Source organism: Tursiops truncatus, chromosome 1 (assembly GCF_011762595.2).
Source record: "Tursiops truncatus isolate mTurTru1 chromosome 1, mTurTru1.mat.Y, whole genome shotgun sequence".
NCBI lineage: Eukaryota > Metazoa > Chordata > Mammalia > Artiodactyla > Delphinidae > Tursiops > Tursiops truncatus.
In genome coordinates, this window is record NC_047034.1 from 96,188,903 (window position 1) to 96,333,081 (window position 144,179).

Genomic DNA, 144,179 nt, shown 5'->3' on the forward strand with positions numbered 1-144,179 from the left:
ACATCCTATACATTAATTTGCTAAATTTGGCAACCCTAACCTAAACACAAACAGGTTCTTTGGTTTGTCTTTACTTAGCATTATATAGAACAGGTTGTATTTTCAAATGGTTTTATAGTAAAAGACAAGAACTTAATTTTCTCAGTGAAACAATTATTAGTTGGAAAAAAGTGTTCCTTTGTGTAAAATAGAATGGTTAATTCTCAGAAACTGAGTCCTAAGACTAGCACTGGTCTTGCAAATCCAGTTTTCCGTTTCAGTTTGGGAAACGTTCTCTTTTCTTTATGGGTAAACTGGCTCCACCCAGCTGCTGAAATGAGATATAAGTTGTAACAAAACCGGAAGCTGGATAGGCTGCTTTTGCTTCTCGAGGTAAGTGTCTCCTGTTTTCTTTATGTCCGAGCTCTTCGCAAAGCGCTTACAAATTGAATCCAGCTCGGTGACAGTACTGAGAGAGCAGGCGCCTGTGCTGACCCGGGCGGTCGGCGACGCAGGATGGATGCTTTATTAACAAACTGTGTTCTGGAGCTTGCGAGCTTGTGTTGAGCTAATGAGTGCTCACGAACGAGTTAGATTAATGATAAGACACGTGACTTTGACTACGGAGCTTTAATCACATGAAAAGGGTGATTGTAAGTAGAGACGTGTCTGGGATCATGAAAAGCATTGACTTTATTCATGCATCAGTGTTTTTATTTTTTGTTTTTAATTTTAAGCAACGGAAACTCCCTTTTTATCTGAAGCTAATAGCGTAATTACCTATATGGAGGTTACTTAGAGCCCTATTTGGCTTTTAAAGTGTCTTTTAATTTAGAAATCTTAGCTCCCCTCACCCCCACCTCTGGTGTGCCTTTAGAATTTCAGAGACTCTCTGGGGTGACTAGGTGTTACCTCTGCCCTGTCTTGTGCTGCCCTAAGGGCAAAGGGGAGTTTTCCGTTTGTAAATGTATTATTAGAAGTATTTCTTTATAAAGCTAAACTTCTTAGTTCAGATATTTTCTTTTTTCTCTGAATTAATGAAAAAGTAGAAGGATTTGAATGTTTACTTGGATAGTGGAGAAGTGGGAGGCTAAAATTTGGTCTATTGATTTACTGAAAACAACGAGCTAGACTTTTTAAAGGATGGTTTTGTTTAAAGGGATGTGTTCTACTAAGTCTTTTAATAAGCCAGTATGTGGATTCTTTTTGCTGGCTGTACCTTCTGTTTCACACCTGTCCACTTAGGTAATGTCAGATTCCCTGGAAATCACATTGTAGTACATTGCATTGAGTGCTGTTTTCAAGGTTGTCTGGTAGTCATTGTGAAAGGAAATCAAGGAGTAGGATGCCTTTGCTGCCTTCAGAAATTTGCCTTAAGACAAGTCAACCAGTTGTGGCCGAAAAATTTTTTATTAGCAAAAAAACCAAAGCTTTTGGAGCGTCCCAGAAGAGACTGGTTAAAGTTGGCGGAATTAGGCAAAATTCCAAGGAAGAAAGGATTTTAATGGAAGACTTTTATGGTGGGCACTGTGCTAAATGTTTCGTAGATGTTATTTCATTTAATCTTCACATAAATCCCTTCATATTGGTAGCATTGTCTCTAACAAAATGAGAAATTTTAGGCCCAGTGAGATTAAATAATTTGTCCAAGGTCAGTCATTAAGGTGGTACCTGCTGGATTCAAACCTAGGTCTGTGTGATTTCAAAGTCCTTACCACACACTGTCTCATAGGACAGAGTAGCTGATAGCATTTTAAATGGACCTTGAATGACAATAACAGTAAAAGTAATATAGAATGTTTGAAAATAGAAAAAAGAAAAAAATGTGAACACCTTACAATTAATTTAATGTGTTTCTTTACAGTCTTCAAATATGCATGTCTTGTAGTGTTTTTTAAATTACAAAGCACTACAGGCTTTAAAAAATATGCAAAATTCAAAGAGGATTAAAAAGAAGAAGTCCACTTCTTTTCCCATATTGAAAACAGTTTCCTAGGGGGTAACCACTATTGAGAACGGTTAAAGCATGGTGTTTTTTCTTTTCCCTTTTCTTTTATATGCACTTGGTACATTATGTATCATTTTGTAGTTTGCTTGTTTTCATTCCTCATTGTGACAAGAGCATGTTTCCACCTAAGTACAGGCAGATTTACGTCCTAAGCTTTTCTGAAAAGAGTTAACACACGTAAAGGACTTAAAAGAATGCCTAGCTCTTAGAAAGCAGTCAGGAATTATTAGCTGTTATTTCAGTCATCGTCTACTCTATTTCATTCTTTTAAATGGGTACATGGTATTTTATTTTTAAATTGTTTTTATTAAAGTATAGTTGATTTACAATGATGTGTTAAGTTCAGGTGTACAGCAAAGTGATTCAGATACACACACACACACACACTTACATGCACACATATGTATATGTCTGTTCTTTTTCAGATTCTTTTCCCTTATAGGTTATTACAAAATATTGAATATAGTTCTCTGTGCTATATATAGATCCTTGTTGGTTATCTGTAGTAGTGGGTACACAGTATTTTAGAGTCTGGGTACAGCATAGTATATTTTTGTAACCACCTAAATTGTCTTAAACTTTTGCTATTACAAATAATCATTGCATAATTGTGGGGGTTTTCTTTTTCTTTCTTTTTTTTAAATTGAAGTATTGTTGACTTACAATATTATATTAGTTTCAGGTGTACAACATAGTAATTCACATTTTTATAGAATATACTCCATACAGAGTTATTATAAAATGTTGACTGTATTCCCTGTGCTGTTTGTCGTGTGGGGTTTTTTATAGGATAAATTCCTAGAAGTGAAATTCCTCAGTCAAAGATTAAACATATTTTAGTTTAGTAGGAAATTGTCAAATTTCCTCCAAAAATATTGCAGCAATTTACACTCTTCAGTGTATGAGCACACTTATTTCTCCACATGCTTGCTTATATTGGATATTATCAATCTTTTGCATTTTACATGAAATGATAGGCAATGTACCTTTATTTTTAACATAGTTTAAGCACAGTGTTCAGATATTTTCTGTATCTATTTTTCTTCCCATTGAACATATATCTGTTTTTACATAGGTAGGAATTTGATGGATGGCATAATGGAGGTCCCAGTTAGAAGACAGAACATGGGGAGGAAAAAAAGTGAGGTACTTGTTCCAGAAATAAGTACAAATGGTACATTGTTGATAGAACATGGATTGGGCTGAATACACATTAAATGCCTAATGCTTTTGTCCTTAATTGAATAATTCCAGGGAAGCTGTTGAAGGTTTTTGGTGAGCGGAGTGATATGATGAGAATTGTGCCTTAGGAAAATGGTCTTGTGGTGTTGCGTAGGATTCGAATGGAGATACAGAAACAGGGAGGCCAATTGAGAGTATTTCATGAATCTGGGTGACAGATAATGAAGGCTTTGTGCTTGAAGGTGGTGTCGGAATGGAAAACTGCAGACAGATGTAACAGAGGGAATGGAAGGTAGAAGAGAGAAACAGAAGGGATAGGTAGATGTCCGGAAGGGTGGAGGTCGAATCTGCTGAACTTATTTGGAAATTGGGATCCCAAAGAGTGTTTGGAGTCAAATCTTGAGAATTTGGGCTTTCAAATCTTTTTTTTTTTTTAAATCAATTAATTTTTGGCTGCGTTGGGTCTTCGCAGCTGCACACGGGCTCTCTCTAGCTGCAGCGAGCGGGGGCTACTCTTTCTTGTGGTGCGCGGGCTTCTTACTGTGGTGGCCTCTCCGATTGCAGAGCATGGGCTCTAGTTGCGTGGGCCTCAGTAGTTGTGGCACGTGGGCTCAGTAGTTGTGGCTTGTGGGCTCCAGAGCGCAGGCTCAGTAGTTGTGGTGCACGGGCCTAGTTGCTCCGCGGCATGTGGGATCTTCCCGGACCAGGGCTTGAACCTGTGTCCCCTGCATTGGCAGGCAGACTCCCAACCACTGCGCCACCAGGGAAGTCCTGGGGTTTCAAATCTTGTTGACTAGAAATGTGTTGATAGGCCACCATCAAAATAGGAAAGTCAGATTCAAGAACTAGTTTGGAGGAAAAAATAATTTCATTTCAGAAAAATTGAGCTTAATGTCATCCAAACAGAAATCTATGTATAGTTGGAAATTTGAGTTGAAGCATTGTGGAGATGTGGGATGAAAGGCTTGGGAAATATTGAAAGGCTTGGGAAATATTATTCAGGGGTGATAATTGAAGCTATGGAAGGGATAGCCTGTAGAGAAATGTGGGGGTCAAGGAAAACAGTCTTGGGGATTGATATCTTCACGTAAGGGTCATGAAGAGGGACCAGATTTATAGTATTTTTTATAACGACTGTTTCTAACATTTGACCTTGGACCTAGTTAGGCTATTCTTCACTGCCCTCCAAAGTCCATTCTCACTTTGCTCTTTCTATCTCTACTTCTTTTATTGCTCCCAAACTGTGCTCATTCTGAATCCCTTTTCCTGTGGGATTACTGTGTCAGCTTTTAGTGTCTGATTTGAAGCTGTGGATGACTTAGTGGTTAAAACCTCACAGACTAGACTGGAGATCATACTTTTCACCACTCATTTGCTGTGACTTTGGCAAGAATCTTAATCAGTGCCCTGTTTTACATACTGGGGACAATAATACCCCTCACACCTTCCTGGGTTGTTTTGAGGAATGTGTGCTAAGTCCTTGACATGATGCCTGATATGTTGTGAGCCCTTAGCGCTTCTATCATATTCTCCTTTACCTCTCAATTGCCATAATGCAGCTTTTTTCCTGTTCTGTCCCTATGTGATCTTAGGCAGTAGTTTTTTTTTTTTTTTTTTTTTAAATATCCTCTGTGAGCTTCAATTTCCATGCAATAAAAATACGTTTTTGTTTTTTCCAGGGATTAGAGTTCATACATGTGAAGCACCTACTATGTTGACTAGAATAGAACAGGCATTCAATAAATAGTAACATCATTTAAATGATATATTAATGGTATTTGCTTTTGTTTCATCTATTAGTTTTGTGCCTTTAGAGAAGGGACCATTCCACTTAGCACCTAATATTGTTTTTAGGACAGGACTATTGTGAGGGCCATGTGGAATGATCCAGATGAAAGCTCTGTGTGTAATAAGATATTTGCTTCCAATCATTTTTCCAGAGAATGAATAAAGTGGAAAAGTTGCTTTCTGAGGATGCTGTGATTAGAGGAATCAGAATTATATCAGAGAGCTCCCAATTCCTGTTTCTTCAGTGGTTTCCTCTACCTTTCCTTTTACTTAAACTCTAAATTCTTTTCAGAATTCTTTTCAACCATTTTAGGTTGTCAGACCTGACAGATCTCATTGTGCCACCATTTTTTATGCTCTATGTTTTTTAGAATCTTTACTGAAAATGTCATAACTCCAATTTTTAATTTAAAAAATCATTTTTCTCTGTACTTCCTGCTGTGAAAATGGAGTCTGAAACATTTTTATCTGGGGAAGTGGAAATACTTGACCTGTTTTTCAATTTCCCTATAATTTGAGATCCAGCTATCAAAGTCAATTTAACTCTTGATGTGGAAGTTTTCTATGAATGTAAAGTTAAATTGCTAGAAAGAAGGGGAGCAAATTTTCTGAAATATTTCAGAAAGCTTGAACAAGTTAAATGCAGATGAAAGAAATATATGGAAACCTCCGTTGTTTAACCACAATAGCGTTCAGAAGAAATTAGCACATACTGGTGATGCGGAGAGTTGCTAGTGATTATAAATAATGGCAATAACCATTTATTGGCAACTTAGTGTTTTTAGGCATTGTACTACTTTTTTTTTTTTTCCGGTACGCGGGCGTCTCACTGCTGTGGCCTCTCCCGTTGCGGAGCACAGGCTCCAGACGCGCAGGCTCAGCGGCCATGGCTCACCGGCCCAGCTGCTCCGCGGCATGTGGGATCTTCGCGGACCAGGGCACGAACCCGTGTCCCCTGCATCGGCAGGCGGACTCTCAACCACTGCGCCACCAGGGAAGCCCAAGTAGGCTAATTTAGATTTCATGTTTGTTACAGCATGCCCCCACTCACATTGTTCATTGTGAAATTTGGATTCTTGCTGTACCTGTTTACTTTCCACATCCTTCTCTCTCCAAGGAGGGAGCAATGATGTGGAGTGAAGAGAATGAGAATGTTGGAGTTAGATTTAGGTTCTAATCCTAAAAGTGTACACGGTTTCGGGTACACTCCCTGGTCTCAGTTTCTTCATCTCTAAAATGATGATAATATCTGCTTGTTGTAAGGATTACATTAGATGTACTATCTACCAGTTTCCCACCACATGTCTGTTTCTTTTTCTTCTTATTCACACTATGGCCCCTTTATTCCCCCCCCCGCCCCCACCCCGTATTAAAATGTAATCCTTTCCTTTCTTATTGTTATAGAAATTTCATTGCTTTCTGTATATCTCTTGTGCTTAGTCTTAACTTTTCTGATTTTATCAACCTTCTTATCCTTCTCTGGTTCTACCTACTTTTCTAAAACTTTCTGCCTAATTCTCTCACTGTACAAGTGAACATCTATTTGTACCTCTAACCCCAGTCCATCTAGGTTTTGGTCACAGGCCTACCAGGTTTGCCCCAGATCCTAGATGAAATGCTGAAATTACACATGTGCTGTGTCCCAAAATTAACTTTTAATTCAGCTTGGAATTTCAATTCTATTTTTTAATGGAAGCAATATTATAAATGGTGGTTCTGTCACTAGGCCAAAAGCCCAGAAACTAAAGCATGTTTAACTCATAAGTTAATTGAAAATTTTATACTTATAACAAAGTAAAAGAATATAATGCCAGTGCAGTTTTAGTAATAAAATAAAAACAATATAGAATAAGTAGTTATTTACTTTATACATTGTTTGTAGTATGTACTTGATGGAAATTTTGAATGGAGCATTTAAGTGCTTTAGGGATTGCAGTGTTTGTATATTATGGTTATGATGAAATAAATATTCACGTTTTAAGGCAATACAAGAAAAATTTAAACATAATATTTTTTCTCTGCCCCTTTGTGTGTGCACTCCCCCCTCCCTCCCTCCTAGTGTGCACTATGCATCTGTATTATGGGTTAACCAGACTTCCCCAAAGGCAGAAATACCTGCTCAACCATGAAGATCGATTTTTCTTCTGGCACCAGTCATGTAACTCGTTGAAAAATAACATTCCTTTCTCAATCCAGTAAGGGGTTGATTACCCATCACACACCTTGTACATGCAGACATCTTTGGTGAACTTTATGTACGATGCCAATATATTATTTCCCTTAAAGATAGTGATTGGTGTAAAACAAACTGGTCAGGTGACCTGGGGAGATACTGGGCTATACCTAATGGAAGTTCTTAGCTTAAATTCTTACTTATGACCTTATAAATGTTACTAGCTGTATTATTTGTATTCTGCCTATTTTACACAATTATTGTTTCTTGCATTACCAACATGTGGCTGAACCTCAGATACATTTAGTGATGATTAGGAAACCTGAAACAATTGACCAAATATATAGTACTATAAGATCATTGATTGTAATAGTGTTAACTCTAGTTGTGGGAAGAAGCAACAAGAGGGAACCATTTCCTGGACCATAACAGACTAGTAAGACAGATGGTCTGGAGACTTGGCAACTGTTAACTGGGCCTAGTTCAGTAATAGCATATTGAGTGGCCTATCAATATCTGGTATTCAGATAATAAAGAATACACTCGTTTTGAAGTTTTATCTTCATGTGAGATGTATGTAGCGCATGGTAAAGGCAGTTGTTATACCGTTTTACTAAGTGCCTGTCTTTCAGGCAAGAAAGAAAACTGTATAAATCTCATCAGGTTTGGTAATATTTCAGTTAGAGAATCAGGAGAACCTCTCTTTTAACCTTTTAAACTAATAGGTCTGTCTTTGTCCTGGGATGACAAAATGCAAGTTATGATATCTTTTCTTTTATTTCTCTATATTATACTCATGGTAGAATGTGAATATTAAAAACCTATAAACATCATACAAAATATTAAAAACCTGCAAAAATCATACAAAATTTTACATACCTGTAAAAATCATACAAAATCATACAAAATACAAAAATCATACAAGTTTTTCCAGGGCTTGAAGAATGATCTCGTAATGTAATAGCTCATATCCACATTCCATAATTTTAGCTTAAATGTTTCCACGTATAACTCTTTATTCCTTTTCATAACTATGCAATCTGTTGGCATAGATTGCCTAATGAATTAATATGTTCATTTGAAAAAGTTTCCTTAAATCATTAACTGGGAAACCGTCATTGGCCATTGTTATGAAAATAGAACTTTACCTTGAGTGGTCAGTATCTGACTAAGGACAAAGTAATTGCTGTTGTCTACTTCTCTCGCTGACCTTGTTTGTTATATTTTCCTAATGAATGACAGGTAGTGGTGTCTTTGTCACTTCCCTTTCCCATCTTATACTTCATGCTCTAATAATTCCCAGTATGCTTTTCCACTTTGCTTTATCCTAAAATCGTAATGTTAGTATTTCCCTGAATTTATTCCAGTTCATCTGTTATATTTTGCAAATGAAGAAACTGAGACAGAGATTAAGTGACCTGATTGATGTTATTCAGCTACTTAATGCATAACAGAGACTAGAAATAAAGTCTTGTTTCCACTTTCACCTGGCAGGAAGTCAGTGCCAAATAAATATTTGTTAAAGCAAACTAACTCTTCCCACTGTACCATTCTTTGAGTGAGGCACATTTCTGCATTTAATTTTCATAATAACTTAGCCAAGATCACATGGTTAAAATAATTACCTTGATCTTCTCCAGTAAACCTTGTATGGTCCTAAAATCAGGTCTGCCCCTAACGAAAGGACCTGGAAGCCATGTTTGAACAGAAGATTTTCTATTGCTCCATTCCTTAGCAGTTATTTTCTTAAATATTGTTTCCTATCGTAATTAACTATTTTCAGGGTTATGCTTTTCCTCTGAGTCTACAGAGAAATCTTATGCTGCTCTTACGATATAGAATTTTTCAGAAGCTCTTGAATGGTTCATTTGTTCCTTTTGCTTATCTTTAAATAAGAAGAATTCTATCTAGCATCAATGTTTGATGAAATATAGGGGTATAGAGTTGGACCCAAAGCTATCTACTTGGTAGCTACTGGTGTAATGTGCAGGGCTGGTTAAAGAGTATAACTCCAGCACAATTTCTGGTGTCTAGCAGGAATTTCTATAGTTTAGCTCTGGTCCAATGTGGGGTTTATAATTTACATGACTATAAAAGGATAATTTGTTCTAGTGATTCTAAGGATGCTTTTATTTTTGTCTATGACCATGTATAGAAAACGCCCATTTCTGTGGAGAATGAACTGCCTTTGAGCTCTTCCCATCTGCAGCCTGTCCACCGTGTGGACTTTACTGCCATATAACATGTCCCTACCCATCTACCTCTAGCCTTGTTAAATACTATGATTTGCAGGTTCTGCATATATGCACAAAGTGAGCTAGACAAGGGTGGGACTGGTTTTCTGTTAGGCAGATGGTAAGAGGCAGATAAACTGGATGAGAGAAGAAAATTGCCTGGGTTAACAATCATGTTTCTTAATTCAGAAGTATTTGGGCTATAGGTAATAGAAATACTGTCTCTTGCAATTGGTTGTTAGCCTCAGTTTTCGGTGTTGCAAATTAAATTGTCACCATGACTAGTTTAATGGGAAGTTGGGAGAAATCATATCAGAGATTTATTCAGGTGATGATATTTAAATCCAGAAGAAACATTTCTTATTTGTTCTTTAAGCTTTCTAGGATGAAGTGGAGCAAAACCTTTTGCTTTTACTGGATTATTTTATTATTTCCCCATCATGCTAATGAAAGCTAACATTTATTATCTTCCTTGTCAGACCTTTGGCTGTATCTAAATTTTATTCAAACAGTTTTGAAAGGAGCGTTTTCGTTTCCTTATTTTTCAGGTAAGGAATGAGACTTAATGACTTGCTTAAAATTTCACATTTGGTAACTGGTAGAGCTGAGATACAAATCCAGGACAAACTTCACACATCTCATTCTTTATAGTACATATATTTGAGAATGTGGTTAACTGCCTATGAAAGTAAATAGTTGTCTAGAACTTACTATCCTGTGATGTGAAAGCATTTATATTTTAATTAATTACCTTTAAAAATAATGTGCTTTTAATCTTCTTTTTGAGATGGCAGTTCCTGGATTTACCCTTGGTGCCTTCATACTTCTGTTGCTCGTTAGTTCTGTGGCTAATTATCCCAGTGGAAAAGTAACGAAGTCATGCCATGGAATGATTCCTGAACATGGTCGTACTCCACAGTCTGATCCCCCTTGCTACATCTCAGTGAGTCAGACGACATTCAGGCCAGGAGAGCAGATCAAAGGTACTGTGCTGGTATTAACAATTTACATTTTGAATTTCACTTTTTTACTGTAAATTGAATCTTTATTACTGTTGGATTTATACAGTTTCAGTTAATCTGTTCATCTGCTTTTATAAGATACCATGATCTTATACTTCTCATTTTTGTGTTTAACTACTACAGATGATTATATTACTTAAGTAGTATATTTACTATCCATTCAGAATAGGTGTTTTTTTTTTTTGGGACACACCACATGGCCTGCGGGCTCTTAGTTCCCCGACCAGCGATGAACCCGGCCCTGGCAGTGAAAGCACCAAGTCTAATCACTGGACTGCCAGGGAATTCCCCAGAATAGGTTTGAAAATATGTTTTTGTCATTATTTAATATATCTTCATTAACAGTACTATTTACTCAATAGAAATACATAAAATAAAGCTTATTTTATCTGGCTTAAGATGTTAAACCCTTATCCTTCTTGACATAGTATAATCTCTTGTGTTTCCCTAATTCTGGCAAAAGGTAGGCTGAAACTTAATAGTCTATTAAGGATGTATCTATAAAAGCATTTTACAAATTTTATTTTCTGCAACTTTAGAAATGCAGAATATTAATAGATACGCTCTAGCAAAAAGGGTATATGGAAAAATAAATTTGGAACACTCTGTTATATATATTATATTTCTTAGAGTTTCATACTGCACAGTAGAATGTTAAAGGGCCTGAGACGTTTGCAGTAAAGACAAAAGTATTTACTTTCAACCAGCATTTTTCAAACTACTTTGGCCTCATGGACCACACTCTGACCATAACCTACCTTTTCTTCCCTGTGGAATGGCTATTACATCTCATGGAATAATGTCCTGTGGAACACGGTTTAGAATTTCTTTGACTATAGGATGATCTCTACTGTTTTCTCTCCTGGAGTAGCTTTCTATATATACACCTGATTTGGTGATGTACCTCCTTTAAACAGTGTTTTTTGGGGGATGTTGCTAAACTCCTAACTTATCTTTTCGTTTGTTTCTTAGTTACTTTGTCAGGGCCACCATTTAAAGGCTTTCTCTTAGAAGCACGTGATGAGAATTTGACTGGCCCTCCTATTGGCTCCTTCACATTGATTGACAGTCAAGTGTCACAGCTTCTGACCTGTGAAGATATACAGGTTTGTGTTTAGTTTGAAACTGATTTCTGTCAGTTTCCATGGGTCTTTTCACCAGAAGGTGGTGTTTGCAAGATAAACAATGACCCATGCATTGCAGACATCTGAGTACATTCATGTTGATCAGACTTTCTCCCTAATTTTTCTACTGGCAAGATATTTTTTTTTTTTTTTTTTTTTTTTTTTTGTGGTATGCGGGCCTCTCACTGTTGTGGCCTCTCCCGTTGCGGAGCACAGGCTCCGGACGCGCAGGCTCAGCGGCCATGACTCACAGGCCCAGTCGCTCCGCGGCATGTGGGATCTTCCCGGACCGGGGCATGAACCCATGTCCCCTGCATTGGCAGGCGGACTCTCAACCACTGTGCCACCAGGGAAGCCCCTGGCAAGATATTTTTATACAACATCCTAGAAAAGGTAGGGTTGCAGCTTGAAGAGTTTATGGCTTTTGATATTTTATATAGTATAGACTCCTATTATATTGAATTTCGAAAGATGTTAATATTGAAGATAGAGTTCTAGAGTGGAACAGAGGTCTAATTTTTGTAATTAATTAATTTAATGAACATTTATTATACCAGGAACTTTCCTGCATGGATTGTGGTGATGGACAGGACTTGTTCTTTGAAGAGCTCATAGCCTTACACATAAGTAAAGCGTATGGGCATATACTGTATGGCACATAAGTAGAACGTATGAATATAGGACAGACACATAAATGGAATAGTATGATGACTTAGATTAGAACCATACACAGGGTGGGTGAGAAGCATAGCAGAGGTGCTGCACACAGGCTGGAGGGAATTGAGAGAGTGGAGATTATCTCAGCTAGACCTCAAAGAATGCGTAGGAATTTGCCAGGTGAAAGAATGTGGGAAACAAGATTGTTCAAGAGAAAGGAATTACTAAAATATAATATTGCATATTTGGAGGCAGGAATTTTTTCTTTTGATGAATCTTATGCATTCTGTTTGCATCTATTGATAAAAAAATAAACTTACAGTATAAATGAAATAATGAGCAGGCTTTATATAACATCAACACACAGTATTCATAACTCTCTTCAGTTCTTAAACTTCTGCTGACTCTAGTTTGTTCATAGAGCCGGCTGCTAATTTGGTGTCAATCAATCAACATGTATTTATTGAGCACCTGAGTCCCTGTTCTAAATAAAAGTCTACCACAATGCCAAGGTCATGCAATGGTAAATTACTTTGCAAAATGGCTGTAGTTCCAGCTATGTTGAGCTATTGAGTGTCTGAATGGTAGTTCTTTTCCATTTTATTTCAGGGATCAGCTGTGAGTCACACAAGTCCATCCAATAAAAGAGAAATTAAAGTCTATTGGAATGCTCCAAGCAGTGCCCCAAACCACATAAAGTTTCTGTGAGTAGAAGAGTTTACAACTCAGTAACTAGTATAATTGAAATAATAATAGTCTGTATCTTTTTTTATACCTATTGGACATTCACCTGTATGGCAGCGGTGTGGTGTAGTAATGACACCACCTTACTGATGTAAGTGGCTGTTTTGCTTTTTTGTTTGTTTTTTCTTCAGCATATATACTGAGCACTTAGCACAGGACCAAGGACCTAATGGACACTTAATAGACATTTGTTGAGTGAATGAAGTGTTGTAGTGCCTTCACACTAATGAGAGCCATCAATTAATACTTGAGTCTATAGGGTATATGGACTAATACTTTTTTATAGATTTGTTCCTGTATTAGTATGAGAATATGAAAAGAAGCAGTCCTGAAATTTGGATGACTTTTTTTTTTGCAGTGTCACAACTTGCAGATTAGATTGTCAAAAAAGTAAGATCATGTGTGCTCCTCAGAATTATGAAATTCAGTAGAATTAGAATAGTACTTCTCTCTTAATCTTACATGCAAGGGGGAAATGGAATGTCATAAAGCCATACAATGATTCCTGAGTGGTGTTATAGACATATTTTAAAGGGAGAATTGCTTTCCTGGCCTGGCACTATTTTCTGCTTCACTTTGTGCACAGGTCACCGGCACACAGTAATGCAGCTTTGCACCTGTGTGTTGAGTGGAATGTGAGAAAGGGAATATGACCCCAGTAAGAACTGATGGTTGCTTATGCAGCCTCTATATAGCTTTTTGCTGTAGCTGCCTGTTACACGTGGCTTTTAGAATAATTTGACCACTATGAAAAGTGTAGTAGTAGTGGTATGTTCTCTTATGTCAGGAGTGGAAATCTGTGCACTTTAGTCCCGGGGTCTGACATTCCTGGTTGCTGTGAATATGCCCAGAGAACAGACAAGTAAGAGAAGAGAGAGAGAGAGAGAGTAATTAAAATTCATTTGGTGGTGAAGTGGAAGAGAGTCATTAGAGATTTGCCTCACACGAACTTCTGTCAGGTATTACAGGCATCCTTGTTTTATTGTGCTTTGCATTATTTGGCTTCACAGATACTGTCTTTTTACAAATTGATTTGTGGCAACCCTGCATTGAGTGGGTCTGTGGGCACCATTTTTCCAACAGCATTTGCTCACCTTGTGTCTCTGTGCCACAGTTTGGTAATTGCTGTAATATTTCAAACTTTTTATCATTATTATATTTGTTATGGTGATCTGTGATCAGTGATCTTTGATGTTACTATAATTTGCTGAAGGCTCAGATGATGGTTAGTAGTTTTTAGCAATAACGTATTTTAAAATTAAGGTATATTCATTTTTTTTTTTTAGATATAGTGCTATTGCACACTTAATAGACTACAGTATAGTGTAAACATAACTTTTATATGCACTGGGAACCCCCCAAATTCTGTTACTCACTTTATTGTGATATTCGCTTTATTGTGGTGGTCTGGAACCGAACCTGCAATATCTCCAAGGTATACCTGTATTAAGTGGTATGTCCCTAGTTCATTACTCTTTTTTTTTCTATTTGATTATGGTGGGCCACAATCATGGTTCTGTCTAATCTCACTCTCGCTGGTACTGCATTTCAGAGCCACAGTTGTTGAGAAGTACAATATCTACTGGGTGATGATTCCTGGTCCTATAATTTCACAACCAAACGTCCTTCCTTTTACAACACCTAAAGCTACCATAGCACCTATGCCAACATTACCTCCAGTCTCCCAATTAACGAAATCAGTAAGTAACATTTTTATGGTTTCACCAAATGCAATCTAAAGGAACAGCTTCCTTAGAAATTGTGGGTCTGTGCTTGGCAACGTGTGTAGAGAAGTAGCTGTCCTGGGTTGTGGTAGCAAGTTTTTGAATTCCCTTCAGGAAATCAGGAGGAAGTCTTCATTGTAACTTTATGATTTATAGGTTAGAATAAGAGGAGCGTAAGACCCTGCATGTTCAAAGTGTGGTTATGACAGTCACATGTAGTCTGTACTAGCGGTGGAGATGTTTTCATTTGAAAGTGAATCTGAAGCAGCAGCTTTCTTCCATTCTTTTTTTAAAAAAAAAAAAACAAAAAAACACAGCCAAATATCACACATGGAGAGGGAACTTCAAGCTTAAGCTAAATTTAGACAAGATTTGGAGGAGAATCTTGAAATGGTGATATCACTCTTCAGTCTTATTTGATTAAGGCCAATGAGTACTGGGGAATTCTGTGTGTTGAACCACAGAAACGCTTTTGCAAGCTTATCAGCTAGAATTCCATTTAAGCCCTCTGATTCAAAAGAATTACTGTTTAAAAAACATACCTTAGAAAGGGTGATGCATATTAGAAACATTAGAAAGGTTTTACTGAAAGCAATTCTGATAAATTATACTTATCAATTCAGAAGTAAATATAATGAAAAATGTCGTAAAGTAGGTTATTACAGTTGCAAGAACAAATTTGGGCCTGAATCCTGATTTGTCTAATTTCTGTTTGACTTTGGAAAAATTACTTAATTCCTAAAGTCTCAGTCTCTTCACCTGTAAAATGAGAAATAATATCTAGCTCTTACATAGTATTACTATGAGAACTAATTTCTAATGGCTTTGTACTTAATAGATATTCAGTAAATATTATTTCATTTTTTTCTCTTCCTTCCCTTTCTTGTCTTTTTATAACTCTTTTTTTTTTTGCGGTACGCGGGCCTCTCACTGTCACGGCCTCTCCCGTTGCGGAGCACAGGCTCCGGACGCGCGGGCTCAGCGGCCATGGCCCGTGGGCTCAGCGGCCATGGCCCACGGGCCCAGCCGCTCCGCGGCATGTGGGATCTTCCCGGACCAGGGCACGAACCTGTGTCCCGTGCATCGGCAGGCGGACTCTCAACCACTGCGCCACCAGGGAAGCCCTGTAACTCTTTGTTTCTTCATACTATATAAAGCTCTTGTACTCCAGTACAGTGTCTCATTTTGTTTTCCTTCTTTTCTACATTATGCAATATATGATGAGCCATTTGATTACATTATTATGAACTTTTGTTTGACCAAACAATTCGATCTATTATTTGCGCTAGTTCTCAGTTTATTTAGTGTTAATGTTTATTTATTTAAAAGCTGCTTTAGGCGAGTCCACAGTCAGTTTGGACCTGAGCTTCCCAGTAGGAATCTGTTGACAGGATTATTATCTTTCCATAAATTCATATAAAAGGCTTTAGCGCTTGTTGGAGCTTTTGATTGTATCTCTGCACCAAGGTTATAATCTCTAATTATAGAGAAGTTCATTCAGAGTAACAGGATGATGGCATTTGTAGAGAACTAGGAGAGACCTCAGGGTCACTGCTGCATAGTTAAAGGTAAAGAGACCCTGAGAGAATAAGTTCTTTAGCAAACGTGATGGAGTAAAGGGGAGAGCAGAGATCAAAACCCATGGTTCCTAGCTCCTCGTGGCTTGTTCTCTCCACTCGACTAGATTTCTCTTTAAGTTCCTGTGAAATAAATAAGGAAAAAAATAAAACAGCTTCTGCCTGGTTTCTGTTAATATTTGGCCTTTGACCCCAGTTCCTGATACAGAGCTCTTAAATCCCTTGGAATTTCCTGGATGATGGGAGCATCTTTTGTTCTAATGAGGTGACTCTTGGTGGGCTCCCGTATGGGGGCTGGTCACCAAAAAGACCAAGCCATGATTAGAAGCTTGCAGCTTTCAGGCCCCCTCCCCCCATTCTCCAGAAAAGGGAGAGAGGCTGATTGAGCTAAACATCCATCATGTCCACGTGATGGAGCCTCCATAATGATTCCAGAAATATGGGTTTCAGAGAGCTCCTGGGTTCCTGACCACGTGGAGGTGCTGGGAAGGTGGTGCCTCAGAAGTTCTGTGCCCCTTCCTACATACCTTGCTTTACGCATCTCTTCCATCTTGCCGTTCCTGGGTTATCTTTTTATCAATGTAATAAACTGGTAATCTACTAAGTAAACTATTTTCCTGAGTTCTGTGAGCCATCTTAGTAAATTATCCAACTTGAGGATTAGGTGCTGGAAACCTCCAATTTATGGCCGACCATTCAGAAGTACAGGTGACAACCTGGGACTTGTGGTTGGCATCTGTGATTGGCATCTGAAGTGGGTGCAGTCTTGTGGGACTGAGCCCTTCACTTGTGGGATCTGACACTAACTTCAGGTAGATAGTGTCAGAACAGAATTGAATTGTAGGACACACAGCTGATGTCTCCAAAGAATTGCAGAATTGCTTAGTGTGGGAAATAGCCGCACCCACTTGGTGGCCAGAAGTATTGGTAGAGTAGAAGGAGAAATGAGAGTTTTTCTGTACAGTTCCCATTAAATCTAGTTACTTAAAGTAATGTTTAGCTCTCTTCTGAAATGTCGTGTCACAGCTCATTCTAACACAAGATAACTGCTTGTTTGCCCTGTCAGATTGTAGAGCTGACATTTTTTCAATACTCTTTCTTATTTGCCACACCAAGAAACTCTGAATTAAATCATTGTAGGTTATTTTTGTTTCTCCCCCACTAAATTGTTCTTACTATTATTTGGAGTGGTGGTATATATAGGAGTAAACTTTTTTTTTTTTTTTTTTTTGCGGTACGCGGGCCTCTCACTATTGTGGCCTCTCCCGTTGCGGAGCACAGGCTCCGGACGCGCTGGCTCAGCGGCCATGGCTCACGGGCCCAGTCGCTCCGCAGCATGTGATATCTTCCCGGACCGGGGCACCAACCCCTGCCCCGTGCATCAGCAGGCGGACTCTCAACCACTGTGCCACCAGGGAAGCCCAGGAGTAACCATTTTTTCTTACATTATCTTAATGTCAAATATGAACCTGAATTCTAGAAGCAGAGTCCAGGATCTAAATATAAAACTTGCTAAGGGTTTGCTTTTAAAAATTCCATCTCTGAAAACTAGAGGATACCCTTTAGGCAAGAATGTCAATGCGGATGTAAATATTCCCTAAGAAATTCTCAAAATTTACCAGAAACTTTGCTCCAGAACATAATTAACATGAAGTATTTTATGTATTAAAGGGATTTTAATACTCATGCGTAATTACAGTCCAATTAATGTTGTGTCTTCTAAAGTTTAATTAAAATTAATTAAGTTTAAAAGTTCACAGCCTAACTACTGCTTTGATAATTTCTAATTTGGGATGTGTCTTTGTTCCCTTGTTTGAATCCTTATTATGAAAACGTATTCTTATTAAAACCCATACTTCAAAGTAGTAGCTCTTCTGTCATTGGAAATGAACTGCCTGTTTGATAATTGACTTTCTCCCCCTGTCATTTTTCTAGTTCAATGCTTCAGATTGTGGGAACAAGAAGTTCTGTATTAGGAGTCCTTTGAACTGTGACCCGGAGAAAGAGCTTGCCTGTGTCTTCTTGTCCTTCACACGAGATGCCAAGTCAGTGATGGTTGAAATGAGCGGTCCCAGTAAAGGCTATTTATCCTTTGCATTTTCTCACGACCAATGGATGGTTTGTACCTTTCACTTACATAAGTGATAATGAAATGAGAGTCACTGGGGTGAGCTCTCATCAATAGCAGTTTAGCTGTTTGTTCCAGAGTCAAGTTATCATACTTAAGGGAGGAATGGAAAGGGAGGGCAGAGAAACTAACTTAGATTCTAAGTTTAAGCAGCTTTGAGTTGGGCAATTACATACCTCTAAGAACAAGGCTGTCCTGAGGAAAGTTAGGACATTAGGAAAGTTAGTTGGATTTTCAGTGGATTTGCCACTTTATCTGTCTACCTCTGTCTGTCTATCTCTGTGATAAACAGGAAGTGCAGTTAAGAAAAAGTTGCTCTGCATACCATCTCATGTTGTTTGTGATGTTTTTCAACTCCTAGTTTTCTCAAGTGGCCAGCAACGACAGCATGGGGTGCTCATCTTCTTGCCCCCCACCATCGGCACATTTCCCAAACAGAAAATTAAACCTGGCATGTCCAGGCATAAATGGATTCTTTACCAGGTCTACAGAAGGCAGCATTTATTTTCACCTGATTCTCCCTCTCCTTGGGTAGTGCTGAATGGATTAAAAGATTCTGTAGGTGGCAGCCTTGTGCTGTGGTGTGGAAGAGCAGAGTTCTGCATTAGCGTTCTGATTTCCCAGGGAGAGGGAAGAAGGGTGTAAAGGCCAGGACATGTGACAGTCCCGTTCCAGCAGAGCTGGCTGTGGAGGGGGATGACTACAAATGGAGAAGGCTTTTTACTTCCACATTAGCAAATGCAAGGCGTCTTTTCTTGAGAGTTTTCTTCCTGTCAGGTTTTAAACTTAACATCACTTTTTAAGGAAATCATTATTTCAATAAAAGAGAAAAGGAACTCTGAGAATCTGTGATAGAAGAACAAATATTTTCCTTCAAAGTGCACTCTAATCATGGTGGTCCTTGTTACACTGGCTGCAAATATTGCAGGGAGCCAGGTGTAACTTTTTTAGGGGGATGTCATTGTAATATACGATATGACCTGTATATTTTACTATATAGTTCCAGAATGCGCTCATTATCTTTTTTCATTCAATGAAGGGTATACCTTAAACCTATGAGATAGAAGACATGTCATCGACTTCTAAAAAGAGCATATAAATTATGACTCTTTCCTTTTTAAAGTTGATTTTATGGGAAATTTTATACTTGTTCAAATGATGTTGCAATTGTTCAAAACATTTTGCCCATTTCCGTTTTGTAATTACCATCAGACCTACAGCATATCCTTTTGGGTATTCTCAATTCTGGCAAAAATGAACCTTATGCCTAAGGTGCATAAGGGGGCTGGGTTAAAAATAAAATATGACTGTAAAGCAATAAGGAAAGTTGGTGGCTTGTTGTGTGAATGGAACTGGCTCTGAAGGAAACTCTGAAGATGAATCCAACAAGGGTTAACAATGGTAGCCTTGTTGGAATAAGTGTGTAGCTTCATTATGGTGCATGTCTAAGGTAGGGTACACATTTAGATAGGTGTTCTAGTCACTTCCTTAAAAATATTCTAGTCACTTTGTAGCCAAACTTCATGCAAAAGTATACTAACACATTTCCTTTTCTGGTCACATAAAATCTGTCAGCCAGAGGAAAAGACAGTATTGTTGCAGTGAGTGTTGTGATGAGGCGCCTGCAAGTAGACCAGTTATTTCTAAGTTGTAGGCATAGATGACACAAAAATCTTTATCTCTAATTCAAGATATATTTATCTTACTTAGAAATCTTATGTTTCTAGTATAGTACTCATCAACAGTGTTTATAAAAAAGACTTAATTATGCAGGTGCAGTTGATTTACAGAGAAACCCTATTTGATGATTAAAATCATCTGTACACCTGTTTGCCTAAATTGGGGGGAAAATAAATCATCGTCAAAAATATTTTTGAAGTGGTTGTTTCTATTTTTGATTATTTTAAAAATCTTAGGATATTTTTATGACCTGCTATTTCTTATCAGTATGTAATGTAAATTTAAATACTGAAGGTATCTGATGTTATGAATACTGACTAGATAACCTAAATTATAGCTTTTTCAGTTTGGTTTATAAATTAATGATAGTAGTTGTTTTGGTATTAGAGCTCATCACTAAAATTGGTGAAAGTACAACTATCCATATTTTTGCTAACAGTGACTTGCTAATATCTGAATTTTAACTGAAATTCAAAGTATACACCTCTTCCTCATCTCAGAAATTTTGCTATATGAGATAGAGTATTCAAGTATATACACTATATTAGCTTCCGTTCTCTGCGTTCTATACATAATTTCTCAACACTCAAATTCCAGAACGTTCCCAATCCTGACCTCTCTTGTGTGTGTCCAGATTGGAATTTCCAGCTGCTGGGTGGTCTCTTCCAGCTGAGTACTCTGGACAACACAGACCATCATCTGTAAAACTGAATTTATTATCTACCCTCCTGCTGTCCTTTTGTGTTTCCCATTCTTGATGATCAACAACAATAGTAAAAAAAGCAACTACTATTATCGATTTCTTTCTTCTTTTCAGATACTGTCTGGGGCAATTTAGGGACTATCTCATTCATTGCTGCCACCAACTTCTCTGGTGTTCAAGGAAACTTCGTTTGTGATTTAGATTCTTCTTTGTTATTTACCTTTCAGGTGCTTCTTTCTCTCATGCACCCCAACTTTTTGTTTTGAAAAGCCTTAAACCTACATGAAAGTTGAGAGACTAGTACAATGAACACCAGTAAGCCCTTCACCTACATTTGTTGTTTTTTCTCTCTCTCTGTGTGTGTGTGTGTGTGTATGTGTAGATTGACTTATTCACTGTATATTAACACGTGTTTCTTTTCCCTGAACTATTTGAAAATTAAGTTGCAGATATCATGACATTTTAAGTCTAGTTTGCAGCATGTGTTTCCTAAGAAGGATATTCTCCTACAATTATCTATAAGATCACTATCACAATATATAATAATTTTATGCAATAGAGCCTATATTCAAATTTCCCCAATTATCCCAGTAAAGTCATATGTATATGTATATTTTAAAAATTTCTGATACAGACTAATCAGTTATCACTCAATGCATTTTACTGGTATATCTCTTTAATCTCCTTTACTTTAGAACTGTTACCCTACCTTTTTTCTTTTAGGCCAGTTGTTTTGTAGAGTGTCCCACAATTTTTACAATAGACTCAGGTTAATATGGTTTTTGACCACATTTAAGGTAATCTCAATTCTAGCCCCAAAAGCCTTTAGTAGGTAAGGTGAAACTTTAGTAGTTATAGGAAAATGTTTTTTTCTTTAGCATAGTTTCAAAACTCTTCAAAGTCCATTTCTGGCCTTACCCTGTATATATTTTAGCTCACAAAACTACCTGTTTCCTAAAGTTTCCCTATATTTTTTATATTTCTGTATCTTTGGTCCTAGAAGTTCCTCAGTTTGAAAAACTTTTCTCTTAATCGCAGCTCTACCTTATCCACATATATTTTTTATTCTCTAAGGCCTAGTTAATGCTATCTTGTCTGATAAGCCTTTTCAATCCTTTGGCCCTACCTAATTTGTCTTTCCATAGTACTGTGTTTAAATCTCTGTTTTATCATATTTCATGTACTATTTTAACTGTCTCCTCTATTAAAACATAGTCTTTGATTGTAAGAACTATGTTATCATCTTTATTTCCTCCACATGATATTTTCTCATAGAGTGCATTCTAAATGCTGGAATGAGAGGAACAAACGGGGGTAAGAGGTTCTGTCCAATTCAGGGATTTGGTTGAAGCTCCTCATGTGTGTCCTTCCATGCTCCAAATTTGGGGTTTCTACAGCTGCCTGGAGCCTAAGGTTGTCGTAGCTCCTTGTCTTACCCTCATTGTAGAGTAGTGAGAATTGAGAGTTTCCTCTTCTCCATCCCTGTCATCCTCTCCAGTATTTGGGAGGTCTGCCTTAATGACTCAGTTGACTTCTTATCATCACTTTGCCTCAAAATCAACCATTCTGTTATATTAAATTTTGTTTTAAATAACAAGAAAATTCCTATACCTCACTGATGCTAAACATTCTAGAAAACACACATTGTTTGTTTAAATCAGAGATCAGCCAACTTTTTCTGCAGAGGTCCAGATAGCAACCACTTGGGAATTTGTGGGCCATATGGTCTCTGTTGCAGCTACTCAGTTCTGGTGTGATAGTGCTAAAGCAGCTGTAGATTATCCGTAAGTTGGTGGCTGTATTCCAATAAAACTTTATTTATAAACACTGAAATTTGGATTTAATATATTTTTACTTGTCATGAAATATTATTCTTTTAATTAAAAAACAACACATTTAGTATGTAAGCACCATCCTCAGCCTGTGGGCTGTACAAAAACAGGCATCAGGCTGAAGTTGGTTGGTCTGTGAGCTGTAGTGTGTAGCGGTTTAAATTATGACGACTACAAGTTTCTTATCTTGAGTTGCACTAATTCTGATTTGAATATAAGATATGTAACAGGGAATAATTTCTTTGCTAAGGTTATGTACTTGAGAGTTAAAACTGGAACTTTAAAAAATAAATTTAAAACGTGTTAGAATATCATATTGGTATTCATAGCAAAATTTAAATCATAACTGGTTAGTCTTGGATCTTGTTTAAGGAGTTTAGTGACTAAAGCACATAAAAGACCTTGTTAGATAGTTTATGGAGAGCAGTTTAGAATAGATGAAAGAACCAAAACTATACGCAAGAATTTAAAATCCAGATTATTCTTTTGTACCGTGACTAAAATGTGCTTTAAAGATGCAGTCTGCCCTCCGATAGTCACTTTAAATAAGATTTAATTTTTAGAGCTAAGGAATGTTGGAGATTAAAGGATAGATAAAAATTAGGCTGACAAAGAATGCCCCCTTGAGCTCAGATACTGTGGTCTCAATATGCAGTAGTAAATCTATTAAGTGTGTACAATATTAGCAATATTTGATTATAGTACCTTACATCTTAAAAGTTACCCCCCCCAAATCCAATAGAATGCAGTGCACTTACAGTTATGAAAATTGTAGGACACATTTATTTACAAATAAATATCCAGAGCAATGTTTATGAAAAGTTCAGTGAAAAAGGTAACAAAACTTCATATTTTCCCATTTGGGGAGAAAAATAGGTTATAAATACAAATAGGTTCGGATGAATATATACAAAAGCATTAACAGTGGTGTTCAATTGATGATGGGTTATGGGCATATAACCATTGTCTATTTTAATACACTGAAATTTTATTGCTTTTGCATGATAACAATCATTTTTAATTAATATATCAGACAGCCAATTCTTTAGAATTTGTGGTATCGTTTTAAGATTGAGTCAGTAAATTATGTTTTAAAAGCATCGAATACTATTTGATAACATTAGGGACTTTTTTTTTTTTTGGATGCGTTGGGTCTTCGTTGTGGCTTGAAGGCTTCTCTCTGTAGTTGCAGCATGTGGGCTTCTCTCTAGTTATGGCATGAGGGTTTTCTTTCTCTAGTTGTGGCGTGCGGGCTCCAGAGCACGTGGACTCTCTCGTTGAGGCGCACAAGCTCAGTAGTTGTGGCGCGCGGGCTTAGTTGCCCTGTGGCATGTGAGATCTTAGTTCCCTGACGAGGGATTGAACCCACATCCCCTGCATTGGAAGCCGGATTCTTTACCACTGGACCACCAGGGAAGCCCCAGGGACTTTTCTTTTTTTTTTTTTTTTTTTTTTTGGGACTTTTCTTTTTTAAAGAAATGAAATTCCCTTGAACTTTTTCTCACTTGCAATTGTTTTTCAGGGTGATGATGATGCTTATGTGTGTATTCTTGAAGATCAGACTGTGCACATACAACCTTCCCATCTGACAGGGCGAAGTCACCCTGTAGTGGACTCCAGGGTAGGTGTGAAAATTCTGAGAATCTCCATCTGGCCGGTCCACCTTCTGGCTATATGGCTGACAGTGGCATGGCTATGCTGCAAGATAGCTTCCAAACCTGCAGTTAGCAGCAGAGACCAAGCAGGGGCCTGGCAGCAGGGTTCCTCTCTTACTATAATCTGGGAGAAGCCTTTCTGCGTTTTATTTTTAACATATATATATATGTAAATTGTGTATATTTAAGGTGTACAACATGATGTTTTGATATCCTTCTACATAGTGAAATGATTACTAGAGTCAAGCTAATAAATGTATCCATTGCCTCACATAGTTACTTTTTCTTTGTGATAAGAGCACCTGAAATCTTCTCTCTTAGCAAATTTCCAGTATATAGTACAGTATTAACTACAGATACTGTGCCCTTTTTCTATGCTTTAGAAAGCATAAGAAAAGTTTCTCTTTGAGGAAAAGATGAATTCTTGCTTGTGTTACTTAAATCCTTTTATTAATGCATCTTACAAAAAATATTTTATGGTTTATTAAGAGGGTCATCAGCCCCATTTCCAAAACTTACAGACAGATTTTTAAGAGGCTTATGTAAGTGACACAGAATTTCTTGATTGGTGAGAAAGAGGTGCACATATGGTAGGTACTGGTTCAGTGCCTTGGGCACTTGTCTTAAGTGCCCGTTGTTGGCACCTGTGCCAAAGATGGCCTATTTCTGGTAGAGAAGTGTCATTTTCACATGGCAACTGACAAGCAAATGAGCTCTGATGGAGCAGTAGCTATCATCTAATGACATGTTTTGTTCTCTGCATAGCTTTCTCATGGGGTTGGAACTTCTCCCCATTTGCATGTTGCATTTTGGCCACGAGAGTATTACACTTGCTAAGTGTTTCCTCAGTGTTGTTGATTGTATATTGGTGGCCAGATGAAGTTAGTACATCTGCCAAAGTTTCTAGCCTAGGTAGTAAAAATACTATCTTTGCCAAGTGGGATAAAGACAAATAAACTGGGAGAATATGTTTCTTGTACTCTTCAAAGAGGAAGTGGGAAAACAATGACGCTGCAGACAAAACATGAACAGGGGAACTTAGGGAAAGGAAATTGAACAGGTCAGGATTTTGATCATATCTTATTTTTAGCAAATCTTTGGAAGGTGCTGAGAAGACCCATTGTATGTGTTTGCAGGATCCTCTTGAGGATATGGCTTGGAGGTTGGCGGATGGTGTTATGCAGTGTTCTTTCAGAAGAAACATTACCTTTCCTGGGGTTAAGAATAGATTTGATCTAAATGCAAGCTACTACATATTTCTAGCAGATGGTGCAGCTGATCATGGTAAGTATATTGATAAAAAACTACCTTTTAAAGGTTTTTTTTCGCTCACTTTATTCCCTTCCCTCTTTTTTTGGGGAGACTATGGTAATTGCTCTTTTTTAAGATATACATTTGTGGGTAAAGAGTTATTAAACCCTCTTCCATTTTTGCCTGACAATTTGACTTTGGTTGACCTTCTAGCTTTGTTCCCCTGGAAACTAGGTAAAGGTAGTGTTTACTGGGTTATAAGGCAATCTGCTTATGATAAAAGTGATTTCTGGCTGGTAGACTGCATTTGGACCAGGAGTAAATACCTAGTAAGAAGCCATGTCTTTGGGCTTCCCTGAGTGCAGTGACATTGGCAGATCCTTTGCAGGGATGCTAGAAGCAGGACTTTGGGGTTATTGCGGAGATATCGGCTCTTGTGGATGCCCTATCCAGTATGAATCTCATCGCCTTGGACCTGAGCTTTCTCCAGGGAGGTAGAGAGGTGTAAAGAGAATAGCTCCTGGACAGCTGAGTGAGCTTCCACAGGACCTCCCTTTGAAAAAGAATGCCTCATGGTGCCCTGCAGGTGTGCTGTGTTTCCTGTCCCATGTCCTTCTCAATCAGTCTGATGCCAAGTGTAGCCTAAGGTAGTTTTATGAGTTTGAATGTTTAGTTTATACTTAAGACTGCCCTGGTAGGTACTGCAACACATATTAATAAGAATAATTAGATTTTGTTTAAGGTCTTGGCTAATGATATTCTGAAGAACTGCAGGAAATGCCAAGGTAGTGTAATATGTAGTGACTCATCTCCCTGGAGATAATACTACCCCCAGACTTTGAGCATATGGCCTACTTTGAAAATGGTGAAAAGCTGAGCATATAGAATGGAATGATGAGGGTGAGGTAAAAGAGGAGCAGGAACAGAAATGTGGTACAGGCAGAATTGTGAAAAGCCTTGCGTATTCTATCATGTGGTTTATTTTTTTATTTTTTATTTTTTTTGCCGGACGCGGACCTCTCACTGTTGTGGCCTCTCCCGTTGTGGAGCACAGGCTCCGGACGCACAGGCTCAGCGGCCATGGCTCACGGGCCCAGCCGCTCCGCGGCATGTGGGATCTTCCCGGACTGGGGCTCGAACCCGTGTCCCCTGCATTGGCAGGCGGACTCTCAACCACTGCACCACCAGGGAAGCCCAATCATGTGGTTTATTTTTAATTGAAGTATAGTTGATTTACAATGTTGTGTTAGTTTCTGGTGTATAGCAAAGTGATTCAGATATATATATACATATATATATATATGTATATATATATACTTTTTCAGATTCTTTTCCATTATAGTTTGTTACAAGATATTGAATATAGTTCCCTGTGCTATGCTGTAGGACCTTGTTGTTTACCTATTTTATATATAGTAGTTTATATTCTCTCATGTGGTTTAAATTTTGTACTATAAGTAAAGTAGGGATTCAAAAGGTTTTAAAGCAGGACAAAATATCAACTCAGTGTTAGAGAAAATTTAGGAATATTTGCAGCTTTAGTTGTGGATGATATGTTTGGTTATCTTAGTCAAATCATGTATTCTTACTTGCACCAGCAACAGCAAATGTAGCTGGAAATAATTTCCTGGTTAAATGATAATAATGAACAAAAATTACTTAGTACTTAATGAGTGCCAGTTGCTGGCTCAGCACTATCATTAAGGTTTTCATTTTTATCTTCATAGAAACCTACATAAGATAAGTACTATTATTAACCTTATTTTATCTGGCAGGAAACAGGCTTAGAGAGGTTAAGTCATTTGCCCAGACAAGTAAATGGTAGAGTTGGAATTTGAACCTGAACTCTTTGACCTCAGAGCCCAAGTGTTTCACTTTCTAACATGGGAAATGTGGGAAATGAATTTTTAAGGAGAAGGTCAAATATTTGCATTTTTAAACAAATATTTCTAAAGTGCAGGTTATTGTCTTATTGTTATTATTGCAGCTGTCACTTATTGTATATTACATATATCTCACTTATTTCTCACAGAGGCTTTGTAAATAGATATTATGTTGCCCATTGTAGAGATAAGAGAACTGGGGCCTAGAGTGGTGAAGTAACTTGTTCAAAATCAAACAAGTAGCAGAGTCAGGAATTAAACCCAACTCTGTTGCAATTACAGGAGTTGTACCCTTTTCATCATATCAAACGGCTTCCTTTTGTGCCCAGCATGTTATAGGTGCTCCATAAATGATTACTGACTTGAATGGATGACAAATTGCTAGGAGATTTTAACAGTTTGCATTTGTACTTTAAAAAAGTTTATACTTAAAAAGTTTATACTTTAAAAGAAAAGCAGTGTCATTTAAATGGGTGAATTCTGTTGTGCAATAAATTATGTGTGGTTTTGGGTGTATGGTGATGCCAAAAATTTCTTCTTAGGCCAGCATTGTAGAATTTGGAATGCATTTTCTGATAGAAACAATATGTTAAGTAATAGTTCTAACATTTTCCTGGAAAAACCTAGTTTGTGGATGATTCATGTACAGAATAGAGCACTGTTTTATCTCCCTTTCCTGCTGGTGTTGCTGTGCTCGTGGCATGGCAGGGAGAATCTCTACCTTGTGTTTTGTGGTGTTTCCCAAAGCATGGGGCTCAAATAACCTGCTTCAGAACCATCTGGAATGACTGCTCAAAAGGCAGTTTCCCTAGCTCCATCCCACACTCTCTGTTGTTTGTGCTTGAAATCTGCATTTTAACAAGCATTTCAGGTAATTGTTCTGTATACTGTGGTTCGATAACTTACTGCTCTAGGACAATGTTCTTCCAACGAAGGTGTACATATTGTAAGGTAGTCCAGGGGATACAGAAAACAATACCAGAACTTTTTTCTTAGATTTATTTTATCTCACTAAAAATTTCTATTTTAATCGTGTTCATAATGTGTTAAAACAATAGTACATAAATACATTTATTAACATAAATATACATATGTCACAGACTCATTTTTGTTTTTTTTAAATTTTAAAAATTATTTATTTTATTTTTTTTGACCGTGTTGGGTCTTTGTTGCTGTTCCTGGGCTTTCTCTAGTTGCGGCGAGCGGGGACTACTCTTCCTTGCGGTGCGTGGGCTTCTCATTGTCGTGGCTTCTCTTGCTGTGGAGCATGGGCTCTAGGCACGCGGGCTTCAGTAGTTGTGGCACGCGGGCTCAGTAGTTGGGGCTCGTGGACTCTAGAGCACAGTCTCAGTAGTTGTGGCGCTCCACAGGCTTAGCTGCTCCACGGCATGTGGGATCTCCCCGGACCAGGGATCGAACCTGTGTCCCCTGCGTTGGCAGGCGGATTCTTAACCACTGCATCACGAGGGAAGCCCCCCATTTTTTTTTTTTAACTGGTGGAGTGCAAAGCAACAAAACAAAACCTCAAAAAAACAAATCTAAACGTCACCGCTTCAGGGAATTCACTTTCTAGTTCCCTTGTATTGGGGAACAAAGTACAGTTACCACATAAATCAACTGTCACTTCTGATATCTAGTCATATGTATGTGGATCATTTATATGCTGCACACTGCTTAAAAGCAGTGAGACTTTGTGAGGTTGAAACCATTTTTCAAAGCAGTCATATAATCTCTGTAACCCATGTTAATGTAGAATGAGGTCGTCCTGGGCAAATCTGTTTCTCAGGAGGCATTGTTTACTGGCAGTCTGAAGGTCAGAGGGAACACCATGGTGAGTCAGATGCTTCAGATGATTCTTAAAGACTATGCCAAGCTCTGAAGGATGCTACATTATTAGTAAAAATAGAAAAATTAACTACTTTCTTCATCCAAATATGCAAAAGTGATTCAGCAAGAGTGATCAAAACTAAAATACAGGGGAAATTGCTTAACATTTTCAGATTTCAGATAACTTTTCAGGTTTTCATTTTCTACTAATTTTTCATGTTATCCTTATTTTTGCTGTAAGCTAGCACATAATTATCTTTCTGTTCTTTTTCTAACTGCTGAGGTTTTTTTTCACCCTTTCACAGGTAATTTTATTCTCTTCTCTGGGTGTCAACAATGCTCATAGATTGGAATTTGAAACATTCAGAAAACAGATACCTGAATATTGTCACATTTCTTTACATCACAATTTAATAACTATTGAACATTCATGTCTACTAAATGCAACGAACAAAACAGTATAAATTTTTACCCGATTCCCTTGTAAACAAGGCTGGTGAAATCCATTGGTGACAAATGGAATTAATGCATTACACAAAGTCAGTGAGGAAAAAAACCTTCCCTGTGAGTAAATTATTCTGTTTATAAATAAACTCTGATTTTTTTTTCAGCACACATTTACAGACCTGATCAATGAAAAGAAACAAGATATGTATTTTCCTTTAAAAAGAAAATGTTGAGAAATGGCCCACAATGGGAAAAGTCACCTAGGAAGAGGGGTCAGAAGCAAACTAAAGATAATTGAGAGTTGAAAGTACTGTCATATTTAGTAAAACAAATTTAAAACGTTTTTCTAACTGCTGTTTTGCCCCCAGAAAGCTGACTTTATCCTATCATGAAATAAGCAGTCATGTGAAATGCTGAGTGTTTGAACTGAAAGATAGAATTCACTTGGGTGAATAACTAATTCCCAATCTGGAAATCTACCAATTTAAATAATTAATGAAGTAGAGACCCTGTTATCACATGACCTGTTATTTTGACAATTTAGGAATAATACTGTAGAGCCGTGTACTACACATGAACCCAACGTTCCTTAGAGCATAACGCCTAAATTATAATGGAGCCATACCGTGGAACTTCAAAATTATGATGGACTTCTGCTTTAATGAAGGTTAAGTTCATCTTAGCCCATGGCTCCATGGTGAATCAGAGTTTAAAAACACTTTTCTTCCAACTTGACTCTCAGGCTGTTAGGAATGTGGTCTGGTTTTTATCACTACCACTCTACTAATACAGTATTTTTATATTCTTCAGTGCGTTTCTTGTCATTTTCAATAGTTTTTTTCATTCTTTTCTTTTTGACATTTTTGTAGCTTCTGATAGTTATTGTCTCTTTCTTCTTGATACAGGTCTCTAGGTGTTCACGATATAAAACTCTTCTCGTTTTCTGCTTTATCTCGGATCTTCTCTGTAATAACAAGCCATGATATAATAGTTCACCAAATGAATAACCTGGTATCCAAACAGCAGTTTTTGAATAGTCCATTTTATCTCTTCTGTTTCAAAAGCCTTTTTATTATACACTAAAAATCTTTCAGTAAATCAAATTGTTTATAGTTTATTCTTCCAGTGATCTGTTTGTCTATTATGCACTGGTTGAAATTACCATAGCTTAATAATAGGTTGTGAATTTTGATAAAGCATGATACCCCTCCTAGCCTTCTTTAGCAGGAATTCAGGAATTCTTGCCTCTTCCTTGTGTATTGGCTCTTCTAGATAAAATTCAGAAATGATTTATCAAATTTCATTAAAAATCCTATTGGAGTTATGACTGGAATTGAAATGAAATTTTAGATTAATTTGTGGAATAATCAACGTCCTTGAGTCTTCCTATCCAGGAGTATATTGGGATATTTCATTTATTCAGATCCTGTGGTTTTCTTCATATCTTCCTGTAGGGCTTATTTATTTATGTTACTTTGTTCCTATGTATTTTATAGATTTCTAATACAAACTATTGTGAATGGGATTATTTTTTCTTACATTTTCTAAATTTGTTGGTGTATAGGAAAGTTATTGATCTTTGAATGCTTATCTTGAATGTAGCCACCTAGTTTTCCAGTTGATGGTCTTGGATTTTCTAGATGAAACATCATATCTTGTGCAAATAATGACAGGCATAGTAGCCCTCATTTTCTTTCTTTCCTTGTCTCACTGCATTGCTTACTTCTCCCAGAAAAATGTGGAATGGCAGTGGTGATATGGTAAGTATTCTTATCTTATCCCTGATTTTGATGGGAATGCTTCTGATATTCAGTGTCGTGTCATATTTTTCTGGTGGATATATTTTATTGTGTTTAGGAAATATTCTGTTCCTAATGTTACAAAGAGTTCATGTCATGGATGTGTGCTGAAGTTTATCATTACTTTTGTAGATTTCTGAATGGTGAACAATCCTCACTTTCCTGGGATGAAAGTCATGTCTTATTATTCTTATTATTGCATAATTGATTTAATTCACCAATATTTTATTTAAGCTTTTCACATCTATATTCATAAATGATTTTGGTGTATGGTCATAGGATTCTGTGCGTTTGTGTGCGTGTGCATGTTGGCCTCATTTTGGTTTCAGTGTTATGATAATCTCATAGAAAGAACTCAAGAAGAGTTTAAATAAATATGAATTTTTAAAGTTAAAAAAATTTTTAAATGGTATGATAGAACTCATCCACATAACAGCCTGAGACTTTAGGAATGGAAATATTTGACTAATAAAATAAATTTTTATTGTTATAATTCTCCAGAGTTACTACTACTTTGATCAATTTTTGTAATTCTAGATTTTCTCAGAAATTCGTCCATTTTATTTAGATTTTGAAATATTTTTGGCTGACTTAAAGTTGTATATAGCATTTTCACATAATTTTAAAGAATATGTTCTATATCAGCAGCTACGTCACTGTTTTCATTTCTAATATTGTTTGTGATATTTCTTTTTACCTTGTGGTCAGATTGTCAAAAAATCAATCGATTTTATTGGCCTTTTACAGAATTGATTTTTCTCATTTTTAGACTTACTGGTTTGTTAATTTCTACCTTTATTTTTAATCAATCCTCCTTTTTGGTTTTCTGGGTTATGTTTTGTTTTAAACACATCTTGACTTAAATGATTATTTCAATACTTTAAAGTCTTTTTATATTTTTTTAAGGAAATGCTTTTAAGATGATTAAAAACTTCTTTTGAATAGTACCTTAATTACATCACATGTGTTTTGGTATGAAGTGCCTTCAATGTTATTCGTTTTAAGAAGACTTGTGATTTAAGTTTTGATTTCCTATTTAACCCAAGGGTTATTTAGAAGAGGAGTTTCTTTTTTTTTTTGCGGTACGCGGGCCTCTCACTGTTGTGGCCTCTCCCGTTGCGGAGCACAGGCTCAGGATGCGCAGGCCCAGCGGCCATGGCTCACGGGCCCAGCCGCTCCGCGGCATGTGGCATCTTCCCGGACCGGGGCACGAACCCGTGTCCCCTGCATCGGCAGGCGGACTCTCAACCACTGCGCCACCAGGGAAGCCCTAGAAGAGGAGTTTCTTAAATATCTAGCTGCACCATTTTTTCCTAGCTTTCTGTTGTTAATTTGTTTCATTTTAGATAGATAATATAACCTATATAAATATTTCTTTTTGGAAATCATTGAGATGTAGTCTGTGATCTAACACTTATTTGTTTGAAATAAAGATTCATATATATCTCATATCAAATTTCTTAATTATTTTTATTCTTTTTGACACTTGCATTGTATTCTAAAAACAATGTATTTTCCATAATTTATTTACTCATTCTCCTAATGATGGACATTTAGCTTGTTTAAATTTTTTTTTAGCCAGTGTAAAAAGAAAGTATCTATTAACATGCTTATAGATATACCTTTGGTTAAAAATATACCTTTGGTAAATATTTCTGTAAGATAGATCCCCAGAATGAACACACACCCATACATACCCATATACACAGACTAATTGAAATAATTCTATACATGCACAGATTTAATTTTATACATAATGAATATTATTATATACTAATACTACATATATTTATATTATATTAATACATGTGTATTAATATAATATCAATATATAATAGTATATATATATATCATGTCTATTGAAATTTATTTATTTTTTATTACCTTAAGAAATTTTGTTTCCATGCCATGCCATTGTCTCTCCATTCCTTCTCTCCTGAGAAAGTAATTCATCTTCTTTTTTTTTGTTTTTAAATTTCAGGTCGGATTCATAAGCATTCTCAGCAACCTTTGATTACATATGACAAATACAATGTGACAGGCTATCCAGAGAACATAGGAGGATCCCATTCTTTATTCCTTCTGAAGGTTCATGGTAAGTTACATGTGTAATATTATTACTGCTTTGTGGAATATACTTAACTTTGTGGAATAAATTTAGTGCTGGCTAGATTGAGAATGGTACCAGGCATAATTTAGCAAACGTTCATAAATCAATAACATTTGTAGGTAGCATAAACAATAACATTTGCAGGTAGCATTATCTATTTTAATGTTTGATAATTTTTATTAAAAATGAAGAGTAGGAATAATTCAGTGGTTTTAACCCTGACTGCATATTAAAATCACCAGAGGAGTTTTTAAGACATCTGTAATTTTTAAAAAGTACGATAGTCATCTCTAATTGCAGCCAGGATTGAGTATCATTGGGTTAATTAATTTAACTTTTATGAGACATTAATTATACCATTTATTAAAAATTGCTAGTAAAAGAGTGGTTTGTGATTGTTTAATTATAATAGTAGTTTGGTTTCAAAAATACAATTTTTTTGTTGAAGAACTGATCAATGTACAAGTATTTGAGGGTATACAAAGAACTCAGTGCTATACTTAGGTATTATATACTTAAAGTGATGAAGGGAACCAAGTTGGAAGAGCAGTAGCCTAGAAATAAGGCTCTGATGTACTCTGGTTCTACAAGTGAAAGTTGATTCCATTTGAAAAGTAGTCCAGTTGATTATTGAAAAACGGGATTGAAAAATAGGGAAATAGTGTAAGTGTATACTATACTATACTATTGTAATGTATTAATATTGGTGGGAACTTTCCTTAATTGGTGTATTTCCTTTATATTCTCCAGAGTTATCCATTCTAGTGAGAGTTTCAATAAAGCTTGAAGCTATCTTTATTGTTGCTATTTTGCTTCTACCAGTAGCTCTAGTTGAACAGTAATTGGATTCAGAAGTAATGTGCCTATTTGTTTTCCATTATTTTTTGGAGTGAAATGTGAGAAGATTCTGAGATAAGTTCAGAAAGGCTGTATAACTTCAGACAGTATAATTATTAAGAGCACAGTTATTCAAACCAGCCTGGGTTCAAATTCCAACTCAGTAACCTTGGGCAAGTTACTTAACTTCTCTGTGCTTTCCTTCTCCATACAGCAAAACTGGAATAATAATTATACTTTATAGGAATTGTTGTAAAGATCAATTAGATTAATACACATAAAGCACTCAGAGACAGTGCTTGGCACGAAATAAGAGCTTTGGAAGTGTTAGCTATTAGAAGTAGTAGTGGTGGTGGTAAAAGCATTGATATTTAGGTTATGTTTATGTCAGCTGAATGTATTTTTGTTGGCTATTTACATTTCCTACGCATTTGGCTTGGTCATTTAAGAGACAGCTTAATTAGACTGTGTTGTCAACCGTTGCATTTTCTCACCTGTAGGTGCCTTAATGTTTGTGGCATGGATGACTACAGTTAGCGTAGGTGTACTGATTGCCCGGTTCTTCAAACCTGTTTGGTTAAAGCCTTTATTTGGTGATGCAGCTTGGTTTCAGGTAGGTGGAGAAAAAGGTTAATGCAATTTCCATATTATTTGAACATTGCAACATGAAAACACATGAAGTAAGCGGATTTTTTTTTTTTGTTTATGTATGGTTATAGTTGTAATTTTGGAATCCTCATAATTTCTTTTTGCTCTTTGGTTTCCTAACCAACTGAGAATAGACACAAGGTACTTGATGGAAAAAAAAAATAAAGACAGCTCTATGAAGGGCCAGGCTGGATTGGAGAATGTATCAGTGCCATGTGCGTTTCTTTGGAACATGGATTTTGGGACCCAAACGATCTTGAGTTACATGTCTAGTTGCAGAAGAAGAGACTAGAAGAACATTTACCCACTGCACTGAGTACAGATGGGTTGAGGAAGGCAGCAGAGAAGAAGAAAGAAATAGTGGGTGCTTACTATGTTGCAAAGCAGTGGTCTGTCCTCTGGTTGATGGGCCAGTGAATGTTAGGCCGTCCCTAGCTCACCAGTCAAGATCATGTATCTCCTGTGTGGATGGGAAGAGAAATTAAAAGTGTCCTTTTTAATGCTGTCCCTTCCCGTGGGATGAGGAGGCAGTCTTTTAATAGAAACATGAGCAAGAGTCAATAAATACCCCTCAAGACAAAACAAAACAAACCTTTATCTTTCATTTGTCATGGAGTATAGATATTTGCACATATAGTGGAAGATCAATGACTATGTGTTGAGATAGAATGTACATGTCTGCTTATAGAAAAAAATACTGCTTATTGGAACAGTTTTGACTTTATAAGAGGTATTCTTGAAACTATATAAATTTGTAGCTTTTAAGATTTACCTTATCTAAAATTGTTTCTCGCTTTTGGCTGGCAGTGTTAATCTGTTCTATTTGTTCTCAGTAATGACTGCTATATCCTTGCTCCTGTCTCTGCCTTTGATTGCTCTCTCTCTCTCTCTCTCCCCTCTTCTCATGTGGATATTCCCAACTGGAAAACTCTTTATGTCTCCTCTTTACCAATTCAAACCCTCCACTGTCTTTAAAACTATGGTGTCTATATGTATATAGGGTGACTATATGTTCTACTTTCTGCTGATGTGTGTATATATATATATGCACACCCCCCCATATATGTCTCTGTGTGTGTGTGTGTGTGTGTGTGTGTGTGTGTGTGTGTGTGTATCTATCTATCTGTGTATATAGTGATTATATGTCCTACATTCTCTGGGATAGTTTTTGTTTGCACCAGTTATCCTCACATAATCAACTAACAGTGCCCATTTTCACTCTCGGTATTCTCCTCATTTGGATAATGAATTACACATTTCAAATATGTTCTCTTATCTGCTCAATTAAATCCCAGACTCCCCAGGAAACAGTACGTTCTGTTTCCTTGCAGTTTCATTGTATCCAAGCACTGTGCTTGGTGGTGGAACTTAATAAATGTGTTTGGAAGAAAATGATGGACTTGGCAAGTAAGTGCTCTGTGTGTGTGAAATATCCATTCCTGCTGTTCTGGGCAGGTGGATTCTTGGCAGATGCTTTAGAATGATGAGGTTGGCAGCTTAGGCTTTTCTTTAAAGTTCAGTGGAATAGTAAGATTTTTGTTTTTAACTGACCACAAATTGTGGCTAGGTGTCAATTGAATGCATGCCTTCTGTGAATCTCATCCCATGACCTTCATAGTGACGTCAACTCCTTTCTCTTATGTAGTTAACTCTCTTCTCATTTGTGATTTCATCCTTGCAGGTACATCGAATGCTCATGCTTACTACTTCTGCCCTCACTTTCATTGCTTTTCTTCTGCCTTTTATTTACAGAGGAGGCTGGAATTGGGTAAGTAGATCTTAAAAAGAATGTTTGTATTCTATTTATATGTTTAAAATTCATTTTGGTGCCAAAGGAGATTGCTGTTTTATTCTCAGATGATGGGTAAAAAGATATTTCTGCATGTATCCCTCTTTCCTTCCTTTTTGAATCATCTGATGACTATTTCACATGGTTGGTGGTCAGGGATGAAGTGAGAATGTAAGTGCAGATTACTTGGTAATGGAATGTACTTTTAGACTGCCTCAAATTTTAAATATACACTATATAGCTTTAATAAATTTTCTTGCTATAGAATGGTACAAATTGAAAGCATTATATCTGAGGAACATGAACACTGTAAGTGGTTTTCTCTAACTAATACTATGACTATCACTAAGCTAACATTAGTTGCATTCCTACTGAACAAACTGTGCTAAGTGCTTTACATGTGTTATCAAATTTAAACCTCAAATGAAGTTGTTATTGATAATAATCCCATGTCACAAATGAAGAAACTGAGGCTTATTCTCAAATGTGTATCTCCAGCTTGGACCTCTACCCTGATTGAGACTCACACAAACAGCTGTCTACTCAGGAACTCAACTTGCATGTCTAAGGCACCTCAATCGGAGTTCCTGACCTCTCCTCCCAATCTTGCTCCATGTGCTGCCATCCCCATATTAGTTGTTTGCAGTTCCCTTCTTAGGCCAAAACATTGGAATTATTCTTAACTTTGCTCTCACGCCCCATGTCAAATCCGTCAGGAAATCCCATTGGCTTTACATGTCAAAAACACCACTTTTCACCATCACTGGCACTACTATGTGGCTTCGAGCCACCATCATCTTCTGCCTGGACTTTTTTGCAGGCGGCACCTAATTGATCTCTCTACTTCAACCCTTGCTCGTGTACAATCTGTTTTCAACCAAGAAGCAGAGCGATTTTTAAAAAATGTAAATCAGATGAGGTCATTCCTGTGCCCCAAACTGGTTTCTCTAATGCCTCTCAGTTTTTCTCAAAGTTAAAACCAAAGTCCTCCATGATTGGCTCCCAGTTACTCTCTGAATTGATCTGCTCTTTTCCTCATCCAATAGCTCATTTCATTTCACACTGGGCTAATGCTAGGTATGCTCCTGCTTTATAGTCTTTTTTTAAAATTAATTAATTTATTTATTCTGCTTTATAGTCTTTGCAAAGATTCTTCCTTCTGCCTTGGTCATGCCTCCTCTACTCCCTCACCTTCTTCAAGTCTTTGCTCAAATAATAGCTTCTCAAAGAGCCCTGCTCTGCTTCATTTTTTTTCCTGAAGCAATCTTTACCTTACGTCGTTTCAGATAATTTACTTAAATATTATATCTTTTCTTTGTCCGTCTTCTCACACTAGTATGTGAACTCCATGAGAAGACAGGATATTTACTGGTATGTTTGCTACTGTATCTCTAACACCCAGAACAGATTCTGGCACATGAGATATTCAGTAGATATTTATGGAATGAATGAATGAGGCTTATTGAGAATTGGAGAGGTCAGAGAGGTACCTAAGGTCAGAGCCTGTGCTTCCATTATACTCTTCTAGTTTAAGAGCCAGTCAGAATTTGATACTAAAATTTAATATTTCCGTTTGGGCTGTTGCTACAAGGGATTGTTGCTACAAGGGATTGATGACAGAATTTGATACTAAAATTTAATATTTCCGTTTGGGCTGTTGCTACAAAGGATTGATGACTCTTGTGTCACAATATTATTAGGAAACCTCTTTTCTGCTTTTTAGGTAGTTTATAGATTGATCAACCTATTTTTTTTTTTAATTTTATTGGGGTATAATTGGTTTATAATGTTGTGTTAGTTTCAGGTGTACAGCAAATTGAATCTGTTACACATATATATATATCCACTCTTTTTTAGATTCTTTTCCCATATAGGCCATTACAGAGTACTGAGTAGAGTTCCCTGTGCTCTACAGTAGATCCTTATTAGTTATTTATTTTATATATAGTAGTGTGTATATGTCAATCCCAATCTTCCAGTTTACCCCTCTTCCCCCACCCCCTGGTAACTGTAAGTTTACCTTCTACATCTGTAACTCTATTTCTGTTTTGTAGATAAGTTCATCTGTACCCTTTTTTTAGATTCCGCATATAAGCAATATCATATGATATTTGTCTTTCTCTGACTTATTTCACTCAGTATGACAATCTCTAGGTCCATCCATGTTGCTGCAAATGGTGTTATTTCATTCTTTTCTATGGCCGAGTAATATTCCGTTGTATATATGTACCACATCTTCTTTATCCATTCCTCTGTTGATGGACATTTAGATTAGATTCCATGTCCTGGCTATTGTAAATAGTGCTGCTATGAACACTGAGGTGTATGTATCTTTTCGAATTATGCTGTTCTCTGGATATATACCCAGGAGTGAGATTGCTGGATGGTATGGTAGCTCTATTTTCAGTTTTTTTAAGGAACCTCCATGGTCAACCTAATTTTTTTTTAAAGGAAATTATGAAGATTTTCTGATATGACTCAAGGTATTGAAACTTTATTTTATCCAGGTACTTGGACAAGCGTAATACTTATTTTGTAAACTTTGTAGTTTGTAGTCTCTGCAGTTTATGACTATGGTAGTAAAAAGGTTAAGAGCACAGTTGTACAGCCAGACTGCTTGGATTCAAATCCTCATGTCATCATTTATTACTTGGGACACCCTGGGCAAGTTGCTTAACTTCTCTGTCCCTCGGTTTACTCAAGTGGGGATAGTAGAGTAGCTATCTTATAGGCTTTCTGAGGGTTGAGAGTTAATTAACTGAAAGCACTTAGGATAGTCCCAGCACATTCTAAATATATAAGAATTTTGTTGCTGCTGTTACTGTTTTTTATTAGAGAGAGGCACTTTCCATCTCCAGGGTCCAGGTTATAACTTATCTGTGTATAACTGAGTCCATGACTTGAAAGTTTTATAGTGCTCTTCTGTCAACTTTTAGTTCCTAATTTGCAAAATCGTCCTATCTTGGCTTGGAAACCACTATGTCCTTGTTCTAGATCACAGGTTTTAGAGCCTTCCCAAGCATGGGAGTCAGTGACAACAGACTGTGATATCCCTCTATTTAAACGTGTAACGTATTAGAGCATCTTCTTAATTCTTCTCTTAAGTTTTTAAATGAAATAATTGTGCAAAGTGGTCTAATCCAACTGTCTGCTGTTTTCAGCAGGCACACATCACTGAGGGAGGAGTGTAACCGAAACTGTTGAGATATTGTGTTGATGATTTTTCTTGGTTTAGACCTTCGTTCTGAACAGAGGAGATGAGATTTTAATACAGTGGTTGTGCAGGTTGTTCTCTTGATCAGCAAACATTTATTGAGTGACTAAGGCTCTGTTAAGCATATGGGTTACAAGGAATCAAGTAGAACCTTCAGCTCCAGGAAACATAGAGGTCTGAACAAGTAATTAAAATACACTGGGTTGATTGTTCCTGACATGCAGATACTAACTAGTCCTAGGTGGGCTTCAGATGGCTGTGCTGGTGTTGATGGTCATCTAACATCCTGGTGGGAAGAGGCAGCATTCTGTGCATGGATTCCACCACAACCATTTACACACTGTGTGGCCTTGGATGCATTACTTGATATCTCTGAGCCTCAGTTCCCCCATTTGTAGAAGTGGGATATTGATAACTGTCAAGCATCATAGTGAACATTAGTGATAATATGTATAAAGTATGTGCCTGGTATAGACACTCAGTGAATGGTGCCTGTTATTATAACTATCATTATTAAATGTTTAAAGCTACAGAAAAACGCTAAGAATACATCTGTGTGTATTATTTTTAACCTGAGGGTTTAATCGATGGGCAAGATTGAGACCATTAAAATGATATAACTTTGTTCAGCATGCAGGTTATCACCCATACCTTGGTTGTATAGTGATGATTTTAGCAGTTCTTCAGCTTCTTTCGGCAGCCTTCAGACCACCTTTACATGACCCAAGGTACTTAAGTCTTTATTTATAAATGCTTTTAATGTAGATGTCATTAGTTGGGAAACCAATTCCTTTTTTGCATCTTATAAAATTCAGTGATAAATTATACTTACTTTAAAAGGTTTTAAAATGTATTTCAGATATCTAATTCCTAGGCAATAGGGAAATTACATGCTTTTTATTCTCTTAGGAATTAATTGTAGTTCCATCACTTTCAAGAATACTGACTGGTTCTTTATTTGGTAGAAGGCAAATGTTTAAGTGGACTCATTGGAGTATGGGAACAGCTGCTAGAATAATAGCAGGTAAGTAATTGTGATGCTACTTATTCATATATAATTGCAGGTTGTTTATATTGCAAGTTGTAATTTGGCTTAAATGATTTTTAGATGCATTAGTAATTGGAGTAATTTGCTGTTGAGGAGAAATCAGTCAAACATTGAAATCCAGAAAGTAATTTCTAGAGGTAACTATTTAAGCCATTACTTCAGTTTCAAGGTTTTTAAAATGACTTTAAAACTCTCCTTTTGAGACTTTTTTTTAGCATTTGCCTTTGCCAACAGAATAAGCTATGCTGATGACCAAACATTTAAGCAGCTCAACTTGAGGGTCAGTCGTGGGTTGGGCTGAAGTGGGCTACAGGGTCCCAGCCCTCTGTCTCCAGGTTTTCTCCATGGGGATGGTACCTTCCAGGGAAAGGTGTTTTTCAAAAGTCAAGTATAATTATCCAGTGTACTTTGATGCTTTATGTAAGAAATATCTAAGCTGACACCTCCTACCCTCACATTTCTACCGTCTATAGAAATTCGTGGAAGGGGAGGTATAATCAGAAATGGTTTCCATACGTTTCTCCCTTCCTACATTGCAGACTTAAAACATTTTGAAAAATTTGGGTACCTCTTTTTTAACAATTGGTAGATTGTAATTATAATTTCCCATCTTAGCCTTTCTGGTGTTAAAATTAAAAAAAAGACTAAATTAACTATTTGGTCTTAAATATTAATCTAATTGATATCATAAACTCTTCTAGTATATTTTACTTGATATAATTAGCACACATGCATACATGCATACACGTTACCTCTTGAATTGCATTTGAGTATATGTATTTATTCCTTATGAATGTAGTGGCAACAATGTTCCTGGGAATGGATTTACCAGGATTGAATCTTCCTGGGCCATGGAAAACCTATACAATGATTGGATTTGTAGCCTGGCATGTTGGGACAGAGATTGTTCTGGAGGTACACACTTACCGACTCTCTAGAAAAGGTAACCTGTTGAAAGAGCAGTGTTATGTAGAATCACTTTTATACAAACTGTTGGAATATAATTAGTTTCTTGACACTAATTGTTGACCCTTACATGGTAGCTTACTAAAAGTTTCTCTTTTGATTACTCAGTCTGTGGTAAAAATAGTGGAAAATTTCTGCGTTTGTTTTTTATATTCATTAGTATTAGAATCAGTGAGTAAAATGCAAGGGAAAGAGGTTTTAGGGAAGAGGCCTTCTTTGTAGGTACTTTTTACTTTTCATGCTGGTCTGACTTGGGGCTAGAATGCACTGAGAGACCTGAATGCCTGGAGCTGAGAGACCCCTGAGATGGAGGAAGAAGAGATGCCCATGGTCAACACAGGGCAAAGCTGCAGACAAATTTTACCTATTTGACAAACTTCCTGTGTGCTGTCACTTAGGTTGCCCTATACATCATATGTAGCCAGCTAACCAGCATGCTAGATAGGAAGGATTTATTTTGCCGGTGCTCTCTAGTGGCAAGGTCTGTTTTGGTCTCACCTCTAGGCAGGGTAAGATACCCGTAGCCATTAGAAGAGATTAGTAGAGAATCAGTGATATTTTAGCTTGATTTCTAGTCTGACTGTCTTTTGTGTCCTATCTAGTTCTCAGCCCCTCAAATAAGTAAAGGTGGCCTTCTAAAAACAAAACCTGTTTGTTGTCTAGTGTGTGTGCTGTGAATCTAGGAGCCTGGGCAGCTTTTAGGAACTGAGTACTAAATATCTGTCCTACCATTTTTTGGTTCTTGATTGGGTCACATATATAGGGTTTGAGTCTTTCTTTGATGTTTTTAATTGAAGTACAGTTGATTTACAATATTGTATGGGTTTTGAGTCTTAAAGGACTTTTGATCGCTAGATTATGGCTTGCCATTTAAAATACATATGTACTTAAAACTTGGATTGTTAGGAGTTTGGTATGGTGTTTATTGACTAGGAGAAAGTCTTTTAACAAATGTATGCTGTAGCCAGCTTGACCTAATTTGTGAGAGCCTTAAGTATTCAAGAAGTTTGCAACATTTGGTCACTTGAAATGGGAGAATGAACATCCTGGAAATCGGCAAACGCTACAAATCAGGTTTTTTTTTTTTTTTTTCGAGAATTAGTTTATCTGCATACCCACTGGCCTTACAAACTTATGTTCTTATTCTTGACAGATGAAATATTGGATGATGATAGAATTCAGATCCTCCAGTCATTTACTGCAGCTGAAGCAGAAGTAAGTCTTTTTTTCTTCTTTATTGACACAAACCTTAATGATAGTTATTCTTTTTTTTCATATCTCAATTTTTTTCTTTCAGGGTTATGCTTTTAAAAAGGCGGTGTTAGCAATCTATGTCTGTGGGAATTTGACTTTTCTCACTATGTTCTTATCTGCAATCAACCATCTATGAGCGAGCGAAGACCTTGGCTTTTGCAGACCAGGTGATAATTATCATCAAGCCAAAAAACTTGATGCCTGTATCGACTGGAGTGTATTCATGACTTCTAATTAGGAAGACCAGGCCATGTCTGTAGAGAAATTCGGAAGTCTGGTCTTTAGAGATCAACATTCACTAGGGTCCTATGGGCTACAAACTGATGTCAAGCTTTTACATATTATTCTGAGTCTTAAAGGGAAGATTGTACTTGAGGAGAAATGACTCAAATATTTTTTATACTGAAGTTTTAAGAATGTTAGCATGTAAGAAAATAACTGTTTGGAAAAACATAAAAGATGTCATAGGATAAAATGCAGATAGTATTAAGGTAAATATATTTTGGACTATAAAGGTGTTGTGGTACTTTAAAGAAAACATTTATTTTTACTAGTTTATCTGAATGGTCTTTTTTTAGGATTTTTTTCCCCTTACCCCCTTTCTTAAAAATTTTTTGGAAACACGTTTTCGGTCCAGTGTTTTGGACATATCCTTTGTTTCATGTATTTTGTTACTTCCCTGGTAAAGGTGAAAGTAGGGCTAACACCATTTCATTAACATTTAAATATATTATTAATATTATAATTTCTTTCTTAGCAGTGAAATGCAAGTGTGCATCTTCTGATTAAGAGTGTCTTTATATATTCAGCTACAGAGCTAAAATGGCATTCTATATGCTAATTGTTTTGACTCTGAGGTTGTCTTAGCCTTTGGAGATTGTAGACTTGCATTTCAAAATTAATAAAATTCACTCTTGTGAACATATTTAAGAGTTATTCTTTGTCCTTGTGGTAATAAAATAATATGGGTGGTACTGTTTTGTTAGAAGATCCTGATGCTATAATGAATTAGAATTATCAATGTTATTTCCCTTCCGGTTCCAATAATTTCTATTTTATGACTGGGTCTCATGTTTGCTATGAGGACTTCTAGCCAGTGGGTGGCGCCATAATACTACTGCTTTGTTACTGTTCACTTGTGTTGATTCATTTTTAGTACTTAGATAATATCTTGGGATGGCATTTCCCTTAAAATTCACCAACTCTTAATATTTATTTGAAAAATTTCTGTCTTTTTTTCTTTTCCTAACAGTTATAGGTTACAAACTGAAATTAGGGACCAATGTTATTTTCTGGTTTCAATTCTATTTGTTTTCTAACCATGATTGTTTATAACCGTTGTTTGATACTTCCCTTTACATTCCTGTGACCTTGTAACAAATGAACATAACTATCTTAGGCAGAGGAAACAAGCAAAACTCTACATTCTTAAAATAAAAAGTTTAGGGAGGCATATTTTACTTTTTTATGTGTTCTTTCTGATTGGTCCAAGGACCTAAATTCTATCTGGCATAAATAATAGCCTCAGCGATGTATCTTACATCTTTCACTGGGTAGAATGATATGTTTTTGTTCTTTATACAGGTGTTTATCATAAGTAGCTTAGGGTTTGAGATGTGAACTTTCCGTGTTTATGTTCTATAAGTGCCAGGCTATTTACAGTCTAAACTTTCCTTTTGAATGCCTTTATTTAAAAACGTTTTGTTTAGTATAGAAAGTTAAATGTATACTAAAATATTTTCCTCTAACTTTCAATTATTAGGGGCCTAAAGGTTAATAAAATTCTCTTAAGAAATTATATCATACATTTGACAAGGAAAGATTTGTTTAAGGAGAAGATGAACCGTGGTGGGTTTCGTTTTCAAATTCGTGAGCTTGCTGGATTTCCAGTGCTGAGGCTAACCTATTTTAACTTTTCTTTTTCATTGATTCATCTGTTGGCACTATTTTGATATATCATCAATTGATATACAGAGTTGTCCAAAGATGTCTTTGTCATCTAACCTTAGTAGACCAACAAACCTTTTCATTAATATCAAATTATGATTCTTCTGCTTATGAATGGTTGACATCTACAAATTGAAAATGCCTATTCGTTACTCCTCTCAGTTTTCCTTCTTGATTTTGTAATAAACAATCTGTTTTTTTAAAGTTTTTTTTTTTTTTTTTTTTTTTTTCAGTACGCGGGCCTCTCACTGTTGTGGCCTCTCCCGTTGCGGAGCACAGGCTCCGGACGCGCAGGCTCAGCGGCCATGGCTCACGGGCCCAGCCGCTCCGTGGCATGTGGGATCTTCCCGGACAGGGGCACGAACCCGTGTCCCCTGCATTGGCAGGCAGACTCTCAACCACTGCGCCACGAGGGAAGCCCTAAAGATATCTTTTGATAGGAGTAATTGTTAAACGAAATGCCTTTATATCTTCAGCAATGTTGCCTCAAATAGCAAAATCATGAGTTTTCTTCTTAAAGATGGGTTCTTCTATAAAATAAAAATAACTATTTATTTTTGAAAAAAAAGTGAAACAAATTCTAGAAAGTTGTGGTTGGGGTAGCATTCATAACTGAGGCTATTTTTGTTTTTATTATTTTCTTATCTTTGGAAATCAATCTTAAGGACGTGGGTAGCCTATGGCATAAGTTATCGAATAACACTTAAGTGCCTACTTGGTTATTAGGATTTTGGCTCTAATGTGTGTTAAGTGATATTCATCCCTCCACATCTTGTCCCAGTCCAGGTTGTGGTGGGAAGAGACAGATGCAGCAGATGCCAGCCAGGAAGCCCTAGGGGGGACCTGTAGCTTTTGGCTGAAATTTTATTTGTCTGTATATTCTGGTGAAGCAAGGGAAAAAAAAGGACAAAGGTCCTTGTTTAAGATAATCCATTGTAGATGGGAATGAAAGAAAGGATTCTTCTAAGCTCTTTTCAAATCAGATTAGGTTACACACTGTCACTGTGCACACCCTGCTTCTTTCCTTCTTGCCCAATACCCACCAGGCTCATCTCTGCACCCAGGTCACTGATGGTCATCTGCCTGGAATGCCCTTTCTGTTCCCTTCTTTCTAGCAAAAACTAGTTTATTAAGTTCTGGCTCAAAAATCCTTCTTGTTTTTGGAGGCTTCCCTGACTGTTCCTTCTACATAAGTGTCTCCTGACCATCCTTATAAATGGTATGCTGGGAGGCAGATAACCCTGTACATAAAAAAGACTGGGAGTCTGGGAGCGGAGCTGGAAGACCTAAGCATGCTTGTCTGATTTATAAGACTCATGTCGTTGGGCAAATTGCTCATTTTCTCCGAGCCTCATTCCTTCATCTGTAAAGCCCATCTCACAGGGCAGTTATGAGGAAGGAAGGAAGTGGTACCAGCAAAAGGTGCTTTGTACATGTTGTTGATGATGTCATTGCTTTTGATTACAGTGTTAAACTTTAGTAGTTTTTACCTATGGAATGTGTAGTTTTTATTTGATAAAAAATTTGATAGTCACCTTGAAAACATTATGCTAAGTGAAATAGCCAGACAAGAAAGGACCTCTATTATATGATTTATTTACTTGGAGTACCTAGACTAGTCAAATTCATAGAAAGTAGAAGGGTGATTACCCAGGACTGGGGGAGAGGGAGGAATGGGGAGCTGTTATTTAATGGGTACAGAATTTCTGTTTGGGATGATGAAATTGTTCTGGAGATTGATAGTGGTGATGCTTACATAACACTGTGTATGTACTTAATGCACTGAATTGTATCCTTGAAAGTAGTAACAGTGGAAGATTTTGTGTTATGTATATTGTACCACAATAAAAAAATAATTAAAAATTTGATGTTTATAGGAACACTATTCACAATACCCAAATGATGGAAACAGCCCACATGTCCATCAACAGATAAATGAATAAGCAAATTGTGGTACATACATACAATGAAATATTATTCAGCCATAAAAAGATATGAAGTACTGATGCATGCTGTCACATAGATGAACCTTCAGAACATTATGCTTCTCCATGGCTACCAGAGACATCAAAGGGCTAGAATAAGAAGAGGAACAGCAAATAAACAAACAAAAAACCTATTATGCTAAGTGAATCAGACACAAAATGTCACATATTATGATTATATGAAATATCCAGAATAGGTAAATGCATAGCAACAGCAGAGTGGTGGTTGCCAGGGCCTTGAGGGGAGGGAGTGGAGGAGGGAATGGGGAGTAATTGCATGATGGGCATAAGATTTTATTTTGTGGTGCTGACAATATTTTGTTGATAGATAGAGGTGGTGGTTGTACAACATTGTGAATATAAGAAATGCCATTTTAAAAGGATTATTTTCTGTTATGTGAATTTCACCTCAGTAAAACAAATATTTATCTGATTACTACTCTTGGATTATATCTTTGGGTGGAAAGATCTGGGAGGTTTGCTTGCCCTAAAATTCGTATCAGCTTAATTTCTTATTTCATTATCAAATAAGTTAATGTCATTTTATATAATGCCTGGTCATATAACTCTGGTTTAGAGGAGAGACAGTTCCTAGAACATATCTTTATTTTTCTCCAGTGGTTTTTCATGGATTTTATTAATTTTTAAAATTTATTTATTTTATTTTTTACCAAAAACCTTAAGTAGTGATTTTTCCCCCAATTTTTATTTTATTTTTTTAAATAGATCTTTATTGGACTATAATTGCTTCACAATACTCTGTTAGTTTCTTTTGTACACCAAAGTGAATCAGCCATATGCATACATATATCCCCATATCCCCTCCCTCTAGAGCCTCCCTCCTACCCTCCTTATCTTGTCCCTCTAGGTCGTTGCAAAGCACCAAGCTGATCTCCCTGTGATATCTTTAGAAGTATATCTTCTTCATATATCTTATAAACACATAAAAGAAATTGTATTGTACTCTGGGTTTCTTGTAAGAACATAAACAAATTTTTGGTTCCCAATCAGGTACTCAGACATGGTAATCAAGCTCTGTGGATAAGAATTTCCTGAACCCATACATTCTAAATATGTGATTTCCACTGCCAGTAATGGCTAAGATCCTGCCAAATAGACTCTCCTTCAGAAAACTAGAGTAAGCTTCAAAAAGCAGCTGTCTGAAAGCCCCAGAGAGTGATGAGAAGCAGGAAGATTTGGATGAGGTGTCCACACTCAGAGGAGGAAAATTGTTTGGAGTTCCCTGTTTTCACTGTTTTTAGTTTCAGGACAGTTGAAGTCAACTGTGTATGTGGTGTGGGGTGGCAGGGGAACTGCAGTGTTTCTGGCCTAGAAATCCAGAGGACTGATGGCTGGTCAACTGCAGCTATCAAGAGAGTGGGGTGAAGGGAGGGGAGTTCCTTTCTTGGAAAGGAAAACACTAGAGAGGGCATCCCAAATCCTGTTTTCCCATAGCTCTGACTGATCCCTGAATATGTTCACATGCATAACGCAGGTGCAAAGCAGCTAGACCAAACAAAAAAAAATTAACTTGAGATTGGAGCTGGAACACAAGAAACAGAGTTTGCAGTCCAACCCAATTATTTGCCTGCTAAAACAAAAGAAGCCATATTCATTGGTGAAAAATAAGAGAATCCAGTATTTTATTTTATGATGTACCGACGACAATCCAAAATTACCTGACATAAAAAGAACCAAGAAACTCTGGCCTATTCTCCAAAGCAGGGGCTAGCTAACTTTTCCTTTAAGGGGACTGATACAAAATATTTCGGTCTCCGTGTTCATTCATCAAAGAACGAAGCTTTCCCTTGGGGCCAGCAACACCCGGCAGGAGGACCCTTGTGGGACCCCGGCTTAAAAGGCTTTCATCTGAAAAGATTTCCTCTTTATGATGAGGTTCTGCCCACACTTCCAATCTTCTAGGAGCTTGTAGAATTGTGGAACTGAAGAGCCATTATGGATCTTGGATATCACCTTTCCCAATCTCATATATCCCAGTCGAACTCTGAAGAGAGGCAGATCACCATATAATCTATCCAACTTCAATTTCAAAAGATGCTGTTGCTGATCAAAGGATACCTAATTCTGGAGACTTCCGGGGAGATGGCGGAAGAGTAAGACGCGGAGATCACCTTCCTCCCCACAGATACATCAGAAATACATCTACACGTGGAACAGCTCCTACAGAACTCCTACTGAACGCTGGCAAAAGACCTCAGACCTCCCAAAAGGCAAGAAACCCCCCATGTACCTGGGTAGGGAAAAAGAAAAAAGAAAAAACAGAGACGAAAGGATAGGGACGGGACCTGCACCAGTGGGAGGGAGCTGTGAAGGGGGAAAGGTTTCCACACACTAGGAAGCCCCTTCACGGGTGGAGACTGTGGGTGGTGGAGGGGGAAAGCTTCAGAGCCATGGAGAAGAGGACAGCAACAGGGGTGCGGGGGGCAAAGCGGAGAGATTCCCGCACAGAAGATCGGTGCCGACCGGCACTCACCAGCCCGAGAGGCTTCTCTGATCCCCCACCGGGGTGGGCGGGGCTGGGAGCTGAGGCTCGCGCTTCAGTTGGAGCGCAGAGAGAGGACTGGGTTTGGCGGGGTGAACACAGCCTGTAGGGGGTTAGTGCGCCACGGCTGGCCGGGAGGGAGTCCGGGGAAAAGGCTGGACCTGCCGAAGAGGCAAGAGACTTTTTCTTCCCTCTTTGTTTCCTGGTGCGCGAGGAGAAGGAATTAAGACCGCTGCTTAAAGGAGCTCCAGAGACGGGCGCGAGCCGCGGCTAAAAGCGCGGACGCCAGAGGCAGGCATGAGACGCTAAGGCTGCTGCTGCCGCCACCAAGAAGCCTGTGTGTGAGCACAGGTCACCATCCACATCCCCCTTCCGGGGAGCCTGTGCAGCCCGCCACTGCCAGGGTCCCAGGATCCAGGGACAACTTCCCCGGGAGAACGCACGGCGCGCCACAGGCTGGTGCAACGTCACGCCGGCCTCTGCCGCCACAGGCTCGCCCGGCACTCTGTGCCCCTCCCTCCCCCTGGCCTGATTGAGCCAGAGCCCCCGAATCAGCTGCTCCTTTAGCCCCATCCTGTCTGAACGAAGAACAGATGCCCTACGGTGACCTACACGCAGAGGTGGGGCCAAATCCAAAGCTGAGCCCCTGGGAGCTGTGAGAACAAAGAAGAGAAAGGGAAATCTCTCCCAGCAGCCTCAGAAGCAGCAAATTAAAGCTCCACAATCAACTTGATGTACCCTGCATCTGTGGAATACATGAATAGACAACCAATCATCCCAAATTGAGGAGGTGGACTTTGAGAGCAAGATTTATGATTTTTTCCCCTTTTCCTCTTTTTGTGAGTGTGTATGTGTATGCTTCTGTGTGAGATTTTGTCTGTATAGCTTTGCTTCCACCATTTGTCCTAGGGTTCTATCCGTCTTTTTTTTTTTTTCCTCTTAATAATTATTTCTTTATTTTAATAACTTTATTATATTTTATCTTACTTTATTTTATTTTACTTTATCTTCTTTCTTTCTTTTTTCTTTCCTTCCCTCCTTCCTTCCTCCCTCCCTCCCTCCCTCCCTTCTTTCTTTCTTTCTTTCTACTTCTACCAATTCTTTCTTTCTACTTTTTCTCCCTTTTCTTCTGAGCCATGTGGATGAAAGGCTCTTGGTGCAGCAGCCAGGAGTTAGTGCTGTGCCTCTGAGGTGGGAGAGCCAACTTCAGGACACTGGTCCACAAGAGACCTCCCAGCTCCACATAATAGCAAATGGCGAAAATCTCCCAGAGATCTCCATCTCAACACCAGCACCCAGCTTCACTCAACGACCAGCAAGCTACAGTGCTCGACATCCTATGCCAAACAACTAGCAAGACAGGAACACAACCGCACCCATTAGCAGAGAGGCTGCCCCAAATCATAATAAGTCCACAGACACCCCAAAACACACCACCAGACGTGGACCTGCCCACCAGAAAGACAAGATTCAGCCTCATCCACCAGAACACAGGCACTAGTCCCCTCCACCAGGAAGCCTACACAACCCACTGAACCAACGTTAGCCACTGGGGACTGACACCAAAGAAAACAGGAACTACGAACCTGCAGCCTGCAAAAAGGAGATCCCAAACACAGTAAGATAAGCAAAATGAGAAGACAGAAAAACACACAGCAGTTGAAGGAGCAAGATAAAAACCCACCAGACCTAACAAATGAAGAGGAAATAGGCAGTCTACCTGAAAAAGAACTCAGAATAATGATAGTAAAGATGATCCAAAATCTTGGAAATAGAATAGACAAAATGCAAGAAACATTTAACAAGGACCTAGAAGAACTAAAGATGAAACAAACAATGATGAACAACACAATAAATGAAATTAAAAATACTTTAGAGGGGATCAATAGCAGAATAACTGAGGCAGAAGAATAGATAAGTGACCTGGAAGATAAAATAGTGGAAATAACTACTGCAGAGCAGAATAAAGAAAAAAAGAATGAAAAGAACTGAGGACGGTCTCAGAGACCTCTGGGACAACATTAAATGCACCAACATCCAGATTATAGGGGTTCCAGAAGAAGAAGAGAAAATGAAAGGGACTGAGAAAATATTTGAAGAGATTATAGTTGAAAACTTCTCTAATATGGAAAAGGAAATAGTTAAGTCCAGGAAGCACAGAGAGTCCACTACAGGATAAATCCAAGGAGAAACATGCCAAGACACATATTAATCAAACTGTCAAAAATTAAATACAAAGAAAACATATTAAAAGCAGCAAGGGAAAAACAACAAATAACACAAGAGGCAATCCCCATAAGGTTAACAGCTGATCTTTCAGCAGAAACTCTGCAAGCCAGAAGGGACTGGCAGGACATATTTAAAGTGATGAAGGAGAAAAACCTACAACCAAGATTACTGTACCCAGCAAGGATCTCATTCAGATTTGATGGAGAAATTAAAACCTTTACAGACAAGCAAAAGCTGAGAGAGTTCAGCACAACCAAACCAGCTCTACAACAACTGCTAAAGGAACTTCTCTAGGCAGGAAACACAAGAGAAGGAAAAGACCTACAATAATGAACCCAAAACAATTAAGAAAATGGGAATAGGAACATACATATCGATAATTACCTTAAATGTAAATGGACTCAACGCTCCCACCAAAAGACACAGATTGGCTGAAAAACAAGGCCCATATATTTGCTGTCTACAAGAGACCCACTTCAGACCTAGAGCCACATACAGACTGAAAGTAAGGGGATGGAAAAAGATATTTCATGCAAATGGACACCAAAAGAAAGCTGGAGTAGCAATTCTCATATCAGACAAAATAGACTTTAAAATAAAGACTATTAGAAGAGGCACATAAGGACACTACATAATGATCAAGGGATCGATCCAAGAAGAAGATATAACAATTGTAAATATTTATGCACCCAACATAGGAGCACCTCAATATATAAGGCAAATACTAACAGCCATAAAAGGGGAAATCGACAGTAACACATTCATAGTAGGGGACTTTAACACCCCACTGTCACCCATGGACAGATCATCCAAAATGAAAATAAATAAGGAAACACAAGCTTTAAATGATACATTAAACAAGATGGACTTAATTGATATTTATAGGACATTCCAACCAAAAACAACAGAATACACATTTTTCTCAAGTGCTCATGGGACATTCTCCAGGTTGGATCATATCTTGGGTCACAATTCAAGCCTTGGTAAATTTAAGAAAATTGAAATTGTTTCAAGTATCTTTTCCGACCACAACGCTATGAGACTAGATATCAATTACAGGAAAAGATCTGTAAAAAATACAAACACATGGAGGCTAAACAATACACTACTTAATAACGAAATGATCACTGAAGAAATCAAAGAGGAAATAAAAAAATACCTAGAAACAAATGACAATAGAGACATGAAGACCCAAAATCTATGGGTTGCAGCAAAAGCAGTTCTAAGAGGGAAGTTTATAGCAATACAATCCTACCTTAAGAAACAGGAAACATCTCGAATAAATAACCTAACATTGCACCTAAAGCAATTAGAGAAAGAAGAACAAAAAAACCAGCAGAGTTAGCAGAAGGAAAGAAATCATAAAAATCAGATCAGAAATAAATGAAAAAGAAATGAAGGAAACAATAGCAAAGATCAATATAACTAAAAGCTTGTTCTTTGAGAAGATAAACAAAATTGATAAACCACTAGCCAGACTCATCAAGAAAAAAAGGGAGAAGACTCAAATCAATAGAATTAAAAATGAAAAAGGAGAAGGAACAACTGACACTGCAGAAATACAAAAGATCATGAGAGATTACTACAAGCAACTCTATGCCAATAAAATGGACAACCTGGAAGAAATGGACAAATTCTTAGAAAGGCACAACCTGCCAAGACTGAATCAGGAAGAAATAGAAAATAGGAACAGACCAATCACAAGCACTGAAATTGAAACTGTGATTAAAAATCTTCCAACAAACAAAAGCCCAGGACCAGATGGCTTCACAAGTGAATTCTATCAAACATTTAGAGAAGAGCTAACACCTATCCTTCTCAAACTCTTCCAAAATATAGCAGAGGGAGAAACACTCCCAAACTCATTCTACGAGGCCGCCATCACCCTGATAGCAAAACCAGACAAGGATGTCACAAAGAAAGAAAACTACAGGCCAATATCGCTGATGAACATAGATGCAAAAATCCTCAACAAAATACTGGCAAACAGAATCCAACAGCACATTAAACAAATCAGACACCATGACCAAGTGGGGTTTATTCCAGGAATGCAAGGATTCTTCAATATATGCAAATCAATCAATGTGATACACCATATTAACAAATTGAAGGACAAAAACTATATGATCATCTCAATAGATGCAGAGAAAGCTTTCGACAAAATTCAACACGCATTGATGATAAAAACCCTGCAGAAAGTAGGCATAGAGGAAACTTTCCTCGACATAATAAAGGCCATATATGACAAACCCACAGCCAACATCGTCCTCAATGGTGAAAAACTGAAAGCATTTCCACTAAGATCAGGAACAAGACGAGGTTGCCCACTCTCACCACTCTTATTCAACATAGTTTTGGAGTTTTAGCCACAGCAGTCAGAGAAGAAAAGTAAATAAAAGGAATCCAAATCGGAAAAGAAGAAGTAAAGCTGTCACTATTTGCAGATGACATGATACTATACATAGAGAATCCTAAAGATGCTACCTGAAAACTAGTAGAGCTAATCAATGATTTTGGTAAAGTAGCAGGATACGAAATTAATGCACAGAAATCTCTGGCATTCCTATATACTAATGATGAATAATCTGAAAGTGAAATCAAGAAAACACTCCCATTTATCATTGCAACAAAAGGAATAAAATATCTAGGAATAAACCTAACTAAGGAGACAAAAGGCCTGTATGCAGAAAATTATAAGACACTGATGAAAGAAATTAAAGATGATACAAATAGATGGAGAGATATACCATGTTCTTGGATTGGAAGAATCAACATTGTGAGAATGACTCTACTACCCAAAGCAATCTACAGATTCAATGCAATCCCTATGAAACTACCACTGGCATTTTTCACAGAAGTAGAACAAAAAATTTCACAATTCGTATGGAAACACAAAATACCCCAAATTGCCAAAGCAATCTTGAGAATGAAAAACGGAGCTGGAGGAATCAGGCTCCCTGAATTCAGACTATACTACAAAGCTACAGTAATCAAGACAGTATGGTACTGGCACTAAAACAGAAAGATAGATCAATGGAACAGGATAGGAAGCCCAGGGATAAACCCACGCACATATGGTCACCTTATGTTTGATAAAGGAGGCAGGAATGTACAGGGGAGAAAGGACAGCCACTTCAATAAGTGGTGCTGGGAAAACTGGACAGGTACATGTAAAAGTATGAGATTAGATCACTCCCTAACACCATAGACAAAAATAAGCTCAAAATGGATTAAAACCTAAATGTAAGGCCAGAAAGTATCAAACTCTTAGAGGAAAACATAGGCAGGACACTCTATGACATAAATCACAGTAAGATCCTTTTTGACCCACCTCCTAGAGAAATGGAAATAAAAATAAGAATAAACAAATGGACCTAATGAAACTTCAAAGCTTTTCACAGCAAAGGAAACCATAAACAAGACCAAAAGACAACCCTCAGAATGGGAGAAAATATTTGCAAATGAAGCAACTGACAAAGGATTAATCTCCAAAATTGATAAGCAGCTCAAGCAGCTTAATAACAAAAAAAGCAAACAACCCAATCCAAAAATGGGCTGAAGACCTACATAGACATTTCTCCAAAGAAGATATACAGACTGTCAACAAACACATGAAAGAATGCTCAACATCACTAATCATTAGAGAAATGCAAATCAAAACTACGATGAGATATCATTTCACACCAGTCAGAATGGCCATCATCAAAATATCTAGAAACAATAAATACTGGAGAGGGTGTGGAGAAAAGGGAACTCTCTTGCACTGTTGGTGGGAATGTAAATTGATACAGCCACTGTGGAGAACAGTATGCAGGTTCCTTAAAAAACTACAAATAGAACTACCATATGACCCAGCAATCCCACTACTGGGCATATACCCTGGGAAAACCATAATTCAAAAAGAGTCATGTACCAAAATGTTCATTGCAGCTCTATTTACAATAGCCCAGAAATGGTAACAACCTAAGTGTCCATCGACAGATGAATGGATAAAGAAGATGTGGCACATATATACAATGGAATATTACTCAGCCATAAAAAGAAACGAAATTGAGCTATTTGTAATGAAGTGGATAGACCTATAGTCTGTCATACAGAGTGAAGTAAGTCAGAAAGAGAAAGACAAATACCGTATGCTAACACGTATATATGGAATTTAAGAAAAAAAAATGTCATGAAGAACCTATGGGTAAGACAGGAATAAAGAGACAGACCTACTAGAGAATGGACTTGAGGATATGGGGAGGGGGAAGGGTAAGCTGTGACAAAGCGAGAGAGAGGCATGGACATATATACACTACCAAACGTAAGGTAGCTAGCTAGTGGGAAGCAGCCGCATAGCACAGGGAGATCAGCTCGGTGCTTTGTGACTGCCTGGAGTGGTGGGATAGGGAGGGTAGGAGGGATGGTGATGCAAATGGAAGAGATATGGGGACATATGTATATGTATAACTGATTCACTTTGTTATAAAGCAGAAACTAACACACCATTGTAAAGCAATTATACTCCAATAAAGATGTTAAAAAAACCCCACAATTCCATTCACAACCATCAAATAGAATAAAAGAGGAATAAATTTAAGGAGATGTAAGACTTGTACAATGAAAAATACAACGCATTATTGAAAGAAACTAAAGAAGATCTGATGAAATGGAAAGTCATCTCATGTTCAAAACATTTATGGGTGTATGTCAAAGCTGCATAGGAACAAACCGAAAGAGCTTGCAGTGGCCAGAGCTGGAGCTATTTGAGCAACAAATTGTGTTGGATTATAACTCAAGTGTAGTGTAAACACCCATGAGTCTACACTGATTTAAATTAATGATTGAATAAATAAACAAATGCGGGAGAATAGACAAATCTCCTGTGCAGAAGAATTTGAAATAATTGATGTAGATACTCTATCCTCAAGGAGAGTGTGCCTAACTCCCTACTCCTTAAGTATGGGCTGTGCATAGTGAGTTCCCGCCAAAGCATACAGTAAAAAAGCATAATTTTACAGTGAAGTAATCTGACTAAACTATATCAGCCAGGTTATCAAGGTCAACATTAACAGTATGCACTTTCATGTTGAAAGTATGTACCCTTGATATGATGTGATGAAAATGGCAATTTACCTCTTTTGTCTTCCTTTCCCAAACTTATGACCTCAGTCTAATCATGAAAGAAACATCAGACAATTTGCAATAGAGGGACATCTTACACAATACTTGGCCAGTAATTTTCAAAACTGTCAAGCTTGTCAAAAACGAGGAAAGTCTGAAAAGCAGTCACAGCCAAGTGGAGCCTAAGAGGACATGAAAACTAAAAGTAATGTGGTTTTCTGTATGAGATCCTGGAACTGAATAAAGGACATTAGGTAAAAACTAAGGAAATCTGAATAAACTATAAGACCTTAATTAATAATAATGTATCATTATTGGTTCATTAATTATAACAAATGTACCATACTAATGTAAGATGTTAATAATAGGGGAAACTGGGTGTGGAGTATATGGGAACTTTGTATTATGTTTTGGATTTTTCTCTTAATCTAAAACTGTTCTTTAATGTTGAATATAGTTAGCTGTGGGTAGCATAACTCGGGAGTGTGTGTCTCCTCATTTGGGTGAGAAGGTGAGATCTTTTTTATTAAAGGATAGCTGCATCTTATTAGATGGAAACAGTTGTTTTTTAGTTGCTTGAATGGTCAACAGTATGTAGAAAGATAAACACGGAAGCTGGGTAGAAAAATGAGTGGACAGTGCCAGTTTAATTCTTCATCTTTATCTTCATCATTTAATGCTTCATCTCCAAATCCACCCTTCTTTGCCCTGCTTTGTGATGTAAACATTTCTTCTTTGCCAGCTGAAGCAATGTTAGCCTTTGCCAGTAGAGGGTACTGGAGGGATGCTGCATGGCAATAGCAGCAAGAAGGCACCTCACTTCGGTTTTCCAGCTTTCTTTCCTTTTCCCTGAGCACAGGAGCCAGTGGATTGGTGTGTAGATGGTCCAGACTCACCTCAGCAGCCCTGACTGACCGGTTCCAGCTTTGCACTCAGACCCCATTCTGCCCACCTGGCAGCCAGTTCTGCAGCAGCGCCCGCTTTATCCCCAGGCAAAAGACCAGTTCCCACTTCCCACACCTTCTGGCCATGCTGGGCCACTTCTGCATACAAGCCCTGGTCCATGCCTCATGATCTGCCAGACAGATTCAGGCTTATGTTGCTTGAACCCAACTGGTGTTACACAGCCTCCCCTTGCAGACTACATCTTTCCCCTTCTGAACCACTTATTCATTCATTTGCTTATTGATCACTTACTAGGTGCCAGGCAGTGTTCTAATAAACTTTTGTGTACAAAAACCAAAACCCAAACCCAGTGATTTAATCACAAGGATGGCAGAGCTACAAAAGAATGTGCAGATTTGACAAGTCACTTATGCTAAAGTCAGAAGCGTGAAAAGGAAGGAATGGGACCCTTGGACCTGGGATAGGGGTGTTTGTATTAAAGTGCTTCTGAAATTTGACCTTCCAGATTTCCTGGAACATTCCAGGCCAGCAGAGGAGCTCTTTCCTCCTAGAGAACAACTGCCCCTTGCAGACACCTCATCTGAGGCTGATGCTCTCCAGGTAATGCTTGCCCTCATCAGGATCTGCTTGTTTTACTTCTCATTGCCTCCACACTAGTAGCTAAGATAATTTCATCATGGTCTCACCAGGGCAATTCAGTGTTTTCCCAAGAGAAAACAGACCATTCACTGAAAGACTTGTCAGGACCTGGATAATTAGCACTGGCACGATCCAGGGGAAGATGTATTTGAGTGGATTTTGAGGGTGTTGGATGGAGGGCAGTAAACAAGGTAAGGCAGGAAATAATTGGTATGGGAGTATTCTCCTTCAAATCATGATTTAATATCCTGGCAAGAATACTTAGGAATAAAATGTTGTACACTTTCTTATAATGTTTTAATATTAGGATTCTAACTTGTTTACAAGAATTGGTCAAACATTAGATCAGATTTGTGTTGAGAATTTGGGAAGTCCTCCATCCAACAGTCTTGGGTCATAATCAGTCATTGTACCCTGGAATTCACATTGAACTGAATGAAAGAAAAGATGATATTTCAAGAAAACTGAACATATTGGTTATCAACTGTAAAGTCATGTACGCTATCAAGATAATCCAAATCCAGTCCCCAAATATGAGGATAATTATTGCATGCACCTTTAAAATGTATGCGAAGAGTTTTAAGTCTCAATTGAATTGGTCCTTAGCAGGAGGATGTAGTTGTCTTAGAGCCTTGTTGACTTGGGATGGCATGTTTACTTGTCAGAGTTGAAGATGAATATTTCTGTGATGAGGTGCAGTGACTTCCTATGATCTTTCAATCTTTGTGTCAGCAAAATTACAAGGTCAGTTAATAAAATATAGTCGGGCTATTTTAAATAACTTTATTCTTAAATTTAACAAGCTCTTATTAGAAATGCTTTGGTATCAATACAATAAAAATATGTTGGTTTCCCCCCACTGAATCATGTCAAGTAACTGGAAAAGGTAAGTATTTGTTCTCCCCAGCTTTTTTGGTATTTGTTTCAAATAATGACTACTGCTTATTCACATGGCTTAATATGGGTATAATTATAATTTTTTGTAGCTCAGGAAAAAGAAACAAAATATCCGGAAGAGAAATTTGCAAATGTTTCTTAGTTTCTTCTTCAAAGGGTGTTTACGTAGATGGTACACCTCTTAGATAACTTTTTTCCCCAGCTTTGCCATTCTCATCCTTAAGGCTGCAAAATAAAGAAGAAATAGAGAGAGAGTTATAGAAAAAAAAGGTTTACTTTTCACTCTAAATGACCATTACATAGATTGCAGGAAAGTTTGAAACATACCTCAGATGATTTTATCCAACAATGTGAGCATTGTTTTAGTAGCATAAAAAGATAGTAGAAATAATAAGCTATGGTTAACTTAGGGAAGAAGCAGGTTCAGAACTAGAAGGAACCTATTTCTATAAAAGTTAAAAGAGCAAACACAGCATAAATTGAGTAAATACAGGATTAGTGCACAGTATCACTATTAGCCATAGGTAAACAGCTATGGGTCAATGACTGTTTTGTGCATATTTCTGAGCTATGTACTACTAAAGAGAAAAAAGGCATTGACATAAACCCTAATTCATGATGGTTGGGTTATCTTTTAACTCATCAAACTTGGTTATCCCAAAGGGCTTCATCCTTGGATATAGAATAGCAAGAACAAAATTTTTAATAATGAAACGATACAAACCAGTATTTAGGAGTTGAAGTCATGATAAAATGTCTTTGTCAAGATATGTTATATGTGCTTTCAAAGGGCAAATTTATCTTTTTGAGAATATTTCACTGCTAATGGTATATTGGATGTAGAAACCATTTTAAAAATGTAGATTTAAAATTCATAACATTTCTCTGATGTTCTGGTATCATGCCATTAATATTTAAGAACAGAGTATAGCTGTCTCAGTCACGTTCCAAAAGTTGAGAGATGCTTTCAAGGCACTGATCATTACAACCATGTGTAATATGGCCCAAGAACCAGCTATTTAACTGTTTGAAAAATTTTGTTTAATTAAAAAAAGTCAAAAAGGGAAATCATGTTTTCTTATTTCACAGCCATATATTAGTTGTCTATCAACAAATGAAATGACCCTATTTCTAAGAAGCTCTTTTTCACAAATACGAGAAGGTTGGGGATCTAATATTGTAAGAAGGCCATGGTCATTTTTATTTTCACTCTAATATATGAAATGTTTTCATTTAAATGAAGTCAAAGAGCTTTATTTCCCTTGGAATTTTAAGGGAAATGATTATTTCCAGTGGCAGGATCAAGAATATTCCCTTGAATTCAGGACCAGCTGAGAGAATTTCCTTTGCTCTGTAGCCAGGAGGATGGTGTCGATTGCTGGGAGATGTCGGACGGTGAAACTGAAGGACAGCACTGTGCTTCCACAGCCAGAAGGCAGAAGGCAGAAGGCAAGTCTTTACAGGTTTTACTTTGGGATTTTTGGACTTCTATCTTGCCCATACCAAAAATGAAAACAGAGGAAACGTTCATCTTAAGGGACTTTTGAAGGTCTCTTTTAAGGCTGGGGCAAAATCCTCCTCCCTACAGCTACTCCTCAACTTAGATTCAGTAAATCAGGCATAGCCAGTGTGCTGTGGATTTTCAGTGAAGTTCTTAAAGGACATCCTGGATGTTTGCATCCTCAGGAGTGGGGTAATCCAGTAACTCACTGTCCCGTTTCTTAAGGGGGAAAAAAGAATTCTAGATTGTTAGAATCTGCTCTTCCTTTCTTTAGGCCTACGGTGAGTAGATGGTGTGAGTTCCAAGTAGATGTGTGGGGACACAGCTTCTGGCAATGGGAAGGCCCCTTGGTGTAGCAGCTAAAAGATCTGAGTCATCAGCTCTCCTTTTTACTTCTCCTTTCTGTTCTTCTCTGTTCTATATCTCCTCTCCTCATAGCAATTCAGAGGCACAGTTTTGGCTGGTATTAACTTGAGGGAAGAGAGCTTGCCTCCTTACTCTCGGTGTCCCTTGGCTTCTAATGGTTGCCACAGGTTGGCAATTTTGCCACCAATAGCTTTTGAATCCCCCGGAGCTGAGTTTCCCTACCTCTTCATCCTGAAATGCCACTGACATCTGTAAGAAGGGAGAACAGAGCTAAAAGGAGTACAAAAGTAGGTTGGTGAGGATTACCAAAGGGAGTCAACTGTCTGGCTGGTGGGGATAGTAGGGGAGTCCCAGTAAAAGCTTACAGGGGCCACTCGTTAGATGCATTTGGCATTGAGCCAGATATTTTGAACATGATCCTGTTCTATTTATTGATACATAAATAAATAGACATAAATTTGCCTAAATTTTCTTGTTGTGTCTTATCCTTTTCAAAGTTTTGGCTTAAAAATTTGATCTTTAGGGTCTCCAGGCTCCACCTTTTTCCATCTTTCTTCCTCTTCATGTTCTTTTTCAAGTTAAAAATTGCTCTTAGGTCAGGCTTTGATAACAGCATTTACACTAAGAGAAAAGAGACTTACACTTATTAACTATTGTGCCTACTAGGAATATTTATATATAGTAGGGCACCTATACCATAAATAAAGGAATGGACTGAAATGGTGGATTTTCAAGTATCAATATGTATTTTTTTTGGGGGGAGGCGTTTAGAGGGAGAAGCTCAACCTAGTTGGTGCTTGTGAAATTGAAATGCATAGGTGGCTATATATTCTATGAATATGGACGTACCCTGAAGGCATATGTCAATATGATATACTTATTTTAAAAAACCCATTAAAAATATCAGTTCTGTAATCCACATGGTGAATTGGAAAATGGGAATGTAAAATGATGTCATAACAGAAGGCAAGGAATTTGGAGCATTCTGTTTATAAGATGATTTGATTGATAGTACAACATTTGTATTGTTACTTTGTCTGCAAAAGGTCTTCCTGTTTTCATTATTTTAGTTCAGTGGCATGATTAGTGTTGTCTGGAAACATTAGTCACTTCCTGTCTTTTTCTCTGCGATATATGTGTTGACATGGGTAGGGGAGAAGGAATAAGGGTGTTCGGGAGGAGCTGGCTAACATCCAAGTTAAAAAATGGGAGGTTTTATAGTGTGTAATGTCACTGCTCTTGACCATAAACAGCATGCTCCTCTTTTCTAAGTCTTTGGTGGTGTTGTTTAAAAAATGAATTTAAGCTGCAAAGTTTGATCATTCTCGTAACAGAAGGGAGATTTTAGTTTTATCAGGTTTCCGTTGTGCGGACACACCATTCAACTCTGATTTAGGAAGATAATATAAGTGCGCACTTACCAAGAGCTTAGAAATTCTTCAGATAATTAAATTTACAATAGGTATGTTTAATTTAACTACCTAAAAAATGGAAGAGGTCCATTTTATCGTATTATTGGCAACCTAAGACTGGGTTTCTTGGTTGCAGAGGAAGAATCCTTCCTGAACGGTGCAGGTACTACCAACAGTTCTGTAGAATTATCAGGTTTTTTGATTGCTGGATTAGCTGGGACTCAATAGTTATTGCTTTTTAATGAAAATTCTTCTATTAGAACATTTAAAATTACTGTTCCTTTCACAGATCTAGTACGTATGTCTGGGTAATTTGATTTATGTTTTTAGGTATTATAATTCATTTTATCAGCTATTATAATTAATTTTATCATATTCTTATTTATTGTTTACAAATAAATAGAAAACAATATTCAAGTGATAATAAAGAATCTAAAATTGATGAGCTATTAGTTTTGTAGAAAAAGTGTTATTTTCTATTCAATGCTAGAAAAGCTAGATAGCTCTAAAACTTTACAGAGAATGAGAATATGTGGAATGCAAATGTTTAGAAAATAAAAGAATGAAATTTCTAAGTTAGGGAAGATTATGTGACACTAAATGTTATAGATAATGTAGAATAAACTGATATTCTTTTTTAAAATATAGAAAAATTAAGGAAATAAAGTTAATAAAATTATAAAAGTATAGAGAAACAAGATATAACAAAGTAATAAAATATCACATTGAAAGTAAAATTTGTTTCTTGTTTTTTCGTGCAAAATTAAGGCAATTTGTTAACTTATGCAGGAAGTTTAAATCACAGAGAGACACAAAAAAAGAGCTGGCTTCGATTCTCATGGGAAACGATCTAATATTGATCCAACATGGTAGTAATTCAAATACATTTACACCCATACCATGCCAGAAGATGAATTTCAAGTTACTAAGGTCAATCAATGCAGTACCCAAATAAGGCAACAAATTTTTGTTTCACTTTTTTTATCTTTTGAAGTGACTTAGTCACTTTGCTTATGATGATAACAGTTCATATCAGCATTAATAAAAAAATCTTAGCATGTATTAGCTTATGAAGTGGTCAAAAAAAAGCTGAAAGCACGAGGGTTTGGTAACAACACAAAGAGAAGATTATCACAGGACTAGACAGCAGTGACAAACCTTGTCGTTTTTGTTACCTGTTAGGGAGGGATCCTCAGTCCCATCTCCTGCTATCTGAACGTCGAGTGGAGGATGGTGGACAGGGCTGCCTAAGCTTTCTTCTTGCTCTTTCAGGGATATGGAATTTTTGTGGGGAGATTTATGGTTTCTGTTTTCATGGGGATTAACTTCTGATCTCTTTCTTGGAAGTGGTGTTGGTTTGGCAGGCTGGAAAACCTGACTGTAGGGGGCTATGGGATGGTAGGATAGTTTCTCAGCTTCTCCTTCACCCGCCTCCTCCTCATCAATCACAACCAGCTCAGCATGGATGACCCCGTCATATCCCGTCAGAAGCTTCTTTTCTTCCTCATTGTCTTCTGCCTGCTGATAACCCATGAAAATCATTGTCACGGGTTCTTTCTCATCCATGTCAGAAGGCAGGGAATGAACAATATTATATCTAATGTCTTCCTCATCCTCCTGGCAAGTAGGTGAAGAACCCTGGCGTTCTGACTTCCCAACTAGTGCTTCGCTGGGACTCAGTCCCGCCTTTGGAGAGGGAGCATACCTGTCCTGCATTACATTGGATTCTTCCCAAGGAGTCATCAGCCTCTTTTGCTGGGTGTGGGGTGTCTCCTCTGCTTGTTGAAGCATCGATCGGGGTTGAGGTATTGGCCGAACGGGACTGATGTGATTGAAGCTGTTGCCGCTCTCCTCTGAAAGTCCATTGTCCATGTTGTGTGTGGATCTATTCACATCATTACCCAGTCCGTTAGCTTTAATCTTTATCCTTTCTTGAAAGTTTGGTCCAGGAGTTACCTTCTCTCTCTGTGGCGTTGTAGGTCTGCAAAATGGATTGGCATATACAGGCTCATGATACTCTGTTGGGGATTTAGAATTTCTCTCTGAAGCTTGTCTTAAAAGTTCCTCTACTTCAACTGGTGCCAGGCCGTCGGTGCCGTTGTATGCTGCACTGTGATTAGAGCTTACTGCATATACTGACTTTTGCCCATCGTCATAAACTTTTATCCCTGTACCTTTAAAGTCATCTGATGGGAGAGGTATTGAAGACAGGACTGTACTTTCTCCGGTTTTCAAGTCTTTTTCAACTTTGATTTCCATGGCATACAAAGCTGTCGAGAGACAAATTTGATCCCTGATTTAGTTAACTTTTTCTCTTGTTAACTAGCTAGCTTTCACAGTGTTTATTTTTATATTAAGTGTCGCCTTTGTGTTCTTTTATGAGATGTCTTTTTAAAATTTCTGATTTTATTCATTAATTCTATAATGACTAATAGTTTAATGACATGGGTTTTTGTGTAAGGATGTATGAAATTACTGAAAAAATGGAAAGGATTGAAGAAGAGAAGCTGATTGGAGAAAAGAAACTGATGGTTCCTAACGGTAAGGATTTTCACTGGGGAACCAAAAGATATCCCCTTTCTAATGAATAAATCCAACACAACAGATTCACATTCTTTACATTGCTCAGGGATCAGATCTTTTCTTTAGTGAGGAAGAATATATCGCTCTGTGCATTACTGTAGATAAAAGGCCAAGCACTGTATATTTTATTGTTACAGCCTTGCTGCACAGGCCAGCAGCCTGTTGAAATTAGAGAGGAGTGTTCTAAAATTTTCCCAACTGGGAGGTTGTTAAATGTAGAACTGGTATAGAAGAGGGAGGGAGTAGGCTAGAATCACATGCTTCTCATTTTGCCTTATGTTTCTTTTCATTTTCACTCCCATTTTTAAGAAGGGCTAAAAATAGAGCACTATCAGCTATACTAAAACAACTGAACTGGGGAGAACTGGTTGATTTTGGGGAAGTTGAAATCTGCTTCATGTCCCTGGCAAGATCCTGAGGGCTGTGATTTTAACTGGCAGAGTAAAGCTAATGGGATCCTGGGCAAAATTACAACGTTGTACTGCCTGCTTTACTGTGTGCTCCCGCCTTCCTCTGTGAATGCATCTTGCATGTCATCTCTCCTCCGTAGCCCAGTGGTTCTTGGCCTTCCCTGGCTACCCAAATAAAACTGCAACACCTTCACCCACACTTGCCCTATCCCCCTTCTCTGTTTTCTTCTTCTCTTTAACGTTTTCACTTCCTAATATATTTTATTTGTTTACCTAATTTTTAATCTATTTTCTCCCTTAGAATGTCAGCTCTATGAGGGCAGAGATTTTTTGTTTTATTCATTACTGTATTCTTAGTGTGAGAACTGAGCTTGGCATAGAGTAGGGGGTTCACTGAATATTTGTTGAATGAATGAATGAATGACTACTTCCTGCAGATAGAGTGTAGCTTCTCTTTTCCCTCTAAAATTCAAAGGTTCCCTCTCTGCTCCAATACAAGCCTTCATTTTCCCTGGGGCTTTGAAGTATTAGTGTCATGCAAATCATTCCCACATGGGGGTAAGTAATGCCGAGACTTCTCAAGGGGAATATTTTCACTTCATTCATTTCATTTCATTTTATTCTAGTGTCTACTACATGGAATATGTTGGGAGAGATATTTTTGAGCAGGGGAGCTTTGCTTTAAGAGCTTCTTGTTTCCTTCAGGCCTTTATCTTCCCTGTTCTTACCTAGTTTGCAGGGGAATGAAATGCGTGGAATAAATATTGTAACCCCATTATCCCTACTTTTGTAAGTGACTCACATACCTCATGGAACTTTGTAAAATGGACCATTGCTTAACCTGGAAGGATAGAATGTCACAGCAAGTTGCTAATATTTGATGTTGTAAAATCTGAATTTGAGAACCTACCATTGAAGACAGATTTTTTGTATACCTTTTCTATTTTGTTCATCATCTTCTATTCCTTCATTTCTTTCCTTCCTTAATCTGGAAGGTATGTAGGATTTTGGAAGGTCAGGGATATTAGCATAGATGTCTTCAATTGACTCTGTAAAATCAATATTAATTTAAAATATATTTAGAATATATTTACAATAAAGGGAAAAATTCAGTGGACTTGTCAAAAAATATCTCAGTTAGACATAGCATAGGTTGCTCAAAAACATACCTCCTGATGTTTCTTCCTTTTCCACCTTCACAGACTATAAGAAAAAAGAATTCTCCATGATTAATACAGTTTAAAAAATAAATTCTAAATATGGATATACTTTGAAGAATTATATACTATTTGTGGAATCACTTTGGGAGGGATTCAGTTTTTAAATTAGCTAATGCCTACCCGTATTATGTCTTCTGTTGTCCTCTCAACTGATTTTAGTTTCTTTAAAATTGCCATTTCATTGGTTGAGATTTGCAGTTCGGCTTTTTCAAGATCTTGGATCTCTTTCTCAAGTCTGAACAAAAAGATATACTTTATATTACTTAAGACAGTACAAATACAGAGCTCTCAAATATATATTCCCCATACACAAACTTTACTTGGAATATTAAATGTAAGTATCCAGATACCTTCTAAGAACGTAGCATCACACCAAACATCACATTAAGTACATAGAAGATACCCAATACCTGAATTTGGCTCAACAATTTTCAATTAAAGTTTTTTTATTTTTTATTTTTGACAAAGGGGATTCTTAGGTAAAATATTTGACCCTTGGTCCCATTTTCTTCATTGCGACTACTAATGTTACTTCCACATGAAACAGAGATTTGTTTTACAAAGAGACTTAAGTTTAAAGTTGGACCAAAAGGAATGGTCCATCTGTCATTATCCTTCAGATTGTTAATTTTTCTTACACAAGTTTTCATATAAATTGTTTGGAGAAAACATTATAATTTTATTTTCTAGCCAAGCAACACTTTGTAACATTATAATTATTAAATTTGATTTAAAATCATAGATATTTAACACTTAAAAACCCTGCATATCCTAACATTGAGAATGACACTTCATTTTAATTTCACAGTTCTCTAAAAGTTGTACCATATTATAGAGAGTAGAGTGAAGAGGTGAGAAATGGACAAAATCTAGTACAGTGGCCTCAGCTGCTGCTGTTTATGGAGACTACGTTTCCTAGAAAAAAAAATGTTATCACATGGCCTGACAAAGTATAAGGGAACTCGTAGGGACAGAAACAGACATTTGAAATTAGATTGTTGCTTTCTGAGCTGGTATCTAGACTAGTTTAGAGCTACATGTCTGATTCAAGTTAATTCCAGGGTGTGGCATCGTGACCTCTATCCTGGATAAAAACACACAACCACTAGCATTCACAAAGTTAGTAAAGCTGGCCCTGGGCAGCCATGAAACGCACGTAGTTTCTCAGCCAAATACTCCTAGCTCTCAAATAAGCTGCCTCAAAAGATGGCTGCTTCGATAAAGCGCGCTAGTTCAGGAGATGACAGCTGTGGGTATTACTGTCAGCTAAGATAATTGTCAGTTATTTTGACTTCCTTCTTTAAGATGGTCATGCATCTGGCAGCTCAAAATTCCTGTGCCACTGTCACACCAATACAAGTCCAAGCAGATCATTCTCCTACTTATTGGTTTCGTTTCAAAATTCTGACTTTCCTCCTGCCCCTAGCTGTTGGTAGTTGGCTGTTTATAGCTAAGGAGGTTTTCTTGCATATCATAGAACTCCAAGTAAAATGCAGTACCTCTGGTTTCTCAGAAGTTACTGAGATGTGATGCCATTCTATTAAATTCCCTCCACATCCATGGAGGACATTTGCCCATCAGTAGAGTTGTGGGGATATATGTTGGTTGGTACAGTAGAAACTTCTATACTGAAAGTGATGTATCTGGATTATTCTGTTTCTGCTACTCACGACTTGTGAGAGCCAATTCTTTTAACTGGCCTGGAACTCAGTTTTGTAACATGTACAATGAGAATATAGCACCTGCCTTACTTTATACAGAAACATGGTGAAGCTAAGAAGCAGTGATGTATTTGAAAGCACATTACATATAATTGATATCAGATGTAAATGTTATTATGGTATAATTATCAAAGGTTTTCTGCAATACACCATGTCTATTCCATGTCCTGTTCTGCAGGGTCCTTTACCTGACAGCATGTTAGAGACAGTCTAATGAGGGGTTTTTGGGTAGAAAACAAGAAGTTTCAAGTCATTGCTGTATAAAGTTCTGGGACCTCAGGATCCAGCTGTGGAACCAGGCGGACCTGGGTTTGAATTCTGGTTCATCTGTCAAGTTCCTGGGTGACCCTAGACAAGTCACCAGACCTTGCTAAGTCTCATTGTCTTCATTCATTCATTCAAAATGTTTGTTTAGCATCTACTTTATACCAGGCACTATCCTATTTGCTGGGTTATAACAGTGAACAAAACAGAGTTCCTGTCCTCAAGGAGTTTACATTCTAGTGGACAACACACTAACACAGGGGTCGGCAAATAGTAAATACTTTAGGCTTTGCAGGCCACGTTTGGTTTCTGTTGCATATTCATCTTTCGTATTTTCCATTTTATAACCTTTTAATAATATAAAAACAATTTCTAGCTCATGGCTATATAAAAAGTAGGCCAGGGCTAGATTTACCAACTCCTGTAAATGTTGTGTGTGTATGACCCAGGATCAAATCTAGCCCTGGACTTTATATATATATACATATACGTATATATACATATATATATGTATATACATATACGTATATATACATATACACATCTCATATATATACTTATAAACACACATATATGCAAATATATATACATAATAAACAAATATGTGTATATGCACACATATATACATTTATTTATGAAGAAAAATGTTTCCATGAAAAAAGTAGCATAAGGACTATAAACGGAAGAATAAGGGAGACGGAGAGTGCCTGGGGAGGGGGCTCTATTTTACAGAGTGTGGTGATGGGGAGTCTTTCTGACAAAGTGTCATTTGAGTAGAGATTGAAGGAAGTGAAGGAGGGACACACAAGGGTGTCGTGGGAGTGTGCTTCATAGAGAGGGAAGAGTAATTTGAAAACTTGAAATGAGAGGCAAGGGAATAAGGAGCTGAGTGGTGAGAAATAAAGTCAGAGAGGGGGTAGCCGCCAGATCATGGGGGGCCTTCGGCATGGTAAGGCCTTTGGGGAGCCTTTGGGAATTCTGAGCAGATGAGAAACATGCCAAGACATGAAATTTAAACAATTACATTGGCTGCGGTGTTGAAAATAGACTGGAGGGGGGCAAACATGGAGGTTTCAGTTGTTGAAATAATTCAGACGAAGATGGCTTAATCCAGGGTCCTTGCTGGTAGAAGAGTGAGAAGTGATTGGATGCTGGAAATATTTCAAAGGAAGAGCTGCCGGGCTATGTCGATAGATTACATGTGAGAAGTGAGAGAAAGAGAGATGTCAAAGGTGATTCCAATGTTTGTAATCTGAATAATTGAAAAAATGTGAATGCAATTGACCAAACTAACCTGCAAAGGAGAAGGAAGGAGCTTGGTGGGGAAGTGTTAAATGTGAGACAGTCAAATGGTGATATGGAGAGGACAGATATAAAAGTTGGGAGCTCAGTGAAGTCTGGGTTTGAAGATATAAAGTTGGGAGTTGGTATTTATAGCCATAGGAGTGGATAAGATTTCCTAGAAAGTTAGGGATTCCAAGGACTGAATCCTGGGGCAATTAAGCATTTAGAGGTCTGGGCAATGTTATCTACTTCGTAGGGTTTAATAAGGAATAAAATAAAAGAAATAGCGAGCACTTGGCAAATGCTAGTTTCCTCCTGTCTCTGCCCTTTTCTATTCCTGGGGCACAGAGATAGAGCTCTTGATCTGCCTGGGCAATTACATCTCAGGGAAGTATGAAATGCGCTGGTATTGGTAGTTGTTTTCCTCTGTAGAGAGGCCCATGCATAACGAAATGTCATGTAGTTCTCATGAATATCTTTAGACTAATATTGTAGGAATATGAGGTTGAAAGCCTGCTAACCTCGTCAGAGTATCTGCTAATGAATGTTTTTGAAGGTTTTCAAGTCCTCAGTGAAAGCTGAATTAATATGAGGTTGTCGTCGAATGACACATCATGATATGTTTGTGAAAACAAAATAGAAACAAACACGCACCCCCTTCTCTTCTTTATAACAATTACAACCAACTCTCCATTAAATAGGTTAATAAGGAAGTATCTTGGTGCTAATTACTTAGAATTGCAAAATTCTGCCAGGAGATGCTTACTGGCATAGAGCATTTCTTAAAATTCTCACTTCAATGTGCTATTTTTATATGTTGATTTGATACTTCTGTATATTATTTGTGGATAACATAAATATTATTAAGAGAAAAACTTTAGATGTTTTTTGTTCTGACAAAGCTTTCTAAAAGATTAGAATGTCAGTGGAAGTAATGGGAGACCTAGGAAATAGTAATTGAAGATAAGGAACCGGCTTCTCTCTAGCCTACCCTCTCAAAAGACCAGAACTCAGAGGGGGAGGCACTGTGGTAGCCCAGCTGTAGAAGAAGAGTCCTCACAACCTCTACACCAGATGATGTAACAAGTTTTTGAGGAATGAGGATTCTTAAGGAACATGAAACAAAAATTACAACTAGTAGGCAGGTGCTATTTTTGTATCGTTAGTACAGTGGGTCTCAACTGATGGCAGTCTCCTCTCTGAGGTCATTCGGCAATGTCTGGACACATTTTTGGTTGTCAAAGCTTGAGAAGTGATACTGGCATCTAGTGGGTAGAGGCTGGGGATGCTGCTAAACATCCTAAATGCACGGCACAGTCCCCCACAACAAACACTTATCTGGTTCAAACTGTCAATAGTGCTGAAGTGGAGAAACGCTGGGCACCTAATACAGTGCCTGGTGTAGTATAGGTGCTTGATACATGCTTTACAAGAGATTTTGAAATATCTACCTCTGGTATATTTTTACTTTTTCCTCATTATTTCTCTCTTCCATTTAGCTGTAATATAGAATCCAAACTTATTATTTTTTGAATAGAATTTGATCATCCTATTTTTATTTAAAATTATCATTTGGGTTCACTTGATTTTCAAATTGCTCTCTCTCTATATATAAATATATATTTATTTCCTGGCTCAGTGACCATTCATAATTGAGAGTAAAGTTAACCCTGATTTGAAGCTCCAAAAATGCAGGGAATTCCCTGGCAGTCCAGTGGTTAAGACTCTGTGCTCTCACTGCCGAGGGCCCAGGTTCAATACCTGATTGGGGAACTAAGATCCCACAAGCCGTGTCGTGCAGCCCAAAAGAAAACAAAACCAAACAAAATGCAGGGCTTAAATTAGGGCTTCATATCCAATCCTTTTCTAAAGGTTTCGGGTGGAGAGAAAATTTAGCAAGTATAAGTGAAGAATTGGGGAAATATATATCTATATATTTGTATGTGTGTATAGGTACATTCGTGTATACACATATATGTATATATGTATGTCTGTATTTTTGTGTGTGCATATATAAAATTTTAGTTTTACATATAAAATATAAATTTATATGTATATACATGCATATGTGAAACTAATTTTTTTTTACTTGGAAAGCTTTGGGTAGGTCGCTGGGGGATAACTCTCTAACTTTGATCTACTTATCTCTCAGCTGATGGGTTAGAATTTCCATAAGTGCTACCACCCCCATCTCTAGAAGGTATTACCTTCCCGAATGGGAATTAAGCTCCTAGAAATGCTGATTCAGTTTGGTGAGAAACAGGCAGCAGAGAAAGAGAAATATCCTTCCTGGTGCCTCCTGGGCTCTTAGGCGGGGTCTGATGGATGAGTTAGTACCTCTCTCAGTTTCTGAGAGATGGTGAGCAGGCATCATGTGCCAATTTAGATAAGCAAAGTACATGAAAAAGGATTTGTAATGCTATCCATTATTGGAATCTTTCTTCTCCTTGCTTATTTGCTGGAGAAAAAGAGGGTTATTTTCAAGAGCTCCCTAGGTGAAAGCAGGTAGCTTTCATTTCATGCACTGTTCTAGCAATAATTTTCCTTAATCATCATGAGATAATATCCCCAATCCAATTCCAACATGCAAGTTATTGTCTTAGAAAAAGGACAGCACATTAACACTGCATGCACCAAGAAAGGGTTATTTCAGAAGGCAATTTTTCTGCTGCTAAGGGTCCATTTATCTCTTTCAGTTTTTGGTGGTGTTAACAAGGATTAACAACCTGACAGGGTTTGCTATCAGGCGCCAAACAAACGAGAAATCAGGAGAAAAAATTTCAAAAGTTTATGCCCTACCTTACAGTACTTCACTTGTTAGCGATTATAACAACATTTAATATGTACTGCGTATTTACACCGTACCAGGCACTGGCCTAATTAGTCCTCACAACACCCCCCAGGAGTACTGTTATTAGTTCCTTTCAACAGGTGAGCAAACTGGGCACCTAGAAAGACAACTGGTCCAGAGGCTTACAGGTAGCCTGTGACAGGATGGAATTTGAAATCAAGTCTCCGCCAAGAGAGCCTGAGCTCTGAACTCCCTGCTGATTAGCCACGATGGGAACAAAACTTTAAAAAATGGATTCTTATGAACTTACAAACAACGTTCATTTGCTCAACAGTACAAAAGGATTTTTTTTTTTTTACTTTCTGTGATAATAAAGTGAAGATTGAAATGCTAGCTGGGGTCTACCACAATGTAACAGTGCTGACTCATTACCTGTAAAGCTAATATTTCTCTCCTGGTCTTCATTGGAGTGATTTTGTTGTGCAGAGAACTTTTCTGCTTAGTGGTCTAGTCAGTACGACCAGGATTAAAGTCCAGGCTTTGTCATTTTTCTCTTTGGCTGCTTGAGTCTGGTTTTTGGTAGGAGTTCTTAGAATAGTCTTTTTCAAAGAGTCTGAGGTTTTCCAACCTAGTGCTACTTTATAGAGAGATTTTCTTTGCTTGGACACAAGATTATTGTTCAAAATAATGGAAGCTTTAGGTCTTAAATATAAAGCTGGTTATACAATTTGATTACAACTCCACAATTTGAATGTAACCACCAATGCTATGTTTGAAATTAAATTTATGACTGGCTTTAGCTATATACTTTGAAAGGACTGATGAATTAATACTTATGTCTTGGTAACTCAAGCTCTCTTATTAAAAGCCAGGACTACATAGAGAGGGCGCCAAATGGCCACTTCTCTGGGATGGCCTGAGTCAGCAGTTCTTAGACCCAGGCTGTGCCACTATTGATGTACCTCTGAGACCAGTTGATGGACGTGCTAGGACCATCTCTCCAAGCCCACCTCAGGCTAGACAAAGAAGGACCCAGTTTCTTTTTTGGGACTTACAGGCTCTCAGATATGTTTGCCTCCAACAGGGTGTTGAATTCAACGTGGAGTTGTAAGCAGTTGTAATCCCTGACTCTTCCCTTGGGCCAGAGATTCTTTCTTTTCTTCCCCACTGAATCTTGGGAGAACAGGAGGTGACTGGTGGTTTACCTATGTTTCGTGAGGGTTTTTTTTTTGGTGGGGGGAGGTCCACTTTTTTTCCCCAGCTCTACCCATGGAAACAGAAAGTAAGCTCATATCAAAGCTAACTCACTTGGCATAATTATTGACCCCCTCCAAGCTTCAGTTTTCTCATTTAAGGAATAATATTCACAAAGGGTTGTTTTGAGGAGGTAAATGAGATAATGTTTGCAAGTCTCTAGCACAGGGCTTGACATAGAGGAATTCCTAAATAATGATTAGTTACTCCTTTACTCTTCCTCAGTTTTCTAGGGAGAGGAGGGCCCTCTCTGACAACTCCAGTGAAAGAGAAAACCTACCGGGTCCATTTTTGGATTTGATCTTCAACCTTGAAAGCAATGATTTTAGAGCAAGCATGGTGCTAATATAGCGTCAGAAACACACCTGTCACCTAGAGGGGTGGGATGGGGAGGATGGGAGCGAGACTCAGGAGGGAGGAGATGTGGGGATATATGTGTATGAATCACTGATTCACTTTGTTATAAAGCAGAAACTGGCACACCATTGTGGAGCAATTATACTCCAATAAAGAGGTTAAAAGAAAAGATAATAAACATGTATAACACCCCCCCAAAAATAAAATAAAATAAAATGTGCTCCACTCCAAAAAAAAAAAGAAACACACCTGTCCTTGAAAATACCGTTCTAGACAGAACAGAAAAAGCAGTGCTCCAGCATTATTAGAATTTTCATAACATTTATGGGGATAGTGTCTATTTAATAAATGCAATTTAATAAACAATGTCTATTTAATTAAAGAAAGAATATGCTAGTTTGCTTTGACAACCTGATTTCTCCCCAAATCCATTTCTCCTGTTCTTTTTAGTAATAGAACTCCCTGAGTTTTATGTGTCTCCCTGCTGCCCTCCTACAGACTACGTTTCCCAGTCTTATTTGCATTGAAATGATGTCATGTGACTAAATTCTGGCCAATAGCGTATTAGCAAGCGTGACCTCTGCAATTTTCAGGTCATATCCTTAAACTAGAGCTCTTTGCCCTCCATTTATCTTCCCCTTCCTAAGCTGAAATGCAGATGTGGTGATGGTCAGCTGCCTTTAACCTTACAACCAAGGGCATCCCTTAGGGGGTAGCAAAGCAATAACACAGAAAGAAACAGGCTCTCTTGATCATCTCATGTAATGTTGCCGCTCCCCTCCCTTGAATTTCTCCCAGCTAGGATTGTTATGTGTAGGAGGAAAATGAACCTTTCTAATCCTGTTTAAGCCACTGTTCTTCTGGAGGCTTTTAAAGCAAAAAAACCAGTATGTTAATTATTGTATAACCTTCTGGAGGATGAGTCTTGGTGTGACAAATTTTATGAAATTTTTTCATAATTTTTTTTGTTGATTTGCAGAATTAATCATTAGTATCTTGCATTTCAGGTAGTTCACCAGTAGCAATAGAATAATAAATCAGTCTTTGCTCCAAGTGGTTAAAGAATTTACATGTTTCTAAATGATATATCAAATCTGACATGGTTTGTGTTGACATAAGCTAGTTAATATTGAATGGCTAAAGTTTGCAATGAAAAAAGGGAGTCATTTTATTTTTTAATCATAACTCATCTAAAAAATTTGCTCTGAAATTGCAATGGATACTATTGAATACACATAGTTGATGACTTTAATCAGGTATTCTTGACTGTTGTGTGTTGATCACATGTAATGGGCAGATACATTATTACTAATGGGTCAGAGGTTATAGATATTTTATCTTTACAGATAATGTGGCCAATGGGAATGTCAAACTATATTTTCCAAATAAAATTGGGAGTATGTAATCAGGTAGGAAGTAGGCTGTTTTGTTTTATTTTTAAAGTTGGGGTCCAATAACTTTCATCAAACATTTAACAGACTTTTATTAAGCACCTACTACATGTCAGGCACATTTTTTCACCAAACTGAAATAAAAGTATATCAAAAAAGATGAAGAATGCTCCTATGCGTGGACATAGGACAAGAATTGCCTTTCAATCGGCCCTTGCCGAAGAGCATGTATAATAAGAAAGCTCTAACCCACAAGTGCAAACAATCACATGCCACGGGTAAGCCTGCCAGAGAATTAAAGGGCATTTGGCATACAGCAAACGCTGTTTGCCCCGAGTCAGATCTACCGCCTCTAACCCTGAGCACTGAAGAACAGGACAAGCAATACAGCACAGTAGCTTCAAGATAACTAGAAGCAGAGAGCTGGCCCAACAGTGACATTGAAACAAGTGTCAGTTTGCTCTGATAATTGGGAACAGAGCAGATGTTTAGAAAAGCTGAATAATTTATAGTTACATGTGAGCAGATTTTACAGGGGTGAATCTCGTCTCCTAATATAACTGTAAATATTAACAATTATCTTTTGGGCAGACAATACTATCACGATTTGAAACTGCCTGGTAGGCATTCAAGAGAGTGATATAGTAGAAAACCAAACCCTCTCATTCAGAATAATATTTTGTAAATTAATGTATGCATTTGCCATGAAAAACAAGAATCCAAACCGGTTTTCAGAGAATAAGCTATTTTTATGTGCGAGTTACACATGTGATTTTCAAACGAACACAAATAGAAGTACACCCGGGAGGTTGGTGTGATATGGCAAATTGGTTAGTTATGGGCTTCTCAGATGTTCTGCCAGTGACCTTCAAATACTGTTGTAGCCAGGTCGTGACAAGTTAACTGCAGATATGCTTATCCATGATTTTGGAAAGCTTTTTTTTCTTAAAAAAAAATAAGCTGTAGGGGAAAACTAATTTTAGTGAATATACTACTTGTAACCATATTATGAAATGACAAAACATGTTCAGTGATGTATACAGCCAGTGACTCTCTCCATTCAGCAATAATTACTGGCTTAGTGTCTTGTAACCCTTAACATTTATCTCTGACACTATTATAGAGCAGCCACTATATTTTCTACTTTCTATCCACTTCATTATGACTTTGCGCCTAGTGTTAATTGTTCATATTTGATGCCACGAACAGGACTCTTATTATTTGAACACCAAAAATGTAAATTCCAACCTCAGTATAACACAGAATAACCAACAAAGACCAGTTAGCCTGGGGTGGTCTAAATGAACTAAGTGACATTTGTTTTATGTCAGACAAAAGTTGCATTGCAAGGGGGTGGTGTGGAAGTTTTCTGAGCTATAAATTTAGTGTCTGGGGACTCTCCTGGGGAATGGGGAAGCCTAGGCCCTATGGCAGCACAGACCCTTTCTCTAACACGATGAGTCTCTGCTTTTGAACATGACCGCCACCTGGAAGATGGATCACTGAAACGAACTCTCCTTCCACTTTCTGGATTGTTCAGTTGTTCCTTTTTTCCTTCTCTACTCATGCCAATACAGCCAAAGATCTATGACATCCCTGTTAACTGCCTTAAACTTGTGTTTCAAGTTACCGAATATTGTATTGAATGAGATATTTAATGTAAAAGTACATTGAAAAGTTAAAGGGTGTAAAGAGAGGTAAACAAATAAAAATTTGCTTTGAGGAGTTTATGATTCTTAAATCTCCTCTAGAAGAACAAAGACTTATATGTGGCAGGTTCTTAATAAATGTTCATTGAAATGAATCCAGAATAAGCAGGGTGAAGCATGATGGAAAGGGTCTGGAATCAGAAAGATCTGTGTGTGACTTACAGGTCAGTTGTTAAAAGATTCATAGCTTTCTGTGCTTTAGTGTCTGTATGTGTAAAACAAGGCTAATTAGACTTCCTTCAGAGAACTGTCATTCTCAAAATAATGCTTAGTACATAATATGTACTCTGTAAAGGATAGCTGTTGTTACTGAATTGCAGTCGGGTGAGGAGAGGACTCTCAGGTTATTCTAATCTACCTCTCAGCTTACCATTGTGGTGGGGGAGTGTTTATTCTAGGTAACCATTTAATCCTTATTTCTACTAACATATAAACGAGATTGGCAGGTATGAGCAAGAGAGAATGCTGGAAGGCAGGGATAAGGAAATAAAAGAGCATATGAAGAAGGGGGAAAGTGAGAAAGTAAAATGATGAGGTGATAAAACATGCTATCAACAATTGCCTCAAAAACCAGGGGCACTATAGCCACGTAACTTTGCCCTTGACTCAAGAGAGTTGGGTGTTTGTTTTTTATTTTTTAAAAAATTTCAAGATATTCCTTTGTAGTTTACTAACATTCAAATCACTGTCTGATCTTCATCTGGTCTCCTTAAATATGTGGTATTTTCAAGTCCATTCATCCATCCATCATTCATTCATTTATTAAGCTATGTAGTCATAGATATTCCTACTATGTGCTAGGAATTGTATTTTTTTGTGGGGGGAGATAAATTTTCCCCCTTTCCTTATGCTGGAAATTTGGTTAACTTAGCTCTTTTTGTTAAATTAAAAAAGCTCCTGAATTAAAAATAATCAGAATATCTGGGAAATTAAAAATAACCACAGATGAACTCTTACAAATCTGGTAAACCAGTTAGTCAAATACTGGCAGTGAAAAACATGCTTGGAATGATTTTGACTCAGATAATTGCCTCAGAATGATTTCTTGTGTGTTTCTAGGCAACAGCAAATTTAAGAAGAAACAAATGGTGGGGTTTTTTCCTCCCTTTTTGCCTTTTCCCCCTTTATCTTCTCTTATGTTGTCACAGAAGAGCAGCTTGTCTATCTCCGTGCAATGTGATGTTAGATGTGGCTGGTTGGGTCAGAGCAGGAAAACAGAAATATTTAGCCTGTGGTATTTTCCATGCAGCATGTGCCACTGTGTTTGATGAGACATTATTTTCACTAAGGTACAATTGGTTTGTACAGGTAGATAAGAACATTAGGTAGTGGTTAAACTTGGATAGAAATAATAATGAGCTAAACTTTGATAAACCATAACCAGCGACAAAGTCATTTAACCTTTATATTTCTATAGCAGTACTTTGGGTTCCTTTTTGAAATTGAATCTTGCCTGCTATCTTTTGAGTTAACTGAGTAGTTTATTGCTCTACGTGCTGTTGAGCAGAGTGCATTTTCTAGTTGTCCATCTCCACTTGTGGAGGGATTTCCCTTAAGTGATGTGAGTCAGCTATAGCTGCTATAACAGCCCACTATCCAGCTTTTCTCATGACATTCAATCACATAGAAATCCAAGCTTCACATGCACCTTCCCCTGAGTACGATACATGGAAGGCAGTTTCTGCCTATTTGGAGACAAATGAAAGTGCATTAAAGAAAGGCAGATGGTCAGAAGGGTACTTTGGAATATTAAATGTTACTAGGGAACATTTAATCACAAGTAGATAATCCTTCTCAAAGGAAATGCAGTATATTTGCATCAGTCTCCTTGGCAGTTAACCTTTTGCATTTTAAGCTTATGACATTTCTTTCAGGCACTCTGTGTACTCCAATTGAAGTCAGAGGTCTTTGGACACAGTACAAAAAGTAGCAAGTATGTGGAAGGGAGCTTGATGCAAGGCAGTTTGGCAGAGGGAGTCATGGAGAACTGCAGGGTAGCTAGATAGCAAAGAGGAACCTAGCAAGTGAATGACATAGCTCCCTTGGACACTTCTTAGGGTGCTTGGGGTGTCTTTTGAGGGTAGGTATTGGATGGAGGAAAGCAGCAGAAGTGATAGAACAGGATTTCTAATTCAGCCTATAAATCTGTGCACATTAATATTTGGATTGAGAAGTCAGTGCTGGATTTGCACCTGTGCCTACAATCAGGAAGTAAAGGGTTCAGTGGTCACACTAAGAGCAGGCCTCATTTGGGAGGCAAATTGAAACTCTAATTTGAGCAAAGTGATTCAGAAGATGTTCAATAGAGTTTTCCCCCTGGGAATGTTTTCTCCTAAGGTATTAATCAGGGCACAAGTCAAAGTGCTCACTAATATTGTTCCAGAGCTAACGTGTGACTCAGAAACAAGAACTATGGAAACCCACTTAGTTTCTGAAATGTTGCCTCTCTTTGAAAGGAAAAATGAGAGGATAAATATGAAGACATACTTTACTTAAAGGTTATGTGTGAGTCAGGGAAACTCTGAGTGCTTTTAATATGATAAAGAGTCACATGAATGTCTCTATAAAATGATGCATATAAAAGTGAAATGATAGCATGGATTGGAAATTAAAAATGCTGTAGAGCATAGCTTTTGTAGGATTTAACTTTTGTAAAATTTTGCTATGGATCCAAGACACAATTTATTTTTATGATTAGGAGTTTTAATTCTATTTTAAATTCTGGCTCTTAATTTTTTAGCTGTATGACATGGGGCAAATTAGCCTCTATAAATGTCAGTTTTCTCACCTGTTAAATGTTATCTCCCTCATAAGATGGTTGTGAGAATTCACGAAATAATATATATGAAGTGCTTAGTACAGTGCCTGAGGGTCTACAACAAATGCTCTGTAAAAATTAACTGATATTATTAACATTTTAGTCTTCAAACCATAAAGAAAATCCATCAATTATTTTCCATATGGAAAGAATCTTAGTTGGGGGATAACCTAAGATTACTCAAAGAAAAAGATTCTTTGTACTAGCATAAAGAAATGAGAGTTCTTAGCCAAAAGATGAAAATCTCCAGATAAAGCTCTAGGCAGTGTCCTTCTTTTAATTATTTTTGACTCCTTATAAGAAATAATATCTAATGTTTTCTGAACACCTACCATGTGTCAGGCACTCATGAAGTTGTTTCACTCATCCCAGTCCCGTGAAGTGGCTTATGATGGTCCACTATTACAGACAAGGAAGTTGAGGCCCAAAGAGATGAAAGAACATGGCTAGGCTTATGAACTGTGGTCCGCAGAACAGGGATTTGAATGACAAAGACCATGCTCTTTCAGTTCATCTCATGAAACCGTGGAAGTAAAAGGAATGCAAACTTCATGGGCAGTCTGGCCTTGCTACAGACTCTGAGGTAATAGCAACATTTCTATTCTGATGTGCCTATTAAAATCTTATCCTGTAGCTGAGAGGCCTTGCAGATGGCAAATGTTACCCTTGAGCAGGCACCTAAGTAGGGTGATAAATCACATTCAGGGATTGGGATACTTTCTCTGCTTAGGGAAGGAGGATGGCTCTGCCTACTTCAAACCTCATCCGTTGGCTTGGTTGCCATTCAGAGCTTACGGGAAAATGCACTGTATTTAGCTGGTAATAAAAGCTTCTTAAGCACTGTGGGTAGTTGTTTCTGAAAAAGAATGAATTTTAAAACATGTACCTGATTATTTAGCAGCTTTAGAAATATCTGAGGAAAAAATGTTCAGTTATCAGGTAAAGCTGCTTTGGCAACGTGATTTCTATAATGCTAGGCAGTAGTGGAGGCTGCTTAATACTGACAATGCACTGTTATTTTTTGTCTCCGTATGTTGCTTTAGAATGTTCTGTTCCCTGCACATTTTTGAGATAAATATGCCTTTATGGGTCATGATGGTGCAAATTCTTTACTAGCTCTTTGCAAATACATCTTTTTAGGACTACTCCTTAAACCATGCAGTTTGCTGTTAGGTGTCAGGTATTTTACTACTTCCAGAGCATTGACACCTATAGCTCTCTATTTACAGCTGGAGAGCACTGAATTTGACTCACTTTGAGACCCAAATCTATCCTTTACTGGCTCTGTGATCTTAGTGAAGTCCCTTATCCTCTTTGAGCGTATTTCTTCATCTATGAAATGGAGGTGTTGATGCTTTCTTTCTAGGGTTGCTGTGAGTAATCAATGACTTAATGGAAGTGCAACTGCTTTGTAAATTGCACAAGGCCATTTAAAAATGAACCATTACTGTTATTATTATTTATATTTGGGGATTAAAATTGTTTGGTGTTAATAAAGGAGCACTGATGGGTTAATGACATCCTAAAGATCTAAAATAAAGTCGCAGTGAGATGCCAGAAATTGGGTAATGAATAGACATTTAATTGATAGTTTAACAAAGACATTAATTGGACGTGGAAGAAGATCCTGATTGTGGTAAAGGCTGTTTGGAGAAAGCAGAACCAAGGGACAGAACATGCTTCAAAGACTTCTTACAAGGTAATGAATTTTCAGTCCACAGAGGTTGCTGTGTGCCATTATTTTATAGGCAGCATTGGATAGTCAGATTAAGTAGTCTCTGATCTGCCACTTCCTAACAGTGCGAATTCTTTAATCTCTCTGCAAAAAGTGAAGATCATAACACCTGCCTTATAGGGTTATGGAGATTCAATGGGATGATATATGCAAAGTGCCTGGTGCATAATATGGCTCAGCAAATAGGTTTCCTCCTCTTCCTTGTTTTTGTTCTTCTTTCTTCCTCCCTTTGTCCCTTCCTTCCTCCCTCCCTCCCTCCCTCTTTTTCTCTCTCTTTCCTCACATAGGAGCCCTAACTAGGCAAGCCACTACCAAAACTCCTAGAAGCTTATGTGATTCTCAGAGCATTCAGGCAAGGCCTGAAAGGCATCAGTATAGTCCTAGTAAATTCTCTTGGATTACTCAGAAAGCAGCCCAAACTCGTTAATGGACTTTGAGTATATGTAACTACTTCATTTATCATCAGATGCAGAGAAAGTTGTAGGTGTTCAGTATGTGGAAAGACTCCAAAGAAGGGGCTCTGAGGGGGAAGAAAGGAGGTGTCTGTGCAGGGCAAGGGTTTACAGGGATTAAATTCAGAGCTCCTTGAGAGATAAGGATTGTGTGTGGAAGGGTGAGGAAAGCAATCTTCAGCTAAACCAGACTTTGTTAGGAAGCTTTTGCTAAGGGATGCCTTACGAATAATCAAGTTTTCCAAACTGTAGAGTTGATTTATTGAGTTATTTAAAAAGTATTTACTATCTTCCATTCAGCAGCAGTACATATCTTTGAACAAACAACTGAGGAGTTTATAAATATAAACATTTCAGTTATAAAATATAACTTTAAAAGAATGGTTAATTTAAAAACATCTAAATAAGAATGAGCAGTCAATGATTTTAGCTATTAAATATACAAGTGTATGAAATTAAGCTAGTAAAATAAAAATCAGTTGCAAAAAGAAAGTTGTTTTTCTTTTTCCATGTTGTCAATTTAAGGCCTAATGCAATCTGTTTACATAGTGTCGTGAGTATGGACAAAATGTGGTCATAGCACAGCTATTGGACATTTTTATCTTCCCGGTCTTTCCTATGGTCTTCACAAAAGATAACAAATTTGCAGTGAGTGAGGCTTTGAAAGTTACCTATGTTTCAAAGATGTGTAGGCTTTAAATTATTGTCATTATCATACCACAAAAAATTCCATCTTTTTTCCATGTGTGGGCTAGAAAATGATGCTGACATTTCTCACACCTTTTTCTTCTGTGCTATCTATACTTTGTGATAATATTAATAATCCTATCTTGTATTTGAGCTTTCCAATTTTTTTCAGGTCCAGCACCTCATTTTAAGCCAAGGCAATTAAAAAACTTTACTTGCTATATCCAAAGTTGCTGAGTCTGTACTAATTGTGTTTGATGGTCAGGAAAGGACACTGAGAAGTGAAGTCAACCCCTGTGACCAATCAGAGAAGTAGAAGAGAGAAAATGTTAGTGAAGTAGTCCTACAGTGTCTTCTCTTCCAAAATATCATGGCTGAGGCTAAGGAGGGCCTGGGAAGAGGTGTGATGGGGGGAGAGTATGCACACACTCTTATAACTGTCACCTGTCCTAAGATGAGAGAGGGGGTTGAGGCAGTGAAGAACTGCTTTTGCTCTCTTGCCAAATGCCAGGTAGGTGCTAGTAGTTTAGTACATGCATTTATTAATCTGTTCAACAACTCTGAAAGATAGATATTGTTACTACCATTTTGTAGATGAGGAAATGGGCTCAGAGAGCTATGGGTAAGTCACCCATACGTATTTTATTTTATTTTATTTTTTATTTTATTTTTTTTGCGATACGCGGGCCTCTCACTGTTGTGGCCTCTCCCGTTGCGGAGCACAGGCTCCGGACGCGCAGGCTCAGCGGCCATGGCCCATGGGCCCAGCCGCTCCGCGGCATGTCGGATCTTCCCGGACTGGGGCACGAACCCGTGTCCCCTGCATTGGCAGGCGGACTCTCAACCACTGCGCCACCAGGGAAGCCCCACCCATATGTATTTTAAAAATGAGTCTCGTGTTGCTATGTTTTGGGGACCTTTACAGCAAAATTTCTGTTGTTGCTTTCTGGTGTGTTTTCTTAGTCTTAGAAATCCAAATGGAAGATCTGATTGTGCCCCTAAAAAGGAGAATGGCCTTTATACATTTAACATAGGACAAAGTCAAAATAAAGGTAGTTGTGGAGTATCTCAGAGAGGGCCATACCTGAGGATACTTTGTTCTAGAACCTGGATCTGGTGCTGGTCTTGTTGATTTTGTTTCTTCATCTCTTCCTGTTCTTTTCCACTGCTGATTCCATCTAGAAGCCATTTCTCCCTCAAGGCCTTTTTCTGATATCAGAAAACATAAATATATGTTCTTATATCAATCGAAAATTCCAAAATCTGAATGCTTTCAAATCTTATTAATTTCAATGGTGGAAATATTAAAGAGAAATTGTTTTCTCTCACTGTCTTGCCTGAATAAATCTGATAGTTTCCTACTTTGCACCCTTCTTGACCCCTTTCTAAAGCCAGGGTTTATGTATCTGAATCCTATGTATATCCTAAGGTCTAGTTCAGGTCCTCCTTCTCTATGAAGATCCCTGTCCTACCTCTGCATCTTCCCCCACCCCACCCCCAGCCTCACTTCACCCCCAGGGAACTCTCCTTCTTCAGAATCACACAGCAGTGTATGTTTACCTATACTGTATATTTACTGTATTTTTAACAGTCATGTAGGGACCTCATCATGATGATGCCTTACTATGATTTGTTGGGTTGATGGGTGTATATCTGTGTCAAAGTAACAAGCTCCTTGAAGCCATTTGCTATTCATCCCAGTGACAGTACATAGTGACCCCTCCAAAAAAAAATAAAATCTTTTGTGGGATTAATTGGAATGGTGGGCAAAACAAGAGATTGCTATTGTATCTTAAACTAATTCAATGACAGTCTTAGTCTCTGTGGTTGACATTTATTGTTTTGCCTACCCAGTACCCCTTCTTTCTTCTGAGAGCCTCCTTGGTTCTAGATATCCTTTACGTTCAGCTCCCTACTCATCCCAATCATATGATACATAAAATTCACCGATCTGTCTAAATATTTGTGAGTTGAATTTTTGTCAACTTTAATAAAACAAAAAAGATTTATGTTTCATCAGGTGGAAAAAAAATGCCCTCGAATTTGCATGAAATAATTACATTCCTGGACTTGAGCCTAAGAAGACAAAGCAAATGAAGAAGACCTGTAAACTTCAGGGGGCTTTAGCTAGCATCCTGTCTGTGTCTCAAGGGAAAACTGTTAGATATTATTTTCAAAGTGTTTGAGTTTCTTCTTTTCTTCCTGAAGAAAAGTACTGTCACTATATATCTATCTACCTTTGTAAATTATTTGTTCAATAACTATTCCCTGGGAATTTACTGTTTCTAAAATGGTGAGAAGAGAAGAATGGGAATTTTCCTTATTTTTTTGACACTTCTCTCTCTAACACCATGATTAGAATGAAAGCAAGTAAGAGGAATATTTGTCTTTTTTAAAAAACATGCTTGTTTTTTAAAACAGAATTAATACAACTGGAATGTAAATACCTCTGAATTTAAAATAAATTTAAATAAGGTTGATTGGGCTAGATAATTACCAAAGGAAGTTTATTTTAACTAAGGCAATTTTTTTTCAAATCATTAAAAATATTACACTGATTACAAATAAATGTTATTTGGAATTATAACTTGTAGAATAGATGAAATGTGGCCTGCTCTAGTTGAAGCAATTAGGGGGCCTAGAAGCCTACAGATGCATGGGACACAGTTTGAAAACCACTAGATTAAGTCAGTAATTATCTCAACCCAGATCATCATATTTGTGTTGGTTTTTTTCAGAGTTTCAAGAAATTTCATGTGGACAACACACCCCATAAAAGCAGTTTGTATTATTCCAGTTTGTAGCCAGATTCCTTCCCACAATGTTATCTTTTCCCTTAATTATAGCTGTTCAGTTGTTTGTAAAAATGTGTTCCCACAGACACAGTAAATATTATTAATAAAGGTCAAGATTTATTTCCTGATAATATGCCAAGAAAATCTCAATATATCAGCATTTAAGAATTTACCTTGATTTTAGTTTATTTTTATTTGATGGAATATGATGATAGCTAATGCACAGTAAATAATATAGATGACATCCATCAAAGTAAATTACAGTTCTTACAAACCACCTGCAAGGATAGTTTCAGTCAATTACATCCATATCACTGTAAGAAACACTCAGATGGGATGGTCTTATGATGCTGAGTTGTAGAGGGTGGAGAATGGCTCCTGTGACATAATTATGTTATCTTGGGGCTTCATTCTTGGTTCTTAGTCTGGTTAGGACTAAGAATAATTTTAATTTTAGCCTTATAAGCTTTGTTCATAGTTCAGGAATTGTCATTTAACTCTGGCAGAGAACTTTTTGCCTCTAAATATAAAATATATAATTTAGATGTACAATCAGAATGATATGGTATAATCACATATTGTGGTAACCACAAGACAGTTATTTTGCTTTTATGTCACAGTTTAGACTTATGCTTTAGTCTATGAGATTGAGGAATAGAATAAAATCTATTTCACAACAATGACATTCAGAATCAAAAGCCATAGTAACTAAATAAAAATATAAGTGATACACAGGTAGTAGATCTTTTGGCAGTCTTTTAGGGAAAGGTTTTCTTGAAACACTTCTATATTCTGCACAGCAGTTACAGGAGACATTAAGAATAAATTAGTTTTTCATACCATGATTTAAATGGACTTCCAGAAAAGTTTTCTAGGTTGAGTACTAGGCAAAAAGATCAAGAGTGGACAAGTCTCAGAATGTTTGAATGTGAGAATGCTGTTAATGGCCGTGGAAACTCCCTTTCCAGGATGTCATTGGTATGAATGTCAGGTTCCAGAGCTAAAGGATATTAGAGTGAGTTACCACAACTATTTTGAAGTGTGTGTACTGCTCACACAGAAGGAGCACTTTGTAAATATTTACATTTGTGTTGTTCAAAGTGAGTCATTGACATGTAATGAAATAATTTGCAATCGGGAAAGTGGTGAGGATAGTCACTGGAATGGAGACAAATGGATGAAGAAGAAAATAAAAAGAAAGGCTGGTAATTGCAGAAGCCAACAGAGCTTTTTTGACTTGGTGAAGATATTTTGGAATCAATTTTTAGAACACTTCTGCACATTTTTGAACCCTATTTTGGAATTGTGCCTAGTTGCTGTTGGAATAGCCAACCATTTTCTGCAGAACTTGGAAGAATGTACTTACTGAAACAGCCATTCTCTCCTCTATGTTCCCTTTGCAGTTGATGCCTTGAATATAGTGTTCATCACAGTATAAATGTCATTATGAGTTTATGTGTCAGTTACCATTTAAGGGCACAGATCAAACTTATTTTATATTCTTCATGTCCAGCTTAGTACCTTGCACATAATAGGTACTTAATAAATGTTTATTGACTGAAGGTTTTCTACTTATCAGTTAAGACTCAGGTTAAATCCCACACCTTTAACAGAACTTTTTTTGGCCACCCCAGATTAAAGAATTACTAATGCTTACACTTATGCTTAAATTAAAAAAAAGCATCCTTTAACTTGTACTAATTATTTACTTAACCTTGAATTTCCCAGTAGGTTGCAAGCAGAAGGGCTACAACTCTCAAGGCTACCGCTGGTCTCTAAGGCATTAATATGCAAATTAGGAAAAGGTACAGTTCCTCACTCCTACTCCTTCAGGTCAGTGCACAGCTTGGGAAGGTGGACAGCACTTTTGTGCAGAGAGAAAGAAACTTTGTCCTCCAGACAGAAGCAGCCCTGTGCCAGAGTGCACTGTTCCAAGGGAGTATGGGCAGGATTTCAGCACCCCCCTGTCTCAGGTAACTTTACGCAGTATACCATCTGCACAACTGTGTACTGCAGTCCAAAGCATGATACATGCTTTGACTGGATTGGATTAGAAGAGGTCTTCTGGGATCCAGAAAGCAAACCTATAGGGAACAGTATATATTACTTTTCGGACTGTTTTTGTTAAGTATTGAAATGAGGTGTCACTTCAGAAATGGACCTCTCAGTGTGTTAGAATGTGTGTTTTCCTGTGTGAAACTTACTTCCTAGAATGAACAGAGAAGATATATAAAACTTTTTTTCTACTGTGAACTCTAATGTTGTTTGGCTACTCATTCTGCAAGGATAGCAATTACTCAGAAGCAGTAATTAGTTCACTGTGAGATCCAAATTGTGTGTGTGTGTGTGTGTGTGTGTATGTTTGTGTGTGAAAGAGAGAGAGAGAGAGAGGGAAATTTTGGAGTTAGAAATTGCCTATCTCAAAAATTGTTGTAGACTTGCTTTTGACTTCATTTGACTTGTATCACAATGACTTGGTAAAATTTGTTATTTCATTGATTTTTCTGGGAGTACACACGGCATGTCTTGGCTATGTCTCCTACTCATGTAAATTCAATGTGACAAACTGTAAGGATAGCAGGCTGACTACGTATTGAAATTATTCATCAAACATTGGAAATGTCAATTTGTATAGGAGCAAAGAAGCAAACAGAATCCAGAGCGCTGAGGCTAATTGGAATCCTAACCTGTGTCTTTTTTCTCTCAAGAGGTGGTTACTTGATCCATCAGAAAGATGGACTTAGCTGAATTCGGCAAGTTTACCAAAAGATTGTAGACCCCACGAGTGTGCGGCATTGTTTCACTGAGGGATTTATTACATCTATCGACAGAAGCCCTGCCAGGTAGGTAGTTTTCTGCTTGGGCCTGTTCACAAGGAGCTCCTGTTTGTCATTTGGTTGCACCCTATGACTAAGCTGCATAATAAAATGTGAGACTCAGTGTGCTTAAATTACAAAATGACCACACCCATGAAAGATGTAAAGTCTGATTTTAAAAATGGAGGTTTATTTTTGGTTATGATCTCATGTTCTGTCAAAACAAAATAAAACAGAACCTTGAACCACACTCAAACAACATTGAATTCATCGCACTGAGCTTTTGAATACGAGCATCCTTGAGCAGGCCAGACACTGTCTGCTTTGCATGCCCTGGGTAAGGGCTGGCTTTTCATTGATTTCAAAATGGACTTCCCAGCTGGATCCACTCCCAAGGGATGTTAAGCAAGACTGTATTCAGGGCCAAACTATCAAGACTGAATTCTCAAGGTTACCCAAGAAAGTGAGGAAATTCAGTAAAAAAGGGTAAAAGTAATAAAAACATGTTTTCAATTTTCCACATGTTTGCCAGGAGGTATTAGTCTCATATGCAAATATTACTAGCTTATTGGCTTCCCTTATGGTTATTAGGGTGTTAGTATAACTGTTGGAATTTTTTTCCTTCCTAAAGCATCTTTACTACTGAAATTTGAGTGCAATTAGAATATTTGAATGCAAAATCATTGAAATGAAATTAAAGTCATAAGTTACCTTCAAATGCTGGTGCTTTAGTTTTTCTTCCTCTATTTTCAAACGCTTCTGTGAGATTTCTTCCTGTATTTTTCTTTTATCCTGAAATAAAAAGTGTTCCAGCATAATCTATTTTTTTTCAATTTGCTTAAGTATGTTTCCTTGGGGATGTTGTCATTATCGAATGGCTGACCAGTGGTATGCTCTTGGCATTGGTATGAAGCTGCTTTGGAAACTCCTATTTCAAGGCAAAGGAGAGCAAAGTGAGACATTCAAAGCATTTTACTGATGGAAAATGATATAAGGTGCTTTTTCAAAGAGAATTTAAAAATATTTTAATGTCTTTCCTTCCTCACTCATCTTTTCTATCTTCCCCATTAAGTCTAACAAGATTGAGCTCCTTAGAGATGCAATGGAAAATGTGAATTTTAAGGAGGGAGTTTTGAAATAGGCATGAGGAAACATTGTGAGGAGAGAGACTGTTCCTGGCATAAGGCTGAAGAAACTGCTGGGTAAAAGATCTGCTTATGTGGGAAAACAGGATAGCCTACAGAGCAATAGAACACGAGGAAACTAGAAAGTGAGACTGTTTCCTCCTGTAAACCTTGCTATGGGCAGAGAGAGAGAGAAAAAAGAAGGATCAGATAATGCATGTTAACACTAAGAGGGCTTCTAGCAGAGATTAAAAAAATTCATGGAGAGGTATAGTATCTTTCACCAAGTTTAAATTTGCAATACCTTAAAATCCCAGATAGAATAACTATCTATACACAGAAGTTGTACTTTTTAGAAAATATAGCCTCTATACAATATAGAAAGCCTGGTTTCAATTTCTGGCTCTGCCATTAACTAGCTGTGTGTCCTGGAACAAAACCCTTAACTTTGTGCCTCATTACCTCATCTGTAAAATGGAAGTAATAAGGGCATCTACCTCATAAGATGAGCATTAAATTAGCTAATATATGCAAAGGCTCCTAGAACAGGGCTTGACACATAGTGCTCTACAAGTATTTGTTTAATACAATTAAGTAAATAAACATGTAATCTGTTAATCACACAGAAAGCAACACACTAATTCTGATAATGGTTCCATTGGTCTGAAATGTTTTAGAGATTCCCTGTCTGGAGTTGTTTGAGATGTTTTACAAGCCATGCAAAAAGGCCCTTATTTCCTTATTTTTTGACCAGAGGTGACATTATCCTCCATCTTATTTATGAGTTGTTTTTAAATCTGCTTTCAAAATTGAAAACTCCCAAAGGTAAACATTTGTTTCCAATGAAGACATCTAAAAGAATTTGAAGCAGGCTCAGGAGGTAATTTAGAAGGAAGAGTTCCAAAAATATTTGGCAGCATTATTGAAACAAGTGCATGGCTTCCTGATGTGACTCTTTTGAAGGTAAATCTCCTTTTTGATGCATAAGTTCAGGTATATTTGTTGAATGTAACAGCATTCATTTGAAAATACATTGCTGTCCAAATTTATGTCATTTTTCTCTTTGTGTGTAAGAAGTGTATATGACCTTGCCTGTATTGTGTTTTAACTTTCATAAACAGCTCTTTTGGAAAAAAAAAGAGCTAGGCAACACGCATCGATATTCAGATTCACTTGTTTGTTTGGATGAAACCTGGTCATTAGGAATAAAAACTATGAAGACCTCTGTGAGTCAGTTCTCCATTATATCTCAAAACTGTTACCGAGCAAATGTTGGTAATATTTTAAACTTATTGTGCCAAACATTTTGGTAAGTATTTTTCAGGCACTATTTAACTTAATAGTCATAATAACAGAGATATAATAATATTACACTTAATAGTCATGACAATAAAGAGATATTGTAGTATTTTCATTTTATAGAAGAGGAAATGGAAGTTTCTGGAGATTAACTAACCAGTCCAGGTTCTCACAACTAGTAAGTGGCAGAGCCAGGATTTGAAGTCAGGCAATCTGAGTTCAGCCTCTTAGCCAATTCACTATACCATTTCCCTGAGTGGGAAATTAGTCTAGCTTCTCACACCTTCCCCATTGCCCGGTCTATCGGGAAGTACTGAGGTCTGGAGGCCAGCACAACCAGCGCCGGAGGAGGGCCCCTCATTAGAAAGGAGCACATTTTTAGTTCCCTGCAACCGCCCATCTCTCTCAGTGGACAGCCCATAGAAAAGATCACATTATGTGTGTGTGACTGTGACTGCTGAACCCAGCAACACTTCCCCACCACTGCCGGTAACCAGTTTGGGTTGTTTGTTTCATCCTGAGGTTAGTGATAAGGTAATGAAAGCTGTGGGTAGAGGCAGGGCGTCTAAGTGTTTTGGCAACACAATGCTTATCGAAGGGTTGCTAAGGAATACCAATGTTTTGTCACTCAGAGGTAATGTGATGCCTGTCTCATATCAGTCTAGGAAGTTAAGAAGGTAATTTTATAATGTTATGGGCATGACTCTATTTTAACATAGGAGTACTTTTCCTCATAAGGTATTCATCAGCAGCAAGTTATTATCCTTTTGCCAAATTTCATAAAGATCTATAAGCATTACTGAAAAATATATGGCAACAATTTAGTTTCATTATGGCAGAATAAATTATAAGTTTTACATGTAGTTCTATTGCTAGTATACCAAAAGTTATCATAGCCAGCTACTTCCTTCCCAATTATCATGGAATAAATGGATTTTTATTGAAATACCATCTGCTTCCCAGAATTTCCCAGAAGCTTGAGCATCTCTATATACACTTGTCATAATCCAGCACGTCAGATATTTATTACCGTTAACCATTATGAATAACATATATTTCTTTTCTTTCAACATCTTTATTGGAGTATAATTGCTCTATAATAGTGTGTTAGTTTCTGCTTTATAACAAAGTGAATCAGCTATACATATACGTATATCCCCATATCTCCTCCCTCTTGCGTCTCCCTCGCACCCTCCCTATCCCACCCCTCTAGGTGGTCACAAAGCACCGAGCTGATCTCCCTGTGCTAAGTGGCTGCTTCCCACTAGCTACTGATTTTACATTTGGTAGTGTATATATGTCCATGCCACTCTTTCACTTCGTAATAACATATATTTCTGTTTACTTTTTTTTTTTAAATAAATTTATTTATTTTTTACTGCATTGGGTCTTCGTCGCTATGTGCGGGCTTTCTCTAATTGCAGCGAGCAGGAGTTACTCTTCGTTGTGGTGCGCAGGCTTCTCATTGTGGTGGCTTCTCTTGTTGCCAAGCACAGGCTCTAGGCGCGCAGGCTTCAGTAGTTGTGGCTCACGGGCTCCAGAGCGCAGGCTCAGTGCTTGTGGCGCACGGGCTTAGTTGCTCCACGGCATGTGGGATCTTCCCCGACCAGGTCTCGAGCCCATGTCCCCTGCATTAGCAGGCGATTCTTAACCACTGCACCACCAGAGAAGTCCTGTTTACTTCTTCAGTGTTCAACTAGTAAAGACGTTTTGTTCAATGAACAATTGCCTAGAGTTTCAGCTGTCTGACTTGGAATATTTTAGCAGCTGACACCCACAGATTCCAGTTCTGTAAAAGCCTAGCTCTTAATTGTTTTCAAAATTAATTTAGTAAAATTGTACAACTATAAAGCTTTTGTGACCATCTATGATTCATTGATATTACTACAATCACGTACTTGATAAAAGTAAGCACAATACTTAGGAGTGTGAGTATTTTAGAGATATTATTGATTAATGATTAGCTAATATTCTAAAATGCTTGAATCTATCAAGAAGGCAGGATTGATCCTGAGTTATATAATTTTTAATTTATTCAACACTTAGGAACTTCTCTATAAATGCTATGCTAAGGTGATGTTAAGAGTTGTGCTATGTTTGAAAATTATTCAGAAGTAGATACTTTCACCAAGGAGGTTACATTGTCTTTAAGAAGGAAAATCATTTGTGCAAGGAACTATAGTCTAAGAAATAAGTGATAAATGTCATTACTAAGGCACAAGTGAGGTCTTGTGAGAGTTGAGGGGCGAAAGGGAGTGGTTGTTTCTAGATGATCTGGTTAGGAGAGGCTTTCAAGTAGCATCCAAATAGAGTATGTTGGGTAGTTGCTGGAGGGCTGGGGGTGGGGAGGAAGGGCATTCACCTCTAGAGCTCATTGTGAGCAAAGGCCTGTTGTAGAAAATTGGGACATTATTTGGAATAGCAAGTCCGGAATCCAAGTTGTCATACAGAGAGTAGAGGGAAACGAAATAAGAAAATGAGATGAGGATAAATCCTTAATAGAGAATACTAAAAAGCAGGGAAAGGAGTTTAGAATTTATTTACATATTGAGATAGGGAGCAATGAAAGGTTTTCAGAGGGAGAGGAATAATAGAATTAAAACCATGTTTTAAGAAGTTTAAAATAGCCTGATTTATAGATACTGAAGGAGGACAACTTGAAAGGGATAATCAGTTAGGCTACAACTCATACATAAGATCAAGAGAGCTTGAACAAGAGGTAACAGAGGGTGTGGATGTCAGAGATACCAAGGAGTTAAAATTAGCAGGACTTGGCAACTGATGACATATGGATGCAGGAGAGGAAGAGGTCAAATGGGGTATAAGGCTTTTATATCCAGGTAAACTGAGAGGAGAACAGAATCACTAATAGAAATAGGAAATTCAGGAGAAGAAAGAGAGTTTGGGAGGGAAGATGGTGATTCACACCAAGGTTGAGGTGTCTTTGGAACAACCTGGTGGAATAATCTGGCAGGTAGTTGAAATGTTGGATGGAGCTAGATCGGAAGGGAAGTCAGAGCTAGAGATAAAGATGCCAGAGTTTTGGAAGGGGTAGCTGAGGCCAGGAGACTACATCAGAGCATGACAAGAGACATATTTATGTAAAGGAGAGCTAAAGACAGAGCCTTCATGAAACACCTACATTTAAGAGGTATTGGAGGAAGGGAACCCATATGGAAATTTATTTTGGGATTAATTAGACATTATTGATAATAGAACTTTGTGAATTCAATTAGGCAAATGGTTTCAGATTCATTCTGATAGAAGTATCTTGTAACTTCTTGACTACCTTTGCTGATATTTTCACTGTTTAAGGTCTCAAAAGAACAATAATAGAAGCTACTATTTGGATTTAAATACTATCAACAATGCAAAACTTCCTGGTGAAATGTATATAATGATAACCTTGAAGGAAAGGGATGTGCTAACACAATGTTCCTAGAGTTGAATCCTGAGCATAGTTAGAGGTTTACTACATTTCAATGAAAGTAGATTTTTTAAATTCTTGAAAAAAATTCTTGAAAAATTATTTTAAAAATTTCTTGAAAAAGAGGCAAGCATTTTAAGAATGAAGATAGATCATGAAGTATGGGCAATTTACCAATGGAAATGTTGATACCCAATTAAAAAATGATCTCAAGTAAAAAGAAAAGAGAACTAAACAAAACCAAACTAAATAGCTTAATATCACTGGGAGCTTCCCCAAAGCTCGTGAAACCAAGAATACAGATAAACAGGTGGTACCCATTTGTAATAGGTACAAATATGTACAAATATGTAAATAAGGTACAAATACAGGCTGACAAGATGTGAAGCATGTGAAAAACACTGAGGACACAAAAAGCACGTGTGTACAAGTAAATATATATATATTCAATATTTAAGTTATGTTGAGAGCAAAAGGACTACTGCTGAGATACAGAGTGTAATATCAACATGTCAGAGATAAACTAGAACTACTTCACTCCTATTTTACTTCCATTCTTTTTGATTGAGGAGAATAATCTTGATCCTGGAAAGGGTAGAAAAAATATGCTTAAAGGGAAATCAAAGCCCAAGAGGATATAAAGCACTAAAGACAGAACTGCTCAGACTCCAATGGGTTTCATTTCAGGGAGCAGAAAAATTTATAGACACGACAGGAAAATATTATCAAGTAGTCTTGGAATCTTGGGTGAAGTGAAGAGGCACCATAAGGCTGAAAGTGGCAAATGACCCAGTTTTTTGAAGAGAGAAAAAGGTCAATTATGAATATTTAATGACTGGTGAATGTATTGGTTAATACCTGGCAAAGTTGTAGAATGAATTGTTAAACAGTCTTGTATTTAGACAAGGAATGTCTAAGAGATAGCATTCAGTTATTAAAAACAAAGCATTTAAGACTATTTCTTTTGCTTAATTTTTTAAGAACTGCTGATGATGATGACTATGATGGTTGTAACAATAGGTAACATTTATTGAGAGATTTTTATGTGTCAGGAACTATTTAGAACACTTAAATGTATCAATTTAATTTTCCCCAAGTCTCTAGGAAGTATGGACCATGTTTATCCCCCATATGCAGGTAAAGAAACTGAGGAGCACAGGAACCTAGATCATGGGAATTCAGTATATCTTGGTTTTAGTATGACCTTTGACAAAATTTCTTATTATTTTTCTTTTGGAAATTTGTGTAAATGTGAAGAGAGAGGAATATTTATTTGAAAGTGATTGTCTTAATGTGTTTTTTAAAAAAACCAATGCCCTATAAGGGACAGAAAAATAAAACTAAGCCCCTACCAGAGGGCAGACAACAGAAGCAAGAAGAACTACAATCCTGCAGCCTGTGGAACAAAAACCACATCCACAGAAAGATAGACAAAATTAAAGGGCAGAGGGCTATGTACCAGATGAAGGAACAAGACAAAAACCCCAGAAAAACAACTAAATGAAGTGACGATAGGCAACCTTCCAGAAAAAGAATTCAGAATAATGATAGTGAAGATGATCCAGGACCTCGGAAAAAGAATAGAGGCAAAGATCGAGAAGATGCAAGAAATGTTTAACAAAGACCTAGAAGAATTAAAGAAAAAACAAACAGAGATGAACAATACAATTAACTGAAATGAAAACTACACTAGAAGGAATCAATAGCAGAATAACTGAGACAGAAGAACGGATAAGTGACCTGGAAGACATAATGGTGGAATTCACTGCTGCGGAACAGAATAAAGAAAAAAGAATGAAAAGAAATGAAGGCAGTCTAAGAGACCTCTGGGACAACATTAAATGCAACAACATTCACATTATAGGGGTCCCAGAAGGAGAAGAGAGAAAGGACCAGAGAAAATATTTGAAGAGATTATAGTAGAAAACTTCCCTAACATGGGAAAGGAAATAGCCACCCAAGTCCAGGAAGCGCAGCGAGTCCCATACAGGATAAACCCAAGGAGAAACACACCAAGACACATAGTAATCAAACTGGCAAAAACTAAAGACAAAGAAAAATTATTGAAAGTACCAAGGGAAAAACAACAAATAACATACAAGGGAACTCCCATAAGGTTAACAGCTGATTTCTCAGCAGAAACTCTACAAGCCAGAAGGGAGTGACATGATATACTTAAAGTGATGAAAGGGAAGAACCTACAACCAAGATTACTCTACCCAGCAAGGATCTTATTCGGATTTGATGGAGAAATCAAAAGCTTTACAAACAAGCAAAAGCTAGGAGAATTCAGCACCACCAAACCAGCTCTACAACAAATACTAAAGGAATTCCCTAAGTGGGAAACACAAGAGAACAAAAGGACCTACAAAACCAAACCCAGAAAAATTAAGAAAATGGTAATAGGAACATGCATATTGAAAATTACCTTAAACATGAATGGATTACATGCTCCAACCAAAAGACACACGCTTGCTGAATGGATACAATAACAGGACCCATATATATGCTGTCTACAAGAGACCCACTTCAGACCTAGGGACACATACAGACTGAAAGTAAGGGGATGGAAAAAGATATTCCATGCAAATGTAAATCAAAAGAAAGCTGGAGTAGCTATACTCATATAAGAAAAAATAGACTTTAAAATAAAGAATGATACAAGAGACAAGGAAGGACACTACATAACGATAAAGGGATCAATCCAAGAAGAAGATATAATAATTATAAATATATATGCACCCAACAAAGGAGCACCTCAATACATAAGGCAACTGCTGACAGCTATAAAAGAGGAAATCGACAGTAACACAATAATAGTGTGGGACTTTAACACCTCACTTACACCAATGGACAGATCATCCAAAAATGAAAATAAATACGGAAAGAGAAGCTTTAAATGACATAATAGACCAGATAGATTTAATTGATATTTATAGGACATTCCATCCAAAAACAGCAGATTACACTTTCTTCTCAAGTGCGCATGGAATATTCTCCAGGATAGATCACATCTTGGGTCACAAATCAAGCCTCAGTAAATTTAAGAAAATTGAAATCATATCAAGCATCTTTTCTGAATACAATGCTATGAGATTAGGAATGAATTACAGGGAAAAAAACGTAAAAAGTACAAACACAGGGCTTCCCTGGTGGCGCAGTGGTTGAGAGTCCACCTGCCTGCTGATGCGGGGTACGTGGGTTTGTGCCCCGGTCTGGGAAGATCCCACATGCTGCGGAGCAGCTGGGCCCGTGAACCATGGCCGCTGAGCCTGTGCATCCGGAGAGCCTGTGCTCCCAAATGGGAGAGGCCACAACAGTGAGAGGCCCGCGTACCACACACACACACAAAAAACAAACAAACAAACACATGGAGGCTAAACAATATGTTACTAAATAACCAAGAGATCACCAAAGAAATCAAAGAGGAAATCAAAAAATACCTAGAGACAAATGACAATGAAAACACGATGATCCAAAACATGTGGGATGCAGCAAAAGCAGTTTTAAGAGGGAATTTTATAGCTACACAAGCCTACCTCAAGAAACAAGAAATATCTCAAATAAAAAATCTAACCTTACACCTAAAGAAACTAGAGAAAGAAGAACAAACAAAACCCAAAGTTAGCAGAAGGAAATAAATCATCAAGATCAGAGCAGAAATAAATGAGATAGAAACAAAGAAAACAATAGCAAAGATCAATAAAACTAAAAGCTCGTTCTTTGAGAAGATAAACAAAATTGATAAACCATTAGCCAGACTCATCAAGAAAAAGAGGGAGAGGACTCAAGTCAATAAAATTAGGAATGAAAAAGGAGAAGTTACAACAGACACCGCAGAAATACAAAGAATCCTAAGAGACTACTACAAGCAACTCTATGCCAATAAAATGGACAACCTGGAAGAAATGGACAAATTCTTAGAAAGGTATAACCTTCCAAGACTGAACCAGGCAGAAACAGAAAATATGAACAGACCAATCACAAGTAATGAAATTGAAACTGTGATTAAAAATCTTCCAACAAACAAAAGTCCAGGTCCAGATGGCTTCACAGGTGAATTCTATCAAATATTTAGGGAAGAGCTAACACCCATCCTTCTCAAACTCTTCCAAAAAATTGCAGAGGAAGGAACACTCCCAAACTCATTCTATGAGGTCACCATCACCTGGATACCAAAACCAGACAAGGATGTCACAAAGAAAGAAAACTACAGGCCAATATCACTGATGAACATAGATGCAAAAATCCTCAACAAAATACTAGCAAACAGAATCCAACAGCACATTAAAAGGATCATACACCATGATCAGGTGGGGTTTATTCCAGGAATGCAAGGATTCTTCAATATATGCAAAACAATCAATGTGATACACCATATTAACAAATTGAAGAATAAAAACCATATGATCATCTCAATAGATGCAGAGAAAGCTTTTGACAAAATTCAACACCGATTTATGATAAAAACTCTACAGAAAGGGACATAGAGGGAACATACCTCTAACATAATAAAGGCCATATATGACAAACCCATAGCAAACTTCATTCTCAATGGTGAAAAAGTGAAAACATTTCCTCTAAGATCAGGAACAAGACAAGGATGTCCACTCTCACCACTATTATTCAACATAGTCTTGGAACTTCTATCCACGGCAATCAGAGAAGAAAAAGAAATAAAAGGAATACAAATTGGAAAAGAAGAAGTAAAACTGTCACTCTTTGCAGATGACATGATACTGTACATAGAGAATCCTAAAAATGCCACCAGAAAACTACTAGAGCTAATCAATGAATTTGGTACAGTTGCAGGGTACAACATTAATGCACAGAAATCTCTTGCATTCCTATACACTAATGATGAAAAATCTGAAAGAGAAATTAAGGAAACACTCCGATTTACCATTGTAACAAAAAGAATAAAATACTTAGGAATAAACCTACCTAGGGAGACAAAAGACCTGTATGCAGAAAACTATAAGACAGTGATGAAAGAAATTAAAGATGATACAAATAGATGGAGAGATATACCATTTTCTTGGATTGGAAGAATCAATATTGTGAAAATGACTATACTACCCAAAGCAATCTACAGATTCAATGCAATCCCTATCAAATTACCAATGGCATGTTTTACGGAACTAGAACAAGTAATCTTAAAATTTGTATGGAGACACAAAAGACCCTGAATAGCCAAAGCAGTCTTGAGGGAAAAAAATGGAGCTGGAAGAATCACACTCCCTGACTTCAGACTATACTACAAAGCTACAGTCATCAAGACAGTATGGTACTGGCACAAAAACAGAAACTTAGATCAATGGAACAAGATAGAAAGCCCAGAGATAAACCCATGCACCTATGGTCAACTAATCTATGAGAAAGTAGGCAAAGATATACAATGGAGAAAAGACAGTCTCTTCAATAAGTGGTGCTGGGAAAACTGGACAGCTACATGTAAAAGAATGAAATTAGAACACTCTCTAACACCATACACAAAAGTAAAATCAAAATGGACTAAAGATCTAAATATGAGACAGGACAATATAAAACTCTTAGAGGAAAACATAGGAAGAACACTCTTTAACATAAGTCACAGCAAGACCTTTTTTGATCCACCTCCTAGAGTATTGGAAATAAAAACAAAAATAAACAAATGGGACCTAATGAAACTTAAAAGCTTTTGCACAGCAAAGGACACCATAAACAAGATGGAAAGACAACCCTCAGGATGGGAGAAAGTATTTTCAAACGAATCAACAGACAAAGGATTAATCTCCAAAATATATGAAGAGCTCATGCAGGGGCTTCCCTGGTGGCACAGTGGTTGATGTACGCCTGCTGATGCAGGGGACACGGGTTTGTGCCCCAGTCCAGAAAGATCCCACATGCCATGGAGCAGCTGGGCCCATGGGCCATGGCCGCTGAGCCTGCGTGTCTGAAGCCTGTGCTCCACAATGGGAGGAGCCACAGCAGTGAGAGGCCCGCGTACTGCAAAACAAAACAAAACAAAACAAAAAAAATAGAGCTCATGCAGCTCAATATTAAAGAAACAAACAACCCAATCCAAAAATGGGCAGAAGACCTAAATAGACATTTCTCCGAAGAAGACATACAGATGGCCAAGAAGCACATTAAAAGCTGCTCAACATCACTAATTATTAGAGAAATGCAAATCAAAAGTATAATGAGGTGTCACCTGACACCAGTTAGAATGGGCATCATCAGAAAATCTACAAACAACAAATGCTGGAGAGGGTGTGGAGAAAAGGGAACCATCTTGCACTGTTGGTGGGAATGTAAATTGATAGAGCCACTATGGAGAACAGTATGGAGGTTCCTTAAAGACCTAAAAATAGAATTACCATATGATCTAGTAATCCCACTACTGGGCATATACCCAGAGAAAACCATAATTCAAAAAGACACATGCACCCCAATGTTCATTGCAGCACTTTTTACAGTAGGCAGGTCATGGAAGCAACCTAAATGCACATCGACAGATGAATGGATAAAGAAGTTGTGGTACATATATACAATGGAATATTACTCAGCCATAAAAAGGAACGAAATTGAGTCATCTGTTGAGACGTGGATGGATCTAGAGACTTTCATACAGAGTGAAGTAAGTCAGAAAGAGAAAAACAAATATCGTATATTAGTGCATATATGTGGAACCTAGAGAAAGGGTACAGATGAACCGGTTTGCAGGGCAGAAGTTGAGACATAGATGTAGAGAACAAACGTATAGTCACCAAGGGGGGAAAACGGTGGGGGGGTGGGGATGGTGGTGTGCTGAATTGGGTGATTGGGATTGACATGTATACACTGATGTGTATAAAATTGATGACTAATAAGAACCTGCTGTATAAAAAAAAACAAAAACTAAGCCCAATAAAAAAGTAAACATAAACATATTTAGCTAATTTTCTGAACCAGAATTTCAAGGGTGAAGTGGGTGTGCACTGGAAGACTTGTTGCTAGAAGCTGCTCCAGGCAACTGTAATGAACAGCCCGGTTTGGGAACCAATGAAATAGAAGATGACTAATCCAAGATTTCAAACATCTTGTCTGGTAGGAAAAAGGGACCCAAATTAATGATTAATTTTATTATTAATTAATGTACCCTATGAAACTTATAGGATATGTTAATTGCAGAACAGTTGAAAAATCTAGACGACTTTAAAGAAGAGTATAAAAATCTCCTATACTCCCACTACTTTAGAAGTAACTACTATGTACATTTTGGTGCATTTTATTCCAATGTTTCTTCAGTGTACCCAAAACACAGATATGCAAATTTATACAGACACACATGTGAAAACCACGCAAGGACGCCAATACACACAGTTTTGCGTTCCACCTTTTGCACTTAATATTGTGTCATAGGCATTTCTCATTTAATTGAATTTTATTAATAAAAATATTGAATTTTATTCAGAATATTGTAATTTGCTTAATCAGTCTCCCTTTTTCTGCCTTTTAGGTTGTTTTGAATCTTTTGCTGTTATAAGTAGTTGTATGATAAAGTTCCTTATTTGTAAAATTTTGACCACTTTTGTCTGATTATTTCCTCACTATTGGTCCCTAGAATTTAGTTAGCTCGTCAAGGGGTACGGATGTTTTAAAAATTCTTGATGCGGATTGGTAAAAGAACTTCAATGAAAAGTTATTTTAACTTATATTTCTGCAAAACAGTGCCCATTACCTCACTCTAATTAGGAATATTATAAGTAAAAGATCCTTTAGCAATATAAGTAGAGCAAAAATAGTGTCTTATCTTGATGTCTTAATCAGATTTCTGATATTAGTGTGGTCAAATATTTTTCATAATTTTCTTGGCTATTTGTATTATTTATTTTTTAAAATTTCCTGTTTGTGATGGCTACCTATTTTTGGGTAAAGCTTATTAATTAATCAACAATTTGTAAGAACTCTTTGAATTAGGAATAGTAACCTTTTGTTTGCCATACTAGTTGTAAATAATTTTTCCTATTTGCCTTTAAATTTTATTTATGGTGTTCCTAGAATTACTGAAAGATTTTTCCTGTTGCGTTTTTTTGTTTTGTTTTGTTTTTTGTTTTTGCGGTATGCGGGCCTCTCACTGTTATGGCCTCTCCCGTTGCGGAGCACAGGCTCTGGACACGCAGACTCAGCGGCCATGGCTCACAGGCCCAGCCACTCCGCGGCATGTGGGATCTTCCCAGACCGGGGCACGAACCCGTGTCCCCTGCATCGGCAGGAGGACACTCAACCACTGAGCCACCAGGGAAGCCCTTTCCTATTGCTTTTATGTTTTTAATATCTTTTACTATCTGAGATACAGTAATTATTCACTCATATTTTCTTCCAGTTTCCTAAAGAGTTTTAAAAAATCTCTTAAATCCAGCCTAATTAATTTTGATTTATGGTAAATGCTGAGGGTCTAATATTTTTTCCCCCAATTTTAAACTAAATCTGAAGTTTTATCAAAGAATTCTTTCCTATTGATTTACTTTTTTTGTTAACTAATTTTATCATTTACTAACTTTTATCATTTACACACAAAAAAATGTGCATTAGGGCCTGGCTCTAGGTTATCTGTATAGTGTCTTTAGTTATAGATTTTGGTACTATGTAGCACCAATGAGATAATTTAACATTTTATTGGGCAAGCTTTCCTTTGTTGCTTTTCTTTAAAATGTCTTAATTAGTAGCAGTAGTTTATTTTTCCAGTTGGACTTTGGAATCATTTTGTTACATTCCAATAGAAACTAAATTGAAAACTCAACCAATTCCTTATGCTTCATCACTCCCTACCAAGCCAAAATAAAAAAAAAAAATCAACAACCAAGCAACCAAACAAGCAAACAAACAAAAAAACCACACACCCTGATGGAATTTTAAAAGTTACTTCTAATAGTAATTATCTTTATCCAGAGATAATCAGAGATCGCTGCTGTTATATATGATTTACATCTGCATGATATATTATAGCTCATATAAAATTTGAATTGTATGTTACACACTTAGTAATCTTATTTTTTTAATATATCATGAACATAATGATATACCATGTCATTAAATAGTTTTCTAAATTATTATTATTATTATTATTTTTGCGGTACACGGGACTCTCACTGCTGTGGCCTCTCCCGTTGTGGAGCACAGGCTCCGGACGCACAGGCTCAACGGCCATGGCTCACGCGCCCAGCCGCTCCGCGGCATGTGGGATCGTCCCGGACCGGGGCACGAACCCGTGTCCTCTGCATCGGCAGGTGGACTCTCAACCATTGCGCCACCAGGGAAGCCCTCTAAATTATTTTTAATGGATGCACATTATTCTATTTCACATACATGCATATATATACACACATATATATTTGCACTGTGTTTATTCAACTAGTGCCTATTTTTGGACATTGAATTTGCTTCCACTTTTGTACTATATACTATAAGAAAGGATTTTATTATGCTATGAACATCTTAGGAATCCATCTTGTATGCATCTCTTATTTTTCTTTATATAAATTTCCTTGTTAATGAAATTCTTGGTCAAAGGGTAAAACAGTTTTTGAGTTTTCTTTTACCAATTGCCAAATCATCCTGTTTTAGCAATTTCATGGTGCCATCAGAAGTGAACAAGAATGCCTCGTTAGAGATTTTGATCAGAATTGCATTAAGCTTAAAATAAATTTGAAAATATATGACAGCTTTTTTGTATTCAAACTTTACCTCAAGGAATGGTGTGCTTCTCTAGACATATATATTATATCACTTAGTAAAGTTTCACTATATATATCCTGCACAGTTCCTTAGTAGGTATAAAAACATAAAGGTTTCTTCATATAAATTCTGCACATTTTCTAAATAGGATTATTTTTAGGTTTCAACAGTTTAAAAAAAAATGTAGCTATCAGGAATGGGATGTTTTCATATTACAATTTCTGACTAATTATTGTTTTTCAGAAAGCTATTGATTTTTGTATATTCATTGTGTATCTGAATACTGAGCTTTCAGGTTAATTCATTATTAATTTTAGAGACACTGAAGTGAGGACCAGAGAGTTTATCAGCTTCCCCAAGTCATAAAGTTGGTCTAGTGTTGGAATTGCTATTGATCCTAATTTTCTATAATTCCAAATATAATGCTCCTTATACTACTCCTTATCACTTCCCAAATATATCTGTAGAAATACGATTAGCCAAACAAGGGAAATTATAGCAGTAAGGTCTCTGTACTGGTCAGAGTGTTCTGTTTAACTCTCAGCATCAAATTTTAAGAGTGACACTGACATTTAAAAGAGTGTCTAGAATGAGCCTGTGATATGAGGAATGATTGAAATCAAGAAAATAAAGCTGTACAGCTTCAATGGCTAGAGTCATGATTGGGAAGCAGTTAAAGGAAACTAGATTCTGCCACATTATGTCAGAACTCTTAACACAGAGAGTTGTTCTCAAATGGAATAGGTATTTTGGGAGGTATTAATCCACCTGATATTGGAAGTGCTCAAGGAGAAACTGGATGAGCATCTCTTGAGCATGGTACAATGCGGATGGGAATGTGGATGAAATCTCTAAGTTTTCTCCTGGTCCTGTGATTATTTCTGAATTTAGCTTTGAAAAACCCTAATTCATATGTTAGCCATGGGAATTGGATGTAGTTATCACTGCTACTTATGGGGTGAATTAAAAAGCACAAATTTTCTAAACCTCATTTTATTTAGTAAATTTAGTCTTCTTTCCCAGCTTTACAACAAATTCTGACAGATCTCTAAATAGAATGTGGTTTATGTTCTACTCTTTTATTCCTTTGTCTACCCTTTCCTGTTTGTTCTAATGAATTGTGACAAAACAAAACAAAACAAAACAAGGATAAACACAAAACAAACTCCTGAATAATCAAAGGGTGATGGTAAACTTGGCCATGTCTTCAGTAAAAAAAAAAAATCTGTTAGCTGGGTGGACAATCATTAGCCGTCTCCCTCCTTTCAGCTTGATGGTATTCACTCATTCACTTATTCATAATGGGTTTTTTGGGCTCCAGCTAATGTGGAGCTCGGTGTTGGGGGGAGCTGTGAGAGATGCAACAATGTCTTTGCCTTAAGAAATCCTGGCTGGAAGGGAAGAGACTATGTAGTGGAAGTGGGATGGGGAGAAGGTAACCGAGGCTTAGAATATGGGATGCTCCGAAAAATGATTCTGTCCCAATCCTGTTAAAGCAATAACAAATGCTTCTGCAATGGCATCACATTCTTTCCTTTCCCACTTCTACTCCTATCAGCCTGGGGAAGAGGAGAGGAGACTTCAGGGTGTGAAGGACTGGTTTGGGTTAAAAAAGGGGATTACATGAAGTAGAACTTCCATAGATTCTTCTCTTTGTTCCACTTCAAACTTTATTAAGAGTGAACAACAGAGGAAGTTCTGAACAAGGGTGAGGTTTATGGTTTTGAAGTTTACTAGAATTTATTGTGATGTTATGAGCAGAGACTCTGCCATTTTCTACTATTTAACTAATCCCTTAGCTTTCCTTGGTCTTAGGTTTTTCACCTATAAAATGGGGATGGCAACATCTGCTTTTGAAAATACTCATACGACTGTTTGGACAAATGAGATAATGAATGTGAAAGTTTTTGTTTTTATTTTTAAAGTCTAAATGCTATGCAAGAATAGGTTATTATTATTTTTTAAATTGAAGTATAATTTACAATGTGTTCAAGTGTACAGCAAAGTGATTCAGTTTTATATATATATATATATATTTATATATATATATTCTTTTTCAGATTCTTTTCCATTATAGGTTATTACAAGATACTGAGGATAGTTCCCTGTGCTACACAGTAGGTCCTTGTTGGTTATCTATTTTATATATAGTAATGTGTATATGTTAACCCCAAACCGTTATTATTTTTTCCATCTTTTTTTTTTTTTTTTGCGGTACTCGGGCCTCTCACTGTTGTGGCCTCTCCCGTTGAGGAGCACAGGCTCTGGATGCGCAGGCTCAGCGGCCATGGCTCACGGGCCCAGCCGCTCCGCGGCATGTGGGATCGTCCCGGACCGGGGCACGAACCCGTGTCCCCTGCATCGGCAGGCGGACTCTCAACCACTGCGCCACCAGGGAAGCCCTATTTTTTCCATCTTTTTTAAAAAAATTGAAGTACAGTTGATTTATAATGTTGTGTTAATTTCTGCTGTACAGCAAAGTGATTCAGCTTATATATATATATATATTCTTTTTAATATTCTTTTCCATTATGGTTTATCTCAGGATGTTGAATATAGTTCCCTGTGCTATACAGTAGCACCTTGTTGTTTATCCATTCTATATGTAATAGTTTGCATCTACTAACCCCAAACTCCTAAAACTATAATTCAAAGAGATACATGCACCCCTATGTTCATAGCAGCACTATTCACAATAGCCAAGACATGGAAACAGCCTAAATGTCCATCATTAGATGAAAGGATAAAGAAGATGTGGTACATATATACCTCGGAGTATTACTCAGCCATAAAAAAGAATGAAATAATGCCATTTGCAGCAGCATGGATGGACCTAGATATTATCATACTAAGTGAAGTAAGTCAGAAAGAGAAAGACAAATACCATAGGATATCACTTATTTGTGGAATCTAAAATGTGACACAAATGAACTTATTTACAAAACAGAAACAGACTCATGGACATAGAGAACAGACTTATGGTTACCAAGGGAGAGGGGGATGGGGGAGGGATGGACTGGGAGTTTGGTGTTATTATTATTTTTAATCGCAGAATTCTTGTGCTTAGGATATGTCTTTATATCTATATTTGTTAGCATAGATTGATTTTGAGTAGCTCTTGTAGCTCCTTTTAACATGTTGTATCACCCCATATCAATCATTGATGCAGTTACACATTGAAAACTTGATGCTTAAGACAGAAGCCAGAGGTTCAGAAAATAACCTGGCTCTATGTCTGAAATGGTTAGAGTGAATCCAGTCACTGGGGTTTTACATAAAAACCGTAAGTTCAGATCTCACTCAAACTGCTCCTATGGTGTTTTAGAAAAATAGACATGTCACAGGGTTCCTGGTGAGGAAACTTCTTGAGCTCCCGAGAATGACACCACTGCCATTTAAATGAATTAAAAATTAAAATATTCTTATTTTATTTCAAGAGAAGCTAGGTAGTTTGAGACTTTAGATTAGGAAGTGGAAGCTCTGTTTTGGTTTTAGCCTGAACTATGCTGTACTTGTTTAGACTTTTGTTAGACTTACTCTCTGGTTTGTTTTAATCACAGTTTTCTATAAAAGAAGCTTTTCCTTTTCACCCTCTAGTAATGTCGAGAAAGTTCGTGGGGATCCTTGTCAGTAGAGGACTTTGCAAAGTAGCATTATCGCTCTGTAGCACACTGGAAAAACCACCCCTGGTTATCAAAAGGCAGTTTCCTTAATAAGCTATCAAAATTATTATACCTCATCACATGGTCTCCTTTGTGGGTGGGCTATTATGTTTGGCAAAGAAATGTGGTATAGTACTTTTGTTTGAAGAAACCTTTCCCTCTCTGGAAGAAACATGTAATCTCAGTATAGCACTGTGGAAAATTGTGCGGAGGCTTTATTGTTTGAATATAGTGGCACAGGACATCTTTACTTAGGAGATTCCTGTATCTCCACATACCATCTTTATGTGAATGTCTTGGGATGCTCATGACAAATTGGGAACTCTTCCTGTAACTTTGTCTTAACCGCGAGGTACAGTGGAACAATGGTTCATTATGCTTCCTTTTAGTCATTATTACTTTAAGGAGTCCTTAGAGCTCTAAATAACACAGCGATCCAAACACATGTTAAGGTCTAACTTCTGTCAAGATCCAGGCTGGCTTGCACTTGTTTTCATGCTCTCATTTGTACAGGAAGAATGAACAGGGGAAAAAAATGTACCTGGCCAGCAGCCTGGGCTTCTTGGACATGTGACCTGTGAAGTCATACATGAGGGCACCATGCTCAGAAGGGCCCAGTGTTTAGTCTGAATGCTTTTAAACTTCTGCTGTTACCACCTTGAAATTCTGAACACTTTTTGAGCAGGGATCCCCACATGTTCATCTTGTACGGGACCTCACAAATTATGTAGCAGGTCCTGCTTTGAGGTCATTAACTGTTTTATTAAGTGTTAGAAGATTCCAGATATTGAAAAAAAAGAGAACGAGATGAGGTGGGGTGTCTAGTGAGAGGAAACGTGCTGAGGAAGTAACTATTAATAGAACCTGTGTGTATTTATGTTATTGTTTTAATAGTGGTCTTTTGTATTGGGTAGATTTCTGTTTTATGTAAAGAGCTTTCTACCTCCTACATTCCTATGTTTACAAGTCAAGAAAAAATTCCTTGGTAGTGGAACAAAATAGGGAGTGGATCCGGGGAAATGTGAGAGCTCTTGATAATTCTGCGTCATGAGCAGATTTGGCCGCAAATCTGTTGCTCAGATTCCAGCATCAGGCCTTTAAGTGGTTCATTACCAAAAGGAGTCAGTCCTAGGCAGGTGCTTGTCCTTGTGATTATTGCTGTTGTCTAACTTTTGACCAAGCTCACCTCCTTCATCTATGATCAAATGTCACCCTCTCCATGAGGCCCATCCTGACCATGCTACTGCAAATTGCAACCCATCCCATACCACTCCTGACACTCCTGATTCCCTTTTCTTCACTTATTTTAATGTGAATGCGTGAGGTTTGGCACAGAGTAAGTGCTCAATAACCATAAATTGAATAAAGGGACTGAGAGAATGAGTGGATAACATGCCTTTCTAACATTAAAGGTTAAGCTTTGAAAAGAGTAAAAATATCAGCTTTATTCTTACCCCCTTTCTCCTCAGCTGGTTTGTTCTCTGTACATTGCTTCTAGTTCTCAGAATTCTTCTGAGCTCAACCCCCTCACCCCAAACAGTCCTATTTTTGTGAATCTATGATCTCTAGCCAGTTTAAGATCTAGGAGTTTTCCAGTCTGAGTCTCCCCATGGTATTTAGTAACAGTATTTTCTAATGTCACCATCGGAGTGGAGACAAGAAAACGTGTTCCTTGTTGGAGGAGGATGTGAGCAGTATAGGATATTAGTGGTCATAAGGGGATCTTGCTCTTTCTGAGGGAAATTTACCTGCACCTTTTCATCATTCTTTGGTGTGGACCATGTTTACTTCCAGAGAGGAACCCTGTAGGGATAACTCTTTCAGTCCTTCATCTCACTCTTCTGAGAACGCTGGAGACATTGGTATTATCAGTTCCAGTGATATTCAAAGCACATTTCCAATCACCTACTTCAGTAGCTCTCCTTTTGTATCAAAATCCGCTATTTGTTAAAACACTATGTACTAACTTAAGCCTCAAGAGACCTTTTAATCAATGTAATATTTAATTAGTTTGAAGTACCCTGTTTTCCACTTAGAGTTGAAAACTAAACTCTTTGGCTAAGATATACTTTGACCATTAATTTAGTAAGTGAAGAGTTGGTACAGGTGTACCTCATTTTATTGTGCTTCACTTTTATTTCGCTCCATAGATACTGCTTTTTTCTCTTTTTTTACAGTTTGAAGGTTTGTGACAACGGGCGCGGAGCAAGTCTATTGGCGCCGTTTTTTCAACAGCATTTGATCACTTTTACATTTTGCTGCTTGTTGCAATACTTCAAACTTTTTCATTATTATTATATTTGTTATGGTGATCTGTGATCAGGGATCTTTTTGTTTGGCTTTTTTCATTGTGAGCAGTCTTTTTTTTAAATTGAAGTATAGTTGACTTACAATATTATATTAGTTTCAGGTGTACAACCTAGCAATTCAATATTTTTATAGATTGCACTCCATACAAATTTATTATAAAATACTGACTGTATTCCCCGTGCTGTACATTACCTCCTTGTAACTTATTTATTTTATACCTAATAGTTTGTACCTTTAATCTCCTTTGCCTATTTTGCCCCTCACCTCTCCCCCTACTCTGGTAACCACTAGTTTTTCCTCTGTGTCTGCTTCTGTTTTGTGATAATTGTTTGTTTGTTTTATTTTTTAGATTTAATCTAAAATCTCCTTTGCCTATTTTGCCCCTCACCTCTCCTTTGCCTATTTTGCCCCTCACCTCTCCCCCTACTCTGGTAACCACTAGTTTTTCCTCTGTGTCTGCTTCTGTTTTGTGATAATTGTTTGTTTGTTTTATTTTTTAGATTTAATCTAAAATCTCCTTTGCCTATTTTGCCCCTCACCTCTCCTTTGCCTATTTTGCCCCTCACCTCTCCCCCTACTCTGGTAACCACTAGTTTTTCCTCTGTGTCTGCTTCTGTTTTGTGATAATTGTTTGTTTGTTTTATTTTTTAGATTTAATCTAAACTCTCCTTTGCCTATTTTGCCCCTCACCTCTCCTTTGCCTATTTTGCCCCTCACCTCTCCCCCTACTCTGGTAACCACTAGTTTTCCCTCTGTGTCTGCTTCTGTTTTGTGATAATTGTTTGTTTGTTTTATTTTTTAGATTTCACATATAAGTGAAAACATACAGTATTTCTTTGTCTGTGATCAGTGATCTTTGATGTTACTATGGCAAAAAGATTACAACTCGCTGAAGACTCATGATGGTTAGCATTTTTTAGCAATAAAGTCTTTTTTAATTAAGGTGTATACGTTATTTTTTAGACATAATACTACTGTATTATGTTATGCAATAGTATTAGGCAGTCCAAACATAAGTTTTCTCTCTACTGGGAAACTAAAAAATTTGTGTGACTCGCTTTTTTATGATATTTGCTTTATTGCAGTGGTCTAGAACCAAACCTGCAGTATCTCCAAGGTATGCCTGTACATGGATAAAGTAATGAAGGAGAAACATGAGAGTAAGTGTACAAAATATAACCCATATTTGGTATACCCAAATGAGGTGCCTTCTTTTAAACCATTTCTGTGTACTTTCATAATTTTGCCTTTATTCTCTTTAAGTTTTTTTTTTTTTTTTTTTTTTGGCCTCACCCTGTGGCTTACGGGATCTTAGTTGCCCAACCCAATCCACCCCCTCGGCAGTGAAAACACAGAGTCCTCACCCCTGGACCGCCAGGGAATTCCCCCTCTTAAAGTCTTTGAGAAGGACTTCTGACTAATCTAAAATTCAACTTACTGATATGAGAAATGAATGTCACCATCACAGTAATTTTGTTTTCAGTTTGAGAGCCTGGTGTCACATTCCATCTACTTACTACGCTTAATCTGATTTTTTAAAAAGAGGAACAATAAGACTGGCACTTGAGTCTGTCAAGTTATAAGCATATACATTTGTTTTTTAAATTCCTTGCAGTGGAAATAATGACTTTTTGGACACTCAAAATCATGTGGAATAAATATAACAGTGAAGATTATTTCATTACACAGCCAGGAATTGGAGGGATAACTTTTAGTACAATAATCAAATAGATCTTTCTTAGACTGTCAAAAGTTTTTTATTTTTTCTAACAAAGTGCCTATGAGTTGCTGTGTTGGGTTACATTGGGCAATTGTCTTATGATTTTGATTTTGTCTTATGATTTTATAAAGTATATAAAAATTATTTCAGTGTAGGGAAATAAGAGGAAAACAGTTAAAATTAGGATATTGTCTCTGAGTTTTAGTCTAGGTCAGAGATTTTGAAGATTTTAAGTACTTCCAAAAGTGAAACAATCCCTGCAAACTCTCTGGACACTGTGTGTTTTCATTTCCCCAGGGGGAAGGGCAATAGCTGAGGTGGCTTCCTGCGTAAGGCAAGGGTGGAGAAAGCTGGCATTTCCCAGGGTGTTCAGGGGAGATGAGTGGATGTGTTGTTTCCATGGACACACCACTGCTCCATTTTTTCCTTTTAGGTGGTGACCATTGTGACTGGACTTAGTCTGGTGAGGTGTACACTATTGGAGATTTGCTCCCACAAACTCTTCTCAATTTTTTCTCTACAATCTTTATACAAGTATCTTACTTCCAAAATAGAATTACTTTGTGATTTTACTTTGGAGATTTGCTTAATTCTTTCTAATGGGATATGGTTAAGCTAATGAAATATTCCAAAAAGTAGTTGTTATTTTATTTTTTAAATGATCATAAAAACACACACCAGTATATTCAAGAACCTATTTATTGTCTTGTCTGCTTGTAAGGCATTTAAGGCATTATGACTTTTGTTCTAGTTCTATTTGCATTTGGAACCCTCTGTGAAAATTCCTAGTTTTCCTGAACAACTGTATGCAGTCATACCTTTAGAACACATTCACTTTAGTACGAGTTGTAAGGTGCACTGGGTGTAAAAAGGGTGGAAGCAAGGGTGGGCTGTGATTCAAAAAGGAAAATGTGGAACAAGGGGCTACTTGTGGATTTCATTGGATACATGATTTAATTTAGTTAATTAGGAGATGGAAGCATCAGGAAAAGCGGAGCTTGTGCCCACACAAGTCACACAGTCTAATACAGTAACCTTTAGACAACAGCTGTAACCTAAAAGGCCCACGCCAAAAACAACAGAGCAGGGCCCAGTTCCTGTCCCTTAAAGCGGGACAGCTGAAATGGTGGCTGAGTTTAACAACAAAAAAGAACAAAGCAAAACAAACAATAATCCAAACCAAGTTTTTCTGAAAGGAAAATGTACTAATTAGAAGTTGGACATTTTGAGAACACTGTCTTATGGAAAAGTGCCAATTTTATCTGTGGATTTTTGGTTCCTAACCATTGGCTGAGAAAATATTTCAAGTTATTGCATCTTTCTGGGTGGAACTGAAACATTGTATCCTTCTAATAAAAATTCTAAATTGGGCTTAGCATAGTAATAATTTATGCTGTGGGACTTTGAAGAGCAAAGAGTAATATCTTTCTACCCACCTTGATTTTGCATCAGTTTTCTTTCCACAAGGCAATGAAGAGTTATTTTTATAGATAGTAATGTCCAATATACATTGAAATTAATAAATCCGCATCTGTGATATTATGCATCAGTTTTTAAAAAGTACTCCTGACGGTTAATTTCAGTGGCAGAAAATGCTGAAAAAATTGGGATGTTGATTTCCAAAGTGGTTTTTCTTTAAAAAAATTATAAGTTGTAGCTAATGATAAGTGATTGTGCCAGAGATTTCCAGGTTACTGCCAAATAGAGGATTTTGGAAAATTAAAAAAAAAAAAAGCTGGATCATTTAAGGAAAGTAATTCATTTCACACTTTGACTCTTTCCCAGAACAAACATAAAAAATGTACTATTCTCCTTCCCGGTATTAACGAAATATTTTCCAAATCCATTGCATTGCATGCATTGCATTCCTTTATCAGGATCTTATTCAGTTTGTGACTCTGCTGGAAACTGATATCTTAGAATTAATCTGATACATGCTTTTACCTACTTTTCTCTTGTTTAATGCTTAGCTTAAATACAACGACATTCATTTTAATTTTGTTAGGCTTTCTGGACACACTTCCACAACTACAAATAAAAAGTTTCAAGTCATTTGTTTTATTTCTTTTTCTCTCCTCCTTTTAAAAGATTTTAACTTTTTGGTGACTTAATTGTTTAAAAAAGTTTCCAAGTTAGGGATCTGTTTTTTGATCTACTGTTTGTTGAATATAAATTTAAGGAAAATCTGCATTTTTTTTTAAGGTACATAGAAGGTTAACCAAACTGCCTTAAAAGCTTCTGACTGCTATTTAAAACATAGGCACAGTTTTTGTGGAAATCAAGAACATTTGCCCTGTACTCAGGTTCGGAAAACCAAGAGTTACAGAGGGTCACCAGGGTTAAGAGAGTGGCAGAGACCCGTCGTCCATGAAAGGTGACAGTTCTGTTTTTCCACTTACGGGGCTCAGCGGCCGGGGCAGCTAGCAACGCTTCTGTTGTTTGTATGAGCAACCTCCTCCATGAGTTATAACTGTATGCAAGACTTACTGTGATGGCCTGGAGTCTCTCCTTCACCAGCTCAGCTTCTTCCATTCTAGAAGTCAAGGACAGGCAGCCAGTGAGGGAAGTCCAAAACTACCATAAAGCAGGAGCCTCCTTGGGGAGAGGAGTGGAGGTGACAGAGAAGCAGGGAGAAATCCGCTTTGGCAGCGGTGGAGAAAAGCAGAAATCCCCGACTCGGCAGGAGCGTCTCTGAGCAGATGTACAGATCAGGCCAGACACATGTAATGAGGGTGTGCTGGGGAAGCAGACGCTGAGGCTGCTAGCACGGGCTGACTGACAAGTTTGAACGGCAGCCGTACAAGCCCTTTTCCTTCAGGAGCTGCCAGCTCTTTGTTGTAATGTGCACAGTTAGCAAGGCACATTTTCTTATTAACTGTTCCTTACCCAATTCATTCTTTCCTAGGAGTAGCGCTAGAAGCCCATGCACTGGGTGCTTAATCAGCCTCTGCTCTAGACACACACAAGAAAATCTCTGCATGTGTGGGTCTGTGTGTATTTGTACAAAGTTGTTTACCTGTACTGTCCTCCAGAGTTGCAAAGACAAAGCCTTACCTTGACTGGGTCAAGTCACTTGCTTGCCTTTCTTCCTTTAATTGCATTTAGATAAGAATACAAAATTCTAGAGTAACTTTAGAATTTAATATAGTGGTAAACTTACGTCAGGCTGCCCTTGCCTTTCCCTTCCCCTCCTACTTCAGCAGTTTGTTTCAAATTTTGGAATCTTTAGGTCATGGAGAAATTAAAGGCATTAACGTGACTCTGTTAAGAACTTGGTCCACCGGCTGTGTTCAGTGTGGTTTAAATGTCAAGTACCACCCTCCCTTATTTCTTGTCTTGGATTTCTATGGAATGCAGTTCTTTCTTGGATCCTATTCAGCAATGACACTCAGAAAGTTGCCCATCTTGACCTCACCAGTTATGCAATAGAAAGGAATGAGACTTTGAAAGTGTGATGAGACATTCTGTAACTCATGTAGTCTGACACCATGTGAGTATTCCCTGGCCCTTTAGAAAGAGGAAGTCAAGTCCAGCGAAACTCTTAGGTCAAAGCAGAGGCTGGGAAGCTTTATGACTGACTTTGTTCTTTCCCCTACCATTTCTTTAATTAAATTTTGATGTAATAAATCCTAATTACCATCTACCTCATTGTTACATGTTTAGATGCTATCAGGCACCTTCATATCAACATTCAGCTGAAGAGGTTAAAAGGACACCCCAAACATTGAACAGATGTTCTTATTTCCTTTGCATTATTGATATCAGTAATAATAATGGCTAACATTTGTTCAGTACTCTCTATAGGCAAATGTTTTACGTTGGATATTTCTTACAAGGTGCTGGCGATATTAGCCCTATTTTAAAAATGAGGGAACTGAGGCTCAGAGAGGTCATTTGTCACACAGGTAATAAGTAGCAATGCCAGGATTGGAACCTGGACTTTCTAATAGCCATTCATCAGTTCTGCCCAAGAAACAGGGCAAGGTGAAACACAGGCTGAAGGTTACATCAGTCGTTATGAGAAAGAGTTGAGCCCCCAGCCTCCTCCTCCATCTAGCTCCCAGAACACTTAGAGCTGGTTATAAACCCCTTAGTTAGAACTCTGTGGGGATCTCCTCTGGGTGACCTTTGTGGCCCTAGTGAGAAAAGATTTCCCCATATTGTCATTTAAAGTCACCCTACCATAGAACCCTAAGGTGAAACTCACCAGTTTCCACAGTCTGAAGTCATACATGAGTGTAGTTTGTCTTTACTCATACATCCTCAAGGGACATTTAGGGAGACTAGAGAATGGGAGAATTGACCAGGTGTGGGCCAAGTTTGAATGCTATTGGATGGATATTTAAGCTTAAAAGATCAAACCTTTAAAATTTTTTATTTTGTTTATCTGCAGATCCTGGCTGAAATTAAAGACAAGAGAGCGGTAGTGATAAATATCTCAGTCAGAATTGCATATTTGCTGCTCAGAACAGATGGCAGCCATCCAATTATTAGTCTGGATCTTTTCCTGAAACCAATTTACCTCTTAAATCTCATTTCTGTAATGAGAAAACCCAAGTGTTTTCTAGTGTAAGGGGAGGACTAGATTAAATAAGAGAATCAGGGAATTTAGGAGGGAGCAAAACTGTAATAACTGATTGGGATCATCATGTGTTTATTCATTTATTTAGCTGATAATACTAATAATTGCTAATTTTCAGCATTTGTTATCCATTTATTCTGCACACATTTGTTGAGCCCCTATGATGTGTCAGGTACTGTGCTAGATGTTTGAGATACATGGATAAACAAAATTCCTGCTCTGCTGGAACTTATATTCTAGAAGGCAGTAAAAGATAAATATAATAAACAAGCAAAATATAGGAGGTGAGAAGATGACTATGTTGGTCTGAGTCCTTTTGAAAAACAAATGCCAAGATGGATTAAATGTGTTTGATTTTATTAGGAGAATGACAGTATGAGAAAAAATGGGGAGGTAGGCAGCAAAGGCTGGAGCTGGGAAGGTCTGGGAGAGTGGTCAGACCATGGTGCATATTTGACCAGACTGAAGGCAAGAGGGAGGGAAAGTTGGGTGAAAACAGTCCAACCTGCAGTGCAGTGTAAGGAGGATCAGCAAGGCCATCAGAGAGTGCTGGAGCCAAAGTCAGCTACCAGAGAGGTCCTGTGTCTCTGAGGAATGAGCCTATTTTAGCATTCCTGCCAGACTCAATCAATGGCTGGGAGTAACCCCTGAGTGGCACGGTCTTAATGCAAATACAGGGATGGATTTCAGAGTACAACAGCTGGGACCCCTGGTCGATTTTATTCTCATAGTTGGATGTCTGAGAGGCACATTCTCATGACAGCCACAGTGATAAATGCTGTGGAAAGAAAATAGAGCAAGGGAGGAGAATAAGGATCTCTAATGGGTGGCAAGTTGCAGTTTAGAATTGGGCTCTTAAGGTAGCATCCATGAGAGAGGAGCATTTGAACAAGACCTTGAAGGAGAGGTGGGACTTAGCCATGAGGATATCAGTGGGAAGAGACGATCAGGAAAAGCCTGTGCAAAGGGCCTTGGGTGGACTTTTATGTAGCATGTTTTAGGAGCAAGGCCAGTATGGTTAGACAGCTGGGACTGAAGGGAAGCATAACAGGAGATGTGATTGGAATTGTTACTAGTCTCGGTCCATGAATGGGTCTTGTTAGGCCATTGTAAGGACTTTGGCTTTTGCTCTGTGTGCGGTAAGAAGCCAATGAGGTGTTCTGAGCAGAGAAGTAACATGACCTAGCATGTTTTGCAAGGATGAAAGTAGGGAGACTAGGCAGGATGCTACAGCAGTAATTCAGCTGAGAAATGATGGTAGCTTGAGCCAAAGTGGTACAATGAGGGTAGTGGGAACTGGTTAAACTGTGGATATATTTTAAAGTAGAACCCACAGTATTTCCTGAGATTGGATACAGGGTTTGAGAGAAAGAGAGGATTCATGATAACTCTAAGACCCTTGGACTGAGCAAATGGAAGTTGCCATCAATTGAGATGCAGAAGTTATGAGATAATTTTTTTTTGAGGAAGAGGGTGGATACTAAGTGCTCAGTTTTGGACAAGTGGATTAGTTATCATGTGGAAATGTTGAATAGACAATTGGATATATGAGTTTGGAGTTCAGGAAAGATGGCTCATCTGGATTTATAAAATTTATTTTATCTCTGGTAGTAAGTAGGATCACAAAATATCTAGAATTATGGTCCACAAGGCAGCATAATCTAGTGAACTAGTATTTCTTCAATGTTAAATATATATTTATGACCAAATTCAGTCATTGTAAAATACACAGTAGAGCTCTATCTGCTCTCAATTATCTTATTAAAGTAATTTTACTAAATATTTTGCTGTTTGCCAACCAATGTAAATGAGGATGGCAAGAGTTAAAAGTTATAGTCCATTACCTTACCTTATATTAGGAGTTAAGAGACATAAGAGCTTCTGAGACTGTGCGTTTTCTTAAAATGAATTTGCTTTCTGGTTGGAGAAGTAAGACATAGGCTTGAAACAATTAGAGGACAAAAGAATAGTAAACAAACAGTCACTGTATTCTGACAAAACGTAGTGCTAACTATTGCACTAATTGAGACCAGGATAGTATAGCATGGTTAGTAATAGTGGTGTATGGCACAAAAAGTAAGTGCAAAATAAGTTGAAGAAGATAGAAATTAATGTGAGTTGCAGGAAAGCTACTACAGGGAGAAAGCAGAACTTAAAAGCAGAGAAGTCATTTCTAAGTGTCAGAGGGAGGGAAATACAATGTATTCAAAGACCAGACAGGAAATTGTCCTTACCTGGGGCAGAGAGGAGAATTAGATAGAAACACTGATAGAAATATATATCCATACATAGAATTTGATGTTCAGGGAAAGTGAATTAGGGGAGTGGGAGAAGAAAGATCAAATTCATATTTCAGAGGAATAAAACTGTCAACTCTTTTCAGAACATATAGGAAGAGGGAAAGATTAGGTAGGAAGGTCTTTTAGGAAGGTAGGAAGTATGAAATATGAGTAATTTGGATAGAGCCTAAAAAATTGCCAATGTTCTGTAAAAGGAAGGGTGCCCAGGCTTTTTTCTAAGCTCCAGAGGCCAAGGAGTAAATGAATAAGTAGGACAAAGTAAGTGGAGTAGTACTTAAGGTGCTGATACAAATATTTAAAAACCCAAGGATAATGGTGATGGGAATGATTTATAAGGGAGAAATCCAAAAGAAATTTCAGTAAGAGGGTTAAATTAGAAGCATGAGAATTTGATAGGTTCCAAATTATGGACAAAATAGAGCCTTAGATTAGAGATTTTGGATTGCAAACCACAGAGAAATAAAATCCAAATAAAATAATGGCAGGAAGAACATTGAAGGAAACCAAGGGTAGGAAGTAAATAATGTGAAAAGATTTTCTAGAGCCTTTCTGAAGCCAGATCCCATTAAAAAAGTGGGTGCTCACTCTCTGACCCCTCTCTCTCTTGTTCTCTCTTTCTTCCCTTCTTTCTTTATGACTTCTCAGACTTCTGGAGGCCAGAAATGGTGTCTGCCTAAAGAGAGAGTTTCCTTCTCATAGTCAGTAAATGTATAAACAATGTGTGAAGTATGGATAGATGAATGAACAAATGATCAGATCTCAGGGTACTTGGGCTCCCATGTAGTAGTGACACCCCTTTACAATTTCATATCTAGTTCCATAATTGTATCCCTATGATCACCAAACTGTTCTTTGAAACCTCTATAATCTCTGAAAGATCATTAAAAACATTCTGATTCTCAGATTTGTTATGTGATAACCAGTCTGTCTCTATTCTTGTTGCCCTTGACTCTTACTTTCACATCCTTTCCTTCTCTAGTATGTGGGATGGTATTTAATTGCTATAAGCAAGTAACAGACAGGTATGTAAATTGGGTGATCACATAAATTCCAGGAGATTACTGATGCTGGTTTATATTATATTTATATTCCTGATACTGGTTTATATACTGGTTTATATAGCTGGGTTGACAATATGCCTATTTCTTTGTTAGGTAATTTGAGCTTTACGGTTTTGAGGCTAAATGGGGAAAATGCAATAGGCTTCAAGACCATCTATGGTGCATGTGCTCATCTTACTTGAACTGTTCATGGCACTGGGCAGAGTTGATTCCTCTTTCCTTCTTTCTTCACTTGGCTGCCATGATATGCACTCTTGATTTTATTCCCACCTCACTAGTTTCTCTTTCTTAGCCTTCTTTGCTGGTTCCTTCTCTTTTCCCCAACCTGAACACCAGGGTTCAGTTGTTGGTGCTCATTTCTTCTCTGTTATTCTCTACTCACTCCCTAGAGATCTCATTTTATCTCATTCTATTTATATGCCAAGACTGCATTTTTTTGTACCTACAGCTTAGACTCCCCTTCTGCCCTAGGATCTTAAGAACTCACTTACCCCAAATACCTACATGGCTCATTCCCTCACCTTTTTTTTGGGTCTTTGCCAAGATGTCACCTTCTCAGTGAGGCCTCCCCTGACCACACTATAGAAAACCACAGACCTCTCTGATTCTAGCAATCCCCCTCACCTGGACCTATTTTTTGCCATAAGCCTTATCATCTTCTACAATACTATATAATGCACTTTTTTTGTTTGTTGGTTGCTTGGATTATTGTCTTTCTTCTTTCACTATGGGGGCAACTTCCACATAGTGAAGGGTTTTGTCTGTATTTGGAAATCAATGCTTGAAAAGATTCAGTAACCTACCAAGGGGTTACATATCCAGTAAGCAATGAGACGAGGATTTTAAATCTGGGATTGTCTTGTCCCAAAGCTCCACCACAGTCCACTATATCATCCTACCTCTATTCTTCCTCAGTTGGAATGAGACACCATAGTACCAGGTTTAACGACATATATTATTACATGCCTAGAATAACACATTATGCATGAGGAGCTAACTTGGTCATTTTGGTAATTTGTGGAATTGAGTTTTTAAGACTGCACACAATCTATAACCATTTTTCTTTAGGGATTTGTTTAAAAATGAGACTACAGCTTTTCTGTAAGTGAAGTATTTCAGAGGTATACCAGTATCAAAAAAAAATTTACTAGCAGATATTTAAAGTGTGTGTGTGGATAAGCATGCTGCTTTCTCTTTGAACAACTCATAGTTCTTTCAGGCTGAGTTTCCTAGGATTCAAACAACAACTTAATTTAGTGGAAAAGAATATTTAACTAAACCAATTGTTGGACTTTTTGGAGACGAAGGAAGCAGCTGTTTTCTGAACTCAGCCTTAGTTATATAATAGCCTATCAAAAATAGCCACAGACAAAAAATTACCTATTAACAAATGAAACATACAGAGCAAAAAAATCCCCCCAAACACCCATCAAACAAAATGCAAGTGTTCCATAATTTATTTCTTTTCTCATGTGCACATAAAATGAGAAGTTAATATTTAACATATTTAGGATCTTATATTTTAGTTTCCTCTGACTCAGTTTACAAATGGACATGAAGATAATCAGCATCGTAAAAATGTTAGCATTGACGTCAACATCACCAGTGATAAGTCATCTTGAGAGGACATACCCTTGATATGATGTGATGGGAATGGCACTTTACCTTTGTGATCTTCCTCCCTCACCAAAAACTCTGAAAAACTTCAGAGTCTAAAGAGTCTACAATTATCAGTCCAGCAAGATCAAGGACTGTAGGTGCCTCAGCACAATGAATTCTCCTCTATCAAATCACCACTCACACATCAAAACCTAGTGGCTTTCATACCCGTGTATAGTGTGTACCATAGAGGGGATGAAAGGACCATCTAAGCTGAATTTTAAGTGTACTTGTTTGAGTCAGAGCATTTGGTGAGGACCGTTTGCCTTATGCATTTTCCTGCCTTTGTTAGCAGTGTAAGGAAGCTGCCCTTCCCTTGGCATTGTTTTCGGGTTTGGGTGTTTTCAAAAATGCTGCTCCACTGTGATACCTTCACTTGATGCTTTCGTTTTCAGTCAATTCAATATTTAAAATATTTGGATCAAGAATATTCCTGAAGTCAAAAGTATTTTGAATGGTGTCCACAATATGTGATACTACACATACTCAACTGGATATTTATTTATTTATTTATTTATTTTTACATCTTTATTGGAGTATAATAGCTTTACAATGGTGTGTCAGTTTCTGCTTTATAACAAAGTGAATCAGTTATACATATACATATGTTCCCACATCTCTTCCCTCTTGCGTCCCCCTCCCTCCCACCCTCCCTATCCCACCCCTCCAGGCGGTAACAAAACACCGAGCTGATCTCCCTGTGCTATGCTGCTGCTTCCCACTAGTGATCAACCTTACGTTTGGTAGTGTATATATGTCCATGCCTCTCTCTCGCTTTGTCACAGCTTACCCTTCCCACTCCCCATATCCTCAAATCCATTCTCTAGTAGGTCTGTGTCTTTATTCCTGTCTTACCCCTAGGTTCTTCATGACATTTTTTTTCTTAAATTCCATATATATGTGTTAGCATACGGTATTTGTCTTTCTCTTTCTGACTTACTTCACTCTGTATGACAGACTCTAGGTCTATCCACCTCATTACAAATAGTTCAATTTTGTTTCTTTTTATGGCTGAGTAATATTCCATTGTATATATGTGTCACATCTTCTTTATCCATTCATCCGATGATGGACACTTAGGTTGTTTCCATCTCCGGGCTATTGTAAATAGAGCTGCAATGAGCATTGTGGTACATGACTGTTTTTGAATTATGTTTTTCTCAGGGTATATGCCCAGTAGTGGGATTGCTGGGTAGTATGGTAGTTCTACTTTTAGTTTTATAAGGAACCTCCATACTGTTTTCCATAGTGGCTGTATCAATTTACATTCCCACCAACAGTGCAAGAGTGTTCCTTCTCCTCCACACCCTCTCCAGCATTGTTTCTAGATTTTTTGATGATGGCCATTGTGACTGGTGTGAGATGATATCTCATTTAGTTTTGATTTGCATTTCTCTAATGATTAATGAAGTTGAGCATTCTTTCATGTGTTCATTGGCAGTCTGTACACCTTCTTTGGAGAAATGTCTATTTAGGTCTTCTGCCCATTTTTGGATTGGGTTGTTTGTTTTTTTGTTATTAAGCTGCATGAGCTGCTTATCAATTTTGGAGATTAATTCTTTGTCAGTTGCTTCATTTGCAAATATTTTCTCCCATTCTGAGGGTTGTCTTTTGGTCTTGTTTATGGTTTCCTTTGCTGTGCAAAAGCTTTTAAGTTTCATTAGGTTCCATTTGTTTATTTTTGTTTTTATTTCCATTTCTCTGGGAAGTGGGTCAGAAAGGATCTTGCTGTGATTTATGTCATAGAGTGTTCTGGCTATGTTTTTCTCTAAGAGTTTGATACTTTCTGGCCTTACATTTAGGTCTTTAATCCATTTTGAGCTTATGTTTGTGTATGGTGTTAAGGAGTGATCTAATCTCATCCTTTTACATGTACCTGTCCAGATTTCCCAGGACCACTTATTGAAGAGGCTGTCCTTTCTCCACTGTACATTCCTGCCTCCTTTATCAAAGGTAAGGTGACCATATGTGCATGGGTTTATCTCTGGGCTTTCTATCCTGTTCCATTGATCTTTCTGTTTTTTGCCAATACCATATTGTCTTGATTACTGTAGCTTTCTAGTATAGTCTGAAGTCAGGGAGCCTGATTCCTCCAGCTCCGTTTTTCATTCTCAAGATGGTTTTGTCTATTCGGGGTCTTTTGTGTTTCCATACAAATTATAAAATTTTTTGTTATAGTTCTGTGAAAAATACCAGTGGTAGTTTGATAGGGATTGCACTGAATCTGTAGATTGCTTTGGGTAGTAGAGTGATTTTCACAATGTTGATTCTTCCAATCCAAGAACATGGTACATATCTCCATCTATGTGTATCATCTTTAATTTCTTTCATCAGTGTCTTATAATTTTCTGCATATAGGTCCTTTGTCTCCTTAGGTAGGTTTATTCCTAGATATTTTATTCTTTTTGTTGCAATGCTAAATGGGAGTGTTTTCTTGATTTCATTTTCAGATTTTTCATCATTAGTGTATAGGAATGCCAGAGATTTCTGTGCATTAGTTTTGTATCCTGCTACTTTACCAAATTCATTGATTAGCTCTAGTAGTTTTCTAGTGGCATCTTTAGGATTCTCTATGTATAGTATCATGTCATCTGCAAATAGTGACAGCTTTACTTCTTCTTTTCCAATTTGGATTCCTTTTATTTCCTTTTCTTCTCTGAGTGCTGTGGCTAAAACTTCCAAAACTATGTTGAATAAGAGTGGTGAGAGTGGGCAACCTTGTCTTGTTCCTGATCTTAGTGGAAATGCGTTCAGTTTTTCACCATTGAGGACGATGTTGGCTGTGGGTTTGTCATATATGGCCTTTATTATGTTGAGGAAAGTTCCCTCTATGCCTATGTTCTGCAGGGTTTTTTTTTTTCATAAATGGGTATTGAATTTTGTCAAAAGCTTTCTCTGCATCTATTGAGATGATCATATGGGTTTTCTCCTTCTATTTGTTAATATGGTTTATCACATTGATTGTTTTGCATATATTGAAGAATCCTTGCATTCCTGGAATAAACCCCACTTGATCATGGTGTATGATCCTTTTAATGTACTGTTGGATTCTGTTTGCTAGTATTTTGTTGAGGATTTTTGCATCTATGTTCATCAGTGATATTGGCTTGTAGTTTTCTTTCTTTGTGACATCCTTGTCTGGTTTTGGTATCAGGGTGATGGTGGCTTCGTAGAATGAGTTTGGGAGTGTTCCTCCCTCTGCTATATTTTGGAAGAGTTTGAGAAGGATAGGTGTTAGCTCTTCTCTAAATGTTTGATAGAATTCGCCTGTGAAGCCATCTGGACCTGGGCTTTTGTTTGTTGGAAGATTTTTAATCACAGTTTCAATTTCAGTGCTTGTGATTGGTCTATTCATATTTTCTACTTCTTCCTGATTCAGTCTTGGCATGTTGTGCCTTTCTAAGAATTTGTCCATTTCTTCCAGGTTGTCCATTTTGTTGGCATAGAGTTGCTTGTAGTAATCTCTCATGATCTTTTATATTTCTGCAGTGTCAGTCGTTACTTCTCCTTTTTCATTTTTAATTCTATTGATTTGAGTCTTCTCCCTTTTTTTGTTGATGAGTCTGGCTAATGGTTTATCAATTTTGTTTATCTTGTCAAAGAACAAGCTTTTAGTTTTATTGATCTTTGCTATCATTTCCTTCATTTCTTTTTCATTTATTTCTGATCTGATTTTCATGATTTCTTTCCTTTTGCTAACTTTGGGGTGTTTTTGTTCTTCTTTCTCTAATTGCTTTAGGTGCAAGGTTAGGTTGTTTATTCGAGATGTTTCCTGTTTCTTAAGGTAACATTGTATTGCTATAAACTTCCCTCTTAGAACAGCTTTTGCTGCATCCAGTAGGTTTTGGGTCATCATGTGTTCATTGTCATTTGTTTCTAGGTATTTTTTGATTTCCACTTTGATTACTTCAGTGATCTCTTGGTTATTAAGTAGTGTATTGTTTAGCCTCCATGTGTTTGTATTTTTTACAGATCTTTTCCTGTAATTGATATCTAGTCTCATAGTGTTGTGGTCGGAAAAGATACTTGAAACAATTTCAATTTTCTTAAATTTACCAAGGCTTGACTTGTGACCCAAGGTATGATCTAACCTGGAGAATGTTCCATGAGCAGTTGAGAAAAAAGTGTATTCTGTTGTTTTTGGTTGGAATGTCCTATAAATATCAATTAAGTCCATCTTGTTTAATGTATCATTTAAAGCTTGTGTTTCCTTATTTATTTTCATTTTGGATGATCTGTCCATTGGTGAAAGTGGGGTGTTAAAGTCCCCTACTATGAATGTGTTACTGTCGATTTCCCCTTTTATGGCTGTTAGTATTTGCCTTATGTATTGAGGTGCTCCTATATTGGGTGCATAAATATTTACAATTGTTATATCTTCTTCTTGGATCGATCCCTTGATCATTATGTAGTGTCCTTCTTTGTCTCTTCTGATAGTCTTAAAAGTCTATTTTGTCTGATATGAGAATTGCTACTCCAGCTTTCTTTTGGTTTCCATTTGCATGAACTATCTTTTTCCATCCCCTTACTTTCAGTCTGTATGTGTCTCTAGGTCTGAAGTGGGTCTCTTGTAGACAGCATATATATGGGTCTTGTGTTAGTATCCATTCAGCCAATCTGTTTCTTTTGGTGCGAGCATTTAGTCCATTTACATTTAAGGTAATTATCGATACGTATGTTCCTATTCCCATTTTCTTAATTGTTTTGGGTTCATTGTTGTAGGTCTTTTCCTTCTCTTGTGTTTCTTGCCTAGAGAAGTTCCTTTAGAAGTTGTTGTAAAGCTGGTTTGGTGGTGCTGAACTCTCTCAGCTTTTGCTTGTCTGTAAATGTTTTAATTTCTCCATCAAATCTGAATGAGATCCTTGTTGGGTAGAGTAATGTTGGTTGCAGGTTTTTCTCCTTCATTACTTTAAATATGTCCTGCCAGTGCCTTCTGGCTTGCAGAGTTTCTGCTGAAAGATCAGCTATTAACCTTATGGGGATTCCCTTGTGTGTTATTTGTTGTTTTTCCCTTGCTGCTTTTAATATGCTTTCTTTGTATTTAATTTTGACAGTTTGATTAATATGTGTCTTGGCATATTTCTCCTTGTAGTTATCCTGTATGGGACTCTCTGTGCTTCCTGGACTTGGTTAACTATTTCCTTTCCCATATTAGGGAAGTTTTCAACTATAATCTCTTCAAATATTTTCTCAGTACCTTTCTTTTTCTCTTCTTCTTCTGGAACCCCTATAATCTGGATGTTGGCGCGTTTAATGTTGTCCCAGAGGTCTCTGAGACTGTCCTCAGTTCTTTTCATTCTTTTTTCTTTATTCTGCTCTGCAGTAGTTATTTCCACTATTTTATCTTCCAGGTCACTTATCCATTCTTCTGCCTCAGTTATTCTGCTATTGATCCCATGTAGAGTATTTTTAATTTCATTTATTGTGTTGTTCATCATTGCTTGTTTCATCTTTAGTTCTTCTAGGTCCCTGTTCAATGTTTCTTGCATTTTGTCCATTTATTTCCAAGATTTTTGGATCATGTTTACTATCATTATTCTGCATTCTTTTTCATTCCTCTTCATTCGTTAGGTCTGGTGGGTTTTTATCTTGCTCCTTCATCTGCTGTGTGTTTTTCTGTCTTCTCATTTTGCTTATCTTACTGTGTTTGGGGTCTCCTTTTTGCAGGCTGCAGGTTCGTAGTTCCCATTGTTTTTGGTGTCTCTCCACAGTGGCTCAGGTTGGTTCAGTGGGTTGTGTAAGCTTCCTGGTGGAGGGGACTAGTGCCTGTGTTCTGGTGGATGAGGTTGAATCTTGTCTTTCTGGTAGGCAGTTCCACGTCTGGTTGTGTGTTTTTGGGTGTCTGTGGACTTATTATGATTTTAGGCAGCCTCTCTGCTAATGGGTGGGGTTGTGTTCCTGTTTTGCTAGTTGTTTGGCATAGGATGTCGAGCACTGTAGCTTGCTGGTCGTTGAGTGAAGCTGGGTGCTGGTGTTGAGATGGAGATTTCTGGGAGATGTTCGCCGTTTGATATTATGTGGAGCTGGGAGGTCTCTTGTGCAGTAGTGTCCTGAAGTTGGCTCTCCTACCTCAGAGGCACAGGACTGACTCATGACTGCAGCACCAAGAGCCTTTCATCCACACAGCTCAGAATAAAAGGGAGAAAAAGTAGAAAGAATTAGTAAAGTTAGAAAGAAAGAAAGAAAGAAAGGAGGGAGGGAGGGAGGAAAGAAGGAAGGAAGGAGGGAAGGAAGGAGAAAAAGAAGAAAGAAGATAAAATAAAATAAAGTAAGATAAAATATAAAAAAGTTATTAAAATAAAAAAATAATTAGTTAAAAAAAAAGAAAAAAAACGGACGGATAGAACCCTAGGACAAATGGTGGAAGCAAAGCTATACAGACAAAATCTCACACGGAAGCATAAACATACACACTCACAAAAAGAAGAAAAGGGGAAAAAATCATAAATCTTGCTCCCAAAGTCCACCTCCTTAATTTGGGATGATTCGTTGTCTATTCATGTATTCCACAGATGCAGGGTACATCAAGTTGATTGTGGAGCTTTAATCCGCTGCTCCTGAGGCTGCTGGGAGAGATTTCCCTTTCTCTTCTTTGTTCTCACAGCTCCCAGGGGCTCAGCTTTGGATTTGGCTCCGCCTCTGCGTGTAGGTCGCCGGAGGGCGTCTGTTTTTCCGCTCAGACAGGACGGGGTTAAAGGAGCCGCTGATTCGGGGACTCTGGCTCACTCAGGCAGGGGGGAGGGAGGGTCACGGAGGGCGGGGCGAGCCTGCGGCGGCAGAGGCCGGCATGACGTTGCACCAGCCTGAGGCCCGCCGTGCATTCTTCCGGGGGAGCTGTCCCTGTAGCCTGGGACCCTGGCGGTGGCGGGCTGCACAAGCTCCCCGGAAGAGGGGTGTGGAGAGTGACCTGTGCTCGCACACAGGCTTCTTGGTGGTGGCAGCAACAGCCTTAGCGTCTCCCGCCCGTCTCTGGGGTCCGCGCTTTTAGCCGCGGCTCGCGCCAGTCTCTGGAGCTTCTTTAAGCAGCGCTCTTAATCCCTTCTCCACGTGCACCAGGAAACAAAGAGGGAAGAAAAAGTCTCTTGCCTCTTCGGCAGGTCCAGACTTTTCCCCGGACTCCTTCCCGGCTAGCCGTGGCGCACTAACCCCCTGAAGGCCTGTGTTCACGCCGCCAGTCCTCTCCTAGCCCGAGCCTCAGCTTCCAGCCCCGCCCGCCCCGTTGGGTGAACAGACAAGCCTCTCGAGCTGGTGAGTGCCGGTCGGCCCTGATCCTCTGTGCGGGAATCTCTCCGCTTTGCCCTCCCCACCCCTGTTGCTGTGCTCTCCTCCGCGGCCCCGAAGCTTCCCGCCTCCGCCACCCGCAGTCTCCGCCCGCGAAGGGGCTTCCTAGTTTGTGGAAACCTTTCCTGCTTCACGGCTCCCTCCCTCTGGTGCAGGTCCCGTCCTTATCCTTTTGTCTCTGTTTATTCTTCTTTCTTTTGCCCTACCCAGGTACGTGGGGGGGGGGGGGGGGGTTCTTGCCTTTTGGGAGATCTGAGGTCTTCTGCCAGTGTTCAGTAGGTGTTCTGTAGGAGTTGTTCCACGTGTAGATGTATTTCTGGTGTATCTGTGGGGAGGAAGGTGATCTCCGCACCTTACTCTTCCGCCATCTTCCCCCAACTGTATATTTAAATTGTCCAGTTTGCCTCTGTGTGTACTTAGCTGCTTTTTAAACTTGAAAAGTTTGAACTTTCTTTGTTTCTTGTTTTGAAAAATTATTTTGTATTTTTCTACTCAAATTTGTGATTTTAGTTTAAAGAGTATCTGTAAGTTTTAACATTTGAGTAGTTGGATTTTTTTGCCCTAGATTTGCACAAATATTGAGTGGGGTCCTTTGTATTTACTAAAATTTTCGCATTCCCTTTTTACTTTCTCCTTAAGTTTGAATCTCAGGTTTTGTTGGTATAGCAAAATAAATAACCTTATATATGTATTGGGATCATATATGCAAATAGAGAAACTGATCATTGAGGAGCTATCCTCCCCATAAAGGAGTCACTGATTACTTAATTCTGCTAGACTCTTGAATTTAGACTCGGGAATTCCTGGTTCTCATATTTAAATCTCAAACACCTGTATTCCCTGAGAATGTTCAGAGAACAGTTTGGCCATCACAGGAATGAAATTATGGAATTGGGTGTGGAATTGTAAAGGGGTGTCTGTACTACATGGGAGCCCAAGTACCCTGAGTTCTGATCATTTGTTCATTCATCTATCCATACATCACACGTTGGTCAAACATCTGACTATGCAACTGACATTGTGCTATGTGCTAGAGACAGAAATGAATAAGACAATGAGCTCTTTTCAGTGGAGAAGACAGGAGATAGAAGACAAGTAAACTCTGTGTGAAAAGTGCTGGTCACTAAAGTCAGACTCAGGGCAGAGGGAAAACCAGAGTTCAACTAAGTCATCCTAGCAGAGATGACAGCTGAGCCAAGTGTCTGAATCTTTTAGATTTGGACAATTAGGAGTTAATCAAGAGAATGAGTCATGTTGGAGGGTGGGGAAGCAAAGGGGAAATAGTACAGTCACAGTCCCTGATTTTCTGGATCATCCCAGACAAACTGAATATCCTCCCCAGATACACATTCCTTAGCAGATGATAGAATGACTGACTTACCAAGTTGTCCACATACAGGCTTATAAGTCCCGAGTTTATTTTGTAAGGTATGTGGTATTCAAAGACTATATGTATGTATGACCCAGCAATCCCACTACTGGGCATATACCCTGAGAAAACCATAATTCAAAAAGAGTCATGTACCACAGTGTTCACTGCAGCTCTATTTACAATAGCCAGGACATGGAAGCAACCTAAGTGTCCATCGACAGATGAATGGATAAAGAAGTTGTGGCACATATATACAATGGAATATTACTCAGCCATAAAAAGAAATGAAATTGAGTTATTTGTAATGAGGTGGATGGACCTAGAGTCTGTCATACAGGGTGAAGTAAGTCAGAAAGAGAAAAACAAATACCATATGCTAACACATATATATGGAGTCTAAAAAAAAAGAAGGTTCTGAAGAATCTAGGGGCAGAACAGGAATAAAGACACAGACGTAGAGAATGGACTTGAGGACATGGGGAGGGGGAAGGGTAAGCTGGGACGAAGTGAGAGAGTGGCATGGACATATATACACTACCAAATGTAAAATAGATAGCTAGTGGGAAGCAGCCGCATAGCACAGGGAGATCAGTTCAGTGCTTTGTGTCCACCTAGAGAGGTGGGATAGGAGGGTGGGAGGGAGATGCAAGAGGGAGGAGATATGGGGATATATGTATATGTATAGCTGATTCACTTTGTTTTACAGCAGAAACTAACACACCATTGTAAAGCAATTATACTCCAGTAAAGATGTTAACCCCCCCGAAACAGACTATACATATGTATACATATATACACACATATAAATGTTTGTCTACATATATATTTATTAATGTCCTTAACTAATTCACATATATCAAAATCTTTATTTCTTAATTAGAAAGTTAATAAATATAGGTGGTTTTGAGTCAGAGAGACATGGGCTTATTTTCCAACTTTTCCACTTACTAGGTGAGTGAACTTGGAAAAATCATTCTCAGAGAGTCTGTTTCTTCAGGTGTAAACTGATAGTAATTATAGTTCTCATAAAATATTTTGACCAAAGTCAAATGAATATTTAGATAAAGGTGATAATGGAACATAATAGTTGCTTAATAAACGGCAACTGTTATTATTAAACTTCTTATTGTACAAGTCAATTTCTTAGACAGGTCTATTAAATCTTGCAGGCACATTATTATTTTTTTCAGTGCTTTCACATTTGCTGAATGCATCTTTCTACACATATAACCTAATATTGTGATTGACTTGTTCAGGAGAAAGACCAGAGTCTCATCCTTCTGTGTGAACCAAGAAGCTATCAGATGGGTTCATTTCCAACATGGGGAAACTGAGGCTTAGATGGACTGATTGATTGGGGCAGGGAGCCAGTTCATTAAATGTTAGCTATTCTGTGCAGCAGTCCTTTCATTCGACTGTCTGTGGAAATCTTGGAAGTCTTGGTCTGATTCTTTGTTATTATGGAAATATGCTAGAAGCTTATCCAATTAGATTGGCTTCTAGTAGAGCCATCACTCTGAAAGCTAGGGTGCGAGCCAGTTATGTTAAAGAAGATTTACATGGCAAAGCAAGAAATGAGCCAGCTGTCAGTGTGTCTACCCTTCAGTCCATTTTACTATTGAGAGTGAAGGCTCTGAGGTTTAGCCTACTGACATTGGATTCCAGACAATAGCAATTCTAACCTGAAGATTTTTAGAAATAAGTGTTTTGAAAGATGCCAACTGAAAGTTTACTTCTAAAATATTTAATCGGTCTCTCTTTGGAGAGATGGATGTTTTGTAAGAGCCAGTGATTATTGCATGCGTTAGGCCTTTAAAAAAGAACCTAAACAAAACAAAACCAAAAAAACCCCAAACATTTTCATTTAGAAGTTTTACTCTATTTTAGCATAGTATGAAAAATCGTTATCTTGTGATTAGATCTGTCATCTTTAGATCCTTTCCTCTCCAACTCCCCCACCCCCACCCCTCCCTTCTCTCCTCTCTCCTTTCCCCTCTCCTCTTCTCTCTGGTGAGATTCTAACTGTAAGAGTTAGATTGCTTAATGCCTGACCAGGGCAAAGACCAAAAGAATTGCAGTATGCAGTCATGCAGTGGTGTAGGTGGGGTGAGAATTTAAGAGAACACTAAGTTCCAAGAAATATAGTTGCCACAAACAGATTTATAGGACCTCCCTTAGAGCTGGAGGTTAATTAGCGTCCTTATTTCCTGTGAAATGTGAAGTTCTAGAGTATAGTCCAAATAGTGTCAAAGATAGCTGCCGCTTTATACCCACATCGGTTGTCCAACACCCACTGTTTAAAAAAAAATCCCAGCAACAAAAATATTCCTTTGTATATAGCTAATTTTATTTTAAAATTTATTATTGAAGTATGTTGATTTACAATGTATTTATATCTAATTTTAATCTTATAAAAATATTCTTGGAAGAGAAATTTAACAATTTAGCTAAAAATTTCCTTCTAAGTGAAATTCCAAAGAGCAGTCCACTCTGTTCCTGATAGACATTGGAATTGTTAAAAATGAAATCCTAAGCCAATATGGTACCACAATAGTAACCAGCCCTCTAAAGGCAGCCCCTGAATAGGGAAAGAATAGTAATTCAGTTGGGAAAGAAAGGTCAAGCCAGGTGACTATCTCTGGTTAATTTTGTCCAAGGCTTTATTAACTTACTATGGTTTGCCCATTTGACATTTGATTTTTATCAAGCTGTATTCTTATCTCCCTCTTTTAATTACATATCCCTTTCGGAAATGGGTATGAATGAAATAAAAATCACATCATTTTGGGGTGTGGGCAGATTCATTTTCCTTTGTTTGAATTTACCAAATCTGTGTGTGTGTGTGTGAAGAAGCCAGAAATGCATTTTATGATGGCCTCATGAAGTAAGGATTATGTTTCCTGGAGCTATTGAAAGCAGTCAGCTCACTTCCAACAGTGCAATGTAAACACTTTCAATTTTGTGTCAAGCTTTGTGTGATTGCTGGGTCTTCTCCCTCTTTCCACAAATCCACCAAGTACAAATGCATATGCTGACAAATGGAATGCAAACAAATGCTATGCCATGGGTACACAAATGGGTGAAACGCACAGAGAGGCTCTTATACGTTGGTACAAATGGTAGTCCCCAAATGCCAAGTTATTTATAACGAGGAGAAGAGACTTCCTAACATAGGGCTCAAAATAAAGAGGGTTTGTCTACAAAAAAGAATCTGGTGATTCAGTTCTGTGCATTTGTTTATTGACGATCACTTTTTCCCCTTATGTCTTGACATTCCACCAAAGCAAACTGCATGATCTTCCCCTTGGGAACCAATCCAGAGGCTTAGCTTTATTTACAAGTTTCATTATACTAAAGAGCAAAATGTTCTAGCTGATTGAATAGATATCACATGGCAGCCCACTGACTTCTCTATTTGGGAGAAGTATTTGACTCCTACAGAGAAGTCCTAAATGTTAGCTGATTCACTGTTAGTTTTGTTTTTGTTTTGTATTTACCGTAGCCCAAACCACTGCCTGTGGTTCCTTCCTCCCTCCTTCCCTCCCTCCCTTCCTTCTTTTTTTCAGTATGGTGTTTCTCTACTTCAGGGATCCAAGGGAATGGGAAAGACCTAGACTTTTAGGAGTGGAGTGCCCTCATGGGCTGGGGGCTCCAGCATCAAAGATAATTGCAATGACTACTATATCCTTGATGGTCTCCCTGGCTCTCTAGGATGGGTGTGGCCTGGGGAAGATCTTTTAGTACATAGTGGTTATTCCAATATCAAAATGTAAATTCAACACTCTACAGAAATAACATTTTTGAAAAGAGACTAGACTTTTCTAAAGTCACTTTGGTAAGGTATTAGAATAATAGTTGAGAGCCCTTGCTTCTCACAGCAATATTACTGCAGCTTTTATTCCTGTCTCTGCCAATAGCCCTTGGTTCTTTCCACCAAACCAATGAGTGCTAACACATTTGAAGCTTATAGCCAGCATTGTGATTCAAGCAGCATGCATAACTAATCCCATATCATGGCCAGTATTACTTTCTCTGTCTCATCCAAAAGTGCACAGAGCTCTTGATTATTACCTGTATCCTCACTACCTAAATAAATTTCATCTGTCCCTTTCCCTTTCTCCTTCCTCCCTTTAACCTCCCTAAGAATTGTTATTATTAGGTGGAACATAACCAAATGGGTCTAGGTATATTTATTAATTTACCACCCCTCAAAGTGTTTAGGTCAATCTGAATGATATATTTAGGGATGAAAACACTTCCTATAGTCTAAATGGGACGTAAGGTTAAGCATTAAAGTTTTACTGAGTGGTCAACTCATGTACGAAAAGAAGTAACCCTTCACCTGAGGCACTAGCTTGAAATCAGTAAGACTTTTGTGGGAATTACAGTCTGCATATCACCTGTGTGTCAGCTGGTGTTGCGTTGGTGCCTCTGTGGTTGGTTGGAAAGATAAATCACTTGGAATGACAAAATCTTGGTTCAAACATGTTGATGGGAATCAAATGATTACTGAGGGTCTTTTGAGATTTAAAACTCTGTTCACAGTGTGAAGCTTTTCAATGCTGTACACCTTAGAGAAATGACTGTTGTGGCATGGTTGTATTCATGCACTCAGCCAGTATTCATTGTGTATTTGCCGTGACTTGGGCACTGTACATGAGGCTGGCGACAGGGTTCTGAGCAGATAGACACTGTCTCTGCTCTCCTGAGCCTTAGATTTCAGTGGTGAAAATAGACATGAGAAAAGCAAACACGTAACCACAGTTTTAGATAGTGTTAAGTGCCATAGAGAAAACGAAGCAGGGATTTCAGTAAAGTTACTGGTTATGGGTGGTGGCAGTGGTAGGGCGTTTAGCTAATTTAGACTGAGCAGTCAACGAAGGTCTCCCTGAGGAGATAATATTTAACTTGTTCCACGTTGAAAACTCAGGGATCGTTTTGAATTAGATTCCTCTTTTCATAGTTCTAGATTTATGAGATTTAGCTGAATACTTATTTGATTTTTATTTGCTCTTTCTCAATTAGCCAAACCTTTTTGCTGTTGTCATAGAAACATTTAATAAGCTTGCAAATTGACCATAGGGGAGAGTTTGTTTGCTTCCTTTTAAGAATTACCATAAATATCTCACAGCTACTTAAAAAAAAACAAAAACAAACAAACAAACAAACAAAAAAAAACTCCCTCCAGGTAACAGGTGATACTTGTTAAAAAAAATAGCCTCATGACTTTAATAGCCAGACTTTAGCTATGAGCATATTTTTTTTGAGCAATAATAGATTTTTTTTTCCCCAATGAAAAACCACTTTTCTTTTAGTAACTCTATGTAGTTAAACCCATCCCAACACTGTTGGCCTGAGAGGTATGTCTTTTTGATGGCTTCTCAATCAAAGAAGTGACAAAAGAAGTTATCTCAGTCCTTTCAGAATTTAGCTATGTGAAAAGAGAAGTAATTTAGTAATTCCAGCTATGGTAGAGCCACTAGCCTCCTCAGAAAATGTAACCCACCCAATGTCTTCATTGTCAAATCAGCTTGCTTGACCTTCGTTCTTTATGCATTTTAACTAGGTACAAGGGTTATTGGATCCTGGGGTGGATGTTTCAACACGGATAGCTCCCAGTAGATAGATATTGAGATATTGAAGTACTGGTCAATTACGCCTTGCCTTCCTGGTGGGTATCAGGCAGTTGCTGTCCTCAAGGCCCCTCCTGTAATGCTTCAGAAGACATCCACTAGGGATGAGAGCTCTGAGTTTATTTCTACTAGAGGCTTGCCCTGGAAGTCACCCAGTCCTGGTCTTTTCCTCTTAAGGAATTAAGTAAAAATATAGGTCCAAAACAGAAAAACTTTAGAGACCCTTTAAAAAGTTTATGAAAGATAGTATTTGAATGAGACACAGGTGGTTAACTGTATGGTTCATTTATGACTCATTCATTCACAGATATTTAGAGAGGGAGCATGGCAGAGAGACTTCAGGCTGTGACGCAGGTCTGCCACCTGTGAAAGGAGAGCGGCAAGGAATAAGGATTGTATAGAAGGAGCTTCAGAGCTCAGTGCAATTTTGAAAGCATCTTAGGTAGGCTGATGGGGAGTTCCTGGGTCAAGGTTGTTTATTAGAGGAGTCCCACATCAAAACAGCCTGGCTCTAGTTCTCCTACTGCATTTAGTCATTCTGGGAACAGCCAGGAGGAAGCATTGCCTCAGAGTGAACTTTGAGACAGATCTGAAGTGCCCTGTGAGATGGGTTTTCTTGAAGGGAGGTCTGAATGGTGCATCCATGGCCACCATAGACAACATCCAGAATTTTATCTTGAGTGACTCCTGGTCAGAGAGAAACAGGTATGTTTTTGTTTTGTGTATAAATTAAGAGTGTGGTTTTAAATTTGATAAATATGAAGTATCTAAGACATCCACATGGAGGAAGACATACACCAGGATTTACTAGATAGGATCTCAGAGAAGAGGTTGGGCTGGAGAATCAGTTTTGGAGTCATCATGTTTTATAGATAGTATTTAAAGCCATGCGAATAGATGAGATCATTTTGGGGAGAGATTGTAGAGAAAGGAGAAAATGTCCAAGACTGAGCTCTATGGAAATCCAATACTGAGAGGCCAGGAACAGGAGGAGAAGCAAGCAAGGGACACTGAGTAGGAACAGCTAGAAAGGTAGGAGGAAAGGCAGGAAAGTGTGCAAGATGAGTGTTAAAGGGGGAGGAAGTGAGACAACTACACGAAATGCTGCTTTTGGGGCTAAAGTAGAAGATGACACAATTGGCAATATGGAAGTCTCCGGTAGCTTTCTTTCTTCTGAGTATCATGAGTTCAGAAGACAGTTCAGAATAGGCTAAAGAGAGAATGGAAAATGAGGAACTGGAGTAAATATGTATCTAAAACTCAAGAAATTTGGTGATTTATGGGAGCAGGGAAATAGGGCAGTGGCTGGAAGTGGGTATGGAGAGAAGAAAGTTCTTGTTTTTCATGACTGTAGATATTGGAAGATATTTGTAAGCCAATGGGAATGATCCTATGGAGGGTAAGCAATTAATTTTGTAAGAGAAAGAAAGGATAGCTAAAGAAGAAAAGTTGCTGGAAAGTTGAGTCTGGGACTCTGAATGCAGATAGAAGGCCTGGCCTTTGCTCGGAGGAGGGAGATGGCATATGTATGGGATATCATTCTTCCCCAGGTGTCTGCAGTGCCTCTCCGCTCAACTTTCTGTTTGTCCAGGGAAGGCTGGAAGGCAGCCTTCATTCTCTTTGGCCATGTGCTCAGCTAGAGACACTATTACCAGGGAAGAAAGAAAAATGGATACGGGAGGACAACTAGGAAAAATCTTTATTGGATTTATTCCTAGGCACCGTATATTTTTGTTGCTTTTGTAAAGGATGTATCTTTTTTTTTTAAGTTACATTCCACAGTTCTCTTTCAAAGCATAGATCTTATCATATCATACCACTTCACTGGCCGTCTTTAACTACACAATAAAGTCTGAACCTCAGCCTGGCAGTCAAAGCCCTTTGCAGTCTGTCCTCATCTACCTGTTCCCATACTTTCCATTTTACTTACTAGTCCCTGCATATGAAATGTACCTATGAAGTCACTCTGTCCTTCCTTTCTTCCCCAGCTTTGAAACTTCTCACCCTTCCAAGGCCTGCTGAAAGGACTCTTCCTCTCTGAAGCCTACCTGGATTTGCAGAACTAATTATTCACTCACATGTGCCTCCATAGCCCATGATACCTGCTTTTATTATACCACTCAATAAATTGCAGTTTCAAATGTATTTGGAAATCTGTCTGCCCATGAAAACATGAGATCTGCAAGTTCCGAAAGTGTTTTAGTCATCTGGCAGTAAATTTTTATTTAATTCTTTTTCTTCCTTCCTTCCTTTCTTTCTTTCTTTTTTTTATTTTTTAAATTGGAGTATAGTTGATTTACAATGTTGTGTTAATTTTTGTTGTACAGCAAAAGTGATTCAGTTATACATACATATATATATTCTTTTTAATATTTTTTTCCATTGTGGTTTATCTCATAAACCATAATGGAAAAGAATATTATTTAATTCTTAGTGTCAAGCTCATAAGATATATTTTTGGAGAATTTTTCTTACAGGCTTATGAAAGCCATTTGATGACATTGGCCCTAATTTTTTCATAAAAGGTGACGATAAAGCAATACTTTTGCATTGGGCCTGAGTATTTGGGTGGAAATACAGCTGCCCTTGCAACATTACCATTTCTTCTTGGCAGCAAGGACACAGTTCACCCAGAGACAGGAATATATGCCAAAGGGGAAGTACTGGAAGGGGGAAAACATACTTCTCTTGGACACATGTCCATCCTTTCCAGTTTGCCTGGCCTGGAAGTGGGTAAATGCAGTGCTGGAGCACACACCTTCAAACATGTTGGAATCTCTAGCCACCTCTCTCTCTATTCCTTAAGTTTTAGAATTATTATGATTAAGCAGTCATTGTGTGCCAGCTACTTCACTAAGTGCTATGCCATTCTTATCTCACTGACTTCTTACAACAATACTAGAAGAAAGGTAGTTTTATGATTTCCGTTGGAAATTGAGACCAAGAGTGATGAGGAGACTTGCCCAAAGTCACACACACACAACCTGCAGCAGAATGAGGATTTCAGTCCTTTTCTGCTTGAATTTAGAGACTGAACTTTAAACACTGTGCTCCGAAAACTCTCCTAGGTGTTTGGTCAGCCCATGTCTCTGCTGGGAAGGCCCAAGTTGGAGACAGAGCTGATTTAAGAGAGCCCCATGGTGTATGACAGCACTCTAGGTCAAATCCCAGGAAAGATAAAGCTCCTTTTAATGTTTTCCAAATTTTTCTTCCCTATAGTCTATTATAATGCTGCCTTCCAGCTGTCCAAAGCCCACCCAAACTCACTCGAAATTTCTTTTTTTTCAAAAACAGCTTTATGGAGATATAATTCGCATACCATATAATTTACCCATTAAAGTGGATTTTTAGTATATTCAGTGTTCATCCTTCACCACAGTCAATTTTAGGGCATTTGTATTACTTCAAAAAGAAACCCATGCCCCTTTGCCATCACCCCCAATCTTCTTGTACCCATAGCTCTAGGCAACCACTAATGTACTTTCTGTCTCTATAGATTTGCCTATTCTGAACATTTCCTATAAATGGAAGTGTACAATATATGGCCTTTTGTTTCTGACTTTTATTAAGCAAAATGTTTTTCAGGTTCATTCATGTTGTAGCATAATTTGGGACTTTTCTGTGGCCAAATAATATTCCATTGTCTGAACACACCATATCTTATTTATCTATTCGTCAGTCGAAGGATATTTCAGTTATTTTCACTTTTTGGCTATTAAAAATAATGTCGATGTGAATATCATTCAAAGTTTCTAGTCCATCTTTTCATTTTTCTACTCAGAATTTCCACTTCCCCATTTCTAAGTCCAGAGCTAGGAGAGCATTAGAACAGTCTAATGATCGTAATTCATACTGAGGGGTAGGTGACTAAGGTACTAAATGCATTTTAAAAGAGGAGCGTTATGGGCTTCCCTGGTGGCGCAGTGGTTGAAAGTCCGCCTGCCGATGCAGGGGACACGGGTTCGTGCCCCGGTCTGGGAAGATTCCACATGCCACGGAGCGGCTGGGCCCGTGAGCCATGGCCGCTGAGCCTGTGCATCCGGAGCCTGTGCTCCACAACGGGAGAGGCAACAACAGTGAGAGGCCCGCGAACTGCAAAAAAAAAAAAAAAAAAAAAAAAAAAAAAGAAGAGCGTTATAACTCAAGTAAGCTTCAAACTAGGGAGATGGTTGCAGGTAGTTCTTTCTGAGAAATGAAGTCTTCCCGGTGCCTTTTTCTTATACTGGCTGCTACCTGTCACTTTTCTCTCCACACCCACAAAATTCCCAAAGAAGCAGTTTAGCAGTCATTTCTGAAAAGCTGCAGATCCTTTCAACAGTTTTGGGTTTAATCCTTTCTCATTTTCTTCCTGTCACATTCTATTTTTCTTCTCTATTATAATTTTTTTCTGGGTAAAGATTATTATTCTGAATCTTGTCATTACCCATAATTGCAATATCTCCATAATCTCTTCCCACTCTATGACCATTACTTCCTATCTTCTAGCTCCCTCCTTCTAGAACGATGATTCCAACAATTTGATTCCACTTAGATCTGCAACCCACTGATCTTACTACCTTTTCCCTGTCACCCTCCTGATGTCCTCTCTTCACTCTTGACCAAGCTTGAATTCCATTTGCGATCAGTATAGTCACTCTCGTGCATATACCCTCAATTCCCTTGCCTGTTTTGGCTTCAGTGTTCTTCCTCGCAAAAGCCACTAAATCCATCTGTCTATTACACACCTACACCAATCCATCAGAATATGACGAGAAAAACAAAAACCCTTGCCTCACTATATAATTTGCACAGATTTATCCCACTGTAAATTGATGACTGTCTACTTCAGCTGGGCCTCTGTTGCTTTATACTTCATCCTTAATGCTGCCTGGAAATGGTTTCCCTAGTCTATTGGCTTTCCCAGTTTTCTAGCTAATTTTTTCACATCTCTCCTCAAACCTCAAATACCTCCTCCATCATCCTCAATCACAACTGAAAGAAAATTCCCCAGCCTCCAACCCCCATTTTTACCCATCTGCAGCAACTGCATCCTTTAGCTCCACCCTCCGCACTTGTTTCTATTGTTTCTCCTTAGAGTGAAAGCTATCTTTCTACTTGTGTGCTAGGTCCCACCTTTTACCAGCCAAAGATCGTTGCCCCAACAATTCTCCCCTCTCTCTCCTGCTTCCTCAATTTTTCACTTTCTTGGAACATTATTACCAATATACAAATATGTTATTTATTATATTTTCTATCTTGAAACAAATAATGAAAACCAAAGCTTTCTACTGACTCCACTATCCTTGCCAGTTACCACTCTACTTCTTTGCTTTCCTTTGCAGCAAAACTCTTTGAAATAGTTGCATCTATCCACCACCTTCTTGAAATCTCCACTAAAAGAGCTAATCAATATCACAAACAATATATCCAAAATGGAATGTCTGATCCTCACGCCTGCAATACTTCTTCTCCATTTGTCTCCATCTCAGTTGATGCCAACACCACCCTTTTCATTGCTCAGACAGAGCCAAGTTCCTAGAGGTACCTCTGATCTTCTCTTTCTCTCTTGCCCCACAGCCAGTCAGAAAATCTCATTTGCCCTACTTTTAAACTCTGCTTTATCTGATCAATTCTTATCATCTCTATCATTAGCACCCTGGTACAAGCCCACTGTTGTCTCTCACCCCCTAGTTGGTCTCCTTGCTTCCATCCTTGCTTCTTATCATTTGTTTCAACAAGGACTGATCCTTGTAAAGCCTAAGTCAGATCATGTCACTTTTCTACATATAACCCACAGTGTAAAAGCCAAAATACTAGTAACAGCCTACACAACCCTGCACGAAGGACCCCTATTAATCTCTGACCTCGTCTTCTATTGCTTTTCCCTTCCTACTCACAAAGCTGATGTGCTCTATCTACCTCAGGACCTTTGCATGGGCCTCTGCCTGGAATCATCTTCCCCTAGAAACCCCCATGGCCAGCTCTTTCAATTGCTGAAAGCCTTTCAAACATCACCTTCTCAATTATGTACACCTGAGTCACCCTATTTAAAATTGTATTAAAAAAATAAAATTGTATAGCATCTCCACCCTGGTTGTCTCACCCTGTTCTGTTTTTGTATAGTGTTTGCCACCTTCTAAAATACAATATATATATAATTTTACTGTTTTTTATTTTATTTATTTATTTATTTTTGCTGTACGCGGGCCTCTCACCGTTGTGACCTCTCCTGTTGCGGAGCACAGGCTCCAGACGCGCAGGCTCCGCCGCCGTGGCTCACGGGCCCAGCCGCTCGGCGGCATGTAGGATCTTCCCGGACTGGGGCACAAACCCGTGTCCGCTGTATCGGCAGGCGGACTCTCAACCACTGTGCCACCAGGGAAGCCCTGCTGTTTTTTGTTTTTTTTTTTAACAGCTTTATTGGGGTATAATTGCTTTACAATGGTGTGTTAGTTTCTGCTTTATAACAAAGTGAATCAGTTATACATATGTTCCCATATCTCTTCCCTCTTGCGTCTCCCTCCCTCCCACCCTCCCTATCCCACCCCTCCAGGCGGTCACAAAGCACCGAGCCGATATCCCTGTGCCATGCGGCTGCTTCCCACTAGCTATCTACCTTACGTTTGTTAGTGTATATAATATGTCCATGCCTCTCTCTCGCCCTGTCACAGCTCACCCTTCCCCCTCCCCATATCCTCAAGTCCGTTCTCCAGTAGGTCTGTGTCTTTATTCCTGTCTTACCACTAGGTTCTTCATGACATTTTTTTTTTCTTAAATTCCATATATATGTGTTAGCATACGGTATTTGTCTTTTTCTTTCTGACTTACTTCACTCTGTATGACAGACTCTAGGTCTATCCACCTCATTACAAATAGCTCAATTTCGTTTCTTTTTATGGCTGAGTAATATTCCATTGTATATATGTGCCACATCTTCTTTATCCATTCATCCAATGCTGGGTACTTAGGTTGTTTCCATCTCCGGGCTATTGTAAATAGAGCTGCAATGAACATTTTGGTACATGACTCTTTTTGAATTTTGGTTTTCTCAGAGTATATGCCCAGTAGTGGGATTGCTGGGTCATATGGTAGTTCTATTTGTAGTTTTTTAAGGAACCTCCATACTGTTCTCCATAGTGGCTGAACCAATTCACATTCCCACCAGCAGTGCAAGAGTGTTCCCTTTTCTCCACACCCTCTCCAGCATTTATTGTTTCTAGATTTTTTGATGATGGGCATTCTGACTGGTGTGAGATGATATCTCATTGTAGTTTTGATTTGCATTTCTCTAATGATTCATGATGTTGAGCATTCTTTCATGTGTTTGTTGGCAGTCTGTATATCTTCTTTGGAGAAATGTCTATTTAGGTCTTCTGCCCATTTTTGGATTGGGTTGTTTGTTTTTTTGTTATTGAGCTGCATGAGCTGCTTGTAAATTTTGGAGATTAATCCTTTGTCAGTTGCTTCATTTGAAAATATTTTCTCCCATTCTGAGGGTTGTCTTTTGGTCTTGTTTATGGTTTCCTTTGCTGTGCAAAAGCTTTGGAGTTTCATTAGGTCCCATTTGTTTACCTGCTGTTTTTTAATGTTTATTTTTTACTGTCTGTCTCTTTCCACTATAGTGTGAGCTCCATGAAGCCTGGGATTTTTGTCTGTTTTATTCATAAGCATTTAGGTGCTCAATTAATATTTGATCAATGAATTAATCTGAGAAGTAGAGAAATGCATCCAGTATAGCCTAATAAATTTAACAATCAAATTGCTCTGTGTGAAATATCAATTTTCTTTGAAAGTTTGGTACTTGAATCATATATTAAATCTGAAACTTATTTTTAAAAGATATATATATATAAGTATACCTACTTATCTTTATCACCCCCATTGCCACTCCTGTCATAAGGTTTCATTGAAATGGTTGCTATTTTGAGTTTGCTATAGAGAAATATTTGTTTTAGCCTACATTATATTTAAAAGCAACATTCTTTTGATAACTGAAACCTAAAATCA

General features: G+C 37.8%; 2 protein-coding genes across 7 annotated transcripts; one reads left to right on the forward strand and one right to left on the reverse strand.

Annotated features, from left to right (window-relative positions):
* Window positions 1-613: 613 nt before the first annotated feature.
* Window positions 614-47,648, forward strand: FRRS1 (ferric chelate reductase 1). Of its 6 annotated transcripts, none has more exons than XM_019919900.3 (17): window positions 614-632; window positions 10,152-10,347; window positions 11,359-11,492; window positions 12,777-12,871; window positions 14,464-14,611; window positions 18,148-18,330; window positions 24,078-24,176; window positions 25,347-25,494; window positions 33,399-33,512; window positions 34,865-34,977; window positions 36,694-36,780; window positions 40,646-40,743; window positions 40,981-41,039; window positions 41,863-42,006; window positions 43,183-43,244; window positions 43,327-43,450; window positions 45,464-47,648. In XM_019919900.3, exons 1-16 carry the CDS (start codon window positions 618-620, stop codon window positions 43,417-43,419), a joined length of 1,788 nt encoding a protein of 595 aa, XP_019775459.1. In that variant the 5' UTR covers window positions 614-617; the 3' UTR covers window positions 43,420-43,450; window positions 45,464-47,648. The 6 variants fall into 6 exon arrangements, with proteins under 6 accessions (XP_019775459.1, XP_019775462.1, XP_019775463.1 ...); XM_019919899.3 differs by lacking the exon at window positions 614-632 and adding an exon at window positions 3,111-3,133; XM_073810508.1 differs by lacking the exon at window positions 614-632 and adding an exon at window positions 3,111-3,133 and having other exon boundaries at window positions 47,108-47,648.
* Window positions 47,649-59,367: 11,719 nt separating this feature from the next.
* Window positions 59,368-115,592, reverse strand: PALMD (palmdelphin). The gene is made up of 9 exons (XM_019919758.3): window positions 115,466-115,592; window positions 114,793-114,838; window positions 89,773-89,853; window positions 84,535-84,659; window positions 67,108-67,222; window positions 66,937-66,970; window positions 66,703-66,816; window positions 63,950-65,044; window positions 59,368-59,720 (listed from the first exon to the last, which is right to left on the reverse strand). Exons 2-9 carry the CDS (start codon window positions 114,835-114,837, stop codon window positions 59,677-59,679), a joined length of 1,653 nt encoding a protein of 550 aa, XP_019775317.1. The 5' UTR covers window position 114,838; window positions 115,466-115,592; the 3' UTR covers window positions 59,368-59,676.
* Window positions 115,593-144,179: the final 28,587 nt, after the last annotated feature.

Bases quoted from the DNA above. Each gene is read 5' to 3' on its own strand.
- PALMD (XM_019919758.3), bottom strand. From the start codon at position 114,837: ATGGAAGAAGCTGAGCTGGTGAAGGAGAGACTCCAGGCCATCACA. The intron at 89,854-114,792 runs GTAAGTCTTGCA...TTTTTATTTCAG, and splicing joins AGAGACTCCAGGCCATCACA to GATAAAAGAAAAATACAGGA. The intron at 66,971-67,107 runs GTAGGCATTAGC...TTTTTCTTATAG, and splicing joins CAACAGAAGACATAATACGG to TCTGTGAAGGTGGAAAAGGA.
- FRRS1 (XM_019919899.3), top strand. From the start codon at position 3,113: ATGGGGAGGAAAAAAAGTGAG. The intron at 3,134-10,151 runs GTACTTGTTCCA...CTTCTTTTTGAG, and splicing joins TGGGGAGGAAAAAAAGTGAG to ATGGCAGTTCCTGGATTTAC. The intron at 24,177-25,346 runs GTAGGTGTGAAA...ATGTGTTTGCAG, and splicing joins ACCCTGTAGTGGACTCCAGG to GATCCTCTTGAGGATATGGC.